The 144,179-nt window shown below is 41.4% G+C and overlaps 2 protein-coding genes across 2 annotated transcripts in view; one reads left to right on the top strand and one right to left on the bottom strand.

Annotated features, from left to right (window-relative positions):
* Window positions 1-11,379: 11,379 nt before the first annotated feature.
* lmcd1 (LIM and cysteine-rich domains 1) lies at window positions 11,380-77,265 on the bottom strand. Its single transcript, XM_043708407.2, has 6 exons — window positions 76,965-77,265; window positions 63,208-63,293; window positions 54,083-54,338; window positions 30,958-31,332; window positions 17,441-17,656; window positions 11,380-15,436 (listed from the first exon to the last, which is right to left on the bottom strand). Exons 1-6 carry the CDS (start codon window positions 76,989-76,991, stop codon window positions 15,275-15,277), a joined length of 1,122 nt encoding a protein of 373 aa, XP_043564342.1. The 5' UTR covers window positions 76,992-77,265; the 3' UTR covers window positions 11,380-15,274.
* A 13,870-nt stretch (window positions 77,266-91,135) lies between these two features.
* LOC122559107 (metabotropic glutamate receptor 7-like) overlaps window positions 91,136-144,179 on the top strand; it is an 864,629-nt gene continuing 811,585 nt past the window's right edge. The window contains exon 1 of the mRNA XM_087994497.1: window positions 91,136-91,156. The gene's annotated coding sequence lies outside the window, so the exon portion shown is untranslated. The remainder of the gene's footprint in view (window positions 91,157-144,179) is intronic.

Here is a 144,179-nt window from a genome sequence, read left to right on the forward strand (position 1 = left end):
GGTGGTGTAAAAGAGCTAAATGAATACTTTTGGATATTAGGATTAAAGATTGTGAAGTGAAACGCAGACTGTAAACTCCTTAGAAAGTTATGGTGTTGATGCTGCTATCGGTGAGAACAGAAAAAATGTGGAGACTAACTCGTTAGAGGCACACAGAATCAACATAGGAATGGATAGAGAGTGCAGTTTTGTTTGATTATCATTAGAGATCAGGAGCTATTTATTTGGGAATTAAGATCAGGATTTTCAAGAGCGTGTCAACTTTTATGGTGGATATGTTGTACATGTTTTACTGAAGAAGCATTTAGACATTCTTTTCTCCCCGATTTCACACATTGATAAACTAGATGGCTTGTCTAGAAAACTATTAACTACTGCCTGAATTCCATATAATGGAATTAAAATCAGAATTAAATATTATTGTACCAGATAACTCCCAGTATATAGAGTGTAATGAAATTGTAGATCTATTTACACAGAATGGGTTATCCTGAATTACATATTGTATACAGAAGGAATCTCCCTTCAAAGACCCTTGTAATTGTATAACTAACTCAAGTACTGGAGAAAGGGCATTTTAAGCAGACGTTATAATAAAATAAACATTCTGAGTACAACTACAGTTGCCCATTGGCTTATAAAGAAGAATTCAAATGTGAGAGAAGTCTACACTGTACCGTTTTTAATGATATCACAAGCTCCAAGTCAGAAAGAAAGGATTACACAGTAAAATTTGCAACTTTCTTGTACTTAGCACATACCTCAAATCCACTTAATCATTTTTCCATTTAAAGAAACAATTCCTTCAAAAATAGATTGATCTGTGTTTGGATAGGGACTTACACCAGAATGATTAAATGAATGATATGTTTGTTCATGTATCAAATATTCTGAACAGGAATATTCTTAGTGTCAGGACATTTATCAACTTGCAATAAATGTTAATACTCCAATGTACCTTAATGTATTTTGTTTTTGCTATTGTAAGCATTTTTTTAAGTATCTCGTTATATGAAATGATCTTTTATGCAAAAGTTTTGTTTTCAATATCTGATCAGAACTATTATATAGCTAGATCCTCAGATGATTTGTATCATAGTGATTCTCTTAAAATTGTTGAAATTTGTGCTCTTCCTTTTCTGTAGACTTAATCATCCTTGACTGCTTCATTTGTGATGAATCAGAATCCCTGCAGTGTGGAAGCAGGCCATTCAGCCCATCAAGTTCACACCAACCCCATGAAGAGGATCCCACCCAGACACACCTCATCATTGTTATCCTGCATTCCCATGGCTAATCTGCCTGGCCTACACATCCCTGGAGACTATGGGCAATTTAGCATGGCCAATCCACCTATCCTGCACATCTTTGGACTGTGGGAGGAAACTGGAACACTCAGAAGAAGCCCACACAGACACGGGGATTACATGTAAACTCCACATAGACAGTCGCCCGAGGGTGGAATTGAATTTGGGGTCCCTGGCATTGTGAGGCAACAGTGCTGACCACTGAGCCACTGTGCCACTGTGCTGGGAAAGCATATGATTTCCCAAGAACTTGCTGTGAGTGGGTGTATCATGAAAACAACTACACTGATTCTCTTATGCCATGCTCATCGCCACATTGAACAGAAAAAAGTACCCCAGTCATCAAAGTGCAAATACATATGCCTAAAATTAAAATGGAATTCTTCAATTGTTTTTCCAGTGAATACCAAAGCAATACAAACTTAGCCTCAGAGAAGAACAGAAAAAAAAGGAAAGATGTGTATTTATAAAACAATTTACATGACCACCAAATGCCTCAAAGCAAAGTAGATGAAATACTTTTTGAAGTCTAATGACGGTGGTAATAGAGGAAATGCAGCAGTTAAATTGGACAAAACAGACTCTTATCAAAAGCAATGACTTAATGAACGTATAATCCTTTTTGGCAACAATTACTGAGGGACAAATATTAGCCATGACTGCTGCTTTTAACATTTATTATAATTACTTTGTGGTAAAGCTGAAGAAGGATCACTGGACTCGAAATGTTAACTTGCTTTCTCTGCACAGGGGCTTCCAGACCTGTTGGGTTTCTCACGCAATTTCTGTTTTTGTTTCAGATTCTCAGCACCCACAGTTCTTTGTTTTATTGTAACATATGTTTCTCTTTTTGACTGCAAATAATATGTTTTGCACAGAAAGAGGTGCATCTTTTCTTATCATTGGAGTATATATTCAAATTAAAATTTTAAGCAGAAAGCTTGCCTCAGTTTAAAATAAAGTTATTTATTATTACACACTGACCCCAATTAACACAGTCTCATGCACACACATACGCAGTTATTGGATGCAGATAAAGGTAGTGTACTTTTACAGATTATTCTCCACTCAGTCTCTAATTTATGATTTCCCATCTTCCACAGATGTTTCATTTCTTAAAGAGTTTTTTTAATATTTGTTCATGGGTTGCATACATCACTGGCTTGGTCAAAATTTATTACCCAAGAAAAAGTGGTGGTATGCAGCCTTCTTTGTCACTGCAATCCTTGGGTGTAGGAAGGGAATTCCGGGACTTTGACTCAGCTATAGTGAAGTGACAGCAATATATTTATAAGTCGCAATGTTGTGTGACTTGGAGAGAACTGGAAAGTGGTGGTTTTCCTATCCGTCTGCTCCTCTAAGATTTCTACGTGGTAGAGATTCTGGGTTTGGAAAATGCTGTCAAAGGTGCATGGAAGGGTTATTGCAGGATTTGATGACTTAAAGTTGCAGTGAGCATCTTGTAAAGCAAAGTCTTCGCATTTTTTTAGACGATTCCCTGCAGTGTGGAAACAGGCCCTTTGGCCCAACAAGTCCACACCAACCTCCAAAGAGTAACCCACCCAGACCCATTCCCCTACCCTATATTTACTCCTGACTAATGCACCTAACACTATGGGCAATTTAGCGCAGCCAATTCACCTAACCTGCACATCTTTGGATTGTGGAAGGAAACTGGAGCACCCAGAGGAAACCCACACAGACTTTGGGGAGAATATGCAAACTCCACACAGACAGTTGCCCGAGGTGGGATTCGAACCCTGGTCCCTGGCGCTGTGAGGCAGCAGTGCTAACCACTGAACGTTATGTTGCGAGGTTTCTTGCAGTTGAATATCTAGGGCTGGTTCTCAGCTGAACTTCAAAACTGGAACAGGTTGAGAGCTTTGACTGCTTGATGAATTGCAGTTTGTTGTAGAGTCTGGTTCACAGTCAAGCTGGTGGCTGATGGATCTGCTGAGTCCTGGGAAGGTAAAGTTGCAGTTTCTCAGGCCAGTTTCAATCACATGACACATCTGAGGCCTGCTCAGTCCAGTTTGGACAGGGGAGACCATCTACTTTATGCAGTTGATGGTGGATATTTTGATCTTTCTTTTTGACCCTGCAATTATTCATGTTCCACATAGTCTTCTCTTTCTCCCATGCCATTGAATCCCAGCTATACATCATTGTACTACTCCCCTCTCCCTCATGCATTTACAGGCATTGTGAAGTCAGTAAACTCATTCTGTGATGTTCTTTGTGATCATTTGCACGACACAATCAATTGTCCATCACACTGGGCCTATAGCCACATCTGCTGTAGCTGACTGGCAACAGTTGCCTGTGGTCATTTTAAATATTTGGTCGCTTTAAATGTGGTTAATTGGAGAAGTTATTTGAGACACTGTATAGTTTAAATACAAATCAGGTCACTCATGGGATTCAGTGCTTAAGGAGCTGAAGCACTCACTTACAGTAAGGGCAAAACACTTGGCCTTTGTGTAAGTGAAAATATGAGAAGGAAAACCTGTTCCAGAAAACACTCTTTTGGGAAAGAAAAGTAGAAAGAAGGAGTAAAACTAATAAAGCATGGAAATTCCTATAAAGCCAAAGTATATTGCTTGCTAACCAAGAAACCGTTCTTTCTTATTTTATTATTCCTCTATTAACACTAACAGGTAATAAGATCCTTGGTGGTTTGAAAATATTTTTTTCTGTATGAACACAGATGTTTGTCTGTTGAGCAATTGCCAAATACAGCATGCATTAAAACCACAACTTTCTTTTTTTAGGTAGATGGCGGTGTTAAGGTTCTGATGTTAACAGGTTTTTAACTGTTTTTCTTCAAGGGGGCAGGAAGAAAATTGGTTTAAGATGGACTAGAAAGAAGGCGCAGCCACAATTATTCTATTCATTCACCTCAGTCTGCTCTGTTGCTAAGTCTGTAGCCTTTGACCAATTGGGAAGGGGTCTTTCCTCCTTAGACATACCGTGCATAGACCTTCTGTTCTATAATCACCTTCCACTCTCATCCACCATACTACCTCCCCTTCCCACCATTGAATTTATTAGTCCAATAAATAAGGCAGTTTCTTGAACAAAATACTGTTTCCCACTCTGTACTGGCTTCTGTTTATTTCAACTGGCACAGATAAATAAACCCAAGGGCCCTCACAAGAAGGGATGATTGTCTGCCTGCAGAATGCCTGTGTTTTCTTCATGACTCAATATCATTTATTGGCGTCTATGCAAGGAAATCCCAGTCATTTACTTTTGGCGGCTGGCACTTCAATCCAGGTCTGAGGTGTCAGTAGATGTTTTCATTTGTCTCTGAATGCTTCAGTTTCAAAGCTCTGAAGCTTTAAGAATAAACCTTCACAGACTCTGGAACTCAGACCTGCAAAAACTAAATGAGGAAAGAATGAGAATTGCCTATTGTATTCACAACATGTTTTCGAAAAATAAAGATTTTCTGATGTTAGTTCTGAATGCTTTATTTGTAATTATTATATTATACTATTATACATTATTTACATAAGAACATAAGAACTAGGAGCAGGAGTAGGCCATTTGGCCCATCCAGCCTGCGCCCATTGTCGGCGGCACGGTGGCACAGTGGTTGGCACTGCTGCCTCACAGCGCCAGAGACCCGGGTTCAATTCCCGCCTCAGGCGACTGACTGTGTGGAGTTTGCACATTCTCTCCATGTCTGCGTGGGTTTCCTCCGGGTGCTCCGGTTTCCTCCCACAGTCCAAAGATGTGCAGGTCAGGTGAATTGGCCATGCTAAATTGCCCGTAGTGTTAGGTAAGGGGTACATGTAGGGGTATGGGTGGATTGCGCTTCGGCGGGGCAGTGTGGACTTGTTGGGCCGAAGGGCCTGTTTTCACACTGTAAGTAATCTAATCTAATCTAAAAAAAAGACATTCAATAAAATCATGGCTGATCTTTTCGTGGACTCAGCTCCACTTACCCATTCATCCACCATAACCCTTGATTCTTTTACATTTCAAACATCCTTGCCTTAGAAACATTCAACAAGGTAGCTTCAACTGCTGTGCTGGGCAGGGATCTCAGATCTTCATAGTCAGGTCAAATGACAAACAGAAGTTGTGTGATAATAGTTTTCCAAGTGCTGGTGGACTTGCCCAAATTTAATAAAACTCCACTTTTATTAAGTAACCATCTCTGGAATCTATTGGTTCTAAATGCACATATTGCTTCTCATACTTTAACCGTAAAATTGCAACTATTATTTTTATCTCTAATATCTCTCATCCCAACATTAAAGTTGGCTTTCTATGACAAATTGCTCTTTATAATTGATTCCAGCCATTCATTAGGCAGAAATGTTTGAGCAGATCAGAGTTCACTATACAACCATTTACAACCAATGTACAAACTAAAACTGTGTTAGCCAAATTTAGGTATTCTATTCCTCAAGATAGGTATAAAAATGTTTGCATGTGAGGTGTATTTCTGGAAAGATGTGGGGGTGTAAAATGAAGGGTGGGGCAATAAAGACGTAGAAAATTAGGGGAATGGATGTTCAGAAGAATCCTGTTTCTAGATTAAGCTTAAGTATATTATGATGCAAAGGCAGCAAAGCATGACGACATTATTAGGACGACAATGACGACAATGCCATTCAACCATCGGGGTCATCAAAGTAAACTTCTGTCCTGTTCTCATCCTACACTGACATTATCCGGTAAATTCTGTTTGATACTGACCCTGCTTTTCTCCATCGTTATCCAGGCCACAGAGTCTGATATAAAATATTCACCGCCATCTTAACTGAGCTTAGTCAACCGAGCACCAGTTGCTCTGTTATTTCTCAATTACATTTGTTTTACTGGTTGATCCACGAGGGGATTTGACTTAAATTATCTTCTGTGATTGTAGTTTAAAATGAACGCTGCTGGTAAACTGCTTTTGGCACCGAGTAATTGAATATTGTCTCTGCTGAGCACACCTTCCCATGCAGTCACACATTGTAGAAATCCTGTTGGTGACTGAGTTTAAAAAGAAGAACTTGCACATTAGAGACATCTGGAACAATGCCAACACATGAATGCAATTCCCCCAGACAGCCTATCTACTAGTGCTCGCCACTGCTGTGCAGGTTACACATGACACACACAAACAGACACACACAAAACATTCTCTCAAAAACATGCACACAAGTAGACATATTTAGTCACACAAACGCCCCAAACTGATGTTCAAACTTACATGCTCACGTAAGCACAGAGAATCAATACGCACATTCATTATACACTTTCATGTACACACTCTTGTACATCCACCCATACAGACGCAAATTCATAAATTCATTTTCATATACATAATTTTTTGCACTTTGCTATTGTAAATCTACTATTTTCAGCAATGTCACCTCTTATTGTTCATCATGAATCAGTGCTTTGTTCTTCACTGTACATATGTATTATATTGACATTTACAATCTGATTCCATAATCTTTAAAAGGTGTGCTTTGCAATTCCTGTGGTGAATGTGTGTGGATGGCTGAGTGGGTGGGAGAGTGAATGGATGGGTGAGTGGATGTATGGAGGCAAGCTGTCAAGTCACATCTGGTGTGGGTAGTGGGGACAGCGTCATGTCAAGTAGGTGGCAGTGTCGGTTATGGTGTTCAGTTGAACTACCCTGTCTAATCTGAGACAAGATATTAAACTGTGGAATATTTCCAGGCTCAGTATCGAGGTAAGTCTTGTGCATCTATCCTAAACCTCAGACTTCATAATCGGTGTCAAATTAATTTGCATAGTGTCTTGATGAATGAAGGTCAGTCAGATGAGAGGGGAAAGATTTAAAAGGGAAGTAAGGGGCAACTTTTTCATGCAAGGGGTGGTGTGTGTATGAAATGAGCTGCCAATGGAAGTGGTGGAAGCTGGTACAATTACAAAATTTAAAAGTTAAAAACCACAGAACACCAGGTTATAGTCCAACAGATTTATTTGGAAGTACTAGCTTCATCAGCTACTTCCAAATGAACTTGTTGGACGATAATCTAGTGTCGTGTATTTTTAAATTTTGTCCACCCCGGTCCAAAACATTTAAAAGGCAACTGAATGGGTATATGAATAGGAAGGGTTGAGAGGGATATGAGCCAAGTGCTAACAAATGGGACTAGATTTTTTGAGGATATCTGGTCAGCATGGATGAGTTGCACAGAAGGGTTGGTTTCTGTGCTGTCCATCTCTGTGGCTCTATTACTCTATTAGAAGTTTAAACTTCCTGAGCAATTGCAGTACATGTGCTTTCTAGCTCTTCGTTCACGGGGTGTGAGCGTCGCTGGCTCGCCAAGCTTACATTGCTCATCCCTAATGGCCCTGGAGAAAGTGGTGATCAGCTGCCTTCTTGCCCTGCTGCAAGAATTGTGTCTTGGGGTGGAAGGAGCTGACAAGAAAGGAGAAATCTGACTCAGCAACAGTGCAAGACAGGCGATACCTTTCCAGAGCAGGATGGTGTATGGTTTGGAGAAAACCTCGCAGGTTTTGGTTTTCTCCAGCATCTGCTGTCCTTTTCCTTCTATGTGGTAGTGGTTGTGGTTTTGGAAGGTGTTGTCAAGGGAGTGACTGCGCTGTGTCTTAGTAATGTACATTGGTGGTGGAAGGATTGATTGTTGAAGGTGAGCAATGATGTGCCAATCAAACAAGCTAGATTATTTTAGATAGTGGAATGCTTCTTGAGTGTTGTTGATGCTGTCCCTGCTCAGGAGAATAGAGTGTTTCATCACACTCTGGACATGTAGATGGTGGACAGGCCGGAAGACACAGGAGGTAAGTTACTCACTGCAGACTTCCTAACCCTTGACCTGGTCTGTGCATTTTTATGGCTGGTTTGGTTAGTTTTCTGGTAATAGTATCTCTGCAGGACGTTGATAGATATTTAGCTCAGATGACTCATTTCCAGCAACCACAATCATCTTTTTAATGTGTCACATATGACACTGGCCAGCAGAGAGCTTTTCCCATGATTCCCATTGACTCCAGTTTTGCGTGGGTTCATTGATACCATTGGCCATATGCTACTTTGATGTCAAGGGCAGTCACTCTCACTTCTCACTCAGGCTGTAATGAGATCAGGAGCTAGTGGTGCTGGTGGTACCCAAACTGAGCATTGAGGAGTGAGTTAGAACTATGGAAAAACATAGGAAATAAGAGCAGTAACAGGCCATCCAGCCCTTTGAGCTTGCTACACCATTCAATATAGTCATGGCTGATTATCCAAAGTAGCTCTTTGTTCCTGTTTTCTCCCCATACATGTCAATCCCATTAGATCAGTGGGGATTCTGTTGAGCCACTGCTGCTGATGGACATTGAAGGCAGTGCCCTTGCCACTTTCAATGGTGTTCAATATGGAGGACGGAGGATATTAGGTGAAAATCAGCAGGTTGATTCCTTGCCCATGATGGACCTGATGCCATTAGAGTTCATGGGTTCTTAAGTCAATGTTGAGGACTCCCAGGCCAACACATTCCTGACTATATTCCACTTTGTCACAACCTCTGCTGGGTTTGTCCAGTCAGTGGACCAAAATGTACCTCAGTGATGATGATGATGTCTGGGTCATTGTAAGGTGTCAGTATGAATATGTCAGACTCTCCCTTGAATAGCTTGAGGGATAGCTCTGCACATTTTGCCACAAGCTCCCAGATGCTAGTAGGACTACTATGCAGAATCAACCAGGCTATCTTTTCTGTTGTCATTTTCAGAGCCTAGGTCAATACCAACTGGTTGGTCACACTTCATTCCTTTCTTTAGATTTTGTAGAGGTTTTGTATAACTAAATGGATTGCTAACTACATCAGGAGACAGTTAAATGTCAACCACATTGCTGGATTTTCAGTTACATTTAAGCCAACCTGGACAAGGCTGGAAGATTTCCTTCACTAAAGAACATTAGTGGACCAGAAGGGTCTTTTACAATATTTGACAGTAATCGTCTCCATTAGGATAACATTTTGTAAAAAAATTCTTTAAATTCAAATTTCATCTGCTATGGCAAGATTTGAAACCATGTACCAAGATTGTTGGAGCTCTGGTTTACTAGTCCAGTGAGATTAATATAGCCCCACCACATCTCTCATGTGCGTGAACCACTTCATGACAGAAAAATTCAGATTTCACTGGTCTGGACACTGTAAGATTCAGGCTACTCTACATAGTTTGTTTTTGAGAATAGTTATCACTTGGACACTTGCCCCTTTCTATACCCAGTCTTGCACCTTGCAACATCCTATGTCCCTAAACACTTAAAATTGGACATTTTCCACAAGAAATGCAATGCACACTTTCTAAAGGTTCCCACAATCAGATGCATAAAGGTCAATGTACTCAAATTGTCTTATGGATTAGGATATCTCTCACCAATGTTTCTCCCTTACCTGAAATCTTAACAGATGAGGTTATGAGGTATGATTTTTACCAAGTGTGTTGGCTCAACTATTTGCATTATAACCACCTACTTGTGAATGTAGCCCCATAAATTTTCTGATAGCTTCAACTTTTATTAGGATGCTCAAACTCAATGGTCCAACGTGAACCAGTCCTTGTACATCATAACAGCCCCAAGTTTTAGATTAGATTCCCTACAGTGTGGAAACAGGCCCTTCCGCCCAAAAAGTCCACACCGACCCTCCGAAGGGTAACCCACCCAGACCCATTCCCCTACTAATGCACCTAACACTATGGGGAAATATAGCAAGGCCAACTCACCTGATCTGCACATGTTTGGACTTTGGAAGGAAACCCGAGCATCCAAAAAAACCCCACACAGACATGGGGAGAACGTGCAAACTCCACACAATCGCCCAAGGTAGGAATTGAACCGGAGCTCCTGTCGTTGTGAGGCAGCAGTGCTAACCACTGAGCTACCATGCCACTCTGAAATGAGACACTGTCATTGACCTTGTGTGTCCTGGAATAATGCAAGGGGATAATTCAGATAGGTCGCCATTTTTGTTGTTGAACCAATGTCATACATTGGATAATGCCTTTGTGTCAATGTCAGATGGTCACTGTTGTGCCTGGTGTATCATTGCCCAAGAATGAGAAGTGTGGACTAAAGAGTTAACTATAACTTCACTCTAATAAAAGCTATACGTACATAAGGAGTCATTTCATAATAACATCAAGTGTGCAGTGTTTTTGGTATGTTCTCGCTTACCATCTTGTGTATATAGTTATATTTAATAATGTTATTGATATGGGTGTGACAAATAACCTTCTTTCAACCTTTCAGGCCTGATCATATTATAAAGGACTACCCAGTTGGTGGGCACCAGTTATTCAGAACCTTCAGAATCACTTGTGGGGACAATTGTAAGTCTTCACAAAAATTTTAACTCAAGGTACAACTTCCAGTAGCTATAATGCAATATCATGATAGATTCATGCCAGCTCCAACAGTAGGGTAATATATTTATATGCTCTCCAGGGAAAAATTGGGAAAGGTGGAAGCATTATGCCATTTGACAGTCTGCCTGACACTTTAAGAGAAACAACTAGAATTTATGAGTAATATAGTGAGATTGTTTGTACCCATTGGCTTCGGCAACTGTTAAGAAGGAAAACGTTGTGTGCGATTTACATATTTTACAACATGATCCTCAGGAATTTAGTTTGAAAAGCACCTCCTCTGGCCTCCGGTTAAAAAACAAGTCCTGCTGAAATAAAATGAAACACCCAAGGAGGCAAATTGTGAGAAATAACTAATATACCATTCACTAGACATGAATATCACTATAAATGCTGGCATTTCTATCATCTAGGACAAGGGGCAGCTTTGACTGAGGGTCTAAATCTTTTTGCAAAAGCAACAAAAATTCAAGGACACTGGTGTCATTTGACATTGCTGAGTCCTGAGAGTCTCAAGGAACAGTTCATAGAACACATCAGATCTTGCTAGAAGGAATAAAACTATCTGAATACATTTCAGGCAATTTGTGCTTTTGCAATATTGCTGTGGAGTCTGTATCACATGCACTTTCCATAAATTGTACTAAATTATGAATGAAATTGGGGAAAGGCAGCTTACAGAACTAGGAAACATTTACAACTAAATACAAAATTCTTGTGCTCTGAGTTTTTATTTAAGTTTTCAAAAGGGTTAAATATCTACAAAAGTCTGCATTTAAATGAATCATTCATAGTTGCACAAACAGACACACAATCATTAACTTAAAAACTATCATTGTTGCATGTGGAAGAAAAAAAACTCAAACATATCAGATAACATTTTCCTTTCATTCTTTAATCCTCAGTGATAAGCATGCCTCTGGACAGTCAGTGTTCAGTGCACACAACAGTGTACATCTGCAGTTCTCTGTGTCAAAGTCTACAACAGGGCCATGCAGTTCGACTCAAAATATTGAAGTCAGTGTCAGGAGACTAACATGTCACATGCAACACTGGTTTTTGAACTGATCTGATTTTCCTCCTCATTGGAGGCAATGGTGTCTAATATTGGGAGGACATTAATCCAGTATTCCACTTGATCCCATGGGTTTCTGATTTATTTTCTGGAAAAATATTTTTTTTTACTCCTCCGCCTCCATCTTTGAGATTCCATCTACTTGTTGCACTCAGTAAAACTAGTAGATATTACTGTGAACATTCAATGTATTAATACTCCATCCATTAATCAAAATAGAGGCATTAATTCACATAGAATGAAGATTTCATGCTTTTGATATTGTCCATCCTAGCAGTGACAATACTATGGCTTTAAGTGATGCATTTTGTCCTTTTTTTTCAATGAATGTTGAAACAGAGGTTCCTAGCAGTCTGCTTGAAATCCAATAAACAGATTGTGAAGCCTCGGGTTTTTTTTAAAGTTGGAACAATTAGCAGCTGCCTGAATGGGTAAGGTCAAGTTTCCGCAGAATCAGATTTATTTAGTTTTAGGCTGTTTTAGGCTTCAGTAGCAGTTGCTGGAGTCTTCAGACTGAATGTGGAAATTTATTCCTCTCCGTTACAGCTAAAAACTTATTTCTCTTCCTGCTGCTCGAATTGCATGGGAGACAATCTATTTTGCTGAATTTGCTTTTGTCAAGGGTATGTTTATAGGATGTTAATATATTGGAACAGTTAATTAGCAGTAGTTAACATATATTAAGCATTTGAATAGCTAAAGTTAAGGCAATTCTTTTCTTTATATTTTGTCTGAATTTTAATTATAGTGTACGAATAAAATGTGTTTTGGTTCAAGCCTGACAGTTTGACTAATTGAGTTGCCTCTGGAACACAACATCTTATATTTACCTTTAAAAGAAAATAAAAAGTTAGGGTCTAGACTATCTTCTTAATATTTTAAAAAGGGCTTGGTCTGGTCCATAACACTCAGTCTCCAGAAATGCACACTGAGATTGCAAACATGTTGCATCTGTATTGAATGTTTTATCGTCAACAAAACATTGCAAGGAAATGTCTTAAACTGAAGAAACCCCAATATCTCAATGGGATATGGTCACTAACACAAGAACCAAACTAGTGTACAGATTCATATGAGTGACATATAGCTTAAGCTATCAAGGAGTGCCTATGGGGGAAAAACTTTTGATATACAAGTCAATAGGTTCTATAGGAATTAATGGGCTGGGGACTTTACATGTCGACTGCCCCACATGCTCCAGTTCCCATCATGTGCACCACCTCAATGATGCTCTTAGCTGGAAATGTGAATTCATAACTTTTTACTTCATAGGCCCAGACACTATATATAGTTTCAACTACAGCTAAGAATTAATGCATTTTTAATCTAGAAATCTTGAAGTTATTCTGATGTGAAGCACTGAGATACTTTTCCAAAAGTAACTATGTAAAAAGACAATAATTGCAACTTTATTCTGTCTCTGTCTGAAGTTAACTGGTATCTAAATATCATTGCATTAATAAATTGTACAGATGTAGACTTCTGGCATTTCTTTCTCCAATACATCTAAGTGTCAACTTATCTGCTGCAAGAGAAATATCACTTGAATGTGTTGTATTAGCAGCTGTGCAATAATATCTTAAACAGGAACATTCTCAGCATGAAGACACCAAGATTGGTCTCTCTGTCATAAAAGAAATCCCATCAACAATGTAATTACCCAAGAGCACATTCAAAATTCAAGCTTTACATGCCCTTATGACTTTGTACAATTTGGTCAAATTGAAGCTAACATTAGCCTGGATCCCCTCAGAAACAGTAACCTTAAACTGTAAACTGACAGATATGATTGCTGTTAAGTTTTCTCAGTGCCTCTGTAGGAGGTAATCATTTCTTTCTGTGGCACAGCCCACAGGTACAGGAGTCCATTTCTGTGTCTGACCCATGTGACCACTCTGCCATTGCACAGAGTATGCCGAGGGGTTATCTGACTATGATAGGCATTGCAGCAGAACGTTACTTTTCCCTTCATTCACAGACAGAGGTTACTGGATGATGATGTGGAAATGTGAATCCTGGTTGATTTTCCCTTCGAGAGCCGGGCACAGCAAAACCCTTCCTCCTGCACTAGTTCAGCATTGTTCAATCAAATCATAAGGTTGGCTCATTCACTGCCATTGCCAACTGAGGCAGATGGGGGTCTTCTGGGAAATTCTCACGTCATCTTTTTCACTCAAGAATGCTTGTTTAAATTAAACTGCAAAATACAATGGATGCAATTCCAAGTGCTGATATTTTGTTAGTGATCATCCGAAAGGATTTCACCTTTACAATAATATACAGCTGTATACATTGAATGCCAACGGCAGTTTAATTTTAGCTCAAACTCCCCCCACAGGAATGTCCGTTCAGTAGATTCCAGACTAAATTTTCCATGAGCCATTTCATGCCATGCCCTCAGGTTGTTTTTTTTAATTCTAAATATATAAACATTGAAAGGAATCTAGCAGAATCCCTCCACAATATTGTATAAAGGGACTGTACAAATGAGACTGCAATGTTTTTATCCTCAACCAGTATAAAATCTTGCAGCCTTAGATTGACAGGTTCTGAAGGGTGAAGGTATATTTTAGGTCTTGAAATTTGAATGATAAAAGATAGCCAGCCATATAGTGGTACTAAACACTTCACATCCATATCCTTCTTTTCCAATCTAATTGGGAGAGAAGAGATACCATTGGTTTCCCAGAGACCTATAAGTGGGAGAGGAGTTCAGTATATCAACACCCATTGCATGCTTAATCCAAACAATTTCTTTCAATATTTTCTGTCATCTATCCAGCAGTGATCTACAGCTGAATATCGTCACTTTTACAAATGTAAACCTACATCTAACAACTATTTATATAGAAGTATTTCTTTTCAAGCAGTCAGGGTTGTGTGCAGCAGTGTTTTACGGAGAAGGTGAATGCTGAGATTGAGCATTTTATTGAGTTTTGAGAAGATTTGTAGCTCAGGTTGAGGTTCTGGCTGTAGATTTGCTCGCTGAGCTGGAAGGTTCAGTTTCAGATGTTTCGTCACCATACTAGGTAACATCATCAGTGAGCCTCCAAATGAAACTTCCAGCTCAGTGAGCAAACCTACATCAATTGAGCATTTTATATTAAAAAAGGGTCATTTCTATGGATGGTAAAGTGTTTCGCTCAGAGGGGCATTGCAAAATAATCAATTAATAACACAAACCTCAACATGGTCTTAATATGAATCTTGTAGAGATTTTAAAGGATCCTTTATTTTTCTGCCTTTATATTCGATATGCTGGTTTATGTGTCTATGTTGTAAGATGGCGTCAGAGAGTGGTGACACTATACAATACTTTTCATTGTATTTTGTAACATGCATTTACAAAATACAGTGACAATAAATAAAACAAAAAAAATGCCCACTCTGTTGAACTACTTCACTCATAGAAACTGGTTACGGTATCATAGTTAGATCTGCTTCCTATGCTTTTAGCTGACTAAACTTTCTTAGCTTTAATGTGTACTGCATATGAAAACACAACATGGATCAGTGTTCCAGGGAAAGCCCATCATATTTTCTTGGTGCTTTTGTAACAGGATGTGCAGGACAGCTTGGATTGCTCCAGCTCATAGGACTTTCCCAACAGTGGCTGCTCACATTCCAGGCAGCAGAAATGTTTCTTGTGCCATGTCAGTCCTTCACTTTCTACGTAGTCTTCTGAGAAAATTAACTGTAACAAAGAAAGATTGCGTTCAATACAGGATTTTATTTCCTCAAAGCAATTCTCATTTAGATTTCCATCAGCCCTATTCCAGATACTTGTGTACCAATTGGGGCCATCACTTAAATGAACTACATTAAACCACGCAACACTCCAATAGCACTATGAAAATGTATGACTGGAGTACTTGAACTTACGATCTTCTGACTTAGCATACGCTATCAACCCAGCTAAATGCATAATTTCATGACCAAAGTATTATCAAACTCAAAGACTGGACCCATAAATTTGGTTACTACTTACATCATCCCATTCCAGACAGATGCACTCCACTGGATTGTATATGGTGTTGATACTAAATGCCAATCCAAGGCCTATGGAATGTTACTTTTATAAATATGACCATTAAGTTCACAAGATCAAGCCCAGCATGCGAGAGATCAAACCCTCATGGGGAAAGCCCAGGTTGGAGTGACTGCAGGCCCAAGACTAAAGAATGACTATAATTTGGAACTTGTAACTTTATTTTTTATTTACTACTTTATACTGTAATATTGAACTTTTAACTTATTTCTTTGTTGCCATTTTTTGCTGAAGATTTTGCGTCTACTTAAGGTGGAGCCTTGAATGGCAAAATGGAATGTTTTCACTGTACTCCTGTATCCCCGTATTTGAGTACACGTGATAATAAAACCTAATTCTACATTTGAAAGTAAATATCATAATTGTGTGTAAAATTAGCCTTTGTACAGATTTCCATTGAAGCGTGGCCAGGTTAACTCCAAAGAACAGCCAGAGTGCGGACCACTGTTCACAAATCTGTACGTTAGGAATAGATTCATATTTTGGTGTCATCTCTGGGCATGATTGTTAAACTTAGATAGAGCCACTGATCCTGATGTCTTACATGATATATTCAGAACCGTGGGTTAGTTTGAAGATCAATGCTACTGATGGTTTTTCTGACAGCAATATTGTGTGGAAAACATCGGCAGCCAATAATGAAGATCATAAAGGGCCCTTTATAAAGGAGAACTTTTATACCAGACTGCAAATAGCTGCTACAAATCACCCTGCACTCAAGAGCACAAGGAGTAATGAAGAACTGGATCCTGTGGACCCTTTGTTCTTATGTAGAAGGATGTGGACATGTATCTCTTTATTGGGGTGTTACTACATGATGCACACTCAAAGCAAAGAAACTGAAATGTTATGCTGAGATCCTCTATAACCTACAATTTTATTGAAATGAGACATGCTCTCCATTGTATGATGTAAAAGATTGAATGAAATCAGCATGACAATGTACAATCTGTGGCCATTTGAACAAGATGAAGAATGCAATAGATCTTTCAGTTTTATTCTATAGATTAAGGACAGCAACAGTTTGTGAATTATTATAATTATGTACGTACTTAATGATTATCATTGTGCAATCTCTTTATTGTATTAAACTTTATTTTTCTTTAAGTGATTGTCTATATCTATGTAAATAATTATGATTACTTGTTTTCATTTGTAAAATCATCATAACTTGGCATCTGCCATTATAGTGATTTTTCAATAAAGTGGTTATCTATCTCTCTCAATCAGGAGCTTGGCTGAGCAAGTAGAGTGGGAAAAAAATTACTTCCTTCAGGTTCTTTGCTCTGCTGGTGAACTTGTACATCTCTGACCAGCTTACAGTTCTGCCAAGTTCATCAGAAGTGCAGAAACTTTCTGAAGCTGTAGCTGTGTTATTCAGGACCGACTGTACTGTTGCAGCAGTAGCTTTACGTGTGGATGGTTGCCCTGGGCATCGCTTTATTTTGCAAAATCCAGAGTTGCAGAATGAAGATCACAGGAGGTGATATCTGTTTTATTTGGACCCATCCAACAGAGTATCACTACAGCAGTGGCAGTGGTCCACTTGTACAGTTTAATTTGCAGGCATAAGCCAACACGAAAGACTATGTTGTGTGACCAAATTTTTTCCACGCAGGATACCAATGTTTCCAATTACAAAAAACCCACCTCATCACAGGCAACACAGCGGTACTTCTCACTCTCACAGAAATGGCGACCACATAGGAGCTTCCCACTCTTCCAAAAGTAGATGAGATCCACCAGAGGTTCTCTGCACCAGCTACACAAAAAACACGCTGGGTGCCAGAGCCTGTCATACCCTGCTCGCTCCCCATACACCACGGGGTTCTCGTTGCTAACTGGCTGCTTGCAAAGCTCACAACACTGAAACAAAGGAGAGAAACCCAACTCATGAGTGACAGTGCAATAATAACTCAACTAAACACTTACATCAACAAAACAGAGTTTAATAACAAGGTATGACGTTGCCCTTAGCAAAACCACAATGAAGCTCTCGGGAGCAGAAATAGGAATCTTAATTGTGTCAGACTCATAAATAAACTTTCCCAATAGTAAGATGAAAGTTGGGAATTAAGTTCTCTGAACTTTAAAGGTTCAGTTTACCAGCAGCAAGCGTGAGAAACCATTTTGTAGGCATTTGGGTGTCATGCATGTTCAGTGAAAAGACCTGTTCACCAGAATTAAGCTACCTTTCATAATTAAGTTATCCATATGTAATCAGGCCATGCCTTCTAATCCTTGACTGCATACAAGCGGTATACCACAGATGAGGCATTGTATTTGCTGGAATTTGGAGTGAATAGCCATTTCTTTGTCCCCTGTGTGGAGCGTTCCTCAAAGAGGTATTGATTGAGATTGGATGGGGGAAATTAAAGCGGTTTAGAGCATGGAGCAGGCTAAGTGAAGCAGACTGTGTGGGGATGAGAGGCATTGTGCCTCCTGTCAAGGGAGGAAGGGTAATTTCTTCACAAATGTGGTGTTTCTGTGACTGGGCAATAGAAGGATCTTCTCGACAGGCAGTGTAGTGGATAAATGGTCCTAAAGAATGGGGTTGGTGATGTCCTTATTGGAGTCCTTAGGATTAAATTTTAGGGTAGTCAGGGGATGGAACAGTGACAATAAGAGCAGAGTGAGACTTAGTAGATTGACAATCATGTGGGCACCATCTGGACAATGTTAAGCAGCAGCCTCAGAGGGATGACATTGCAGTGAACACTACCTGATAGGTTGACAGATGCATTCCCAGGCTGCAACTCCATAAATAATGCCCAATGTTCAATCCTATACACGGCAAGATACTCACAGATACTACTGCTATTTTACTATGGCACAATAAATGGTGCATCCACAGACCTGTAGCCACCAATTGAGAGGGAATTAAATGCAAAGCCTGAAAGACACAACAACATTGTGGAAACTGGCAACATAATAAAAGGCAACATATTTGACAACTGTGATTAAACATGCATTTTCAAGTGAAATTTATATATGTTCAGGCCTGTGTCACCACTGTGCCTTAATAATGTCTTAAGCTTTCTTTTCACACCAATACCCCTGAAGCTTTCTCAACATCCACAGCTAAGGTGAAGGCAGCTGCTGACTGCTGTACCCTGATGACCAAGGTGACTTTGGCTGGTATCCTGGTGAGCTGGGGATTAGAGGAATCCAAGTCTGCTGGTGCATCCTCCTTGGCCTCACCTGTGAGAGACACTGTGGCATTGGAAGAGGGGAATTAGAAAGGCAATGTCACCTTTTGAGTATGCTGGAATAAAACATCCATTCTTTACGCTTCTTTTGCATGTGAGTGTGGTATGGCACATCCATCAAGAAAAGGGGCACCTGAAGTGATATTTAGGTGCCTTATCCCCTTCTTGTCTAGTGAAGCTGCACCCATGCCAGCACAATGGATTACAGGTCCAAATGCATATGCCGCAGCCACTGCGTGTTCTACTGGATCTGGGTCTCCAAGACATGATCTCAAAGACAACCAAGTGCTCACATGCCAGAGACATGATAATAGACAGAATCTGGATGGCTTCCTCCATCCTTTGCTTAATTCTGTTTGCAATCTCTGGAACCTCTGCTTCATTTTCTTCTGTTGACTCGACATCTCCAACAAGTCTCTTAAAGCCAAGTTTACAGGCCTAGATTTTCTGCATCATCTGCTTCAGGCTCAACAGGAGCCCGCCTCCTCAGTGGTCAGATCCTCCCAATTTCCTAATGTAAGGGGTAAATTTAAAATTAACTCCCGAATCACGGGTCAACTGAGATCCAAGGAGCTTGGAATATGAGGTAATGCTCACTAACCTGTTTAGCAGTAGTCCTCTCTGAAATTTGTCCATCAATACCAATTTGGCGTTACATAGGGCTAGTTCAGCTGCAAGTGGCACTGCTTGTCCAGGCTGAGTCTGTCGCGGAACCCACCCTGTTTACACTGCGGAGTGAAATTCCCAAATGTAGACCTATCCTCTTGGTTATGGAATGCCAATGTGGCAACATTCCCTGCATAGCCAGGACCATAAATGGCAGTTGTGCGTTTGACTGAAGCATGCCTTTGCACATTTCAGGGTAAAAACTTGACAAAAGTACATCACCTTTCAAGAATAAATTAGTTAAAGCTTTACCGGATTAATTTACAACTACAGCAATGAAACTTGGACTGATTCCCTACTCACATTCCCCAAACTGAGAATGACACATTGTTTTATCTGTCTGGATTGTGAAGAAAGGAGTCTGTGAATGATATCAATCACACCGCTAGCTCTCTGCCCCCCCCCCAAACAGACTATACTTCTTTTGTATATTTTACCATTCACTCAATTGCAGACAGCCACATAATTACTTCAGAGTTAACAAAAAGTTTTGGTTTTGCTACCACCACTTCTGTAGCAATCATCAAGTGAGAGGAGATATATTACTGTACCAGAGATTTACTTTATAAATTATTGAGGCCTACAGGTGGTTTCCAGCTGCCAATTTGTGCCTCACCACTTGGTGAGGTCTGGATTTAGCTGTCTGTAAAAATGGGCACTGACTAATGCACAGAGAGAGGAAGACAAAGGTGGGGGAGCGAGATGAGAGAGTGAGAGACCAGGCGAGAACAAAAAAATAAGTAAAACAGAGAACTGAAAAGTGGTGAAATAAATGAACAGTTTAACTACTTTGGTAGAACAATTGGGCAGTACACAGAAAATTTCCAGCTCTTTCACTAATGATGCCAAGAAACGGTCAACGCAGGACAGACAAGTTGACTGTCTCAGTGAAAGGAAGGGCAAAATAAGATGGGAGAAAAACGTAGAAACAGCCAATTCATTACATCTGCATTTTGTGATGTTTCACTGACAGTCTTTGGAATCTGCCATTCCAAACCAGAAACACAAATCTTTGGACAAAAAGATTGCGATAGGAGGAATGGAAGAAAGAAAATCTCTTCAATATGTTGTTTAATACTCTTCTTTGTGTATAGGGGAGGCAAGGTCTGATGGTATTGTCACTGGACTAATAATTCAGACACCCTGGCCACGTCCTGGGGAGCATGGGTTCAAATCTCACCAGAGCAGATGGTGGCATTTGAACTCAGTGGGGATAAAAAAATCTGAATTTCCAAGTCTAACGATGACCATGAATCAGTTGTCGGAAAAATCCTTAAGGGAAGTGTCCTGCCATCCTTACCTGATCTGGCCTACATCTGACTCCACCTGCAGCAATATGGTTGACTCTTAAACTGCCCTCTGGGCAATAAATGCTGGCCTAGCCAGCGATGCCCTCATACAATGAACGAATAAAGGGAAAATCAAATACTACTTGGCAGTGAGAAATCTGTCCCATCTATACATAAATGGTACTTTGAAATGATAAAACGTATCTAGATCCAACACTTACATCTATATTTCCTTTAATACTCCTCAGATACTATCAGAAACAAATGGCTTCAACACCTCAGAAACCAATGTATGTTTAGAACTGTATTAATGCTACAAAGTGACAATAAAACAAACAGTCAGGAAATGGAAGAATCTTTGACTCAAAGTCTTGTAAATACATTTTCCCCATAGCTGCCCCTACTCTTTCCCTTGCCTGCAAACATAATAGCTTTCAGCATTATCAAACTCCTTGATCAAATCAAGACAGATCATTTCAATTTTCCATCTGTCCTGTCTTGCACAGGTTCTACTGATTAAATAATGCATTAATGTCAGAAACCGGCAACAGTTGGCATCTACTGAACTGGATCAAAGAGACAGAAAGATCAAATGCTATTAACATATGGTGATAATTTTTAATTTTCAATGAACATGTGGTGCAACATCTGAAATCAGAAAGATTTTAACAGGACAACATTCAAATGAAAATTAAACTGTCAGCATTTCTGCGACCGGTAGGCGCACAATACTGGTCCTCTACTTTTTGTCATTTACATAAATGATTTGGATGCGAGCATAAGAGGTACAGTTAGTAAGTTTGCAGATTACACCAAAATTGGAGGTGTAGTGGACAGCGAAGAGGGTTACCTCAGATTACAACAGGATCTGGACCAGATAGGCCAATGGGCTGAGAAGTGGCAGATGGAGTTTAATTCAGATAAATGCAAAGTGCTGCATTTTGGGAAAGCAAATCTTAGCAGGAATTATACACTTAATGGTAAGGTCCGAGGGAGTGTTGCTGAACAAAGAGACCATGGAGTGCAGGTTCATAGCTCCTTGAAAGTTGCAGGTAGATAGGATAGTGAAGAAGGCATTTGGTATGCTCTCCTTTATTGGTCAGAGTATTAAGTACAGGAGTTGGGAGGTCATGTTGGGACATTGGTTAGGCCACTTGAAATATTGTGTGCAATTCTGGTCTCCTTCCTATCGGAAAGATGTTGTGAAACTTGAAAGGGTTCAGAAAAGATTTACAAGAATGTTGCTAGGGTTGGAGGATCTGAGCTATAGGGAGAGGCTGAACAGGCTGGGGCTGTTTTCCCTGGAGTGTCAGAGGCTGAGGGGTGACCTTATAGAGGTTTACAAAATTATGAGGGGCATAGATAGGATAAATAGACAAAGTCTTTTCCCTGGGATCGGAGAGTCCAGAACTAGAGGGCATAGGTTTAGGGTGAGAGGGGAAAGATATAAAAGAGACATAAGGGGCAACTTTTTCACGCAGAGGGTGGTATGTGTATGGAATGAGCTGCCAGAGGAAGTGGTGGAGGCTGGTACAATTGCAACATTTAAGAGGCACTGGGATGGGTATATGAATAGGAAGGGTTTGGAGGGATATGGGCCAGGTGCTGGCAGGTAGCACTAGATTGGGTTGGGATATCTGGTCGGCGTGGACAGGTTGGACCGAAGGGTCTGTTTCCATGCTGTACATCTCTGTGACTCTATATTCAGTAGGGCATGGTTACCATAGAGGAATCAATCTTACCTATCTTAACAGTGTTGAGTGTCTGACAACTTGTGGGTCCCAAGAACATTATTTGAGTCAGCAAAAAAGGCCAGGCATGATTATGTTAGATTTTCAGACCAGCAGCATTCTGTATCATTGGACTGTAGGACTCCTATTACTAAGCTAACTACATTGATGGGGTGAGGAGAGCTATGAAGAAATTCCTAGCCATGACACTTCCAGCATCATCAGCCATAATAATCCCTTAAATAGCAAAGGTGGACACATCATCACGGTAATGATGTGTACTTGGTGTCCTTGTATAATCATCATGCAGCACAGAAACAGACATATGGCAGGAAGGGGGAGTAAAATAATGACATTAAATGTAGAACTGCAGAGGTTTATAACACAGAAAGAGGTTATTGAACCTTTGCTTATTCTTAGCCTAAGATCTCCTAAATTAACTGTCCTGTTCTATTGTCTCCAATATGCACCATATTTTTCTCTCCTCCAATGTTTATCACAAAAGAATAAATTAGAGATTGTCACAAAGGAATACAACAAGAACTTGTGACTTAGTTTTCAGCAATCTGCTGACCAACAATGCCTTGAAACAGAATTGCTGACCAGGATAACAACTATATTCATTTTCAGATCATCTCAAGACATGTACATAAATATCTTCTGATAAATATTTCCTTGTATTCATGCATAGGTGATAGGTGATTCTGGTTTGGCAAGCATTTATTGCCCATCCCTAACTGCCCCACAAACTGTGGCTTGTAAGGGCCATTTGAAAGGGCAGTTAAGAATTGACTGCATTGTTTTAGGTCAGGGATCAGACCAGCTAACGTTGGCAGGTTTCTTCAGTAAAGGGCATTAGTGAACCAGATGGATTTTTTACAACAATCGACAATGGGTTACATGTTTGCCACTAGGCCAGATTTATTTTAAAAATTGTATTGGAATAACCGCCTTGGCAGGATTTGGACCCATGCTGCATAAGGGACTCATGAGCAGAACGACAACACCATAATGCTAATGCCTCCCCCTAGCACACTAGCATCTGGGCATGACAAGTGTTCTCATTTCACCTTCCGGGGAAACCTGAAAGTTGAGAAGGAAGGCTCAATCCTCAGATGTTTATCGTGAAAAAAAATTCAGCTGTTGGACATTAAGGAGGCATTTGGAGAATCTATGAAGGTTTGGCACTCTGGCTCAAATAAATTCTGTAATGTTTCTAGCAGAAAAAACTGAACCTTGCACATTTGGGCTGTGTCTGGAGAGAATTCCTGAAGGTGAAAAATACAAAGCAAAAGCAGCTCTGTCACATTGAGAAAAACAATTTGCAGAGTTAAAAGTATTACATAATATTCATGTGGAGGAAAGGCAAAGGTGATGACTTGCATGGTTTTGAATACCAGATAAAATAAAAAGGACTGTGCGATGATCCTTGACTTCAGTACTATAGGGATTGGGGGGGGTTTGGGGTGGGGTGTGGGGGGGGGTTGGGGGAGGGAGGGGGGGGCATGCCATTCAGATCCTAGAAGTCAAAAGAGGACTCCAACTGTCATTATGGTATTGATAAGACAGTGTTGACATAGTGACAGTTAGAACAATAGCTTATATTTTTATAACATCTTTGCTGCACCAACAAATCACAAGAGTTATTAAACAACATTTGGCACCAAGCCACACAAGTAGATATGAGGAGAAATCACTAAACATTTGGACAATGACACGGATCTTAAGAAGCGTCCATAAAGGAGGATGCAGAGATTGTGCAGCAGCAAAGTTTTGGGAGGAAACTTGTAAGCCCAGAATCTTTGCAAATGAAGTTTCATTCACTCATGATGGGGACGATTAAAATGGAGGATGCCCAAAAGGCTAGAATTGGCGAAGCCTAGCTATCTCAGAAGAAAGTATGAGGTTACAGAGTAAGGGAGGGATGAAGCTTTGGAGGGATTTGAAAACAAGTGTTAGCATTTGAATATGAGGTGTTGATTAACCAGAGGCCACTGTAGGGTTAGCAAAGACTGGGTTGATTGGGGAATGGGGTGTGGCTCAAGTAAAGACATTGGTAGCAGAGCTTTGGATTAGCTCAAGCTTATGCAAGGTAGGAAATGTTTAGGGAATAGAAAGGCATGGTCAAGGTTTTCAACAGCAGTTACACTGAGGTGTTATGGATTCAACCAATGTTTCAGAGATGGAAATGGATGGTCTCAGTGATGGTGTGACCAGAAGTACATCATAGGACCAAATATGACACTGTGGATGCATACAGTCTGGCTTAGTCACAGGCAGTTATTAGGGATGGGAATATTGCCCTAGTTGGGAATGGAGTTTGTGGTGGTAACCAAAGATGATGGATTTATTACTGTTGTCACAGTTGCACAGAGCATTACTTGGTGACTTTGAAAGATGTAGTTGAAATTATTGTGGCAACGGGAGAAATTGATTGGAAAGAATTCAAGCATGGAGTTCAGGGCAAGATGTATGTGGATTTGGGGGAAATAGCATATCCAAGGAGTTTGATCAGGAAAGGAAACTTGGAGATTGGATGGTCGTGTACTTTGCAAAAATTGAGGGATTAAAGTTGGAGGTTTTAAGGAAAAGAGAGATCATAGTAAATTTGAAGAAGGGAAGAACAGAACCTGAAGAGAGAAAACTGTCAACAATGTCAGCTAACATGGGATTCAGGAAAAGAAAGTGACTGGTCAATGCATCAGAATGTGAGTCCCACGTCAAGGATGAGTTTGGTTTGTGCTAGTGGAGGAAATAGAAGCGAACCAGAAGTCAGAGAAAAATGTTTAGTTGAAAGTCATTGGGGGAGCCTAGCCCAGTTGGCTTGAGGAAGAGACAGAAGCAGCTGAGGTAACTGCAACTGTGGTCTCAGCAAATAGAATCCCATGAGCTCCTCATCAATGTTGAATTTAGGAATTCAGAAAAAATGCACAAAATTCAAATTATTTTCACATCAAATTCACTGTTCTCAGACACAGCTTGAATGTATAGAGCATTTACAGGCTTCTTGAATATAATATAATTTGTGACTTTAAACCTTTACACATGGGCTAATGTATATACAGCAGTATTCTCTAAACTATAACATGATAAGTGGCCCGTCACTCTGTTTGATGGTGTTGGATAAAGGGAGGAACACTGCCCAGCACAGCAAGACAGCACCATACTTTTCTTATAGCAGCACAGAAGCTGTCACATCTACCAGAATCTTAAAGCATTTGTATAACAGCTCAACAAAGAATGGAGACTAGAAAATACAGTGCCCCTATTAGTGCCTTGATGGCTTCAGATTATCAAGTCAGCCTTGTACCAACTGAAATATTAGATGCGAGTTTATAAAAGGTCTGTGCATTCCTTGGGATGAGATGTCACACTGTTTGAAGAAAGTGGTAAACAGGACAATATTAAAAAAACCCTTAAACTTTTCTAAAAAGGCAAACATTAGAATTTTGGAAGTTAACAGTGAGCTCTTTGTGTTGAATGTAATCAGCTAGCCACCAGGCAAGGAATGTAATTTCAAGCATAGCCAGAGATCAATTTACACACTTTTATTCTCTCCCTCTCCTCAACAAATATCTTTACCTGTACTAACAGGCTTCCAAACATGATGACTACCTGCCATCTATCACATTCTAGTCCGGCTACGACGTGTGTCGCAAAAAGTCATCACTTGTGGCCCTCACTGTGCACCAGACAGAACTGAGATCTGCAATACATCATCCAGCTCATAATTTGAACCATAACTAGTTTCAATTAGGATTGGGGCATCCATGAACTCTCCTAATTATGGCTCACATTTTTACACATGGTTGCAATTTCCAACATAATAAGATTGCTAATCACTTTAGAATCTAAAATGAAATGGCCTGTGGAGCAGGAAAGCCTCCAAACATTAGAGAAAGGTTGAACTATTGAGGATAATACATTTCAATTCAAAATGGGAGGTTTCAAAATATTAGTCCCCAACTTCTGGAACTGATTTATTTTTCTTTGGACTTCTGATGAAAAAATCTCCCCTCTCCTGCACTGCATGATGACACAGATTGCTCACCCATTGTAGACCCCATCGGAATGGCTAAATGTGCACCAGAACAATACCCACCCTTTCTTCGCAAATATATAAATGCAAAGATAATAAGTGACTCTTTTCCATCAACAAGAAAACAACATCTTCTAATTACAGTTGGTGGAAACCATGACCAATCATACATCACATCATAAGTGAATGTAGGCAATCTGAAAACACACTGGTATTTTCTCACGGAGTTATGTATTTGAGGTTTGCCTATTGCACATTTTCAAGATCAGTTCACTTCCCTCTTATTAATTAACTCTGTACATCTGACTTCAATTCATTCAGACCCTGGTAATTCTACTGTAATTAGTGGTTCAGGAAGGGCAAGGGTCAGAGTTCAGGTTCTAAGGTTTTATCAGAAAGCGCTTGATATTAGCCAGGCTCTGTTTTGCAGCTGGACATTCTCAGGTTTGTATTCCATTCATCATTACAAATGCTTTCAAGTGGTTGTTTCAAGTTACAGCTATATTGTCTCTACAAAATTCAACTTCTCAGTGAATACGACAGACTTGGTTTTTTTATGTGGTCTTAAGAGCCATGTTTGCTGTCCCAGGAGGGAAAACTATACTATAATAAATGGACTTCGAAGCCTAGCAAAGTTATATAAAAGATTACATTGCCAGGCTTAATGGTGCATTTTGTCACTCTGACATCCCTGAATTGTAACACTATTGTCGTCAGTAATTGAGGGTAATCTCAATAATCTAAGGCCTGCTGAGATTTTTCAGCATTATACTTTTCTTTCAGAGGTATAGCATCTAATTTTCATACACTGAACGACATTTGTGACTCAAGAATCAACCTTTTCTCAGCTCTATAGCTATCTGTCAAACATCCCAATTGATCCCCATCATTCAATCCCATGGTAATGGAGTGACATTTCACCAGCAATGTGTTCTTTGTCTGAAATTTAAAAAAAAAATTAGGTGGAATCTGATAGGGGCCTGAACAACGTGAGCTCTCAGTGAGCAATCTGAGAGAATCACCTGAGAAATTGAGCAAGACCTATCTCAACATTGGGAGCAACAGGATGCATTTTCCAACAAAGTTCCAGATGTCAAGACAAGATTGTCACTAAGTAGCAATAAGATGTCAATGAAGCTTGTTATCAGCTCAATTAACCACATTTCTCACCTCACTTGCATTAGTTTCCTATTCGACATTCCACCATGAGGAATCTAGTGCCAAGAGTTCTCGGAATGGAAGTGTGAACAGGTATTTGGCAACTCCAGCTCATCTTGGACACCCAGTACCAGTGTGCAGTGACCACACACTCTCTACATCCATGTGCCTGGCTAAAGGCAGTTGACAGCTTCATCAGCATGGGCACACTTCCAATACACTTAGAGCAGGCTTTTGCAGGTCAATCATAACATCGGAGTGCAGTAGCACCAATGACTGCCGTATGGCTGCTGGACATTTTCCACAGGATGCAATGCTGGTCCTCTCTTAGTACTCACCCTCTATGAGTGCACCTGGATTCTTACCGCATCCCTCCTTGCCATGCCTTTGCATTTTGCACTTTCTCTCATCTGCCAGAACTACGAGACTCACAGTAATTCTGTTTTGCCTTGCTATTTAGCGCAGGCACAAAGCCAGGAAGCTTGTGAGCAGCCCTCTGTCAAATAAAGGGGGACAGCTTTCAGTAAGGAGGTCCCTGTATAATAAGTCAAAGGCAGCTCCTATTGCAGCTCAGGGGCATGGATACACAGTCAATCAGCCACTCCTTGAAGGGAAATGAAACGATGCCAGGCACCTCATCACCTGTCCTGGCTATTTCTTCTCTTGTTGGCTGTTTCCTCCTGGAGTGATTGAGAGAGATGGAAGTGACTGGCACAGGCATTATTGCTGGAGCAGGTAGGGAAGGATGGTGAGGTGTCTCGAGCTGGCAATTAGGCAACACAGAAGGTTACAGGTGTGGGAGATTTGGGTGGGTGAGAGTGATTGATAGCAGAGTGAAAATAAGACAGCACGAGTCTTAGTGCAAGGTAGGTGCAGGAACGGAGATACAGCGAGTGTGAGGTAGCACAAAGAAAGTTGTGGCACTTGCTCTGGCAGAATGAAGCATGTCACTGACTACCTTACATTCTTACTGATGCCCAAGACTGCACTGACTGAGTGGCAACCTCAGACTAGGCCAGTAGGGTCGTGGCCTCCTCTGCCTGGGGATGGAAAGTACTTCTCTTTTGCACCACTCCATCCACCAGGACTTCCGGTCCATAATGTGAGGCACCAATTTCCCATTATCTGTCATGCATGGGGGACAGGGTAGTTCTGGACTGACAGAACTTGCCTCCATGTGCAGCAGTCTTATAAAGATGGCACTAGTGCCAGAGTGCTGGTCCATTCTGATAGGGACGAGTTGTTCAGAATACAAGTGGTAGATTCAGGCTAGAATTGGATAAGCCTTAGGGGTTGATAGGTACTTAATGAAGCCAGTTTGGATAAATAGCAAAACTCATTAGATCTAATGGAGTGAAACTCTCAATGAAACTTGACAAAATGGATGCTAAGCCAAAAGAAAAGGTAAGATTCAGCTCATTGTTCTTTGATGCATACACTCCTCTTGGACAATCTGCGAGTAGGCTATTCCGCTACATCAGGCCATTCTAGGATGTCAAACCAAGGCACAACTGGCAGCTGGTACACCTTTAACTTGATGAGGTTTAGCAGTTGAATGAAGAAACCTTGAAAGCTGGGCGAGCCAAGAGATTTGTGGAGTAGAGCTATCAAAAGCTTCGGAACTGAGGTAAGTGAATAGAGTTGAGGTACACATCAATCAAGATCTGACTGAACATGAAACAGGCCTGGATGGTCAAATAACCTACTCCTGTTCATGTCTTCAGGATTGAGGTGCCGAAGCGATAATTAAATAGAATGCCACTTAAGATCGTAGCATTTAACCTTTTTCTTTAATAACTCAAAAGACTGAACAATATAGGTCTCTGTTTTTCACCTTTCATAAGACTTAGAATTAAGCTGCACCAAACTATGCTATTCAAATCAGGCATTTTGGACAAGCAGAAACTTGTTCAAAACTATCACAATGGCACAGTTGTAAATTTATAGTACTAGGTTTTCAGAAAGAGCTTTTTCATTTAAGTCTTCTAGAAAGGAACCTTTCTTTAATAACTAGTACAGAAAGTATATAATCAAGGATCTCTTGAAAATTTTGAAAATAAAATGCAAATACGAAAGGAGCATCAGAAGACAACAGGTGATCGAACATTTTCCTTTGGTCTTGAGCCAGGGTGAACTGTAAAAGCTTCAAAGGTCACCCCACTTGTATTAAAAGTGAAAGAGGGCAGAATGACAAATATCAAAGACTGGTGAAGTTTGCCTTGTCCTGATCTGTGTTAGCACTGCTGCCTCACAGCGCCAGAGACCCAGGTTCAATTCCCACCTCAGGCAACTGTCTGCGTGGAGTTTGCACATTCTCCCAGTGTCTTCTTGAGTTTCCTACGGGTGTTCCGGTTTCGTCCCACAGTCCAAAGATGTGCAGGTCAGGTGAATTGGCCATGCTAAATTGCCCGTAGTGTTAGGTGAAGGGTTAAATGTAGGGGAATGGGTCTGGGTGGGTTGCTCTTCGGAGCATCGGTGTGGACTTGTTGGGCCGAAGGGCCTGTTTCCACACTGTAAGTAATCTAATCTAATTTGTCCTTTTCTTCAATGACTAAATAAATGTTGATTGTAAAACACACTGCTTGTCAATCACTTGCTCAAGGTTACTGAAGGGATGAAAGACAGACGCACAAATAAAGATGCCCAGCTCTGCTTTCATTTGCTACTTGGAGTGAACTGCATGAAGTTCCAATTCTCAACATTGTGATTGTTGCAGCAAGTGATGGGAAGGACATTAAAAGAAAAACTGAAAGAAGAAGACAGCAAGAAATAGTTAGAGAATGACAGAAAAATAGAAAGGACAATAAAAACACTTTGAACCTTTTCACGAGAGTGCACAAAATCAAAGTGCCAAGTAGTTGTGCTGAAATGCGCAATCATTCTAAAAGAGCAGCGAGAATATTTCCTGATGTGTACCTTGGAATAATTGGTTTCACATGTGCCAAAAGAAGCTATTTTCTTTTGGAAAAAAAAGTTTTAAAATACACACGAAAGCTAAATGCATCCACAAGTATCTTATTTCTTTCATACTTTGATGTCTGACTTCAATTTAAGCCAAATTACACTAATTACTCACATATTCATTTTTCTCTTGGGCCTTTGTCGGCGTTCCATTGGTTGAAGCAGGACCATGCTGAGGCTCCCCCTTTGCTATCTTGCCATTGCCAAATTGCCCCGTGGCTTCGATTTTCTGCTTCTGGTTAGCTTTTTCTTTGGCACTACCCACCTGGCCTGGCAGTGCCACTTCTCCAACTCCCAGCGACTCGCTCTTGTACTTCCTGACAAATTCCTCCATGGTTTTCACCTCACTCTCTGACAAAGCATGGCATTGGAAGGGATCCTGGTCGTAGACTGGCAGCTGCCTCATTAGTTGCTTACGGCGATAGTAGGCCCCTTCTGTGCCAGCAATTGGTTGCATTTCCTTTGGAATAAGTTCCATATAATGAATAGCCTGGCAAGTGGAAAGAGAGATTTGGGTGGGGGGGAAAGGAAAAAAAAGATTTTTGAAGTGTTATATCAAACACATGGCTTTAATTCCTGCCAAGTTAAAGCCAGAATTTCATTTTAATTTATAATAACAACATAACATGTGCAGAGATAAAATATTCATTTCATTCACTTCAGACTGCAAAACATAAAGCTTCTTACGCTTTACAAACATTTTCTTTCATATTGTAAAGTTTTACTATAAATGGCAATAAATTATTGCCAATCGTTGGTGTCTGCATATTACTCATTCTGAAGCACTAATGGAATTCTACAAATATTGTGTAGTTTGGAACATTTCTCTGCTGATTGCACTGTCCACTCCTATTATATTAAAATTCAGTTCTCGTTAAAAGTATTGTTACTTATTTATCATGTCAGATTTATTCTCCAGAACGTCACACTGATTAAATTTCTTCCTCTTGAAGACAGTTCTGGAATACTTTACATGTAATTAAAATTTCAATGACAATGAAAAGATTTTAAAAGATAATTCTTATTATCATTTTAAACAGACATTGTTTTGGCACCGAGCAACACCAGACTGAATACACATGGGCTGCATAAGATTTCAAAGAGTTGGAGTAGAGTAACTGGACAGGAATTTACTGGTAAAACATCAGGAAATATCTTTCTTGGCTGCAGTCCATGCATGTCTAATGGATAAATAAATAACTAAAGTAGAACTCTCACTCCTCCACTGACAGTTCAGCTTCCTTGGGAAAGTGGGATGAGGAGAGGGGGCACAGCTTTCTATTCTTCTTGCACCTTCTATTTTGCATCCTCTATCACACATATCCTCAAGTAACAGGACACTCTTCCCAAGTTGCTGGAGTGCATCTCATGGTTACAGATGTCCCTCGTGCTTGGCTATGTTGGTATAATGACAGTCTGTAGTCTCCATTACTGAGTGTGAGTATTCTATCAATAGTAAACCACATTGCAGATTCCGCACATCAACTGCATTGCTCTGTTGCTCGGCTTGATGTTTTGCACTCTTCAGAGAAATATTTGCCCCATGTGTGGGCAAACTGCAGCTGCACAAAAATGCTTCATCATTATCCTCAGCCTAATCAACCACTGGCACACTGAAATCAACACTGCATTTTTTTTTTGTTCACTCATGGGTGTGGCTGGCCAGCATTTATTGCATCCTGGATACCCTTGAGAAAGCGGTGGTGAGCTGCCTTCTTGAACTGCTGCAGTCCATTTGCTATGGGTAGACAAACAATGCACTTAGGGATGGAATTCTAGGTTTTTGACCCAGTGACAGTGAAGGAATGACAATATATTTCCTAGTCAGGATATTGAGTGACTTGGTGGAGAACTTGGAAGTGGCAGTGTCCCAATGTATCTGATGTCCTTGTAGATAGAAGTGGTCATGGGTTTGGAAGGTACTGTCTAAGGATCTTTGGTGAATTTCTGCAGTACATCTTGTAGATAGTACGCATTGCTGTGACTGAGCATCGGTAGTGGAGGGAGTGGATGCTTGTGGAAGTGGTGCCAAACAAGTGGACTGCATTGTCCTAGATGGTGTCAAGCTTCTTAAGTGCTGTTGGAGCTGCACCATCCAGCTAAGTGGGAATTATTCCATCTCACCCGAGTTGAGCCATATAGATGGTGGACAGACTTTGGGGAGTCAGGAGGTAAGTTACACAATGAAGTAGTCCTAGCTTCTGAGTTGCTCTTGTAGCCACTGTGTTCATGTGGCAAGTCCAGTTGAGTTTCTGGCCAATGGTAACCCTCAGGATATTAGCAGTGGAGAATTCAGTGATGGTAACACCATTGAATATCAAGCAGCAGTGGTTAGATTGGAGATGGGCTCTGAAGCAGCTGCATCAGTGTCAACGGTTTTCCACGTGTAAATAAAGGGTGACTTGGTGATTAGATACTGATCTCTCTAAAGTTATTTCAGTGGCAACAAAAGCAAATATCCTGAAGAAATTTGCTCACAAAAGTCAGCTTTGAGTTGGGGTAAACATTTCTGGCATCATGCGTTAAGTGTGTTCCAGGCACCCCAAGTGACCTTCCTGGCTACGGAGTTGACAAGACCGGGTTGGGTGATCAAGTGAGGGCTTACAGAGCTTACATCTTTCGTTGGGCTGGGGAATTATGACAGCAAGTTCATACATAATCTGGCTTCCTTCAGCTCCCAAAAAGGGTCTGCCTTGGAAACGGTCACATAGCCAAGCCAAGTCATAGTTTTCAGGAAAGTTAAGAAACAGCTATCATCCTCTATCACACATAAACACACCATAATCCCAGGTGAGATCTGGCATTGAGAAGCGATGCCTCCCGGTACGACACTGGGGTAATATCTGCTTGAAGGTGACCCATTGGAGAAGAATGCCCAGTAGTGTGTGTATCAAGGACTTTGGCTAATGCAGAGTGTACATATGCCCAGATAGAGAAGAAAAGTTTAATGGTCATATTTAGACTCAGGAAATTTCACCAATACCTTTATGGACATAATCTGTAATAATAACAGACCATAAATTCCTACTAGGTCTACTTAAACAGGACAAGGCGGTGCCACCCATAGCTTCAGGCCAAATTCAGCAATGGGCTCTAATACTATGAGCATACAATTAGAAGTTAGAACACTTCCACCAGGAGGTCAAGTAGAGAATACAGATGCACTGCACCCCCTCCTGCTGGCAGGTACACCACCAATGGTACCACCACTGGAAGAATCCGAAATGGTTTTAAATTTTATGAGCACACATCCAGTTACAGCTGATAACACCAGTCTTTGGACACAAAGATCCAGTTCAGACAGAACTGAAGCAGCTGGTGGTGATGGGGGAAACCAAAGGGCCATCACAACCAGTATAGAAACCTTTCTGGTCATGGACAAACCAGATCACAGTGGAGAAAGCCATATTACTATGGGGAGCAACAGTGATTGGTTCAAGCAAAAGTCGCTGCCAGATCCTCTACCTGGGTCATCAAAAGTTTTCCAAAATGAAGATGTTGGGCGAGAAGTTACGTCTGGTGGCCAGGGCTGGATGCAGATTTAGCCACTTTGGTGGGGTAGTGCCTAGAATGCCAACAAGGACATAAATTACTGCCCGCAGCTCTCCCGCATTCGTGGGAATGGCTGGGTAAACCCTGGATTCAATTACACATTGACTTCGCAGATCCTTTCATGGGCTCAGTGCTTTAGTCCACTCAAAGTGGATGACGTGTATAGAGTTCATTCATCAAACACAAGGACAATGATAGAAAAGCTGTAAGCATCTTCTATAATACATGGACTCCAGAAGTGTTGGTCATAGATAACAGGGAATTGTTTATCCCCAGGAAATTTGATTATTTCCTCAAGTCGAGTGGCATTCGACACATAAGGACAGTTCCATACTATCCATCATCTAATGGTCTGGTAGAAACAGCAGTCTAAACTTTAAAGGCAGGCTTAAAGAAACAGCCTACAGCCACATTAGATACCAGTTGTCCCAGTTCACATTTGATTATTGGACCACCCCTCATGCAACTGCAGGGATAATTCCAGCAGAATGGCTACGGTGGAGAAGATCCTACAGAAGCGAAATGTGCCCAGCTCCTCAGAGCTGATGGAACCCCAGGTTCTCCCTCTCCATAAGGCATTGAAGAGACCTCAGAATCTGAGATGACACCAAAGGATGTTGCCGTCTCAGCACCAGTGTCATCTGCTGAACAGGATAAATTTATTCTGCGACGCTCTGGGTGTAAGAGGTGAGCTGTGTGTCAAACGCTGCCATATGCACAGTTGGAGGCATCTGACCTAGTGCTAAAACACCCCAGCAGGAGCTCAAAGAAAAAGAACCGGCCTATATCCTCAGACTCAGAAGAGGTGGGATGTGACGAAGTCAGCCAGGTGGACATCATAGAACATGAGTTCCCCGATCGGGGCTGTTCATCTGATCCAATCAGGGAGCACTGGCTGACAGATATGAAATAGAATGTCAGACATCTTAACACTCTAACAGCTGGCTCTGAGGGAGCTGGATCAGTATCAAGGTCTTTCCATGTTTAAATAAAAGGTGCCTTGGTGACAGGATACTGGCCTTTGTAGTGTCATTTCAACAATTATCTTCTTTTGTGCCAGATATAACTCCAACCACCGGAGAGGTTTCCCCAATACCCACTGGTTCCAGTTTTGCTAGGGTTCCTTGATGCTACACTTGGCTGAATGCAGCCTTGATGTCAAGAGCTGTCATTCTCACCTAACCTCTGGAACCCAGCTCGTTTGTCTATGTTTGAACCAGGAGCTGAGTGACCCTGTGAGAACTCAAACTGGACATCACTGAGCAGGTTATTTGTTGACCATACGCTGATTTAAAGCGCTGTTGGTGACACCTTCTATCACTTTACTGATGATTGAGAGTATTCTGATGTGGTGGTAATTGGCTGGTTTGGATTTGTTCTATTATGTTTATGTACAGAACATACCTGGGCAATTTTCTACTTCCATGGGTAGATGCTGGTGTTGCAACTGTACTGAAACAGCTTGGCTCGGGGTTTGGCAAGTTCTGGACCACAAGTTTTCAGTACTGTTGCGGTGCTGGAGGGAAACTGGCAGAGGCCGAGATGGATCGTCCACTTGGCATTTCTGGCAGCCATGATGGTTGCCATTCAGAAAATTCCACTTCACGAAGGCAAGATTGCTCAAAGAAGTGGACTACTCTGAAGCCAACCTGAACATACCAATCTATGAGGACTTTGAGAATCTATGTTATGCTTAGAACAGTACAGGTTTTGATGAGAAAAATGAATGGCATGGTGTGTGCTGTGACAGTAGGACCTACTCTCTTGGAAAGTAATCCAGACATAACAGGATGAGCACTCTCCGTGCCACGACATTCCATCTGCTCCAACTGAAATTCAAATAGAAGACAGTAAGCAGTAGTGATCAGATTGTTAATTACATTGTGAATATATGTAGCCATAGCATTCAAGGCCAGCTATCTAATAATGCACAGTGCAATGAGTGCCTTACACCTAAATTTGAAATGGTGCAAGAGACCATAGATGAAATGATGATGAAGTCAGAAAAAGTACAAAATCCACTCTTTTTCCCAGGACTCACTAAGGAGTAACAAAGGAAAACGATGGTAACGTTTCAGAAAGCCTGCAGATCCTGACACGAATATCAGGGAAATTAACCATCAACGGGTCTGAGCCATTTCGATAATTATCCTCAGGAACCAATATGCATGACGGCATCTGAATTACAGAAACACAAACAAAAGTTGCTGGGAAAACTCATCAGGTCTGACAGCACCTGTGGAAAGAAAGCAGAGTTAACGTTTCAAGTCCAGTTGACCCTCCTTCTGAAGGAGGGCCACTGTATCCAAAAAATTAATACTGCTTTCTCTCCACCAATGCTGCCAGACTTGCTCAGTTGTCCCAGCAATTTCTGCTTTTGTTTCTGATTTCCAGCATCCGGCATTCTTTCTTGGTTAAACCTGAATTACATCCAGTTTCAACAATACATCTTTCAGAAAGGTCTATGAGGTAGCAAATATAAGCTGGAAAACCCAGATGCATTTCGCCCACTCTACCACAATGGGAACATACTTCTGAAAACATCAGGTTAGTGGGAAAACAGACCAAGGATGAAGCTGAGATCTACAAGTATGAAATCATCTGGTCCTAGTTGATTGCATCCATAAACTACTACCCAAATAAGGGCACTTCTTTGCATCATCCATCCAAAAATGATGAAAACCAGAGACTTTGTAAACAAGTAGTGTCACTTATTACTGACCAGTTTACAGTCCAGTCAGACAACTGCTGACAGAGAACCAAAGATTGAACTCTCATTGTTGTTACCACATGCTTAATTTAGCAATCATGAATATCCCAAAGCATGTTAATTATCCAGCCTGAAGCTCTTTTTATCTTGCATTGAAACAACAGCCAAAGTATGTAAATTCGCTGCATTAAAGAGCACGGCAATTTGGGTACGAATGATTTGAACTCATTTTCACACTCAACTTCATGACTTTGAGCTTATGCATTAATTGCCTGACATTTCTGTCAACCATTTCCCACGCTGCTCATTAAATGAGCTTCAACCTTACCCACACAGGAGTGCGGTTCCACACAAATTTTCTGAATTTATGCAACTTTGAAGGGGTGTAACTTTATCCACACCCATGGAAGGACTGCCAACGACAAGGGGCAGGTTTAAAGTAATTAGTAAAATAGCAAAAACGATATGGGAAGAAAAGGTTCAGGCAACGAGTGGTCAGGATCCGAAATGCGCTGGTTCAGGGCATGGTGGGAGGAGGCTGTTTTGATAGAAGGAATCCGAAAGGGAATTAGGTGGCTACTTGAAAAAGAGCAATCGATAAAGTTATGGGTAGAAGTATGGAGAATACTACTGAAGGACATGCGCATTTGGAGAGTCGCTGAGAATAAAGTAGGCTTAATGGCCTCCACTGTGTTGTGACATTTCTTGGATTCTGATTTTTAAATTTTGAATGCAGAGAATCCAAAGTATAATATCGGATATGTTGTGCGGTTCTAATTCGGCCATTTTTTTGTAAAGGCTTTCTCATTGAGACACGAAATACGCTGCCGGTATGCTTCTGGAATCAAATTGATCAGCATTCAAAATTGAAAACAATTCCCAAAAATTTCTGCCCTTCTAGGTGGAATTTGGACTGATAAGCCTTAGGTTTAAAGTGTCTCTGAAGTGGCCCAGATGGGGTCTTAAGCGACAGGATTAGCTTGGACTCAGCTCAAGACACCATCTTGGTCAAAGAGTCAAAGCCTACATTGTGAATGAGTGCCCAGAGGAGCTAGCCTCTAAACAGCTAACTGCCACTAAAATACCTGGTAGTTCTCACTGAAAAGGCTGCAGAATGTTTTGGTAGCTAGCACTTCCAACTACTGCCCTCACCCAACAACAAGCAGCTCTTTAGGAGTGAAGACAGTGATGTAAATTCCAAGCAGTTCATTAATGGGTTCCCCATTTCATCTTCTCTTGCTGCTGAAGCTGTAAAAAGGATCGCATTGGGACACTTTCTAGGACACTTGACTAGACTTCAACATCACTTGAGTGACTTTTATTCAGGAAATTTTCTACAAACCCCACCTAAAAATAAGCAACTGCTGTGCTGTCCCATGCTACAGGATTCATTGAAAGAATGAGTCAAGGAGATTGCGACAGGGATTCCCCTGGATAGGTAATCAGAGGAGGACGTGAGACAAGACAGAGAAACATCATGTGCCATTGGAGGCCAATTGACAGTAAGGGTCGTGTAAGGATATACATCACATTGGCCATATCAAATCTCTACATATGTGGATTCCTCAATAGCTTAGCACAAGTAAGAAAAATTTCAACAGATAGATCCATCATCCACGTCAACTGGGAATGTTAATAACAGCATCAAACTTAAAGAAAAAACAAATTTATTGTACAAAGGCAGGTGATGGGTCAGAAGATTGGACAGATACATAAAAAAGGGCAAAGAATGACCAAAAAATTAATAAAGAGGGAAAATTTAGAATATGATAGAAAGCTAACCAGAAATATTAAAAAAAAGATACGAAGAGTTGCGTAAATATTTGAAGAGTTAAAAAGTGGGCATTGGTCCATTTGAAAGACTGACTGGAGAATTAACAATAGAAAGTAAGAAAATGGCAGATGAACTGATTAGGTCTTTTGCATAAGTCTTCACAATAGAGTGACTTGGTTGGCAAGGATGCGTTGGACTGAAGGGTCTGTTTCCGTACTGTATGACTTTATGACTCAGAATCTCTTAATGTAGTGATGTGGCACAATGCAGCTGGTTAAACAAACAAGAACACTGTTGATTTCTTTCCATTTGCTATGGTTGTCAACCAATGTCAAGAGTGCACTAGATAGTATCAAGTGCAAGACACACACATCGCAAAGCAATGTCAACAAGCTTTACCCTTGTTCGTGAGCCTCTGCAGCATCCTATATAGTCAAAAGCCCACATATATATCTATAGCTGCTGAGGGAATTTGTTATTTATCTGTACTGTACACAAGCTGGAGCTTAAATGAGGAAGAAACATAACTGCGTAATGCTGTAAATACACACCAGGTCAGCCAACATTTGCTGAAGGGTCCCACTTGAACTTTACACTTTCTCCTTTCTGCCAGGGATTAGAACATAATTAGCTAACATTACAGAAGACAGATCAATGCTCCACATTTGCCCATTTTTCCTGCATACACAGACACAGAGCCAGGGACATGAGGGTCATAGCAGATGGGATGTAGATCTTACTAAAATTCTTCAGAATATGGATTCTAGGGCCAGCAAGAAATGATTTATAGCTCCTAGTAGTCTGAACTAATAATGAAAACATGTGCAAGCAATTCTCTACAGGCCAAGAACAGGAATGAAAATCTCTTCACACTATCCCCATACAATATTTGGTTTAATTTGTTTGGCTGAAGAAAAGTCAAACTTCTTGTATGTTTTTTTTTTGGAATGTGCCAATGTTCTACACCCCTCCTCTTGAAGATATGAATCCAGGAATACCAGATGCTTTGTTACAGAGGCATCTTTTATGCATAAGTTTCAACAGCGAGTAGCAGCAGGTTAGTTAAATCTGCTGTTCATCACAGCATGGTTGATCCTTTCCACACTCCAGCTCTGCACTCTAGCACCATCACTTAAATAGCCATTAGGAGTAAAATCCCTGAAACCCTGATCTGAACTTAATGGGCAGTGTGAAATACAACAACACTGTTGCTACTCCTGCTGTGATTGGCATAACCAACACTACTTCTCTTTCAGGCACATTTGTAATTCTCCTCTGGCATGATGAGTTTGATCACATACCATATCCCAGCAACAAGAATGTTGAAGCACAGAATACAATGACATTCTCTTCTCAGGTGGAGCCGTTTCTGGACTGGTCACTAGAACTTTTTAAATAAAGTTAATTTAATTCTCGTCAATCTGTATTAATGTTAGAGGTTAATTCCTGTTCGCAGGAAGGTTTGCAGACTTGTAACTATCCAGTTCCCAAAGTACCCACCTCTCTTCCTATTGCTCTGATAATTCGGAGGACATAGGAGGGGGCTGACTCCACTTTTTGGCAGGAGCCAAAATGAGTATGTTCAAGGTATTCAAATGAGGCAACTCAAGGTAATACTCAATGAGCAAGACTGTGATTAATTTATCAAATTAACGGCTAATGTACACAGGAAAGGGATAGCAGAACAAAATTTGAAATGGATTTCGACATGAAAGTAGACAAGTTCTGACCATGAGACAAATTGTGTTGTTAGATTTTTTTAATAAAGGACAGAGCTAATTGGATTAGGTAACTTGATAGTCTTGTCATGTTTAAATTACATCACTTTGCTACAATTAGATAATGCAAAGAATAGAAAACATAGATTGGATTGGCAGCTTTGAAGTGTGGGCATGGGTGCTCATAAAATACATTGTCTGCCTTCCCACCAGTCTTCTAGTTTACAAGGCAACAGATGAACTGTCATTCCCAGGATTACTGGGATCCTTCTGCAATCATTAATATTTTATCTGTGGAAGACATAGCCCAGGTCAGGATGGGCTGGTGTGTCCAACACTGAATGGCTGGGGAGAATATTTTATTTAGGGGTATTCCTCTGACCAGAGGTACACACCACGCACACGCCCAACAAAACATTATATAACCTCATTTATCTGTACGCCAGCTGGTCTTGCCAGCTTGCACCCAACACAAAATTCACATCACCCTCACTGGGGCTTGTCTGCAAATCACCTTCTGCTACTGCCCCAGACTTATCATCAGATGGTCTCCATAACCTCTTTTCAGTGATTGCCTGTGGTCCCAGCTAAGGTTGAAGCCAACGCTACTTTTGATTGTTAGACTATTATCATTAACAGGAACAGATATGAACTTCTTTCCAAATAAGGTCTGAAGTCTGAAGTCTCAGTCTGAGCCAATTAATGAACCATTGAGCAAAAAGTGTCAGAGACAGTGTTCACGGTTGAGTTCATGTTATGCGGTGTTGGGGGGGCACAGAACTTGGCACCATATAAAATCCAGCCCCATGATCTGTAATTTCTGTGGGCTGTTCCCAGGAGACTGTGACATATTAGTTAGCCAGTATATTTCTTTTCATTCACTCATGGGATGTGGGCATTGCCAGCTGGGCCAGTATTTACTGCTCAACCTAGTTGCCCATCCAACTTGCATAGATTTAGAAATTAAGCAACTGGTTGCTTTTCTGAAAGAAAGGTGAATTTTGAAAATAAAAAGGTGATCAGTGTGAAACCTCGAGGTGCCTGTGTGAACTAGGTCAGAGTGGGAACTGGGAAGAAAATCAAGTCAATAAATAATCTGAAAACATTAGTGTTATGTGTCAGCTGTAAATATCAGATAACTTGCACAGTATTCTCCCCAAGAAATGAGAAAATTTTCATTGATTATTCACACAACCATCTGCAATTTCTCAAAAACAGTGGAAACAGGGTTACCAACTCTGATGAAGTGCAATTATTGGAGGCTTCATCACATGGCTTTCTCCCTCTGAGCTCCAGCTTTGGCTCTCCATCACATTTATCCTCACTTCCTGTGGCTTTTAAAAAAAGAAAACACTCTCCATTACTAAACTTGAGGATTCTTGATGGTCCATCAAGTGGCTTTTTTCACATCTTCAACACTTTTTCAATTTGTAAAGAGAAATGCTAGAAGAAAATTTAAAATTATCTTTCTCAAAAAAGCAATCCTTCAAGTTCTGGGCACATGGGGATATTACTGCTCGACTATTAATCCAAAGAGGAGAAAGTGAGGGCTGCAGATGCTGGAGATCAGAGCTGAAAATGTGTTGCTGGAAAAGCGCAGCAGATCAGGCAGCATCCAAGGAACAGGAGAATCGACGTTTCGGGCATAAGCCCTTCTTCAGGAATCAAGCTTCAGGCTTATGCCCGAAACGTCGATTCTCCTGTTCCTTGGATGCTGCCTGACCTGCTGCGCTTTTCCAGCAACACATTTTCAGTATTAATCCAAAGACTCAGCTAATGACTGGGGACTTCGATTCAAACCCAGCCATTGCAGATAGTGGAATTTGAATTCAATAAAATTAAGAGTCTAATGATAATCATGAATCCATTGTCAATTGTTGGCAAAGCTTATCTGGGTCAATAATGTCCTTTAGGGAAGGAAATTGCCATCTTTGTCTGGCCTACATATGACTCCAGTCCCACAGCTATGTGGTTGCCTCTGAACTGTCCTCTGGGCAATTAGGGATGGGCAGTAAACGTTGGCCTAGCTAGTGACACTCACATTCCAGGAATCAATAGAAGAAAACTTCAAATCCATCCTGGAGATTAGGCAACACTGGCTTGTAATGATCATTCAAGGAAATGTCAACGTATGTATGCCAGCTTCTTATCTCACCCCCAAGAAAATCTTGTTGATTTTATGAATTAAAATTTTGTCTCATGCTTCGGCATTTGTGATAGTGATTCAGCAAATGAATCATCTCGGGTGTTATAGCTCACACGTGCAATAGCTCGAGATGTTACCTTTTTTTGTATTTTTTTAAAAAAGAAAATAAAACAGCAGAACACTATAATGGAAAGACACTCTTGGTCAAGTTAAATATTAAATTTTCTATATTTAAAGATGATACAGAAAAAATTCTTGAGTGGCAGATCAGGTAAAAATAAACAACTTAACTTTCACAGGTACATGATCAGGATCCAACATCAAAGATCATTCTGAGATTCCAAGAGTCTTTTTAGCAGAATTCTTTACAATAAGAAAGCAAGGTCTGAATTTGTTAAGACCACTAGTCATGTCAAAACATTCTCTAGCTCACAATACTTTTGAAGCATAGTCAATGCTGTAATGGAGGAAACGTGACAACCAATATGGACACAACTAATTCCCACAGACTTCAAGTGATAATAGCAGAAGATCTGTGTTGAGATACTGATTGAGGCATCAATATTGATCAGAACATCAACACTAAACGGCCCTCACTCATCATTGATATTGTGCTGCCGAATCTTTTACCCGAGGGCAACAGTGTCCTACATTGATGTGCGAGGCACAATGCTTACGCTGGAACCTTAGGACCCAGAGGTGAGGGTGCTACCAACTGAGCCATATCGGACCCCATTATTTGAGATTAGGAGAAAATTTGGAGTTCCAAATATCATAGAGTTCTAACTCACTGCCGGAATGTGGAGCGAAACATTTGCGTCACACACTAGCTTTCAAAATGACTAAAAGGTTTTTTTTTAACACTTGGTTAGGAGACCTCAAAGGAAACAGCTATCAATCAAATTGTAGCCAAAACTACAGCAATGGGCAAGCGGCAATGACTGTCTGTTCCAGATAGAGAATCCTCGAAAGGGAAAATGTTAGCCTGACACCCAAGACACAGGAATTATCCATATTTGAGTTGGCAAGACTGTGTATGGTCTCATTTACAGTGGGAGGCCTGTCATGCACCAAGTCCCACACGGCCTTGGTGAGCTATTGTTTGATTCAAAGATCAGAGTATTTCTGTGGAACTGAAGGTTGTAATCTTTTGTCTGTCTTCACGACCATCAGCTGATCCACTGTGAAAGGATTTTGTTGTGGCAGGACGTACGGATTGCTGGCACTTGCTCACCTTATCATAGGCAGTTCAGGCAAAGGGCTTTTGCCCGAAACGTCGATTTTGACTGTCCTCGGATGCTGCCTGAATTGCTGTGCTCTTCCAGCACCACTGATCCAGAATCTGGTTTCCAGCATCTGCAGTCATTGTTTTTACCTTATCATAGGCAGTTGCAGGCCTAGGGGGCAGGGTTGAGTGAACATTGAAGCACTGTCCTTTACATCATCCTTCTCAAAATAATCTGCTGCTGTATTCTGTGATTGCTCGCTCTTCAGTGGAGGTCCTATTTTGTAGCTGGTGTCCCTATCCGGAGATTATTCCAGCTATTCAGTCCCTCATTCACAGGACTGGGAACCGCAACTCTCTCCTAACCTGAATAAAGGGCTCATAGGATTTCCAACCAGTTAATTTTGCACTCCAAGCAGCAGCACAAAATTGTCCGGGAGAATCTGACAATGAAGTTCATTTAAAAACCTCTGCAGCATTGCTTGGCTAAGATCTGAGTTTAAAAAATCTGTTTCCCATAATCTGAAACAAGACAGATTGTCAGGATAGTTACAGAAGGTTCCTGCTGATATTGACAGAAGACTTAATTTACTGTGCACTTTGATCATTTGAAACATTGAGGCAATGGCAACTCTTTCGAAGGTTATTAATCAGGGCAATTGTAATACAAGTACCGCTGCAGTGATCCTGCTAATTCTTGTAACAAGTAGAGTTCCCACCGCGGAGACATGTAAAAGGTCAACGGTCACCAAGAGATTCATGGCAGTTGCTCAGCTTGGCGTTGTTTTGACAGTATCAAGGAAAGCTGCAGGAAACCTTCCACCAACCAGACTTCACATGCATCTCTCCCACAGTGAAGAAAAGGGAAAGTAGGCCAACCCCACACTGACACACACCTCATGGTCCAAACCATCAGAAGGTGAGCTGTGAAGCTGCCATAATGCCTGGGAGGACAAGGTTAGTAATGTTCATAAGGATCACAAACATTCTGAGATGCTTCTGCATGGATTTCGGGCTTTAAACTTGCAGACTGCTTTTATGTAAACAATGGCCTCAACACTATCCCAGCTCAGGAAGAAGTCCTCAGACATGTTCACATAAAGTGGTAATTTATGGCTTGTGGCATTACCAAAGCATTTGTCCTCGACAAATGCATTGGATTGTCTGGCATTTAACAGCAAGATCAGAAAACCACACATCTTACTTGTGCACTGTCAGCTGATTTCATCCAGGAAAGTGGTTGAATCAGTTCAGACAGCCTCAAAAATCCCTTGAGTAAAGGGAAATAAAGCTAAGTGTTCCATTCTAATTGGTATTCTTTGAGTTCTGCTGCCAAGTGAAATTGTAGACATTAAAAAAAGGACATGGATTGAACAATAAAACTGCAGCAAGGAATCTGATCACCACCTTTGACAGCACCTTTCAAACCCTTGATCTCTATCATCTAAAAGAATAAAGCAAATAAATGGAACACCACTGCCTGGAAGCTCCTTCTAAGCTACACATCACACTGAATTGGAACTATATTGCTGTTCCTTCACTGTTGCTGGATCAAAATTCTGGTTATCCCTTCCTAACAGCACTGGAAGCAGTTCAAGATGGCAGCTCACCACAATACGTTCTCACAAACAGTTATGACGGGCAAAAGATGTTAGCCTAGCCAACGACACCCACATCACAACTGAATGTAAGGCAACCCCCCATATCCGCTGAATCGTTTTCCGTGGTTTCAGTTACCCGCAGTTTACCACGGCTAGAATATATTATCGAGAATGTTCCAGACCAGGGATCAGAAGGCTGCCGGGATGGTACGTTTCCAATTTAAATAAATGGGTTCGCTCTTATCCGCAGTTTCGGGCTTCCACGGTCGGTCCTGGAACGTATCCCCCTATGGGTATTGGGGGTGGTGGGGGGGGGGGGGGGGGGTGGGACTACAGTCTTCAAATATCAGGTCCTAGCCATTTTGTATCTCAATTGCGCATTTTAATTTCAGAATCGCTTGTCAAAGAAAAGTCTACCAATCAGAGTACAGAAACTTTCAGTTGATTTTCCTGTGTTGTAACAAAGGAACTTACGTCATCACTGTGTGACGAAGTGACATCACCCCTGAACAGTCTAACTCTCAATTTTAAGAGTGTTGACTCCTTGTTCCAGACTCTCTCGCAAAAGCTATTCTCCACCTTTTCTCGCAAATAACATAAGGCTCATTGTCTAGATTTGCAGACAGTTACATGCACATTTTGCCATAGCCTGTGCTAGTGATGCTGGCAGCCAATGCACATGCTTTATGATGCCAATTATAAACTGAAAGAAGACTTATTGGTATTCATCTTTTGAACTGTGCGTCTCAGTGAATAACCTTCAAGTTGCAGCCAATTCTAGCAGATCCATGCAATAGAGAAAAATAGCCTTCACACAGATCCTGATACAGTATAAATTGCTTCCCTAGTGTTTGTCACAATCTAAGGCATAAAATAAATTTGCAAGACTTGGCTAATTTCCCTATGTTGAAATACTGGAAGTGCTGACTATGAACTAAATTATTTTAATTCAACAGTGATTAATCCTTTACAGTCCATTATCTGGTTGGACTTAATGAATTCATGTTGGATGTCAGTCAGTCACTGCTGTCCTGTGCTCTAACCATTGTTGATACTGCTCCTTTGTTCAAGTATTGGGCCTAGTACCAGGATTATGAACCAATGAGACTTAACTGGCAACAAGTATAGCTGATTGGTTAATGGAGTTGAGTCGGTAAAAACAATGACTGCAGATGCTGGAAACCAGATTCTGGATTAGAGTGGTGCTGGAAAAGCACAGCAGTTTAGGCAGCATCCGAGGAGCAGGAAAATCTACGTTTCGGGCAAAAGCCCTTCATCAGGAATAGAGGCAGAGTGCCTGAAGGGTGGAGAGATAAATATGGAGTTGAGTCACCTACCAGCTAAAAACTACATGATTTGATTGTGAGTAGCTGAAAATCTTGTGGGTGTAAATGATATTGCCAGAAGCTTTAGTGGGCGGCACGGTGGCCCAGTGGTTAGCACTGCTGCCTCACAGCGCCTGTAGACCCGGGTTCAATTCCCGACTCAGGCGACTGACTGTGTGGAGTTTGCACATTCTCCCCGTGTCTGCGTGGGTTTCCTCCGGGTGCTCCGGTTTCCTCCCACAGTCCAAAGATGTGCGGGTCAGGTGAATTGGCCATGCTAAATTGCCCGTAGTGTTAGGTTAAAGGGGTGGATGTAGGGGTATGGGTGGGTTGCGCTTCGGCGGGTCGGTGTGGACTTGTTGGGCCGAAGGGCCTGTTTCCACACTGTAAGTAATATAATCTAATCTAAGTAATCTAATCTAATCTTTAGGTCCGCTGGAAGTGGAGGTGGTCTCTCGACAATAGAAGATACCTGAAACCTGAAGAAAACCAGTCATCATCTTCCACCAATTGTTCCTTTCAAGCAATAAGTCATAGACTTTATAATTTGTGAGCCAATCACTTGTGCCTGCTGCAAGGAAGGGAAAGAAACCAGAAAAAAGTTTGAAGGACAAGTCTTGGCAAACAAAAGGATCTCTCAGAAAACCTATGGCCAGAGGCCATTGAACTGTTTCTTGAGGTTTTCCTCTCCATTCATAACACCAATATTTTTGTCTGTATGTGCATGTAAGGGAAATGTCATAAGGAAATTAGAGTTTTAATAGTAAAGTTGTATGTCAACAATTTGTACATCTTTTCTATGTATGTAGACTTTATTTACAGTAATTCTTGTTAAGCACTGAAACCTGGTCTGTGTTTTCAGTTCACCTAGGTCCAAGCACATAGGTAACTGGGGAAGTTTTGTGTACTTTGTGAAAATCTATTAACCTTTGTGAATACCTTGTGAACAGTGGGCAAATGCACTACCCCAGAGAAGCATGATATTTCACAATGACAGGTGTTAAGCTAACTGGCCAATGGCTACCTGTGTTTTTGGCTCCCTCCCTTTTTGAATGAAGTTGTTACCTTGGCAGTTTCCAAACTTCCAGGACTTTTCCAAAATCCAAAATTATCCATTTTCTCTGTAGCTAGTTCTTTTACTATCCGTGGATGTTTTCCATCAGGTTCAGGGGTTTATCAGTTTTTATCCCCATTTGCTTTACAAGTATTTTTTTCCTCCAGTAATAGCTGCTATATTGATTTCCCCTTCCACTTTTGACCCTTTAATATTTAGTACCTTTGGACTACCACTAGATGTCTTTTATCGTCAATACTGATTCAATTTTAAAATTCAGCTTCTCTTCCATTTCCTAGTTCCTTATTATTATTATTTTACCAGCTTTAGTTTTTAAAGAGCATACATTCACATTTATATATTTAAAGAAGGTCTTGCTGCCTGTCCTGAAATCACTTGCAAGTTTACCCTCAAAGTTTATTTTTGCCCTTTTTTGATTAAATTTTGTTGGCTTTTAAATCTTTCCCAATTCTATTGTCATGCGTAATCTTTACCACATTGTAATTTTTTTCTAACTATGTTGCCCTTAACTTCACTGGTTATTTGTGGTTGCTTAATCCTCTTCCTAGAATCCTCCTTCCTCACTGGGATATACCTTTGTTGTAAGTCATGATCTATTTTTGTAAACATCTGCCATTGTTCTTCAACTGTGTTTGCTGCTAGAGTCCTGACCCAGTCAACTCTAGCTACATTTGCCCTCGTTTCTTTGTAATAACTCTTATTTAGGTTTACCACAGCTGTTTCCTACCCAAGATTTTCACTCTCACTCTGAATGCTAATTTCTACCCCATTACGACACTTTTTTTCAGGGGATCTTTTACTCTGAGATCACTTATGAAATCTCCCACATAACACATTACCAGATACAAGGGAGACCAAAAACTCTTTCGGGAATACAAAACGGGATATCTGTCTCCTCTGCTTTGCATTTTCCATTTTCTTGTCTGATCAATTAAGACAAGACAAATAAACAAGCAAAACAAAAAAATCAAAATATAGCAGTTGCTGGAAATCTGGAAAAAAAACAGAAAGCTGGAGAAACTCAGTGTCTGACAGCATCTATGGAGAAAGAGACAGAGCTAACATTTTGAGTCCACATGGCTGTTTTCCAGAATAAGATTTATATTATATTTGTGATGTTATCTCTTTACTGATCCTACACTTCTTTTCTCCTTCAAGTATTCATCCAATCTACATTTGACAGATACTGTTGAATTGTTAACAAGGACCACAAATTCGACTGGGACAACACAACGATCATAGAACAAGCTAAACAAAGGATCGCCGGAGGATTTCTAGAAGTATGGCATTCATCCATGGACTCCTTTAACAAGCACATAGACCTAAACCCAATATACCAGCCACTACAACGAACAACCGGAACTGACAACCGGAAGCAGCAGGAACGGATCAGAATAAATTCCAGAAGAGACAGTATAGCTGCACTTCACAGGAGGCTCCAAAGCACTGAAGATGTCACCTAGACAGGGGACGTGACGTCTGCAAATCAACTTCCCAGCTCAGCGAACATACCCACAACTGCGGCAACTCTATTTTTCTCTCTGTCCATGGATACTGCCAGACCTGTAGACTTTAATCAAGACTTTAAACAGTCTGATCTAAAAAGATCACAGTTTTCAAAGGCTAGTACTTAAGTATATGGCAACGAGCTAAACAAAACAAAATAATAAAACAGCCAAAAGATATGATGCACTTAAGTAATGCAATTAATTTGGATAATGCAATGATGTTGCCACTTACTGGATCAATCTCACAGCCATGTAACCATTGAACACTTGCTAAGACATTATAACTTTGGACTAAAGAATCATGATTGTTTATGGAAGCTGCACCATTGAAACAGAAAGTTCACACTTCATCCCAAAGGAAATCACTAAATTATTATCAGGCAACCTGGTCCACAACCACTCCCCAGTTAGAGACAGAATTGACTGACAAGGACCTGCTGAAGAAAAATGCTTCCCAGTAAATACAGATGTTGCTGAATGGAGTCCTGTTGTGACCTTCAAGAGTCCAAAAGTCAGAATCAATTATCATTCCTTGAACAGTGCGCAGATTTTATTCAGAGCTTAACTGTTGGTATTTAATGACTCTTGTATCTACCTGCTGTTCACAGTCACCTCAAACACTTACTGATGTTTTATTATTGAAATTTGCCTGCTGAGAGTCTGTCATAGAAGTAATATGGAACACAGGGAGGCTATTTGTCGCCCATCAACTTTGATTTGGCTCTTTTGAAGTACAAATCAGTTAGCTCATCATCCTTCTTTACTGATCCTACTCTTCTTTTCTCCTTTGACAGATGCTATTGAATTGTTATCCTGTACCTATCTGGCAATACATTCCAAATCAAAATTACTCATTGCATTAAATATTGATTTTCTTCCTGCCACTTATGGTTCTTTTACAAATCACCTTAACGTTGATTATTAATTCTTCTATCACAGAAGACAGTTTCTTTTGATTTTCTTCCTCTTCATTATTTTAAATACCTCTATCAAAGCTCCTCTTGATCATCTCTATTTGATGGAGAACAATTCTAACTAGTCCAGTCTATCCATATAATCCTCCCATCCCAAATACCTGAACCATGGTAATAATTTTTTTTTCCCTCCCTCTTCAAAGACATCATGTCATTCCTAGAGCGTTGTGCACAGAATTACGTACAATATTCCAACTGAAGTATTTAACAATGTTCGCCTCATATTTGACAATGAGCTTGTTCTAGCAGGCTCTGGTTTAGCTGTGCTAGATACAAGGGAAGACACTACCTTAGACACAATATCTCCAATTTTAAAGTAGGACAGGAATGCAATGAGCTGTTGATCTTACTTGCTTCCTGTGGATCTCCCATTTACCTGTCCAAAAGAACAGGTTAAATCTGGGACCCACTGGAAATGAACCCAAAACTGAGGGGGTAAAAAAACAGCCTAATTTTAATTGCATCCCAGTCCCATATCTTCTTTGTCAATTTAGTTTTCCAGGAAAAAGAAACACATTTTGACAGCAGACACAAGGTGGTGCAACCATTTAGATCGTAATAGTGCGCAGGAATATGGGGCGAAGGTAAAAGATTGGCACTAGATTATACAGCTGGTGCAGGCATGATGGACAAAATGGCCTCCTTCTACAGAGTAATAATTGAATACTTCTGCAATTTTATGTGCGTGTGCGCGTGTGTGCGCAAGATCAGTGTTTAGCTGCAGCCACTGACAATTGCAAGGCAATGCAAAGACTATTTCATAATTGAGCTCAGAATACAAAACAGCTGTCCAATGCTACAAACATCCGCAAAGAAAAACTAAAACTTTCTCATCACATATTAGAATAGGGGGTATCTGCCCTGCACATCAGTTTCACCATGTTGTTGTCACAGGACTGCAATTCTTTATTTGAAAGGAGATAAAAAGACAGATTGATGTACAGATTTGATGCACATCAAAAGGGTTGTTATCCTTTGACTATAGATTCCCTGGATCTGTGGGATCGATGAAAAGATAACAGGGGCTGTTGTGGCAAAAAGGTTTCCATACTGCTTAATTCGGTTTTGCACTTGACCACATTTGTTGGCAGTTTACAAATGAAATCATTTTCTTAAACTAACAGTGAAGGCACTTTAGGATATCTTCATTTACTCAGCAGAGAAGACACATTTTCCCCACCCATAGAGGGTTTTTCACAGACATTTGAGGGCTAGTTTTTGATTTTCAGGAGTTACTTTTTGGTTTTCAAGGGCTCCTTTTTCATGTCACGATCTCATTTATTAGCCAAAGCCATCATTTAGTAACAACACACTCTGTATATGTGTTGATGTGGACTTTTTGTTTGCACTCACACACAATCAGCATGAGAAGAACTCATCAATATCTTCAATAATTGACAAACCTCCATTACACTTAAAGCCACAAAAAACACACAAGAAAATAATTAATTTCTTAGACACCATAATGATATAAACTGGCCTAAAAACAACAGATAAGAGTTAACAATGGCAGTTCTTTTCAGAAGAAGTAACACACATTGACACAAAAAAAGCCATTGCCCTACACTCTTCCTTCCGCAGATTAGTTAGTTCGCAGTGAATCTGTTTCTATCACATCTACACAAAGCAAGAAAAGTTAACAAAACCGTTATTGGGCTTCTTGTTGCATCGCAGATCAAAGTCTTAGATTTAAATTCAACAACTGACACAAGGTGTTCATTACAACAGCTTCCATTGCATTCTCCCCATATAGAAGCTCTTAAATATATGCAGCCTTAAAGATTCAACATTCAATTCCATGTACTTAATCACCTTTGTGATTTCAAGTAATCTCTTACTTACCTGAGTACTTAGCTGTTGACATGTGTTCTCTTCCCTTCAGCCTCCCTCTCTCAACCTTTGCAGCTATCCCCTCCTGACTCCACCTTGCAGCTTCAAACATACAGCCATCCCTGACTTATCTATGCATTAAATGAACCTGGTCTTCATATGTAAGCGATAGAATTATTGCAGATGATCTAGCAATGGACAAGCAGCTCAATCCAATCCTGTCCTGCCCAAGGCAGAGGTTTTAGCAATGAGAATAAAGAACTGTGAGATTTATGCCTAATTTTCCCCCTTCTGGGCCAAAAGTTATAGGTCAGTTAACATACTCTGGAAGAACTACAAGTGGCTTAATCCAGGAATGGAACTTGGAGCCATTTAGTTTGGATGTGTCCATAATACATGTGCTTCAATATTCATGTATAACCAAGATTGGTTCTGGGAACATTTGCTCATACATAAGAGAATGGTTAAATCTTTGCACTTGAATACCTGTTCCCAACTCATTTTAATAATGTAGCATCATGGGTGCTAGGACGTAAATTGGGATTTGGATTCAAGTCATTCTCCAAGGTGAAGCACAAAATTCTAGGCTGACTCTACACCTCAGTAATGACTGATGGGTGCTGCATTGTTGGAAGCACCTGTCCCCTCAGTAGAATTAAATATCTCACAATGCCACTTTTAAATGAACAGTTATCCTGCTGTGCTGTCAATATTTATATATATTCTCAATATCCTTCATTCAAAATCCAAAAGAAAAGTTTATATCGACATCGTCCTTGTGCTGTTTGTGAAATGCTTGCTTTGAGTAAATTGGCTGTCTTGCTTCCCAAATGAAAACAGTTACCACTTTTCAAAACTAGTCCATTCGCTATGAAATTTCCTTAGGCCGTGGAAGTCACCATATAAATGCACAACCTCTTTTCATTCTAGATTTTCTTTTCCTTGGTATTCTCCTCCACCACCAGAATTTCCTGAGGAAGCTTGGGGCGGCACAGAGGCTCAGTGGTTGGCACTACTGCCTCACAGCGCTGGGTTCAATTCCAGCCTTGCGCAATTGTCTGAGTGGAGTTTGCACATTCTCCCCGTGTCTGCGTGAGTTTCCTCCAGGTGCTCCGGTTTCCTCCCATAATCCAAACATGTGCAGGTTAGGTGAACTGGCCATGTTAAATTGCCGATAGTCTTCAGGGATGTGTAGGTTCGGTGCATTAGTCAGGGTAAATATAGGATAATAGGGTAGGGGAATGGGTCTGGGTGGATTACTTTTCAGAGGGTCAGTGTGAACTTGTTGGGCCAAAGAGCATGTTTCCACACTGTAGGGATTCTATGATTTTATGTTTATCCAATGGTGACTTCTTGTGCATTCCCAATTTTATTAGCTCCAACACTAATAGCTATGCCTTCTGTTGTCTAGAACCAAGCTCTGGAATATCCTCCCTACGCCTCTTCACCTTAAAAGCTACCACTTTGACCAAATAATATTCCCTTCTGTGGTTCTGACATTATTCTTTGTTTTATAATACTCCTGAGAAGTACCCTGGGCTGTTTCATTCTATTCAAGGGTGCTATATAAATACAAGTTGTAGTTTCTGAACATTTTTGGTTTGCAAAACAACATTGGTTTAGGTAAAGGAAAACACGGTATTACACACTAGTTTTCTTAATGCAAGTTTAGTTAGTTGCTTCACACTTACAAAATAATTCATTTTTCTTGTATTTAGTTTATCCTACCTCCCATTAGAGAATATGTTTCCATTGCTCTGATACTTTTAGTAAGGCAAGCTCTCCTGAGTGAATCATCTTACCAGTTTCTGGGTCAGCCCTGGTGGGGCCCACTCATAGGTGACTGTGTCAAAAGTTGGATCTTTCTTTGTTACATTGGGATTGGTAATAATCATTCGGTTCCTCTTATAAATGCGGACTCCATCTCCTCCCTTCACTCGCGCAGTCAGATTAGAATAGTTAGAGTCAGCCAAAAGGCGGCCGATTTTCCGATCATCTTCAGCATCAGAGTGCAAGTTGTGATCCTCTTGGTTGCATTTGCATGACTTGCATATCTTCCTGTATCAAAAGCAAGCAAATTAACATTAGATAGGGCTCATTTGTCTGTACAGGAATGACCATCATTTGGTGGAATCAGTCAAGTTTCAGAATTCAAAGTACCATTGTTTGTTTGAGCCTTCACACATCTGATGAAAAAAAATGCACTTTGTACAGTCTGCATTTTGGAAGACAGGCTATAGCAAAAATAGTTTAGCATCTGCATAACAAGTTATTATCTAATGGGATTGGGTGGTGCACATCCAAGACCATAAGCTTAGTAGCATCTGGGAACTGAATCATAGTTCAGGCCAGACAGAAATGAGCAATGAGATATTTCCCTCCCTCTTGATATCTAGAGTCACAAGTTAAACAAGAATTGGCACATGCTTTATCCGCTGTGCTGTAGGAAAGGCCTTTAGGACAGATAAAACCCTTTTTCAAATTTGGCACAAAATGGTATCATTCATCTGTTAACACCTCCTAGGCTCAAGAATAAATAGCTTGAGCACTGCAATGTTATAAGTTCTATATAGTGCACACGTCTGAAGTTACAATTGATAGCAACAATTCTACCAATGCAGGGAGAGAGTTGCATCGTGCCCCAATGTGACTGCTGTGTATGGTGTTCAATACATCCAGTGGTATGAGAAAATGAGAAGGCTATAAAATGAAAGCAGAGATTTTTTATATCATCGCCGTCACCACCAAGGTTGAGTTGACAATTTTGTTCCTCTCTCCCCCCTTCAAGCTGGAACTCTCTTCTGGCTTGCCTCAGTGACTGCTTACTTACCAAGCGACTGTCGAGGCTTCTGATTTTCTCATCTGACTTTACAGTCATATGACCCCACTCCAAATCAATCAAAGGTTTCTCCTCTCACCATTCCTCAAACCCAGTGTCTCAATAGTCGTCCATCTGAAGCTGCAACTCCTGTTTCTCACCACTTGTCCTCCCTCCAAGTTGCTTTTAGGTCAGCCTCACACACCTCCCCATTACCTATTCCCTCTCCTTTCGCCTGACCCCTGCTATCACTTTGAGTGATTCTAGCCACTGCATACTGTTGGTGAGCATAACAAAATTTTGGAAGAAATATTTGGGCAGGTTCTGGAACTACATTAGATCGTAATAACCCTCAGATGAGACAGCAATAAGAGAACAGAGGGCTGAATCAGGGATTGCAGAGGCCAAGAAAACTGACTACAGCAATGTAGTCAGAGGGCATTCAAGCAAGGGGCAAAAAATACAATGCAGTTGCAGAAGGTGATGGTGACATTGGGGCTTAGACATTCTTCTCTGCAGTCAAGAACATGAGCCCTGAAGGTTATGTTGCATGTCAGGTGACAGGAATAAGGACACTTCTTCACAGATAGAGAGGAATGTGTAGTAAAAGGGAAATGTCCCATTTGCTGCGGACATTTATTGTATAGGTGGGACTTAACAAAGCGGGCTCACTGAGGTGGCCTGAGCAGCTCAGGACTAAACTGAAAAGCAGTTCGCATAGGGCCAATTGAGTCTGGATAATTACCTGAGTCCCAAGATGTTAGCATGGAATAATTAGGAGCAGAATGAAGAGATTCATAGACTGGTTTGGAAGACATGAGAGGCACTGACATACTACTGAGGAAAGAGGGAGACGTACCAATGGGCTGTCCTTCATCTTACCATGCTAGGAGCAGATAAATCATATAGCTTGGGCTGTAGAGTAGGTCTGCGACAAAATTAACTGCAGATTTAGAACATTTGGCCCGTCAAGCCTGTTCTATCATCAATAAAAATTTGTCTGAACTGATCTTGGCATTATTGCATTTTTCTGCCTACCTGTCGTAATCCTTGAATCCCTTGTCAATCAAAAATCAGCCTAATTCAGCTTTGAACACACACAATGATCCAGTCTTCACTGCTCACTGACAAAGAGAAATCCAAATTATAATGGACCTCCAAGAGAAGAAATTGCTCTTCGTTTCTGTCTTAAATGAGCAACTTCTTATTTTTTTAGATTGTCCTGTAATTCTAAATTCCGCCAGTAGAGGAGACATCTACTCAGCATCAGAGTTGAGAGTGTGTTGTTGGACAAGGATTCCTGAAGAAGGGCTCCAGCCTGAATTATCAATTTTCCTGCTCCTCGGATGCTGCCTGACCTGCTGTGCTGGGAGTGTGCATATAGAAAGGAAGGCACATCTGATGGGAGCCTTAAAGTTCAAGGGAAAGAGCAAGGCAACAGTAAAGAGTAAACAGATAAGGGTAATGATAAACAGAGACAAGTGTGTAAACAAAACAGAGGACCAACAAGGGATGAAAATGGGCGGCACGGTGGCACAGTGGTTAGCACTGCTGCCTCACAGCGCCTGAGACCCGGGTTCAATTCCCGCCTCAGGCGACTGACTGTGTGGAGTTTGCACGTTCTCCCCGTGTCTGCGTGGGTTTCCTCCGGGTGCTCCGGTTTCCTCCCACAGTCCAAAGATGTGCAGGTCAGGTGAATTGGCCATGTTAAAATTGCCCGTAGTGTTAGGTAAGGGGTAAATGTAGGGGTATGGGTGGGTTGCGCTTCGGCGGGTCGGTGTGGACTTGTTGGGCCGAAGGGCCTGTTTCCACGCTGTAATGTAATGTAATGTAAAAAAAAAAAATCTTGCAACATCTGCTTTGGTGAGACCACACCTGGAGTATCGTGTACAGTACTGGCCTCACTGTCTCAGAAGAGATAGAGTTGCATTGGAAGTGATTCAGACACAGTTCACTAAACTCTTGGGATGAAGGAGTTGTTTTAGGAGGAAAGGTGAAGTGGGTCAGGTCTATACTCACTGGAATTTAGAAGACGGAGTGTCAATTTTATTGAAACATCAAAGATTCCAAGGGGGAGAGACACAGTTGATGCTGAGTAGATGATAGTGAGGTCTGCAAATGCTGGAGATCAGAGTTGAGAGTATGTTGCTGGAAAAGCACAGCAGGTCAGGCAGCATCCGAGGAGCCTGAATCGATGTTTCAGGCTGGAGCCCTTCTTCAGGAATCCTTGTCCAACAACACACTCTCAACTCTGATGCTGAGTAGATGTCTCCTCTACTGGCGGAATTTAGAATTACAGGACAATCTAAAAAAATAAGAAGTTGCTCATTTAAGACAGAAACGAAGAGCAATTTCTTCTCTTGGAGGTCCATTATAATTTGGATTTCTCTTTGTCAGTGAGCAGTGAAGACTGGGTCATTGTGTGTGTTCAAAGCTGAATTAGGCTGATTTTTGATTGACAAGGGATTCAAGGATTATGACAGGTAGGCAGAAAAATGCAATAATGCCAAGATCAGTTCAGACAAATTTTTATTGATGATAGAACAGGCTTGACGGGCCAAATGTTCGAAATCAGCAGTTAATTTCTGTTGAATAAAGGGAACTGTGGAGTTATGAGGGAGGAGCTGGTCAAAGTTCAATGGTGCAATACCTGAGCAGGGATGACAGTGGAGGAACAATGGCGGATATTTCTGTGTATAATGCAGAAGATGCAGGATCAGTTCATTCCTAAAAGGAAGAAAGATCCTAGAAGGAGGCATGGGTGGCCGTGGCTGACGAGGGAAGTTAAGAAACATATAAAGTTAAAAGAGAAAAAGTATAACATAGCAAAGATAAGTGGGAAAATGGAGGACTGGGAAGCTTTTAAAGAACAACAGAGGATTACTAAGAAAGACATACGCAGAGAAAAAATGAGGTACGAAGGTAAACTGGCCAAAAATATAAAGGAGGATAGGAAAAGCTTTTTCAGGTATGTGAAAGGCAAAAAAATGGTTAAGACTAAAATTGGGCCCTTGAAGACAGAAACAGGGGAATATATTATGGGGAACAAAGAAATGGCAGAAGAATTTAATTGTCACTTCAGATCTGTGTTCACTGGGGAAGACACAAGCAATCTCCCTGAGGTAACAGTGGCTGAAGGACCTGAACTGAAGGGAATTTATATTTGCCAGGAATTGGTGTTGGAGAGACTGTTAGGTCTGAAGGTTGATAAGTCTCCAGGGCCTGATGGACCACATCCCAGGGTACTGAAGGAGGTGGCTCGAGAAATCGTGGATGTGTTGGTGATTATTTTTCAGAGTTCGATAGATTCGGGATCAGTTCCTGCGGATTGGAGGGTGGCTAATGTTGTACCACTTTTTAAGAAAGGTGGGAGAGAGAAAGCAGGAAATTATAGACCAGTTAGTCCGACTTCAGTGGTGGGAAAGATGCTGGAGTCTATTATAAAGGATGAAATTATGACACATCTGGATAGTAGTAACAGGATAGGTCAGAGTCAGCATGGATTTATGAAGGGGAAATCATGCTTGACTAATCTTCTGGAATTTTTTGAGGATGTAACTCTGAAGATGGACGAGGGAGATCCAGTAGATGTAATGTACCTGGACTTTCAGAAAGCTTTTGATAAAGTCCCACATAGGAGGTTAGTGAGCAAAATTAGGGCGCATGGTATTGGGGGCAAAGTACTAACTTGGATTGAAAGTTGGTTGGCTGATAGGAAACAAAGAGGAGTGATACACGGCTCCATTTCAGAATGGCAGGCAGTGACCAGTGGGGTACTGCAGGGATCAGTGCTGTGACCACAGCTTTTTACAATATATGTTAATGATATAGATGATGGTATTAGTAATAACATTAGCAAATTTGCTGATGAAACTAAGCTGGGTGGCAGGGTGAAATGTGAGGAGGATGTTAGGAGGTTAGGTTAGGTGAGTGGTCAGATGCATGGTAGATGCAGTTTAATGTGGATAAATGTATGGTTATCCACTTTGGTGGCAAGAACGGGAAGGCAGATTACTACCTAAATGGAATTAATTTAGGTAAAGGAGCAGTACAAAGAGATCTGGGTATTCTTGTACACAAGTCAATGAAGGTAAGCATGCAGGTACTGCAGGTAGTGAAGAAGGCTAATAGCATGCTGGCCTTCATAACAAGAGGGATTGAGTATAGAAGCAAAGAGGTTCTTCTGCAGCTGTACAGGGTCCTGGTGAGACCACACCTCGAGTACTGTGTGCAGTTCTGGTCTCCAAATTTGAGGAAAGACATTCTGGCTATTGAGGGAGTGCAGCGTAGGTTCACGAGGTCAATTCCTGGAATGGCGGGACTACCTTACGCTGAAAGACTGGAGTGACTGGGCTTGTATATCCTTGAGTTTAGAAGACTGAGAGGGGATCTGATTGAGACATATAAGATTATTAAAGGATTGGATACTCTGGAGGGAGAAAACATGTTTCCGCTGATGGGTGAATGTCGAACCAGAGGACACAGCTTAAAAATATGGGGTAGACCATTTAGGACAGAGATGAGGAGAAACTTCTTCACCCAGAGAGTGGTGGCTGTGTGGAATGCTCTGCTCCAGAGGGCAGTGGAGACTCAGTCTCTGGATTCATTTAAGAAAGAGTTGGATAGAGCTCTCAAGGATAGTGGAATCAAGGGTTATGGAGATAAGGCAGGAACAGGATACTGATTAAGGATGATCAGCCATGATCATATTGAATGGTGGTGCAGGCTCGAAGGGCAAAATGGCCTACTCCTGCACCTATTGTCTATTGTCTAATCCTAATGATCTTGTAAACCCTTACTGGAGTTCAACACAGCCCATCTGAATGGAATACATGCATTAAAGTGAAGGGAAAGAAAAGAAATCTTCACTTTAATCCCTGCTGCAAATCAAAACCATACAGCCTGATAGGTCATTCATTCTGCATTAAATAACTAACCAAATACATTTTAAATCACGTTTCTCAAGTTAAATCTGAAGTTGAAATATGGATTTGTTTTGATCTTTATTCAGCTAAAGTTGTGTTGGCGCTGGATTGTTTCGATAATGTCAGTTTAAAATCAAATTTGGCAGGAAGACAACAAGTAAGAAACTCATTTTATCTCAGCACCAAATTTGTAATTTCATATAGAGACAGATCATAGGACAGCTAAAATTAGAAATTTAAAAATTGTCACACTGGTACAGTATGGACACAAAGATAACATAGGGACAGATAGTGTTGAGGAAGTGAGGAGGCTGTATCTTTGGCTAAGAGTTGGAACTGACATACCTAAAAGTGGCCTGGGTCTCACCCTGGTAAGTCACTAATAGCTTGGCTCTCATCTACAGATCCTGCAGCCATTGAGAGTTATGAATCTTGGACCTATGTCTATGTTCTATGTTACTTTTAAAAAAATGTTCATTGTGTTGGGCATCACTGGCAAGGCCAGAATTTATTGCTCATCCATAACTGTCCTTCAGAAGGTGATGGTGAGCTGGCTGCTTGAATCTGTGTGATGTAGGTAAACCTGCAGTGCTATTTAGAAGGGAGTTTCATGATTTTTAACCCAACAACAATGTAAGAGTGATGATATATTTGAAAATTGGGATGGCGTGTGACTTGAAGAATTTGACAATCATGCTCCCAGAAGAGTTAAGCACTAAGCATTTCAGTTAACTGTTCCAGTCTCCACCTAGCATGACTCAACCACAGAGAGACAGAAACTACATTAATATAATGTCTGAATTACTAAGTATCAAAACTAAATACATTCCTGTTCTGTCTGCCTGACATTTCTTTCTCTCAATCCCCCACTGACATCTGCCATATAAACAAACAAGCTTTCATCCACACAGGTCATTCAGATCCTCAGAGAGACCAAACTTTTAAGTGTTCAAGATCATCCATTTCAGGGAAAAAATAATCAGCATTGATGTAGAAAGTTTACAGACTATTTAAATGTCCCAATGTAATTGAACCAACATTTTTGGGATGTGACTCTTTTCTCTTTGGGAATTTAACATTCAACCCACTGAAATGACTCTTTCCTTGAAAAAGGAAGATGTCACATTGTAAAATTCCTCTGTAACTACATAATTTTAGGCATTGACAAGAATATATGAAGTCCATGCATGCAAATTAGTCTATATCTACAGATCCCACATCAGCCATCCATGTCAAACTGGAATGGTACACAGTGGCTCAGTGGTTAGCACTGCTGCCTCACAGCGCCAGGGACCTGGGTGCAATTCCAGCCTCAGGTGAATGGCTGCATGGAGTCTGCACATTCTCCCACTGTCTGCGTGGACTTCCTCCCACAGTCTAAAGATGTGCAAGTTAGGTGGATTGGCCGTGCTAAATTGCCCATATAGTATTCAGGGAAGTGCAGGTTAGGTGGACAAGCCATGAGGAATGCAGGGAAAGGGTGGGTCTGGGTGGAATGCTCTTCAAAAGGTATGGACCGAATGGCCTGCTTCCACACAATAGGGATTCTATGGTTTTAAAAAAAAAAGAGCTTTCAGATGTTTCCCCCTCAGACACGGCCTCACTTCCCGGTACACCGACATGCAGACTAGCACATGAACTGCAATGCAAACTGAAACACCTAGTAGAAGACTCAAGCCACTCCATCCACTCCACCCAGGAATTCCTTAACATCAAAGACACCAAGGTAGAGGACAACAAGGTCATGGGTTCCTTCAACTTGAAAGCCCTGTTCACATCAATAAACATCACCTTGGCCAAAGAAACACTAACCTCACTGCTAGACGAACCAAGAATACAAACACCCGAACAGCACCAACTCCATTAGCCAGGACAGCATCCTCAAATTAGTAGACCTGTGCCTCACAACACACTTCATCTTCAATGACAAGGTCTACAAACAAATTAATGGGATGCCTATTGGATCACTAATATCTGCTCTTAGCAGATGCAGTTATGCAGAGGTTAGAATGTACAGCTCTTCCCACAATCCAGCCCAAGCTTTAGGTCCACTAAGTGGATGACACCTTTGTCATCACAAAACGCAACAAATTAGAAGAAACACATAAACAATATCTTTACCGGTATAAAGTTCACCAAAGAGGAAGAGAACAACAATAGACTCCCCTTCCCAGACATCACGGTAGAATGCAAAGCCAATGGGGAGCTACAGACCAATATGTACAGGAAAGCCATACACACTGACCAGATACTCAACTACAGGAGCAATCATCCTAACACCCACAAACGGAGCTACATCAGGACATTATTTAAACAAGCCACAACACACTGCAGCATCCAAGAACTAAGAGAAGCTGAGGAAAAACACCTATAACAATGTATTCAAGAACAATAGGTATTCAATAAGCGTAGTCTGCAGATCACTACGCAACAGACCAAAACAAAACACAATGCACCCAGGGATTCTATCCACACTACCATACATTAAAAACATCTCAGAGATGACAACCAGATTACTCTGGCCTCTCGGCATCATGGTAGCCATACACACAGACGAAGAGGGACATCAGTTCGAACAGGACAATACATCTATCCAGGGACAGGCTAAACAAAGTAATACACAGGACTTCCTTGAGGTCTGGCATTTAAATTGGAACTCCATTAACAAACATATCAATTTGGACCCCATTTACCAATCTCTCAGAAAAAGAACCGGAAGTGGTATCACCCACCATAACAGAACAAGATACATAACTAACAAGCTGGACAGAACACTAGCGCTTCATTGGAAGCTTACTGATAATGTTTCCTAGCATGGTGACAAAACATCTGAGAACTTACAGAACCTAAGAAAACTTACAACCTGATCCACAACCTGAGCTACAAATCTTCTCCAAAGGCGCATTCCTCATCTAAATCTATCATTGTCACCAGGCTTCCCCTTAAATGTATCTATAATGTAAATAATTTGTCAAGATATAGACCTTCACATTCACATCACTCATTGTGCAAAGATGATTCTTCTAAGAATTCCTTATTGGATTTCTTGCTGACTTGAAATTGCAATGAATTCAGGGCTGCAGGGTAAAACTGTCAATCAATGGGACAACCAGCACAGCTACCAAGAGCTGAATGGCCCCCATATATGCTATCAAAGGCTACTTTTGATCAAAGAATCACTTACCTCCAAGGATGTGGCTCAAATGCTTTGCACATTCCTCTGCATCCCAAACATGAAACCCCTTTTCCTGTTTGATAGAGAATGGACATCTGAAAGAGAAAGAAATCTCAGAATGAGGAAAAAGGTCAAATCACGCTCAATCTGCCCATAAAATGCATATTATCTGCTCTGCTGTAGACTTTGTACAACATCTTGAGGAAATCTTCGAGAAAATATCTTCATGACTGCTCCAGAATATTTATCCAGTGTTATAGATATTCCTGCAGTTTAGCTGTGCAAAAGTAAGCTTATTTTAATAATATAGTGAGGCAGAGGAAGCCAAGACTGTGCCAAGTCATTGAAAGATCAGTCCAATTAGTTCATTGCCCTTTCTCCATAATATTCAATCATTGGTGATGAAGCAGTAGAGTACAGCACGTCACCAGTGATGCTCGGATCAGATCATATGAACCTTGTTTATTACTGTCTATAAATACCAAGTATCTATCAAAATTCAACAGTGTTCCCAATGTTGTGATGTGGATTTTGTTTTCAGTCAATATAGCCTCAATTCCTGCCATTAAAGATTGGCCGGTACAAGTGGTGAGTTCAACAAGGCATTAACAAATGCCTAAACAGACCACATGCAATTTCTAAAATGCCAACAAATCACCAATATTTCAGTTGGGCCACCAATGATTTCTGAGCATTGTGCATTGTATCAATAGTGGATTGTGGCATTTTCATTTATGAGGTCTCAACCCATTGAAAATTCAACAATGACATGTTTTTCCACATGATTCCATCAAGTCAGTCCACCAACACCGCCAATTGAATGATTCAAGTATGTTTGAAAAGGATCTGCACTTACACTTTTCTGCTATTTGTCCTATACTTGGACAAGCTCAGGTTTGGAGAAGTCCAAGTTGCAAATACATTGGATAATAAGTGGAGAACTACTTATCAAACTGGGACATTTTAGACCCATTATTGCAATGTACAGCATGGAAACTGATCCTTCGGTCCAACTCGTCCAATCTGACCAGATATTCATGAATCGTCAAAGATGGCTCAAATACCTTTGACTTCAGGCAAACTGGCAAGTGTGAATTTTCCATACCTGGTCATATGTATCCTGATGTCCAGCACTGTTACAATTGGTGACATTACCACGTATGCATTCAGTAAAAGGATGCAATGAAGGGGATTGGAAAAGTCCTCAATATCAGCACAAATCACTGTTTTTCATTGCTCCCTGATTATCCAGGAAACAACTGAGCAATACAGTTCCAGGTTTGATCTTAATTTGTACCAAGCTAAATAACATTAGACATGATCATAGGAGGGGATCTCTAATCTAATTATGGAAACAAAATTGATAAGACTCCTATGGCTGGTGGATGTCAGTAACTCATGTTGGCAGGGATAAGTCTGGTGATGATACCATTGCCTGTAATTCAAATGTTTCCAGGGTTAGACAGACATAATATTCACCAAAAAAGCTAACCCAAATAAGAACTTGGATTAAATTACCAGAGGGTGAGAGGCTCCATGTGGAACTGTCCCCCAGTAATATGCCAAAACCTCATGGAAGGCATTGAGAAAAAGAATGCCCACGTGTTGTAAGCGTACCTTAAATTTGGATGAAACTTCCTCCTACTTTGCCTCACCAATTTTACTTAAACAAAATATTCTCGGAAGCCCATCCATTGCTACCAACACAGCAGTAACTTGCAGGCAGCTTTGCACTTTGTCCTCTCAATGAGATTGAAATACCCAAGGTTTTTCACTCTAGGACCATTAAAATTAACAGAGAAAGGTATTTTGTAGCCAACTAAATTGGGACGAGATTCAAAATCAGAACTCAGCAGCCAACCTCTTAATCCTGAGTCACTCAGTCAAATTTATCTTTGGAATTAACTTGCATTCATTGTTTCACCTTATAGTGAGGGGATGGAACACGACTGTTACTGGGCAAATTAAAGCTGGAACATTCAGCTACATGCCCACCAAAGTTCAGCCATAACTGCTTCAGGATTACTGGTAGAACAGCCTATAGGCCCCCATGTGGTTGTCTTTTCTGGGTCTCCTTTGATCGGCATGAACAAGATGGTCTGTATAATATCTAGGGTTCTATGTGGTCAGTGTCATGCATGCAGGCATGACAAACCATGACTCTAGATGAACATTTCCACATATGATGTCATAACGCAACCATATAAAACCCAAACCATCAACAGACATTGCCAGAACATCTGAAAGCATATCTGATACCAGCCAGTTCCAAATCACTCCCATAACCTGATAAATAGTAGTTGAGGGTGTAGTTTATCTAATTGGTGGGGTTTGGGTGGCATGATTGCTTAGTGGTTAGCAATGCAGCCTCAGTGCCAGGGACCTGGGTTTGATTCCCGCCTTGGGTGACTGTCTGTGTGGAGCCTGCACATTCTCTGTGTCTGTGTGGGTTTCCTCCCACGGTCCAAAGATGTGCAGTTGGGTGTTTTGGCCATGCTAAATTGTCCGTAGTGTCCAGGGATTTGCAGGCTTGGTGGATCAGCCATGGTAAAAGTAGGGTGATGGTTTTAAGAGTAGGGGGCTGTGTATAGGTGGGATGCTCTTCAGACAGTTGGTGTAGTCATGATGGGCCGAATGGCTTCTTTCTGCACGATAGAAATTTTTCTTCTTCTACTGCACCATTTACTTTGGCTTTAAATATATTGCACAGTATTAGAAGTCTCCAAAACCTCACAATACTGTCATCATAACATAAGGTGTAACAAGCTCTGGTAATCAATCACAGGACATATTTAAAACAGAAACTTAGTCTTGTCTCGCAATCAGGAGAGTAAAGCATGCTGCAATTTCCTTCAACATTCCCTCACTCTGAGAAGTCTCCTAAAAAGCAATATTGTTGTTCTATTCAGATGTCAGGATCAGTTTCCAAACAAAACCCAAAAGAGGGAATGGAAACCAGAATTCCAGATTATAAGTCTGCACCATGTAAATGAAATCTCCGGATCCACTGACATTTTACACCTTCATTTGGCAGAAAGGAACAATGTCTGGAAATGCTCCCAGGTCATTCAGAGCCTACGATAAGAAAGGCATTGAAAAACTGGGCTAACTTGATCAGCCACTCAGTCAGTCAACCATTCGACTTTTAATCTAAGGGTCCAGGTTTCAAGTCCCTGCCAGGGCATGGTTTTGCATTCAAGTCATTTAATCCAGTTAAAAAGTGACAATCTGATGCAAAGTCATGCTCCCATTCTCTGATTGTCTGAAGAAACGTTGAGCAGTCATTTGGAGCAAAATTAAAAAGCTGAACAACAAAAATAATAATTTCCAGATTACCACCTGACCATGAGCAAATTAACATAAAGTAAACAGCTTATAGACGTAAATACATAACTCAAGGATTGGTGTGGGAGAAACAGAATCCAATTTGTGAGGCACTGACATCAGCATTGGGGAACAAGAGAGCTATTCCACAGGATTTCATTTGAGCAATGCTGCGATCTGTGTCCTGGTGAATCATATAATTAGGATTGTTGATAGGGCTTTTGACTGATTAGTGGGGAGAAGGCTCAATTGAAGCAAAGTATTTTTTAAAATGAAAGGAAACAAGACAGCAGAGGTGAAGGAACGAACAACAGTCAAAGTGTAACAGGAAGGGAACAGTGCAGCAGAAATCCAAATCAAAGTAAGCAATAATGGTTCGAAAAAGTCAAAACTTAATGCTCTTCATCCAAACGCATGTCGCATTTGTAACAAGGTGGTGGAGTTGATGGTCCAAATAGAAGTAAATGAATACGACTTGATAACCATTATGTAGACATGATTACAAGGTGACCAAAACTGGGAAATCAATTTTCCAGGATATTTAATATTCTGGAAGAATTAGCAAAAAAGGAAAAGAAGGTGGGATAGCTTTGTTCGTACAGGTTTGTTCAAATACTCTGTGACTCATGCTAGAAGTGCAATGATGTGGAATCAGTTGAGGTGGAAATAAGGAACAGCAAGGCAAAGAAGTTACAAATGGGAGTTATCTATAGTCTCGCTAAAGACTTGCCACACTGTAGGATAAAAGATAAATTGGAAGATAATGGAAGCATGTAAGAAGAGTACTACAGTTGTCATGAATAGCTTAAATCTGCATAGTGACTCGAAAATCACATGGAGAGAGGAACACAAAAGATGAATTTATAACATATATCAAGGATTGTTTCTGAGATTAGTACATATATAATCTACTCAGGAACAAGCTATGGTAGATTTAATCATGTAATCATGAGGTAGGATTAATAAGATATCATTGTTTATAATCTTCAAGGAGGTAGGGATCACGACAGTGGAATTTCAGATTCAGTACGAGGGTGAGCAGTTCAACATAAATAAGTGCAATTGCAGAGGCACGAAGATAGATTTATCTAGAGGTGGCTGGGAAAGTAGACTGAGGTAAAATCAGTGGATTAGCATTGGCAGACAGTGATCTTGTTGAATAGGGTGGAGGGAGCGGAGGCTTGATGGGCTGAATGGGCTACTCCTGCTCCAATTTCTGATGTTCTATTTGCCCTTTCTTCAAATTGCTGAAAAGTTTCATCCCTGGAACACTACCACCTTCACAGCTAAAGAATGTTTGACACACTCCCAACATAATCTAATTCCTTCAGACTCTTGAATGAAAACTTAAGAAATATTCAGCAGTTCTGGCAGCATCCATGAAGGGGGAAAACAGAATTAATAGGTTCAAGGTTTGCATAAAGAGTTATAACTCGGGTGCCAGCTGTCATAGTTGTGGGTATGTTCACTGAGCTAGGAAGCTGATTTGCAGACATTTCGTCCCCTGTCTAGGTGACATCATCAATGCTTTGTGAAGTGCTGCTGTACTGTGCCTCCTGAAATTTTATTTGGTTTACAGTGCAGCAGTGCTTCCACAGGAGGCTCCAAAGAACTGAAGATGTTACCTAGACAGGTACAAAACATTTGCAAATTAACTTCCCAGCGCGGTGAACATACCCACAACTACGACAAAATTAATAGGTGAAATTTCCGTGGCGATGTATTTGGTATGTTGGGGGGAGGGGTGACTTTTAATTTCACAATTCTGTCTCTGCCCAAATAGTCCAAGGTAGTTCTTGTGCACTTCCTGCTTCAATGCTAACTCATACTCTAAAGCGGGCAATTAATGCCCAATTGATGGTCTCCTCTCATCATTCTAGCATTCAGCCAGCAGCAAACCGACGGCTCACCACATGGGAAGCTTGTTAATCATAAAGGTCTTGGGTTTGCTTGTGGGCATTCTCATTGGTAGAATGTCCTATTGACAGTCAGTCCCTGATTTGGAGATCTGCCATCTGGAAGGGTGGCACCTGGAAAGGTTGGGTACACTGGACGCCAACCCCCTGCATTGCTGCTGAAATCCCTCCCATGACTCTGATCCCGCTCTCACCTGTGGCCCAGGTGCCCGCTGATCTTACTTCAATGGGTGCATTGCCAAGTGCAGGCCTTTCCTACAATGAACAACTTCCAACATCTGATTGGACAGCAGTTCCCAGGTGGCTTCATTCCAGCAAATGCTTGACATTGGCTTTTAATTGGCCCCTAAAACTGCACACTTTCCCCAAAGGAGATGATGCAGGGCTCTTGCCAGCTCTTCAGCTGGTGGACTAGACCCCTGTCAGCGAGGTTAAATTCCATCCAATGTTTCAGGCTAGAAACCTTTCACCAAAACATGCATTTATGTAGCACCTTTAATGTGGTACAACACAAGGTGTTTTAGAGAGTTTTCATGCAAGGACAAATGACCAAAAGCCACAGTCATTTGAAGCCACAGTTGCTAATGATGTAGCGTATGCAATCGGGGATTTCACAAGAAGCTAAGAGTGGAGGAACAGACATCTTGGAAGGTTGTAGGGCAGACAAAGTAAAGTGAGGAATTTCAGTACAAGGACCTGGACTGTAAAAATCAGGCATTGTCAGGATGGCAATTGATTTCGATCAGGAAGCACAAGGCTAATAGTATGGCTGGAATCTGTTGCAAACTGGCATATGGGCAGAAGAATTTTGAATGAGCTCAAAATTTACAGTCACAAGATAGGAACATTGTATATCCTCCACACAGCTTTACCAGGGTGTGGAGTGGGAAGCACAAGTCCGTCAGCATCTGCAGAAAGAGACAGATGAGTTACTGTTTCAGTTTCATGCTCTTCTTCAAAATAAAAGGCTGGCGAACCCCTGAATGTAAAAATCAGAGACAGGAGGGGGCATATTAGACATGACCATAAGAGACAATGTGTCTCTTCAGTTGTTAAACGTTAGTTTCACTCTCTCTGAGTTATTATTACTTTCTGCTTCTTTATTTTTCAGTTCTGAAAGGCCCACACCTGAAGCATGAACTTGTCTGATCTCGCCACAGGAGCTGATTGACGAGTTCCAGCATTTTCCATTGGTTTCAAATTTCCAGCAATGCGTCTTTTTAAGTCTCTATTAAATCTTTTACTGTGCTTGCCAATAGATAAATGTTATAAAGTATTAAAAATATTTAAGATATTCGATACTTAAGAAGCTTATTCCCAGACACAAAACAACTTTCTTCTCATTCAGTTCTCAGTTGTTTGTGGATGGGGGATGTCAGAGGACTCTGGTGTAATAGCATCTTCAGTAAGATGCCAAAATTATGGTTTCTAACTTGGGTTGTGTGCACAGCTGTATAATGACTGCAAGAGTAACTTAACACTAATGACTGCAAGTTCCAATAGTAAGTTACTCAAGCCAAAACCAACTTCATAATTTAATTAATAGAAATATTTGGGTCTTTTCTAGTACAAATTCAAACACCTTATACTGGCAGCATTCTCTTATGGTGCTCGCTTGCTATTTGATAAATCACACAGCTGTTGTATTATTAGAACCATTAGTTTTGGTTTAGTTGAAACCACATTGAAAAGGGAAATTGGATCAACATTTCTCTTCTACATGATCTCATAAACTTTGATTAAATTAAACTAAAATCTTTCCTTACCTGAATCATAGTTCAATACCCTCATCTTTTCTACATAACTGAAATGCCTGGCACCAGGGATTGGTTTTCTGCCTCATTGCAATCTTGAGGGTAATAACATTACCCCTATGATTAAGTGATTAAACTGCACAATGTATTCCAGGTGGACTCTGACCAATCCCTAACAGGAACAATATAATCCCTTTTGATTTACCTCGACTCTGCGACAGTGTAACCAGTACTTTGATGACCCTTTGCAATATAAATCTTATCGTGGCGTGGAGTTATTATTTCATAGTTTTATCATGTATAACTCTGGATCTCTTTCCAAATAGCTTATTATAATGACTTTCCTTCCTTGATCCCTTAATTATTACTTTTCCACTGATCCACATGAACTAATTTTGCATTACAAGCTACAACTGTTTTCCTATGTTTGTTCAAGCTAGTCACTATTATTAAAAAAAATCAAAAGTCAAAGACTGACCACTAGCAAGAATGGGATGCATGGCAAATAGTGAAATAGTTTGATATAAATTGGCAAAGTCACTCAGAGACCAAGAGGGCAGCTGGTCCAGCAAGACATGTTACTTGATGACTGGATTAATTTGTACTGTCGGAGAGAGTGCTTGATCCATGTTCCAAACTGACATCTCACACCACAAACAGAAAATTAAATACTTTGATACAGTTCTAGTCATTCTGCAAGGAATGCCACGGTCAATGTTTCTCTTTCCCCTGGAATTCACCTATTTCTTCCAAGAATTTTTCTCATACCAATGATCTCTTCCAATTATCATCAAACTGTATTGACTTTTTGCTGATTATTAAATTCTGCTTTCATCAATATCTTAATAGATTGTGTTCTAAGTCCGATTCCTTTTGCAGTACAACTTTGCATATCGTTGCACCCGTTATAACAGTCGAATTAATGTCTTATTTCTTCTGTTTTTTTTGAAAAGCAGAGTTTCTTCACATTCCTGCAAGTCCAACAGCAGCTCATAATGGAAAAGGTGTGATCTGATGAAGGGTCCTGACCCAAAACATTAATATTCCTGTTCCTCCGATGCTGTCTGACCTGTTGTGACTTTCTAGCTCACATTTTATCGACTTTGACTTCCAGCATCTGCAGTCCTGACTATCTCCAATGGAAAAGTTGTGATCTCCATCTTTGTTCCCCTCTAATCATTAATCAATTCTCATCAATAGCACATACACCAATACCAATGGGAACTCCAAACTCTTTTCCATTTGTAGTAGTCTGACGAAAATACTTATTTTCGTCTTCAAAAACAAATTAATTTGCTTTAAGGTCTGATTCTATTCAATATTTGAAAAATTGCTCACATTACCTCACACAGTCAGGATACAAGCTAAAAGGCACAATCTCATAGGCAACCCATAAGACCATAAGACATTGGAACATAAGTAGACCATTCAACTCATCAAGTTGGCTCTACCATTAAATGAGATCATACCTGATCTGATAATCCCCAACTCCACTTTCCTGCCTTTTCCCCACAACCCTTGATTATCTTTCTGATTTAAAAAATCTGTTTATCCTTGTCTTGAAAATACTTAATGACCCAGTCTTAATAGGCCTATGTGGTAAAGAATTCCACAGAATGGCTACATAGAGAAGAAATTCCTCTTCATCTCTGTCTTAATTGTGCAACCCTTTGGTCTGAGATTATGCTTTCTGGTCCGAGACTCTCCCACATGGTTGACTGTCTTTTCCATTTCAATAAGGTTACCTATCATTCTTCTTTATTCCAATGAGCACACGTGTCATCTATTCAACATCCCCTCATAAGAGCCAGCCTTTAATAATTGGTATCAGCCAACTGACCATTCTCTAGACTGCCTCCAATACCAGTATAGCTTTCATTAGATAAGGAGAATAAAACTGTTCCACAGTACTCCAGCTATGGTCTGACCAGTGCCTTATATAGTTTTAGCAAAACCTCTCTACTTTTATACTCTACTCTCTTGGAAATAACAGTCAAAATTCCATCTTTTGCCCACTGAACCTGGATGCTAGCTTACTGTGATTGTTGGACAAGGACTCCCAAACCCCTCTTTTTCATACTTTCCTGCAGTCTTTTCCATTTAAATAATATTTACCTCCTCTATTCTTCTTGCCAAAGTGCATAACCTCATATTTCCCCATATTGTACACTTGATTCATCCCAAATTTCTAATCATTCCTATAATGGCCTCTTAACTTGCTCCAAATGTGATATGCCGCAATTCTCTTGCTTCATCACATTCAAATCATTACTTCTCTCACTACCTCTTCCTTAATTCGTTTGTCCCTGTACCTCAAAGCTGTGGATTTCTTTACTTTTCCCAGTCTAACCTTCCTACTCCAATCCCTTAACCTTGAGACTGACAGCAACCAAAGACATATTCTTGGTAACCCTCACTTTTCTTTCCATCTTGAAATATAGACTTTGATTTATACTTAATCAATTCAAAATAAGAATGCCAAGATCCCTCACTTTTCTGAGCATTGGTTTATCCCTGGCCCTCCAAAACTATAAATCTTTGAGAAGGAAAAGCCTGAACGATTCTGAACATGCCTGCCTGTGGCTGACCCATCAGCAAAATGGATGAACGCTGGTAAATTTCTGAACATTAGGAAAAAATACTCAAATTACACAGTAGAAAGATGATCGACTCCACGTCCAGTATACAGGCACACATCTTCAGTCCTGCTGCATGTCTAAATCATAAACTGCACCAGCAACTAAACCCTGCTGGGTGACTGCCACACAAAGTGGTGTAAAACTCCAGTTTGGCCCCATCTCTCCTCAACACCTTTTCTTTTCTCCACCTCCAGACTGAAAGTCATAGATACCAATGTAACAAATAGTAAGTTCTATGTCATTAAATGCCCCAATGAGCAGAAAAGGAGAAAAAGTCAGCACACTTATGCCAGTTAGCCAGACTCCTAAGAGATGGCATTCAGAGAGTTATTATTATCTCTGGGTACAAAGTTTACCAGTAATAATTAAACCAAGGCAGTCAAAACCATCAGATAAATGCCATAAATTCGAAGAAAAGGACTGCTGCAGAGAGACAAATCTGTTGTTTTATTCATAGGTTGTTATTAATGCAATAACAGATCAAGAGTTCCCGTTGAGTTTCTGATTTCAGTGCTTTGTAATGAGTGGACTGATATGAATTCAGCAACATTCACCTAGTGACTAGCATCACTCATTCATCACGACAAAGTGACAAAAGGAGGCTTTGATAATAATAGCTCGAGTTATGCAACCAAATGCTGGTGTAGAACACATATCTCTCCTGGGTCCTAACGCCCTAAATATCAAAGTAATCATGTCAAATCAATGGAGGATCTCCACAACAGGTGCAGAGAGAAGGTTCTAGTGTGGGTCAAACTTCAACTGTGCTTTAGGCCTCAGTTACATCGTCAGCCATGGTCAGGCACGCGAAAGGTATGCAGAATGAATGCAATGTCATTCCAACGTTCACCATCAACATGCAATCCTGGCACATCCACTTTCACTGCTGTGTACACTGACAACCAGGAGCCTGCTCACGAGCAGGAGGTCTAGAAGGGATGCTTCATGCTAAGGGCTCGTCAGCAACTGAAACATCGCTGCCATGTCTGTGTTGGCCTTTCCATTACTCCCTATCTCTCAGACTTCAGTACAGAGGGAAATGAAAACCTGTCATCATTCTTTAAATTCCATGCTCCAATCTGTTATAACTCAACTGTCATAACCAATTTTATTGATATTAGTATGGTCAGTGTTTCTCTAAACCATCCTGTCTGGACTCCAAAGCTCCAAAACCACCTCTTTATGTGATTTCCCTCTTCTCCCTCAATGTTGAAATCTAGATTTATTATGTATCCTTTTCTCTAACTTATTTTTGACCAGGATCTTGATAGCTCTCACAATCTTTAGACTTTGAACTCAAGCTGATCCTTAGTCACCCATTCACTACTCTATTTTCACTTTTCAGAGCCGTGATGCTGTCCTGTCATCTGCAAACTTACTGATCAAACTCTTACATTCTTGTGTAGTCATGTACAATTCAAACAGCAGAGGATCCAGCACCAACCTCTGCAGTGCACAAGTGGACAGAGAGTTCCAGACACAAAATCCATCATCATTCAATGCCTCCCAAACTAAGCCAAATTTGGATCCAATCTGCCAAATTGCCCATGGATCCCCTGGGCTATTACCTTCCTAACTAGACTCCTTTGCAAGACCACATTAAAAGTTTTACTGAACTCCATGTAGAATATATCCACTGCAGTATCCTCATCCACATGTCCGGTCACCTCCTTGAAAAATTCAATCAAACTTTTCAGACATCATCTTCCCTTGACAGTCTAAGTCACTGCAAGTGCATATCCAAATGCTTTGCAAATTTTAAAATTAACATTAGAGGTTTACAAAAATATCACATTTAACATATTTAGATATCTTTTCATTTTTCCATTGTCTTTTTCCTTTCCCAAACTAATCTTTCTTTCTTTCTCAGTTTCTCATCCCTTAATAATCTTGAATTCATGCAACTCATTCCTTCCTTTATAAAGTTCACAGCCTGGTTGAGAAGATACACAGTTGATTGCCCCATTCTCCCGACAGACCAGTTTCTCTCCCTGAGCTGTAATATTCCAGTAAATAGCCATACAATACTTTATAAAGTTAAAATGTTCAAAGGCAAATCTAAGTAACAGCAGATGCTGTGAAATGCATTGCCACTGCAAAATCAGCCTACAACTTACTAAAAACAAATCAATCACATGTGACTGCTGCAGGCATTGCGATAGAGTAATAACTAGAGCACTTCCACTTAGTAGGTCCCTGCTGGCTGTACATTTACTTTCCCACACACCATGTTTCAGCTTCAGATATTTGAGCATGAGTCTCTTATAGCTTGAAAATAGTAAATGGGAATTGAACCATCCTGCCAACAGGCAGGTACTTCGACCCGAACTCCAGGCACTTTAGAAGCAAGTAATCTTCAACCCTGAGGAAGTGACAATGAGGAACTTGCTCGCAGTGTTGCAGTTTCTTCAAAGCATTTACATAAGATCCAAAGTACAAATATCAGTCTGCAAATTTGCTCATGAACTCAGAAAAATTTTAATGCAAGCAAAATTCCTGTACCTGGAGTAAATCTTTGTTTATCAAGTGGGTAAAACTTATGAAAAAGTATTTCTAGAAACAGCAATTCAGTCATTAACACCTTCTGATTTAGCATAGTATCAATTTTTATGACTTTCCAATGCTACAAACTATCTTGAGCTCTTCAGAAAATGCAATGAATTATTTCAAAATGGGTCGGTGGACACAGGAGCTGACAAAATCCAGTAAGCAACAAGTTAGTTTAACAGAAAGAAAAACAGAAAGGTCACTGGACCTGAAATGCTAACTCCGGCTACTCTGCACAGATGATGCCAGACCTGCTGAGCTTTTCCAACAACTTGTTTTTTTTTTCTGATTTACAGCATCCACAGTTATTTTGTTTTTTTTAAAATTAGCTTAAAATCTGATTTAATCCATTTCTTGAGGTGTTAATGACCACATGGTATAGAAGGTGGCAGAACTGGCTGCTCATTTAGAAATAATGCCTCACAGGCTTAAATCTCCATTTGAACTGTAGGGAGAGACAAGGTCTCGATTTAAATTATCATCTGGGGCACTGAAATACTCCCTCGGCGCTGCAGGATTCCAGATTCAAACAGCCAAGACCTAGACTGAAGAGAAAACCTCTCAGGCGAAAAGAGGCGACCGTCCATTTAAACAAACCTGTACGATAATTGAAACAAAACACGCACATTTTTCAGCGTGAGAAGAATTGTTTCTTTTTAAAGAGGTGCGTATCCCCGACACAGAACTTGGGGGAATATTCCTCCTGAGAAACTGCTTGTCTCTACTGAGTTATACCAAAGGGGGAGGGGGGTCACCTTGAGGGCTCCTCCTAACTGTCTTAACCCCCCCGGGTCCACCACCCAGAGACAGAGTAAAGCAACATTGCTTTCCTGTGCCTGTTTGCCTCTACTTTAAATGATTGCGAGAAAAGCAGTTGCACCCCCTCAGCCAGTGAGGCTGGGATGGTACAAAGAGATGCAGATTTACCACAGCGGTGCAGAGCAAACCTTTTGTTCTGTCCGCTGTTTGGGAGGAATGGGGTACCTTTTGGAAAATGCCAGGGTCGTTGGGCCGTTGTCACCACACCAGCCACAGCCCACTTCGGAAACCTGCCTTCGGCACACAGCAAGACCACTTTTATGTTTTGCTTTGGCGCTAGATTTCCTTCCATTCTCTCAACTGGGCGCCACACCTCACGGCAGGGGAAGGGGCTGTTACTCGAATCCAAAGTTTCTCTTGAATGACCGGACTGGGAGTATCGCGCAACAAACAGGAGAAAGCAGCCTTAAATTCTGCCCATCGTTGGGATATTGAGAGTGTGGGAAAGGGGCTGCCCTGGGGAGGCGCCGATAAAGAATAAACTGCTCCCGGTCATTAGCATTAAAGGCAGAACCAACTCAGACGTGAACTGTAACTCTAAACATGAAGAGAGTTGTATCATGTTTTATTTTACCTCTAGCACATTCTTTGCAAAAAATCCCTAATTGATTGGCGGATGAAACTCGCTGCACAAAATCCATTCAAAGAAATCTGTTGCCCGCAAACGAGTGAATGTTACAGCAAAAAAAAACCCTCACTTGGAAAAGCACAGTTTTTTTTTCTTGCAGTGACCTGGGAAAGTCCAGTCTTTGCTCATCCAGACTTACCTTCTGCATCCCCGTTTGGAGATCCATCCCCTTTCGGACGGTGGATCGATCACTTGAGATGTCGGTTTTCTGCAAACCCCCACTTCCTTCTCTCTTGACCGGTTTCTCAAATTAAAAAAAAAATTAAGTCCTGGGACTTTCAGTTTGTGTTTGTGTGTGTGTGTGTGTGTGTTTGCCACTTGCCAGCCGCACACTGCAAGTTGTACCCGGTGATAGTTTTATTTGAGAGGGACGGCAGAGCTTGGGAATATGCAGAGGCGAATCAGGAGTAACTTGGACCTGCTGCCCTGGGATTGAGGGGAAGTGGGCTGGTGGAGGCAGCTGTATTTGTGTTGTTTCCACTCACTCTGGGAACGCCTATTTCCCGCAGATCTGACGTCAGGCGGTCCCGGAGTTCTCCCGATCGATGTTTCTGAGCGAAACTGCTCGAATGATTCCCAAAAAAAACGCCAAGGAACCGGGCAACTTCCTTTTTTTCCCCTCTTAAAAATAGCACCGATTCATCCCATTCATTATACAACAATGCAGACGAAATATAAACAAGACGTAGAATGCGTGTTCTTTCTTAGTCAGCGAGGAAGACTCAAATTGTACAATTTCTGAGTTGCATTTGAATTCCAGTAAAGTGCTGCAATTAGTCATTCACTTCTCTACAACTGCACTTTAGACATTAGTGAAGGGTAAAGCAGTACTTTTGTGGTTTAGACTTGTTACAAATTGTTAAGGCAGCTTAAATCAGTAACGACAAGATTATGTTTCATTTTTATTTTAGGAAAGAACAAGGCAGCTTGATGAGCGTGGTTGATATTGTCTACATGTGTTTCAGCAAGACGTTTAACAAGGTTCCACATGGCAGACCCTTCACTCAGTTAAATGTTCGCAGAGTCTAAGAGAAAGTGGCTGAGTGGGTTTTAATTTTGGCTCAGTGACAGGCAGCAAAAGTCAATGATTGACAGGCTTTTTTTTAATACTGGAAGATTGCTGCTTCCAGTGAAGTTCTGCAAGGTTTGGTTGTGTGTTGCTTGTGGTCTGTGACATAGTGTCATAGAGTCATACATTTTGGTCTAATCAGTCCATACCGAACATAATCCCAAACTAAACTAGTCCCACCTGCCTGCTACTGGCCCATATCCCTCCAAATCTTTTCTATTAGTGTAACTATCCAAATGCTTTTATATGTTGTCATTGTACCCACGTCCACCACTTCCTCGGGAAGTTCATTCCATTGGCAAACCACCCTGTGTAAAAAAAAACCCTTGTTTCTTTTTAAAATTTCTCTCTTCCCACCTTAAAAATGTGACCCCTCGTCTTGAAATCCCTCATTTTAGGGAAACGTCAACTATCATTAACTATCTATATGACCAACACATTTGCAAATAATACCAAAAAAAGCCATATCGGTGAGTGAGGTAGATGGCTGTGGAATGGCAGAAGTTATCAATAGGCTGGACATGTGGGAAGAAAAGTGACAAATGGAATTCAACCCAGAGAAGTATGAAGGAAGGGCAAACAGGACAAGAACATCAGTGAGGCCTCTTGTGTGGCATTCTGGTCGCTCTGTTACAGAAAGGATATTGTAAAACTGAAGTGGGTTCAGAAAAGATTTACTAGGATGTTGCCTGCAATGGAAGATTTGAGATATAAAAAATAGACTGGAAAGAGTGGAAATATTTTTCAGTGGCATGCAGGACATTGTTGGGTGACCTTATTAAGGTTTATAAAATCATGAGGGGCATAGATAAGGTAAATGACAAGAGGGGTGGCATAGTGGCACAGTGGTTAGCACTGCTGCCTCATAGCGCCAGAGACCCAGGTTCAATTCCCGCCTTAGACAACTGTCTGTGTGGAGTTTGCACATTCTCCTCGTGTCTGCTTGGGTTTCCTCTGGTTTCTTCCCACAGTCCAAAAATGTGCAGATTAGGTGATTTGGCCATGCTAAATTGCCCATAGTGTTAGGTGAAGGGAAATGGGTCTGGGTGGGTTGCTCTTCGGAGGGTTGGTGTGGACTTGTTGGGCTGAAGGGCATGTTTCCACACTGTAGCAAATCTAATCTTTCCCCTTGGATGAGGGAGTTCAAATCTAGAGGGCACATAAGATGATTGCAGAAAGATTACAAAGGACATGAGGGGCAACTTTTTTATACAGAAAGCGGTTCATGTGTGGAATGAACTGCCAGAGAAAATGGTAAATGCAGGTACAGTTACAATATTTAAAAGATATTTGGCTAAGTTCATGAAAAGCTATAGGGGGATATGGGCCAAGCACAGGCAGATGGGCTAGTTTAGTATGGGAAATTGGTGTGGACTGGTTGGACTGAAAGGCCTGTTTCCATGTTGTAATACTCTAAAAAACTGCAGGATTCTGAAATGTGTAGAGAGATAGAGATGCCTAGGAAAAGATTCCTATTGAGGTCTAAGAGTACAATAGGAGGTAGACAACGCTGACAAGAAGACAAAGAAGATACAATGAAAACAGGCAGCTTAGACCCTTCTTGGGCTCGAACCACTTAAATCACTTGTGAGATTACAGCTAGAATATTGTGTACACCTCATTACTAGAAGGATGTGATTACATCATAAAGGCATCTGAGAAATTTGTGATGACGTTGTTAGAAATTGGTCTTTTAATCTGAGAAAAGAGTGGACAATCAGGATTGTTTTCTCTGCAGTAGAGAAGGCTGGTGAGAGATTTAATTGAGGTGTTTTAAATTATGAAGGTCTGAAATAGAGTGGACAGAAAATCTCATTCTTTAGCAGAAATGTCAATAATCATATGAATATATGAAATAAGAGCAGAATTAGACCATTCAGCCCCTCAAGCCTGTTCCACTATTCAGTAAGATCATAGAGTCATTGTCACAGAGTTACATAGCGTGGGAATAGACCCTTCATCATTGGCTGATTTGATTATAACATTGAATCTATATTCCTGCCTATCTCTGACAATGTTTCACTCCTTTGCAAGAATCTATCTACTCTTATCTTGAAGAAGTTTATTCATCTCATTTCTATCATCTACTGAGGCAGAGTTCCAAAATCACAAAACCCTCTGAAAGAAAAAAATGTCTTCAGCTCAGTCCTAAAAAGGAAAGCCCTAATTTTAAAACAATGTCCCCTAGATCTGGAGTCAACCACAAGAAGCAATATACTTTTCATATCCATCTTGTCAAGAATCTTCTAGATCTTATCATTTCAATTAAGTCATTACACTCTCTTCTAAACTCCAGTGGAAACAAACAACCCACTCATTCCAGATACCAGTGCAGGAAACATCTTCTAAAACACCTCCAATTCATTTACGATCTTTCATGAAGAAGGAGATCAATATTGCACATGGTATTTGAAATGTGATCTCACCAATAACCTGCATAAGAAGGGTCACTGGACTCGAAACATTAACTTTGTCTTCTTACCACAGATGCTTCCAACCTGTGGAGTTTCTCCAGCAATTTGTGTTTTGCTGTGGTTCTGTTTGCCGAGCTGGAAGTTTTTGTCTAGGTGACATCCTCAGTGCTTGGGAGCCTCCTGTGAAGTGCTTCTGTGGTGTTTCCTCCGGCATTTATAGTGGCCTGTCCCTGCCGCTTCCGGTTGTCAGTTTCAGCTGTCCGCTGTAGTGGCCGGTATATTGGATCCAGGTCTATGTGTTTGTTGATGGAGTTTGTGGATGAGTGCCATGCTTCTAGGAATTCCCTGGCTGTTCTTTGTTTCGCTTGCCCTATAATGGTAGTGTTGTCCCAGTCAAATTCATGTTGCTTGTTGTCTGCGTGTGTGGCTACTAGGGATAGCTGGTCATGTCGTTTCGTGGCTAGTTGATGTTCGTGGATGCAGATCGTTAGCTGTCTTCCTGTTTGTCCTATATAGTGTTTTGTGCAGTCCTTGCATGGTATTTTGTACACTACATTAGTTTTGCTCATGCTGGGTATCGGGTCCTTCGTTTTGGTGAGTTGTTGTCTGAGAGTGGCTGTTGGTTTGTGTGCTGTTATAAGTCCTAGTGGTCGCAGTAGTCTGGCTGTCATTTCAGAGATGTTCTTGATGTATGGTAGTGTGGCTAGTCCTTTGGGTTGCGGCATGTCCTCGTTCTGTTGTCTTTCCCTTAGGCATCTGTTGATGAAATTGCGAGGATATCCGTTTTTTGCGAATACCTTGTATAGGTGTTCCTCTTCCTCTTTTTGCAGTTCTGGTGTGCTGCAGTGTGTTGTGGCCCTTTTGAACAGTGTCTTGATGCAACTTCGTTTATGTGTATTGGGGTGGTTGCTTTCATAGTTCAGGATTTGGTCTGTGTGTGTGGCTTTCCTGTGTACCTTAGTGGTGAATTCTCCGTTTGGTGTTCTCTGTACCCTCACGTCTAGGAATGGGAGTTGGTTGTCCTTTTCTTCCTCTCTCGGCAGGGACAGGCCACTATAAATGCTGGAGGAAACACCACAGGAGGCTCCCAAGCACTGAGGATGTCAGCTAGACAGGGGACAAAACGTTTGCAACAAAAACTTCCAGCTCGGCGAACAGAACCACAGCAACGAGCACCCGAGCTACAAATCTTCTCACAAAATTTGTGTTTTTGTTTCATATTTCCATCATTTGCAGGTAGTTATTTTATGAAAGTAAAGATGTTTTACTTCAATTATACAGGGCATTGGTGAGACCACAACTTGAATATTGTGTGCAGTTTTGCTTTCCTTATTTATAAAAGGATGTAAATGAGTCAAAAGGTGTTTCAAAGTACATTTCCCAGATTAGTACCTGCAATGAGTGGGTTGCTTTGTGAGAAAAGGTTGGACAGGGTGGCCCTGTTTCCACTGGACTTTAGAACAGTGTGTGATAATCTGATGAAGGGTCACTGGGCTTGAAATGTTAACTCTGTTTTTATTCTACAGATGGCACCAGATCTGCTGAGTTTCTCCAGCAATTTCTGTTTTCATTTCACCTTTAATTTTATGTTCAATTTCTCCTACAATAAAGATTAGCATCCCATTAGCTTTCTTGATTATATGTTATACCTGCTTATTAACATTTTGCGACTGATGCATTAGAACATTGAGATCCGTTTGCACTTTAGAGTTCTGCAGTCCTTCTCGGTTTGCTATTCCATTCTTCCTGTCAAAGTGAACAACTTCACATTTTCCCACGGCATGCAACATCTGCCAGATTTTTCATCTTATTCACTCAACCTATCCGCAAATTCCCCTTGGCATCTTCACAGCATAATTTTCTACTATCATTGTGTCAACTGCAAGTCAGGAACAATAGACTCAGAATAATTTGCGGAAGGATTAGACGAGAGTGGAGGACGAATGTTACAACCAGAGAATGGTAGAACATCCAGAACTTTTTGTTTGAAAGCGTTGTCGAAGCAGACACTCTCATCACATTCAATTATTGGACAGGTACTTGAGGTGTTGCAACTTACAAAATTTTGGACCTAGTCTTTGAAGATGAAATTAGATTGGATAGACTTTCTTGGGCCAGAATGAATACAATGGACCAAATGACCTTGCTATAAATCTTTCTATGTTTCTATACCTTACTTATGATTAGATTACTTACAGTGCGGAAACAGGCCCTTCGACTCAACAAGTCCACACTGACCCTCCGAAGAGCAACTCACCCAGACCCTTCCCCTACATTTACCCCATTCACCTAACACTACGGGCAATTTAGCATAGCCAATTCACCTAACTTGCACATCTTTAGACTGTGGGAGGAAACCCATGCAGACACTGGGAGAATGTGCAAACTCCATACAGACAGTTGCCCGAGGTGGGATTTGAACCCGGGTCTCTGGCGCTGTGAGGCAGTAGTGCTAACCACTGTGCCACCGTGCCGCCCCATTTAATATACTGCATCTACACTGGGAATTCTAGATGTAATTTACACAAAGTAAAATGGTTGTAATAGTTGGAAGCAATGTTCCCTCTAAGATGCATGGATGCACATGTGAGCAGACATTTCAGTGTTCCACACTTAGCAATCAATATCGACACGCTGACCACGGGATTGATTTGTGGCTTCAGAAATTGCGCTATGTACGAGCCTCCTGCTGGAAAGAAAAAGAAAATGCTGTTTGGGGTTCAGATATCTTAGCTCCAGGACATCTGTACAGGTGTTCTTCTGGGGACTTTTCTTGGCCCAACGATCCTTAGCTGCTTCATCAATGACCTTCACTCCATCACAAGATCAGAAGTTTATGACTACATCATGTTCAGCACCACTCGTGACCCCTCAGAGACTGAAGCAGTCCATGTTCAAATACAGCACTGGACAATATCCATTTTTGGGCTGACAAGTAGCAAACAATATTCATTCCACACAAGTGCTGGGCAAAGTCCAACTCCAACAAGAGAGAATCCACCTCTCAGCCAATGGTATTCATTGGCATTATCATTACTGAATCTCCTCCTATTGATATCTTCAGTTTACTGTTGACCATAAACTGAAATGGACTAGACTATTGTGTTTATAAGAGCAGGTCAGAAGTAGCAAGGAACTCACCTCCTGACTCCCGAAGCCTGATTACAGTCTATAAGGCACAAGTGAGGAGTGTGATGGAATAATCCCCACTTGACTAGATGAGTGCAACTCCAACAACATTTGAGAAGCTTGGCACCATCCAGGCCATTTGTTTGACACCACATCCATAAACATTCAGTCCTTCCATCTTCAATGATCGGTAACAGCCATGCAAAAATTCAACAAACCTCCTTGGACAGCATCTTCCATACCCACTGCCATTGCCGTCTAGAAGGACAAAGGCCGCAGATACAATGGAACACCACCTATAAATATATTGCCATCAGTGTAATTGAGTCAAAATATAGAATACCCTTACGAACAGAATTACGGTGTGTATCTATACCAAATGACAGTAGTGGTTAAGAAGAAGCTTACAAGCAATGATGTCCACATCTCATGAGTGAATAGTAAACTAAAGTGTGGTAGGAAAAGACTGTATGTTTTTCTAAATAGTCCCCTAACCAGTGACTCCATTCCTCTCCCAATCTATCGATTTCACCCTCGGGCGACTACCTCTGTGCAGTTTGCACATTCTCCTGACATCTGTGTGGGTTTCATCAGGGTGCTCCGGTTTCCTCCCACAGTCCAAAGATGTGCAGGTTAGGTGGATTGGCAATGCTAAATTGTCCATAGTGTCCAGGGATATGCAGGTGAGGTGGGTTTGCCACAGAAAATGCACGATTACATGCATAGGGTGTCGGGGGGTGATAGTCTTCGGTGGGTCAGTGTGGGCTTGATGGGCTGAAAGCTGAAAATGTGTTGCTGGAAAAGCACAGCAGGTCAGGCAGCATCTAAGGAACAGGAGAATCGATGTTTCGGGCATAAGCCCTTCTTCAGGGCTTCTCTCGTTGATGGGCTGAAAGGCCTACTTCCATGCTGTAGAGATTCTATGATTCTCTGATGCTATTGCGTGAGACTGACCCAGAGCATTCTCAACCCCTGTAGTGTTTTATTTGACCAAGAGCTGAGCTATTCTGTCCATCTCTCTCATCTCCAGTGCCTGCCTATTCCTGTGGCCATCTGCTGTGGAAACAGTTGAAAATATGAAGTTTAATATTACAAATTGCATAAGGGAATATTTGTCATTGATCAGTTCAACTAAGCTTAAACTTTGGTGTCTTTGGAAATTTATGTGAAAACTGCATTTCCAGAACCAGAATACCAGGCCCAAGGACACCTTATCAATTGTCTCCACCTCGTTTCACAATCCTAGCTCCTATTTTGCCATTTATTTCACTTCAGCCAGTTAATATTTCACACCATGTCATATTTACGATACAAACTAACGATAATTTGGAGAAATCTTATGCAACACTTTGTCAATGGCATTTTGCAAGTTAGGAAATACCATGTTAAATCACAAACACTGATCTGAATCATCACACAATATGTCAATGAACCATGTGACTCTCAGCAAGGATGTTTCAGACTCCATTCTTGATTTCCTGTGGGCTTGTTTTATTCCTTTGGGCATCTCTAGTTACTTCTGTATTTATTGTCATTCTTAATTGCACAGAGGGCAACTAAGAGTCAACCATATTGCTATGGTATTGGAATCAGAAGCCTGGCTTACCAGGTAACTACATTGGATTCCCTTTCCCAAAGGATATTAATGAATCAGTTGAGTTTAACAGCAGTTAATTGTCACCTTTATGCCCATTGTAGATTCCCCTTTCTGAAAATAAAACAAATTTCACCAACTGCCCCCAGATATTAGGCTGGTTTTCTGGATTACTAGTCCATTTACATTACCACTACAGATTAGCCCAGGAACGGATTTTATGGCATTTCCAAGTAAGAGTCTTATTGGACTGAAACAATGCTACCATACCTACTGAGATTCTCCAGTAGTTTCTGTTTTTATTATTTCAGATTCCCCTTTATTCAGTGTTGTAATTATTTGTCCATCATAGCTGGAGCAACATTCCAATTTTACGCATGAGTACACATTGCTCCACCTACTGGTGGCATTGGCCACAAATGCAGACCTTGAAGAATCCTTCAGCTTAAACACGTCCCATCATTCTCTGTGCCATTCTCCACCCCTACGGTCTCACAAATCTCTCTCACTCTTCGCTCTCGCCAAACCTTTCCATCCATCACTCTCACAATCTTTCATCACCTCACAACTCCTCCCCAGTTCTACCCTACTCTCAAACTTCCGGTCTCACAATTTTCACAAGGATCACAATGGGGAAAAAGGTTTGGGTAGCACTGATCTAGGTTGAACATTTGACACAAGAGGATGGTGAATTTTTAAAATGTACTGTTACAACAATGAAGGCTGACTGCATTAGTCAGAATTCAAGAATAAGTTTGTAAATACCTGGAGAAAACAAATGGCTAGATATATGATGTGTAATGTGGATATAATGTCTTAGACATAAAGTGACTAGGTGAATTACAATAGCTTATTCTTGCATAATTCAGTATTACACATGGTGAACATTAATTCCAGTTTATGTGATTAATGAAAATCTTGATATTAGGCATTCTGATAGTGTAGGATGTTTATGCACCATGGAATTTTACTATGATGTTAAGATAACAAAACTTGCTAATGAAAGCTCCATCTACAAATTTTGACATCAAGATACAGTTGAGTTGGAACATTTTCCAAGAAATATTTGGTCAAATTGATGCCATTTAGTTTGGGTCTAACAAGACAATACCATTTGACAACACAAGTACCTCTCCAAAATCACTCTCCCTCAGTATGATTAAACTTAACTGGGTAGCCTTGATATCCTATTTGGACCTAAGTTGACCTTCATATTCTACGTTCTATCCACATCCAATACTGTCACACTCCACCTCTACAACACTGGCCACTTTCAACATTGCCCTCATTCCCCTTACCATCAATATCATTAATATGATTGTCACCTCCAGTTTGGCATTCTGCTGTCCAATATCAGAAGCTACAACCTATGTTAACTCCAATTCATCCTAAATGCCATACTTAAATCCTAATGGTGCGGAGGCGACGGTGTAGGCAGCGTACAGACTCCTGTGACCGGCTTATCTTCCATCGTCTGCATTTTTCTTTTATTCTTTTTCCTTCTACCCCTTTCTTTTTCCTCAAACTTACCTGATAAAGAGAGCACTTTGGCAGGAGCAGCGTCGATGGCCTCTGGAGTGGCAGTGGCATTTTCAGGGGCAGGGTGGCTACAGAGACAGTCAGTCACATGTGAAGCCTGGAGCGGGACTGTTGCTTCCGCGTGGAGTAGGCCCCTGACAGTAGTATGGTAGGGGCTGGAAAACCCAGAGCGGGACTCTCTCTGCAGCATGGCTTATGTTGGGAAGCCTGGAGGGGGACTCTGATGGCTGTATGCTGTAGCAGCAGAGAAGGAAAACTTGGGCTGCCTTTATGTTCTTTTATTTTATTCTGTGAATGGCACTTATGTAGAAGCGAGGTACACACTTTTCACTGTACTTTATATTGAATGCACATGACAATAAAGGATATTCAAAAAATAACGTATGCTGTTGATATCAACATCCATTAGCTCCTCAGATTGTATTCATTCAATTATAAATGGTCATTTTCGGAACGTATTCTTTTCTATCTCTGTAACCTCTGCCAAGTCTATTCACCAGTACGCACCTTCCACCAATCTAGCTACTGGCCAGGAGTTTATCTTCCCCTCCTCTGTCTCCAGCTTTGCAGGACTCATCGAATCTATCTCTGACAATTACATTCCCTAACACTGCTGGCATTTTTCAAAACTTGCTTTAAACATCCTTGAATGTTCACTTCATTGCTGCCAATCGCACGTGCAAGGAAGTGCTGAGTAAAAGATTGATTCTCTGCAAATATGAGGAATGTGGTGCTTGAACAACTTGTTCCAATATGGTTGATCAAAGCCCACAGTATCCAACTTCCTCTCATGTGCTAGGTAAACTCCAACACCAAATTGTGAGGTTCCTGCTTTTTGCCCAACTTTCACAGGCTTTCATCAAAGTATGATTGGACTTGCTTTGGTGATACTTTTAACTTGCATTAAATTTTTAGTGCTTTGCCAAATGAGGGCAGAAATAAGCAAAAAAAGTGCAATAGAGAAGAACTCCTGCCAATTTGCATTTATAAGACCATAGATCATAAGATATAGGAGCAGAAATTAAGCCATTCAGCCCATCGAGTCTGCTCTGCTATTCCCAATCATGGCCGATAATTTTCTCAACTCCATTCTCCCACTTTCTTCCCATAACACTTGATCCCCTGGATGCTCAAGAACCTATCTGACTCTGTCTTGAACATATTCAATGATCTGGCCTACGCAGCCTTCTGTGGGGCAATGAATTCCATAAATTCCCCACTCTCTGGCTGAAGAGGTTTCTCCTTGTCTCCATTCTAAAGTGCCTTCTCATTACTCTAAGGCTGTGCCCTCGCGTACTACCAATGGAAACATCTTTCCAACATCTACTCATTCCAGGCCATTCAGTATTCTGTATGTTTTACTTAGATTCCCCCTCATCCTTCTAAACTCCATCGAGTGTAAACCCAAAGTCCTCAAACATTCCTTATGTGATAAGCTTTTCATTCCTGGGGCCATTCTTGTGAATGTCCTCTGAAAACACTCCAGGGCAGGTATGTCCTTCCAAAGATATAGGGCGCAAAACTGTGCATAATACTCCAAATTTATATAATGCCTTTCAAATCTTATAATGTTTCAAAGTGAAATATGTCTGATGCAATCACTGTTGTAATGTAAGACACACATGGAACGAATGTCTCATAATGTGTTGTACATTAGTTTTCAGTATATTATGTGGCATCATCCATAAATACTTATCTATTAGGTTCATAGGATGAAACATGAGACTATGCTGCCAAATTGTTCATGTGATAGTAAAATCCACCAGAATGAAGAAGTTAACAAGAAAATTGTCTCCTTCTGATCTGATCAACTCAGATTACGATCTTTTGACAAGGCTGTTTCACACTGAATGACACTTACCATGTGACGCCATATCCTCGAATTTCCTTTCAGTTTTCTAGCTTGTTTTGGAAGTAGGAAGCTCATGGAGAAAGGAAGGCTGGACTTTATTTCCCTCCAAGATCTTCTGGCATTTTCCAAATCTTCTGTTGACATGGGTTTCAGAAATATTTATGATGTAGCTTTGGAGGGCGAGGGGTATTGGAGGGGGAGCCATGTAGGAGAATAAAGGCAGAGGGAGGCGACTGTTAATCAATATACGCTCCCACCAACTTGCATACATCTCCATTTGCTGATGTTAGTTCTGCATATCGCTGACAAAAAAAACATATCTTGTTGAAGATTTTCATCCTACACTCATCAGGACAATGAGTGCAAGATGAAAAGCTGAAACAAAACATTTGCTTTATTAGCAATACTCAAAATCTTAGTTTCTTTAGTTTAATATTCATATGCCAGAGACTAAAATGGTTCCCTTCAAACTAGTTAGTTGATAATCATCACAAAACACAGACCAGAAATATAAATACAAATTGAACTGAATTGTTTGGCTTCAGGAGCTGAGTTGCAGGGTTTGGAGGTTGCATTTTGAACATTCCTGGGATGAAACCATTCCTTGGTGGGCTGACACAGAAACTGTATGAAATCTTTCCTCATCAGCAATTGTTAGCAACACAGTTCTCTATAGGAAACAGGACAGATACTGCAAATAAGAGGTGATGGGGGAAGAAAACGCAGAGCAAAAATATTTCTTTACATTCAAGTGCTGGTATGTCAGACCATTTTCCCTTTATCATGGTGTGGAACTCTGCTTATTATGATGTATTTTTGTTGCCAGTTTACAACAAAAACCCCTAGGATCCAACTGATGGAATGATTGCCTTTCCTGTTTCACAGGATGTTAACGTTCTGCATCAGGATGTGTAGCCATTCTCAGTCTGTCCCTGTTGGACTCACATGTGTGAAAACATGTGACTGATAGAGTCATTCAGACACCACAGGATGGTTACTCGGAGGAAGGCTAAGGGGGGCAGTACATTAGTGCAATAAATAGCGCTGGTGTGAAAAATCAGCACAATTCCTGAAATATATTAACAAAAATAGCTTGCATTTATAACGTGCCAATACTGTAGAAAATGAATTCCACTTCATTGTTAAAGTGTCCTATGTTACTTGAAGTTGATATCAACTGTCCCTATTATTCCCCTTGAAGGATGCCAACTAATCATATATTTATAGGTCCATGCCTATTAGTGGACTACAGGATGCCTATATGTCAAAGTGTTGTCATTGTCACAGTCACAACAATATGGCCAATGTATATGTTGTGAGTTAAGCAGGTAGAGACGTCAAGCACCTCAGTGTTTTTATTTTATCCTCTTAATGATTTAGACAGATCTGTGCTGGATTCCTCTTCTGGGAGGATTTCTTCCACAGAACTGTCAGAACTGGATTTCCCTAACAAAATGAATTATTAAAGGCTGGGTGTACACATTGGATCCAATGCATGGATTTGGATCCAATTGCTTCTTAGCAAAATTTTAAAAAAAATGATTTTTTTGTTGTTGTTATTAACTGCTTTGGCTTGGAAATGTGAAGGAATCCTTTCCTTAAACACAATCAGACGTTCTTCCATTTTGGATGAATTTGGATTCAGAAATTCCATTTGGAAACCATCCATCATTTTTCCATTAATGATCCAAGTATCTGTTTTCTATGATTAGCTTTTCAAAAAAAGCTACTAAAAGGTACAGATTGCCTTTAATTCACCAGATCCACTCGCTTGCATCTTTGTGATAGTGGGTCAGGATTGCAGCTGTCTGATCAGTAGCATATCCTGACCTTGTTTCCCTGATGTTGCTAATCAATGTTTTTAACATTGTGCCTGATACAATTCACCCATCTTTGGGAGCAAGGGGCATCAAGGGTGTCAGATGTGATTTAAGTTTGCATGAATTCCGTTTGGTATAAAGTTTAGAAAAGCTTCTTTTAATGTAAATGAAGAAAAATGCTGTTATAATTTTTCAGTTGCTGGTGTGCCATTGAGATCAATGTTGAATTAAAACATTCAAGAGGACATTGGATGATTATTTGAATAGAAATAACATGTTAACATATGAGATTGGCACTAGTGAATAGAACTAGTGAAGGTACAATGGCCTTCTTCTGTCCCAAAACAATTCTGTGATTCTGTGAAGTCCCATGCTTTTAGCAGGGATCCCTGAATACTCCCGGTACCCCAAAGCTCCTTTGTGAATGTGCCATTTTTGTCTAACGTAAATCATTCAGATTGGAACTGCCCTATCCATGCCTTGAAATGAAGTTGAAGCATTCACCTCATAACCCTTCGTGGCTTCTCTGCTGAGAGTCAAACGTCACCTGAGGCTGCAGAGGTGATAACCCACCTGTACATAATGATTATTACTCTATCAAAGAGCAAATAGAAAGATCATTTCCTGGATAATAAAGATTGTGTTATGGTGTCGGGTTTCAAGTTTGTCCAGTTTCTTGACTAAGAGTTCTGGCTGCTTCAGAAGAATTTCAATCATTTCACATTATTGGTGTTTGAAGGCACTGAGTACACAAATTCGAAATCACTAAAGATGAATCTGAGTATCTCAGTCCTTCATGTCAGGTAACATAGTGTCCCAACAGTTTACTTTCTTCATTTTCTTTGATTCATTGCAGACAATTCTAGGCTGCTGGAATCCAAGGACAAACTCTAGACATCTCGAGACATTTGCAGGTAACACAAAAGTAGGTGGGAAGGCAGGTCGTGAGGATTGGACAAAGAATCTACTGACGGACATTGACGGGTTAACAAAGTGGGAAAAAACCTTTGGAGAGGGAATATAATGTGAGGAGGAAATGTACGGGGAGGAAGAAGAGGAAAGCTGAATATTAGCTTAATGGATAAAAGTCTGAAAAAAGGGATTTGGAGATTGCGTATGCATAGATAAACATGTTTAGAACACGGCAGGAAACATGCAGAATCTGTTTTATTATCCAGGTGAGAAAATAGACCTAAAGATATTTTTAAATTCTTATCTTCAGAACAGATCAGCCAGATAATATTTAAAAAATGCTGCTGTTGATTATGTTGGAAGTGATCTGCAATAGACACTCTTAAAGTCAGGATCATGTTGCTGCAGAAAGGAATAAGCCAAGGCAAAGTGTTGAGGAAAAATCCTACAACTGTCCAAAGGTTGGAGTGTTGGGACAGGCTTTCATTGCCTGGGCAATGTTCCATTGGGGTTGTTCATCTGCCATGCATGGATGGGAGAAAAAATGAAAATTAGTTTTTGCTGGATTACCACCTTGTTGGTGAGGACTAAATCTTGGCCCATTACAATTCTTTCCAGGTGTCTAGGGAGATGAGACAGCAGAGAAAAGTGAGTGAAAGAGAGGGAGAGTGAGACACACACACATATACACACCCATGTTGCAAGGAGTAGTATATGAGTGTATAAGAGGGGTGTAGAGGGAGACCAAACAGAAAGGGAATGAGATACGCGCATAGGGAAGAAAGATAGTGTGAGTGGAAAAGGGAGATGGGAAGGTAGTTGGTGAAAGACAAGTCATTTACTGGGAGAGAATAAGCAAACAGAAACCATAAGAGAAAACACCTAACACAAACACAAGCTGAAAAACTCTATTGGAGATTTCAAGCTACAGACATCTCATAATTTTGACATTGTTTCGTGGTAGTGATATAATACAAATGATTGATACAATTTGCACAGTAACTACCATCTAGAAAGGAAAACGGTGTTAGAAAATAGTGATATTGTGAACTGTTGTCATATGTGTACATTCAGATAATGATGCTAAGGTATTCATTCTATTGCTTTGTATTAAAAGGCACAACTTTTACATCAACCTTTTTCAGCAACGAGGTTTTTAGTGCGCAAGTAGTTTTGTATAAGGCACAGATACGGTATATGCAAAAGTGTTCACAGCAGTGAAGCTCCTGGCCTCCAATATTCTGATAACACTGAACCACTGTTATGATCACCTTCTGAAACTTTGAAGTTTTGGCTGTTTTCTCTCCACTGATGTAACAAGACCTGCTGAGTTTCTCCAGCAAGTTATCTTTGTTTGTGGTTTTGTTTTGTGTGTGTGTGTGGGGGGGAAGTAACAAGGATTTTACATCAATTTCTCATTATTGAGTGCTTGTTTCGGACTTTCAGTCTTTGGGCAGTTCTTGAAGTTGGCGAAATGGAGCAGAACATCCCGTGAGACTGCCCCCTGGTGATGTAAATATTAAGGAAGGAGCAAATTACTTCAGATGCTAGAACCTTTACTGAAAACAACAAATGCTGGAGATCACAGTGGGTCAGACAGCATTCAGATGAAGTGTCATCTAGACTCAAAATATTAAGGAAAAATTGTTAGCACTATTTCCAGGGATTGCTTGAAATAGTATAAGTTGTAATGGAAATTATGTAACAACACCTTAAAAACTACTAATAAGTATTACATAAATCAATGTAAAACCCACATTTGCTTTCTCATCCCATCTCCCCAACATTTTTAAAGGAAAAGTTTTTCTGAGAAGTGTTTTTGGCAACAAACTTTCTGTGTTCTTTTTGGGAGTTAAATTATGGCATTTTCATATGACTTCATTAAAGGTGAAAAATGAAGCAAAGATGTTGCATTTCTTCTCTCCACTTGGAAAATGTAGGGGGTGATGGATTCTCAGGGGAATGTCGCACAAACAGCCAAGTTTCTGGTATTGAGATTGGCTCTAAAGCAATAAGGGGTTTGTCAGGTTCCAAGAGGTCAATTGTGTTAGGGGACTCTCTAGTCCGAGGTACAGACAGACGTTTCTGTGATCAGCAGCGAAAAAGCAGAATGGTGTGCTGCTTCCCTGGTGCCAGGATCAAGGATGTCTCAGAGAGGGTGCAGAATGTCCTCAAGGAGGAGAGGGGCCAGCAAGTGGTCATTGTCCACATTGGAACCAATGACTTTGGAAGGGAAAAGATTGAGATTCTGAAGGGAGATTACAGAGAGTTAGGCAGGAATTTAAAAAGGAGGTCCTCGACAGTAGTAATATCTGGATTACTCCCAGTACTATTAGCTAGTGAGGGCAGGAATAGGAGGATAGAGCAGATGAATGCATGGCTGAGGAGCTGGTGTATGGGAGAAGGATTCACATTTTTGGATCATTGGAATCTCTTTTGGGGTAGAAGTGACCTGTACAAGAAGGACGGATTGCACCTAAATTGGAAGGGGACTAATATACTGTCAGGGAGATTTGCTAGAGCTGCTCGGGAGGATTTAAACTAGTAAGGTGGGGGCTGGGACCCAGGGAGATAGTGGGGAAAGAGATCAATCTGAGACTGGTACAATTGCGAACAGAAGTGAGTCAAACAGTCAGGGCAGGCAGGGACAAGGTAGGACTAATAAATTAAACTGCATTTATTTCAATGCAAGGGGCCTAACAGGGAAGGCAGTTGAACACAGGGCATGGTTAGGAACATGGGACTGGGATATCATAGCAATTACAGAAACATGACTCAGGGATGGGCAGGACTGGCAGCTTAATGTTCCAGGATACAAATGCTACAGGAAGGATAGAAAGGGAGGCAAAAGAGGAGGGGGAGTGGCGTTTTTGATAAGGAATAGCATGACAGCTGTACTGATGGAGGACATTCCCAGAAATACATCCAGGAAAGTTATTTGGGTGGTACTGAGAAATAAGAAAGGGATGATCACCTTATTGGGATTGTATTATAGACCCCCTAATAATGAGAGGGAAATTGAGAAACAAACTTGTAAGGAGATCTCAGCTATCTGTAAGAATAATAGGATGGTTATGGTGGGGAATTTTAACTTTCCAAACATCGACTGAGACTGCCATACTGTTAAGGGTTTAGATGGAGAAGAACTTGTTAACTCTGTCCAAGAAAATTTTCTGATTCAGTATGTGGATGTACCTACTGGAGAAGGTACAAATCTTGACCTACTCATGGGAAATAAGGCAGGGCAGGTGACTGAGGTGTCAGTGGGTGAGCACTTGGGGGCCAGTGACCGTAATTCTATTAGATTTAAAATAGTGATGGAAAAGAACAGACCAGATCTAAAAGTTGAAGTTCTAAATTGGAGAAAGCAACTTTTGACGGTATTAGGCAATTACTTTCAAAAGCTGATTGGGGGCAAATGTTTGCAGGTAAAAGAATGGCTGGAAAATGGGATAACGAGAATCCAGAGAAAGTATTTTCCTGTTAGGGTGAAAGGAAAGGCTGGTAGGTATAGGGAATGCTGGTTGACTAAAGAAATTGAGGGTTTGGTTAAGAAAAAGAAGGAAGCATATGTCAGGTATAGAGAGGATAGATCGAGTGAATCCTGAGAAGAGTATAAAGGCAGTAGGAGTATACTTAAGAGGAAAATCAGGTGTGCAAAAAAGGAACATGACATAGCTTTGACAAATAAAATTAAGGAGAATCCAAAGGGTTTTTACAAATACTTTCAGGACAAAAGGGTAACTAGGGAGATAATAGGGCCCCTCAAAGATCAGCAAGGCGGCTTTTGTGTCGAGCCGCAGAAAATGGGGTAGATACTAAACAAGTGTTTTGCATCAGTATTTACTGTGGAAAAGGATATGGAAGATACAGAATGTAAGGAAATAGATGGTGACTCCTTGAAAAATGTCCATATTACAGAGATGTCCTGAAACGCATAAAGGTGGATAAATTGCCAGGACCTGATCAGGTGTACCTTAGAACTCTGTGGGAAGCTAAAGAAGGGATTGCTGGGCCTCTTGCTGAGAAATTTGTATCATCGATAGTCACAGGTGAGGTGCCAGAATACTGGAGGTTGACTGATGTGGTGCCACTATTTAGGAAGGGTGGTAGTGACAAGCCAGGGAACTATAGACCAGTGAGCCTGACCTCGGTGGTGGGCAAGTTGTTGGAGGGAATCCTGAGGGACAGGATGTACATGTATTTGGAAAGGCAAAGACTGATTAGGGATAGGCAACATAGCTGTGTGCATGGGAAATCATGTCTCACAAACTTGATTGAGTTTTTTGAGGAAGTAACAAAGAGGATTGATGAGGGCAGAATGGTAGATGTGATCTAGAGAGACTTCAGTAAGGCGTTCAACAAGATTCCCCATGGGAATCAAGCAAGGTGAGATCTCACAGAACACAGGGAGAACTAGCCATTTGGATACAGAACTGGCTCAAAGGTAGAAGACAGAGGGTGGTGGTGGAGGATTGTTTTCAGACTGGAGTACCACAAGGATCGTTATTGGGTCTTCTACTTTTTGTCATTTATATGAATGATTTGGATGCGAGCATAAGAGGTACAATTAGTAAGTTCACAGATGACACCAAAATTGGAGGTGTGGTGGACAGCAAAGAAGGTTCCCTCAGATTACGATAGGGTCTTGATCAACTGGGCCAATGGGCTAAGAAGTGGCAGATGGAGTTTAATCCAGATAAATGCAAGTTGCTGCATTTTGGGAAAGCAAATCTTAGCAGGAATTATACACTTAATGGAAGGTTTCTAGAGAATGTTACTGAACAAAGAGACCTTGAAGTGCAGGTTCATAACTCCTTGAAAGTGGAGTTGCAGGTAGATAGGATAGTGAAGAAGGCGTTTGGTATGCTTTCCTTTATTGGTCAGAGTATTGAGTACAGGAGTTGGGAGGTCATGTTGTGGCTGTACAGGTCATTGGTTAGGCCACTGTTGGAATATTGCATGCAATTCTGGTCTCCTTCCTATCGGAAAGATGTTGTGAAACTTGAAAGGGTTCAGAAAAGATTTACAAGGATGTTACCAGGGTTGGAGGATTTCTGCTATAAGGAGAGGCTGAACAGGCTGGGGCTGTTTTCCCTGGAGAGTCGGAGGCTGAGGGGTGACATTATAGAGGTTTACAAAATTTTGAGGGGCATGGATAGGATAAATCAACACAGTCTTTTCCCTGGGGTCAGGGAATCAAGAACTAGAGGGCATAGGTTTAGGGTGAGAGGGGAAAGATATAAAAGAGACCTAACGGGCAACTTTTTCACACAGAGGGTGATACGTGTATGGAATGAGCTGCCAGAGGAAGTGGTGGAGGCTGGTACAATTGCAACATTTAAGAGGCATTTGGATGGGTATATGATTAGGAAGGGTTTGGAGGGATATGGGCCGGGTGCTGGCAGGTCAGACAAGATTGGGTTGGGATATCTGGTCGGCATGGACAGGTTAGACCGAAGGGTCTGTTTCCATGCTGTACATCTCTATGACTCTATGACTCTAATGAGGACCGTAGCTTAGAAGTATGGGTATGAAGAAAATCATAATTAACAGCTCAAATGGATTCACTGCTTGGGTGATAAAGTTGCTTGCTTCCAGTTTCTATCAGCCCTGTGAAGCTGACTGATTGTTAATCATGAATAAGGTGTCACAATAATGGAATCATACAATACCTTTAGGGTGAAAAGAGGTCATTTGGCCCATCAAGTCTGCATCAAACCTCCCCGCTCCAAAGAGCATCCCACTCAGATCCAGGCCCCCACCTCCTCCTCACATTTCCCATGGCCAATCCATCTAACCTACACATCTTTGCACTGTCGGAGGAAACTCACACAGAGACAGGGAGAATGCGAAAACTCCACAGACAGCAAACCTGGGTCCCTGGCGCTGTGAGGCAACAATGAGCCACCATGCCTCTCTTATTGGTATTGGCATTAGTCCTCCCAGATAACATCATCATTATTGTCTGACCATCTGATTGACCAAGCAGCAAATGTCTGTATTTAAGGAAATTGAAGCAAATCCATTCAATTGAACAATTCAGAATAGATTAGATTAGATTACAGTGTGGAAACAGTCCCTTCGGCCCAACAAGTCCACACCGACCCGCCGAAGCGAAACCCACCCATACCCCTACATTTACCCCTTACCTAACACTATGGGCAATTTAGCATGGCCAATTCACCTGACCCTGCACATCTTTGGATGGTGGGAGGAAACCGGAGCACCCAGAGGAAACCCATGCAGACACGGGGAGAACGTACAAACTCCACACAGTCAGTCGCCTGAGGCGGGAATTGAACCCGGGTCTCTGGCGCTGTGAGGCAGCAGTGCTAACCACTGTGCCACCGTGCCGCCCTAAATCAGAATAGTTTTATTAAAATTTAAACTTGGAACAAATACAGCTTTAGATATGGATCTGCTGAACTTTTGTATTGAAAATAACCAGCTTTTGAGTGAGGGTGATACAAGAGAGCTTGGATAACAAATGTCAACTTTCTAGATGCTGTCCATCAGCAATATCATTTGAGTGGCAGACAATCCAGCTCACTTGTTACAAGGCTAATACCCTCATTAGTCAATAAGAAACTAGTATACATTTTTGAAGGGATACACAATTCATGTAAATTGTATAAACACTTAAAATTGTATAAACTGAAGCTCATGGGAATCTGAAGTCCTATCAAATTTGACACCATACATCAATTTTTCCTGGCATTTGGAATCCTGGAGCTGAGGGAACAGATTGCTATGTTGACAGGGCACAACTTCATTCTGATTAGTAGAAAATAGATAAATATTGATGGAAAATTTAAAACTGCTTTTTTTTCAAAATGCAATTCACACAAAAGTTATATTTCTGGATATTGCAATGGTGCCGACTGTTGTCATTAAGATGATCTCCTTCAGATATAAGGCAACATCATGCTTAGATTCATAATTTTAATGTAGTAATGGGCTCTAGTTTAATCAGAATTATTCCCTCTTCCAATTTAAAATATTAGTTGCTACAGTTATAATAAAAACACATTGTAGAAAACCCATAGGTTGAGGAGCCTGGTGCTAATATGGAGCAATACTGCAAAGTAAGTTAACGTTGTGTTTTAAATAAGATGTAGCTTAAATATGACGATTTAGGGTGGACCTGTGCATGAATGAGTAAAACCTCAAATGATCTTAGAATGATATCTGTGCTCTTCGCCCCTAGTCACACTAGAAAAAGAATTGATTAATGAGGGTATTGGGCCCAGCAGACTAATCTTGATATTTTCAATAAGTAATCACTGACACTAAAATTTGACTGAGCCAGCTTAAGGTCCATTTAACATGGATATATTAATAAATGAAGAATGACCTAAAATGGAACAATATGTTAGGTTAGATTGCATGGCAAGGGCAAATCCTTGACTTTGTAAAATGTGAAATGTTGGATAGCTTTGTGAATAGTTGGCTGTATTTGAATAGCCTGGTGCCTGCGTGTGGTGGTGAAATCAATGGAAGTAACCAGAACCGAAGTCTGCTTTGTTCTATGAATCATCACTGAAGTATGTTCCTCTGTTGCACAAAACCTGGGACCTGGTACAGAGTGTTTCATTAAATCCTTTGCAGTTATATTCAGCACCCCGGTGGGATATTACAAATGTATTGTCTAATAAGGTCATCAGACAGCTTTATTTTTGTCGTGCCCACATAACAGCTACAATAGGTCACCAATTCAGGCACCAGACCTGCTGCACAATAGCTTACAAAGGAAGAATAAATACTACACAGCTCATCTACACTGTCAGTTCCTGCAAGAAGTCATTATCAAGGTGTACTAAGAATTTCTGGCTCGGATGCCAGAAATTCTTGAATGACAAAAACAGTAGGTTTGTTCAAGCTAAAAAAGGGCAGGCAGTAAAACAGCAGCATACCAAAGTTTTGCAGTAAATATTTTAAAGAAAGACTTGATGCTCTATAGATTTCAATTTCTGCACCTAATCTAAAGAGCTACAAAGGAAAAAAATGGCATTTGTGAAGGACGGAACAAAAACTTTAGCTAAGTAGTCAGCAACATTTTAGAACATCAAAATATTATTTAGGATTTTAATTGCAAAGAGAAAAATCCTGTAGCATTCACAGAAATGAAACTACTAACAACCCTGGAAAGATAGCACATCAACAGATCAAGGATAACCACAAAACAAGGACATATTATCATGAAATGATTAGATTTCTGTTTTGATTGGCATCCAGTGCAGCCAACACATTCACCATCACCTTCGCAAGGGCAGTTAGGGAGGGACATCAAATGCTGGATTTGCCAACAACACACATTTCATGAAAGAAATTTTTAAAATCCTGTTCAAAGCCTGGTGGCGGGCAATCCAAATTATTGCGTGTGCTCCTGCAAGAAGAGGTTGAGAGCATCTCAGGATAGAGAAAATTGCCCGAATATATTGAGACCCGAACTAAAAAATTTTTAAGTTGCTGACAACCACCAAAGATTGTGGAAGCGAGGTCATTGGGGATATTTAAGAGATTGCTGGACATGCATATGGTCACAGAAATTTGAGGGTGCATACATGAGGATCAATGGTCGGCACAACATCGTGGGCTGAAGGGCCTTTTCTGTGCTGTACTGTTCTATGTACTATGTTCTATTGTGCAGAAAGAGAATACATTTATCGATTGTCTTCTGTGGCTTGAGGATGTCCAAAAGGGCTTTATAACTAATGAAGCACTTTATGAAGTGATCACAGTTGTATTATCAAGAAAGCTTCCTTTAATTTCAATACTTTTCCAGTAAAAGTCATTGGTGAGAAAACATATTATATTGAACATGAATCTTGCCAGTTCTACTTTTGAACTGTATCAATATTCTTATTCTATTTTCCTCAGGTTCATTTTTCTGTAGTTGTTGACTAGTAGTATAGAACTCGGAAAAAAAAGACACATTTTGCCAAAGTTTTTCATCTTGCACTCATTGGGATGTTTGCAAGAATACCAGTGTAAAGGGAGAACAACATTTTATAACACATGTAAAGTTAATATTGATTGGTTGGCAAATGGCATTCCTGGTAAAGGACTTATGCCCAAAATGTCAACTCTCCTGCTCCACAGATGCTGCTTGACCTGCTGTGTTTTTCCAGTGCCACACTTTTCAACTCTGATCTCCAGCTTTTGCAGTCCTCACTTTCTCCTGGTTGGCAAGTGGATTCTGATTTGTTGAGACAATGGCATTGACAATGCTCTTAGACAATGACAGAGAGTTAAATGCCAAGTTTGGTTTAAAGTTAAACCGAGAAGTTAACTCTGAATAGTCCAGGCAATGGCATGTGCAACAAACTGCAGCCAACTGTTGCCTATTTTGTTTGGTTGAAACAGGTATACAATTTATTTCTGTCTGAAATGAATAGGGTCCTATGTCTTAATATATGTAGCTTACATATGTAGCTTGCAAGTGTACTATACTGCAACCCTGACAGATAATATTAAATTGTCTGTCAGTGTAATTTTACCAAATTCGGGACTATTTAACAACTGTAATGGTACTTACTCAGATGTCAGGATGTGGCTGTCTTTTTCTATGAAGACATAAAGGGGGTGAATGAGCAAGGCTCCAATGCCTGTTTTGGCTGGTGCATGTGGGCAAAGGTGTTGAGTTGTTCTGAGAGGGTGGAGAGGCAGTGCGGACGACATGAAGAGTTGGTCACGTGGGAAAATGGGAGTAATAGGGCAAGTGAGGGCAAGTATTGTATGCAACAGAGGGGGTGTCAGAGGTTAAACATTAGCAGGGGGCAGGTGGGGTGATACAGGTAAGTTTAAGGTAGCAGTGAGCAGAGCATTGCACTCACCATAACAGAGCGGAGGTCATTTACTTTCTTCCTGTGTCGCATCCTCCTTTTCACTGCGGAGATGGCATTGACGCAGGTGGCGATCTCCCGACCAGGCTGGTGTGGGGTAAAATGGAACATAAATCAGACGTGCTTCTCAATGCGAGGCCAATCAATTTGACGAGTTTAGTGAGAAAACTTGCTTGGCCTCATGGCAAAAATCACTTCACCAGACTTGTTGCGAATCACACTTCATCAAAAAAAAGATTCAGTCCAACTGTCCACTCGAGGGACTGAATGCAAAAACGTTGAGGCTGACACTGCAATGCAATACTGTGGCAGTGCTGCACTTCCGGCTGTGCCATCTTTCAGTTTCAACATTAATTGAGGCCCAATCTGTCTGCTCAGTTTGGGTGATTGTAAAAATTCACATGGAAATATTTTGAAGGCGAGGCAAGGGATGTTTCCCTGGTGCCCTGGCCAATACTTAGCTCTAAATCAACACTGCAAAAAATAAATTATCTCATTGTTAACACATTGCTATTTGTGGGAGTTTGCCATGTTCATATTGACTGCCATGTTTCCTATATTACAACAGTGAGTATACTTCAAAACTATGGAGGTAAAGGGCTTTGAGATGTCCAATAGTTGTGAAAAGCAAGTCTTTCTCTTTTTACAGTCCTTGCAGGAATTGAACATCTGACCTTCATAAGATGTCACTCAAAGATTTGACAGATCAGTTCTCATAGGTCACTGCAGATGTAAGTAATAAACATGAATGAATCACTGAAAGTGAACAAATCTATTTCTTAAAGCCGGAGGGAGTTCAGCTGGAGGACCTTTTTAAAAAATAAAAACATATCCAATGCAGATCTGTCAACACCCATAAGGAGAAAAGCTGGGTTAATATTTCAGGTGGTGAATACTTTGTTAGAACTGTGAACTGGAATGTAAGTGAATCCCTTAAAGGAATTAAAAAAAGATGGAAAGGAGAACACAACTTGTGCAACGTGCAAACAGATTTTTGGAAAGCTGCAAATAGATTTAAAAATGGCAGCGATTATTTAGTGAGGCAAGTAATAAAACATGAGTTGTTGAAAATGACTAAATAAGGCAGTGATTTCGGCCAATAGAAAATACTAGAGATATCTAGTAGACTCACTAGCACCAGAAAAGAGAGAAAGAGATTTTGATGCCAGGTACTGAACCATTGCTAGAACTGTTTTGACTTTTAATACCTACAATGCAACCATGCTTTCTTTGTCTTGTTCCTTCATCACTTTTCCACATAAACAGTTCACAATATAAATGAAGTGAAAGGTTGAGAATTTAGTGGGTATGGGAATTTGGTGCAGATAGAGAAGTTGTCTCATTTTGCTTTCAGTGTTGAGGTGTATAAGCTTGAGGTAGTAACAAGTTTAAAACTAATAACCTATAACCAATAGTTAAGTACCAGCCAATCTCTAAAAAAAAAAATTGTGATTAACTACAAATAGTTGTTTAGTAGAACAGAGCTTGAATATTGCTGAAATGGGTGACATGTTTCTGACCATTTTATCTTGCACACCTGTTGGAATCCCCTGTAAACCAGTGTTCACTGAGCATTCTATATTGGTACTTCCCTTGTGTCAAGGAAAAATACAGCCGGTCAGGGCAGCATCCAAGGAGCAGGAGAGTCGATGTTCCAGCACCACACTTGTTGACTCTGGTCTCCAGCACCTGCAGTCCTCACTTTTCCTTGTAGCAAGGAAAGCCAATCTCCACAGAGAAATCTGTTACTTTTCGCTTTTCCTGAAGAGAGAGAGAGAGAGAGAGAGAGACCGTGTGTGTGTGTGTGCATGTGTGTGTGTGTGTGTGTGTGTGTGTGTGAATGTGTGTGTGTCTTTACTTCTAAATTACTGACTATGTTAACCAGCTACTGCATTAAAAAACATGCAGCTCAGATCTTATTTAAGTTATAAAGCTTGATATAAAGTATTGAATGGGTCACCTTGGTAACTGACAAAAATATTTTCATTTTATGTTGTGACCAGTAGAATAACAGGACTAGTGCACTCTGAGCTCAATCATAACAGATAGTTTCAATTTGATTAATGGTTAGAGACAGTAAGATGTGACTAATTGAGCCAGATAAGGGGACCACCACTGCAATACTAGGGAAGAGTGATCCTTTGCCATTATCCAAAAAGCATATGAGGTACCACCACCATTGTAGACATAAACAAAAACTTTAGGGAGGGCCATGGCACAATAGTACAGAGCAAAAAGCATGGAGTCATGGCAAGGGATAGTTTATTCAGCGGGACACAGATTCTGAGCAGAAATCTATACAGTTGTGTTAGCTGGCTGATGGCTTGGTAGGGGGAACAACTTGGAATAGTGGAAGGAGCCAGTTGTTGAGGTCCATTCAGAAATTAATGACAGAGGTGAATCTAAGCATGAGTTTCCACTGAGGGCTGGGACCTAGGAGTACAACTTTAAAAGCAGATTTTCAAAATGTAACAATGCGGGATCACCACTTCATAAATAATCCATATTAAAAGAACAATAATTAAAGCAGCAAGTGAAGTGCTGTAAAAATACTCAGCAGGGTCTGACAGCAGCTATGGAGAGAAAATACAAAAGCTAATCTTTTCCATCGATTATGACTCTTCTTCAAAATCAAAAAGATCCATATTCAACTCAGATCATTAATTCTGTTTCTCTCTCTCTCTTTCCAATGATTCCAGAGGTGTTCATCCACCTTTTTCTGTATTTATATCCCATTCCTAGTTTTCTCTGTAGTCTTTCTTTATTGCCCTGAAAGAATGGTATTGGAAGCTAGCTCTCAATAAAAGGGAACACTAAATTTACTTTACTCAGAGGATTGTCAATCTTTGAATGATCCACTTCAGAGGACTGTGGATACTCAATAGATAAATATGTTCAAGACTGAGATTGATAGATTGATAGAGGGATACTTTGACATATTCCAGCTCATGTCTCTTATTCCTAAACTCTGCAACAGCTCTAATCTTGAATTGACATGAGAGCAAGTTATTGCCAAGTTCAGAAACTGCTAGCTGTAGTAATTTGAGATGTTCTCTCTTCGAGCGCTCTTTGAATTAATTTATCTCACTTTCCCATCACATGCACTATCTAACTGAAATCCTTAAATTAGAAGCTCAAGGCACCACTTACATATGACATATCAGGATCATTAAAATTAAACTTGCAAATCCTGAAGCATTTAGCTAATGTGTTTTATGTATCTATGCGTGCAGGACATTAAAGACTGGACCATATTACCATATAATATATTTTACTAAACAGTTACACCCACACTATCCCTCCAGACTATTTAAGTCTCTAAACTATAATGCTGGGATGGACTTGTTAGCAAATACAATGGCCTTGAAATTAATGCAATTATTGAACACTTGAATTATGCAATGTTGGTATATGAATACCAACTGCTTTGAGATTACTGTTCCTGATATTTAAATGAAGATACTTATGTATTTAATACAAAAGAATAATGGTTTTGCAAAAGTTAATCTCATGCAAGAGGCTCGAAATAATACTATGCAATATAATTTCTTTATAAAATTGCAACAGTACAATTGGCTGTAGCAAAGAAAGGACCTTGAGTAAACAAAGCATTCAACTTTCTAGAATGAAAGAGCCACAATCAAATGAGGATTTACATTATTAAAAATAGTGTTTAGAAAGAGTCTTTGTTCATTGAAACATTGGCTGGACAATTGTATTTTTTTGTGAACATGCAACCAAATTACATGCATGGTGTTGAAATCTTCCTCGGCTAAAATGCATACTTTCTACTAGTTCTATTAAAAGAAAATTCAACCTTTCTTGTCTTTTGTCACATGACAAGTCACAGAAAATTAACTGGAACTGCATGTGGATGAGTAGTGTGCCCCTGCCATTCTGCTGTCACCGAGTGCAATCTTTTCTCACTATTTCTGATGATATTTCAGGAATCAGGAACCTGTCCTTCTTATTAACTTCCCAAATCAGTTCAACACCAGTATGGCTGTCAATAAAATGGGGTAACACTCCACCATTCCAGGAGTGAATTCTCAGCAGGCAGCCCACATTGGGCTTGACTAGCTCAATCCAATTATTACAGTACTCAAAGTTCTTGGACGGTCTCCAGTTGAGATATTGGGCTGGATCTTTTGCCATATTTTGGCAAAGGGTCAATTTTGTCAAATTTTACAGAGGGTTTCTCTGTGTGAGACCTGGAGAGTTTTCTTGGGCCTATAGTCACAAACTCAGCTCCTCAACTACCAACGCTGCCAGTGTATCCCAGCATATACTGGCAAACCTAGTTCTGGTGCTATATTTAAAAGCCTGTTGTGTACTCTGTTAAGCACTGGGATTCTGGAGCTGCCCTGCACAGTTCCACATATTCTACCAGGGCATGGCAGGTGAAGGCAAATTGATGTCCTGCTTTGGTGACAGGGACCATGAAGCCCTAGTCGGTTAGGGCTACAGAGGAGGGCTGTCCAATTAACAGAGGAGGCAATGACACCAGACACGGCCAACCTGGTCTGAGGTCATCACCTGGATCAGTGTGGTGTCCACAGCCCAGAGACATGCCCAGCAACACGGGAAGAAGGTGGATGACCTTTTACACTCTGCCAGGATAGGTGCCACTTGATTTCAGCAAACTCACACTCATTCTATCTTTGCTATTGGAACTACCTCTGACCAGGGCTCATATTTTATCTCTCTCACTGTTGCATGCAGCATCTTCTATCACTTGCTTTCACTCGCCTCAACTCCTCCACACTAATTCAGCCTCCATACCTTCTGCCCTGTCAACTCATTCACTCAGGACACCTCACCAGTACCTGCACTAACAGCTGCACTTTCTGCTCTCTTTTCGGGAGAACAGAAGTCCATAACAAAGGTTGAAAGGACCGGGGTGGGGTCAGCGGCATTGGGTGATGCAGGTGCCTCGCATTCAGTTCCCGAAGAGGAAAGGATCTTGGCGTTGGCTGGCATAAACCATGACTGTTCCTGTGAGGATGTGGAAAACTCAAGTCCTGGCAACCAGGTAAGAAGCCTGAGTCATGGTGACGCTACTCTTCCATTACTTCCACTGCATGTCATCATGCCACAGATTATACTCCTTAGTCACCACATTCTCTGTTTTGTCTCCTGTCGGTACCAGCAGGATTTATGTGGCAGCCAGAGACCAGGATTCTGCTCAGCTCCAGGCAGGACGGGACCCAATGGTGTTGGCAGTTAACAACAGCAGACAAATGCACAGGCAGACTCAGGAGCAGCAGGCAATTTTGTTGAGACACTGGGCCAGCTAACACGAAGGCTGCAGGACTACAGCAACCCTTTGGGGCCCTGCTGCTTCAGGTATGTGAGAGGCCACCTGCCACAGTGAACAGTTAGGCAGCTGCTATGGAGAGGCAGATCCAGCAGCCTTAGGGTCTGCTGGAGAGCCGCTCACACCTTCACCCCACAGCTCTAGCCATTGGTACTAGCACCAACGGTATGGTGACAGGGTGGTGAGCGACCCTGATCTCACTCAGGTGCCCCTTTCTCACAAGGAGATACCGACCCAGTGGAGGAAACGTGCACACATGCGCACACCCAAATACACACACAAACAAAAACAGACACACACACACACACACAAACGCACAGATGCACAAACACATGCACACTCACACACACACACAAACACAAACCCACACACACACACTCGCACAAACACACACACATACACAAATGGAAAAACACAAAAATACACACACACACACACACACACACACACACACACACACACACACACACACACACACACACACACACACACACACACACACACACACACACACACACACCTCAGGACAGTACAGAGGTGGCTGGGCCGTCAACCATCACCCTGCCTGCCTCCCTCTTGGTATTGGCTGATGAAGAGAGGACTCCTGTCCATAGTCAGGCTACACTCAGAATTTCCAGATCCTCCAGACACAAGCCCCTGACCTTCCCGCCATCGACACGGTCATTTGACCAAACCTCCAAGGTGGATCGGCATCACAGTAAGGCAAACTCCCTCCACACCAATGATGGAACTTAGGACTGCACTGAGACATAATGGGATAGAAGGTATGAATGCCTTATGAGTGCACGTAGGTGAGATGGGTGACACATTACTGTAAATAGTTGTCATGTTTGTAAATATATGTTCACTTTTTACCATTTGCCACTTTTTACTGTTTGCAAATGTCTGCCTACCCTCAACTGCCACAGAGAAGGTTCAAAGCCCCTTCATCCTTAGCATTACACAGTGTTCTATAGTTCAAGGTATGAAGTGAGCAGCCCCTGTACCATGTGCAGGTACGAGTAAATCATGTGTGTGCTACTTTGGAAAGTAGGCTCCATCTTTGCAGGAAGCAAAACTGTGCTAATGCATGACAGACAATATTGGGATTGATTTGTGATGTTGCATGATGTGCTCAAAGATTGAAATGCACACAATAGTTTTCACAGCATATAGTCTGCACAGATATGTTTCAGCTTCATTGTGTGGTGCCTGCGTAATGCCTTTGAATGGTTCCACATTGCTGAATATTAAAGCCCACTTCAGTCCAGGTGTGATCAAGGCCATTTTCATCAATAATGCACATCGGTACCTGCACAACAGTGAAAGACAACAGAGCTCACTCCACAATTCGAAATTCAGATTCCACTTCTCTATTTTGATGAACCCCATACAGAAATCCCCATCTGATGACCGTCCCTGTCCATCCAAACCATCTATCTAAATCTGCATCTATCCACGTTAGCCTGCCCCTGGCCCCAGCTTCATCAAGTAAACAAGTCATGCCTGGCCATGCAGTGCCCACATTGAAGTCAATATGCTGTTTACCAGAGACCATCCTCCCTCTTGCATGATTCCTTTCCCTCCCCTGCTCCATCGTTTCCCCTCTTAAATATTAAGTTGCTCGCCTTCATTCCCCCTCAGGTTCCCAGCCTCCTAGACATTGCACTGGCCCCCAAATAAAGCTCCCTTAATGTTTAGAGGACAGCCCGCCCTTGGACTGATCAAGTTGGACTTGGCCAACTTAGCCAGACTGACCTGAACAATGAGTGATCAGACCCCAGACTAATCTCTTTACAGTTCTGCCACTATATTTCCATTACTCACCAAACAAGTAACACTGGACCTATATGGTCCACTATGACCCAGTACCTAGCCTGACAAATTACGGACCCCCTGAACTGTGATCACTCCCACTAGTTTTTCTGACTGTGCCCAAGCCCTGGGATTCACATGGGAGTTTAGCCAAGACCCTCTGACTGAAGTGTTTCTCTTTTAACTTGACTGAGGACTAATCCCCTTTGATTTTGAGAGATGGCTGTTTGCTTGCAACACACACAGAGGATTGTGTCACGTAAACTGATGGCACAGGAGCAGGAGTAAGATTGTCATTTCACACTGCCGTACAGCGAGATGCACGTCCCCATGATTGATGACTGCTGACAGCCATGATATGCTGCTTGGCTTTGTGTCTGCACTAAATTACAAGGCAATGCAGCAGTACTTTGTTTTTAAATTCACTCGTGGGACATGGATGTCACTGCATTTGTTGCCTTTAAGAAGGCAGTGGTGAGCTGCCTTCTTGAACTGCTTCAGTCTATGTGCCTTATGTTGACCCACAATGCCCTGAGGGAGGCAATTCCAGGATGTTGACTCAGCCGACAGTGAAGGAACAGTGATACATTTCTAAGTCAGGATGGTGAGTGGCTCAGATGGGGGTGGGGGGTGGGGGGGCGGGGGGAGAAACTTGCAGGTTGTTGCATTTCTGTGTATCTGCTGCTCTTGTCCTTCTAGATGGAAGTGGTCGTGGGTTTGGAAGGTGCTGTCCGAGGATCTTTGGTGAATTTCTGCAGTGCATCTTGTAGATAGTACACACTGCTGAGTGTCAGTGGTGGGGGGAGTAAATGTTTGTGAATGTGGTGCCAATCAGGTGGGCTACTTTGTCTTGGATAGTGTCAAACTTCTTGAGTGTTTGTTGGGGCTGCACCCTTCTATGCAAGAGAGTGGATTAGATTAGAGAAGATTTTACTGTCGCTTGTGCGCAGGAATACAGAAAAAAAGTGTACAAAGTTGTCAATCTCCAGCGCCATCTTAGAATACAGCAACTAGAGCAAAACACAAAAGCAGAAATTTAAAAAAACACAGAAAGGATAACGTATGTCCCTAACCCCCTCACAGATACAGGTCCAGTGCTGGTTGGAGGAGGCAGAGGTTCAACTCCGGTGCTGTATTGAATCGGCTGATTGGGCCGAGTTCAAACAGGAGAAAGAGAGGTCTGCAGATGCTGGAGATCAGAGCTGAAAATGTGTTGCTGGAAAAGCGCAGCAGGTCAGGCAGCATCCAGGGAACAGGAGAATCGACGTTTCGGGCATAAGCCTGAAGAAGGGCTTATGCCCGAAACGTCGATTCTCCTGTTCCCTGGATGCTGCCTGACCTGCTGCGCTTTTCCAGCAACACATTTTCAGCTCCGAGTTCAAACAGTCCACAGGTACCTTGGACAAGTACGCCACCACCGTTACAGACTTTACCAGCAAGTGTGTGGAGGGCTGCATACCGAGGAAGTCAATCCAGGTGTTCCCCAACAGGAAACCTTGGATGAATCTGGACATATAGAACCGGCTAAAAACTAGGTGTGACGCCTTCAGATTAGGAGACCCACTCAAAATATAAGGAATCCAAGAATGACCTTCGCAGAACCACTAAGTCAGCCAAGGACAAATACCGATCCAAACTAGAGACAAAGACACCTGGCGACTATGGCAAGGACTGAATGACATCACAGGTTCTAAAAAGATACTGTGCAAGATAGCACATGATGACACATGCCTCCCAGATTGTCTCAACATCTTCTATGCTTGCTTTGAACAGAATTTCGGCGGAGAGGTAACACCTATTCTGACAGGTCCTGACGAACCTATCCCAACAGTCACTGCGTCAGAGGTCAGATCAGTTTTCCTTCGGGGGAGTCGAAGGACAACAATGGACCAGACGGAGTACCAGGCCATGCACTCAGAGCACGCGCAGATCAACTGTCAGAGGTCTTCTTGGACATCTTCAACCTCTCCCTGTAGCAGGCCGCTGTCCCTGCCTGTTTCAAGAGGCCAACCTCATCCCTGTGCCTAAGAAGGCTCATGCAGCGTGTCTCAATGACTAACAATGTCCCAGTGGCCTAACTTCGGTGGTCATGAAGTGTTTTGAAAGGCTGGTCATGGCATTAATCAACTCCAGCCTCCCCACTACTCTTGACCCACTCCAATTTGCCTATCGGACCAACTGATCCACGTCAGATGCCATATCACTTGCCCTTCACTCCTCCCTAGAACATCTTGACACCAAGAACAGCTATGTAAGAATCCTACTCATTGACAACAGTTCAGTCTTCAACACTATTATCCCCTTGAGACTGATTAGTAAACTTAGTGATCTCGGACTAAGGCCCACTCTCTGCAACTGGATCCTCAGTTTCCTGACCCACAGGCCACAATCAGTGAAGATTGCGGACAATATTTCATCCTCACTAACACTCAACACTGGAGCCCCCCAGGGGTGTGTACTCAGCCCCCTACTGTCCTCACTGTATACCCATGATTGCGTTGCCAAATACCAGATTAATGCCATTTACAAGTTCACTGATGACACCGCCATAGTCGGTCGAATCTCAGATAGTGATGAAACAGACTATAGATGAGAGGTGGGAGACCTGGAAAAATGGTGCACTGAGAACAACCTAGCTCTCAATAGTAAAACCAAGGAACTCATTATTGACTTTCAGAGGGATGTTACTCATGCCCTCTTACACATTAGCTGCACAGAAGTGAACGAGTGGGGAGTGTCAAGCTTCTGGGAGTGGTCATCGACAGCAAGCTTTCTTGGACTCTTCATGAGGACGCACTGGTTACAAAGGCCCAACAACATCTATTCTTCCTCAAGCAACTGAAGAAATTTGGCATGTTGGCGATTACCCTTGCCAAATTTTATAGGTGCGCCATCGAGAACATTCTGTCTGGATTTATCACCACCTGGTATGGCAACTGTACCATTCAAGATCAGAGACAGTTACAAAGAGTGGTGAACTCGGCCCGGACAATCACAAATGCCAACCTCCCATCTGTAGAATTCATCTACCAGGCCTGCTGTCAAAGAAAGACCACCAGCATTCTCAAAGATCCATCCCAATCTGCCAATGTTTTTCTCAACCTCTATCACCAGGGAGAAGGTACAGAAGCCTGAACACATGCACCAGCTGGTTTCGAAACAGTTTCTACCCTACTGTTGTTAGAATACTGAATGGACTCACAAACACTTAACATTTGCCTGTACCTGTGTGTTTGTTTTTTCTGCTGTTTACCTATTATTTACTTATCTATGCTACTTAACTCTGTGATCTGACTGCATTGCTTGCAAGACAAAGCTTTTCAATGTGTCTCAGTACACATGATAATATATTCGATTCAATTCAATTCCGATGAGCTGCCTGCTCAAGAGCCCAAATGCTGCTACTTTGCCGACACCATATTGAATTTGTGGAGTATTCCATTGCCTTGCACATGGCGGACAGGCATTTGCGGAGTCAAGAGGTGAGTTATTCCTGGCCTCTGACCTGCCTTTGTAGCCACTGTATTCATATGATGAGTCCAGTTGAGTTTTTGATCAATGGTAATTCCCAGAGTGTTATTAGTAGGGGATTCAGTGATGGTAATGCTATTGAATGCACCTCCGCCCTCAGACCCCACCCCTCCAACCGTAACAAGGACAGAATGCCCCTTGTGCTCACCTTCCACCCTACAAACCTCCGCATAAATCATCCGCCAACATTTCCGCCACTTCCAAAAAGACCCCACCACCAGGGATATATTTCCCTCCCACCCCTTTCCGCCTTCCGCAAAGACCGTTCCCTCCGTGACTACCTGGTCAGGTCCACGCCCCCCTACGACCCACCCTCACATCCTGGCACTTTCCCCTGCCACCACAGGAACTGTAAAACCTGTGCCCACACCTCCTCCCTCACCTCTATCCAAGGCCCTAAAGGAGCCTTCCATCTCCATCAAAATTTTACCTGCACATCCACTAATATCATTTATTGTATCCGTTGCTCCTGATGCGGTCTCCTCTACATTGGGGAGACTGGGCACCTCCTAGCAGAGCGCTTTAGGGAACATCTCCGAGACACCCGCACCAATCAACCAAACCGCCCCGTGGCCCAACATTTCAACTCCCCCTCCCACTCTGCCGAGGACATGGAGGTCCTGGGCCTCCTTCACCGCCGCTCCCTCACCACCAGACGCCTGGAGGAAGAACGCCTCATCTTCCGCCTCGGAACACTTCAACCCCAGGGCATCAATGTGGACTTCAACAGCTTCCTCATTTCCCCTTCCCCCACCTCATCCTAGTTTCAAACTTCCAGTCCCCTTGACTTGTCCGGACTTGTCCGACCTGCCTAGCTCCTTTTCCACCTATCCACTCCACCCTCTCCTCCCTGACCTATCACCTTCATCTCCTCCCCCACTCACCCATTGTACTCTATGCTACTCTCTCCCCACCCCCACCCTCCCCTAGCTTATCTCTCCACGCTTCAGGCTCTCTGCCCTTATTCCTGATGAAGGGCTTTTGCCCGAAACGTCGATTTTGCTGAAGCTCCTCGATGCTGCCTGAATTGCTGTGCTCTTCCAGCACCATTGATCCAGAATCTGGTTTCCAGCATCTGCAGTCATTGTTTTTACCATGCTATTGAATGTCAAGGGGTGGTGGTTAGATTATCTCTTACTGGAAATTGTCATTGCCTGGTGTTTTTGCGATGCGAATGTTACTTATAGTGTTACTTGCCCAAGCCTGCATTTTGTTCAGATCTTCATGCACTTGAACATGGACTCCTCTGGTACGTGAAGTGTTGTGAATAGTGCTGAACATTATGCAATCATCTGTGAAAATCCTCACTTCTGACCTTATGATGGTGGCAAGGTATTTATCTGTATATCTGACTTTTAAGCTGTGGCAGAAGGAACAGGACAGAAAAGGCAAAGCAGGCTGCCATGAACTCTAATTTAAAAATCACACAACTTATAGTCCAACATATTTATATGGAAGCACTAGCTTTCGGAGCGCTGCTCCTTCATCACAACTACCTGATGGAGGAGCAGTGCCTTGAAAGCTAGTGCTTCCAAATATAACTTTTGGACTATAATCTGGTGTTGTGTGATTTTTAACAATGAGGATAAAGTGAGGGCTGCAGATGCTGGAGATCAGAGCTGAAAATGTGTTGCTGGAAAGTCGCAGCAGGTCAGGCAGCATCCAAGGAACAGGAGAATCGACGTTTCGGGCATAATCCCTTCTTCAGGAGCCCTTCTTCAGGGTGGCAGCATCCAAGGAACAGGAGAATCGACGTTTCGGGCATAAGCCCTTCTTCAGGAATCCTTCTTCATGAGCCCTGAAGAAGGGCTCCTGAAGAAGGGCTTTTGCCCGAAACGTCAATTCACCTGTTCCTTGGATGCTGCCTGACCTGATTTTTAACAATGTCTACCCCAGTCCAACACCGGCTCCTCCACATCATGGACACTAATATAAGTGAGTGAATGAACAGCTCTGAGGCATTCCGTGGTCCAATCTCTGAGCTGAGTGCCCATCTCTACATGCCAAACATTCTTGCAGCTGTGTTGCATTGAAAGGCACCTGCGTGTGGCAAATGAAATGCAGGGGTGGACTGTAAGTGCATCTGAGCAGTGCCGTATGGAGTGGCTGGCATTCGTCTGGTGTCAGCATTTGTGGATATAGGAAGCCCATTTCCCATGCAGCGTGCCCTGAGATATTATCCTCAGTGTCCATGATGGAGATCTGGAGGAGTATGGGGCAACACGGTGGCTCAGTGATTAGCACCGCTGCCTCACAGCACCAGTGACCCAGGTTGAATTCCAGTCTTGGGCAACTGTGTGGAGTTTGCACGTTCTCCCCTGTGTCTGCGTGGGTTTCCTCCAATTGCTCTAGTTTCCTCCCACAGTCCAAAGATGTGCAGGTTAAGTGGGTCACCATGCTGAAATTGTCTGGTGTTCAGGGATGAGTTGGCTGGGTGGATTAGCCAAGTGGGGTTAGGGGATATGGTGGGGGTTTGGGGATGGTCTTCAGAGGGTCAGTGCAGACTTGATGGGCTGAATGGCCTCCTTCCACACTGTAGGGATTCTAAAAGGAGACAGGAGTCATCAGGTACCTGCTCTGACTTTCCTGCTGGGAATTCTCAATGTCCAGTTTTTGATCAGTCCGAACCTGCATGTATTTATAGCTTGACCTTCTGAGTGATATTGCTATTGTTTGATGCACCAAAGTCTCAGTTCTGTTAGCTTCATGAAATTGGCTATGCTCAGAGGTGAAGAAGAAAATCTCAGGAGTGTCAAGTATATTTAAAAATGAACAGAACTTCTTCACTGAGATGTTGATGAATGTTCAGAATAAACAGTCAGGGAAGTTGGAATAGTGAAGCAATTACAATGTGGTTGCAATAGGCTGAGAAAATGAAGAGTACCAATAAGGACAAGTTTCAATCAGGTATTGGCATTAATATTAGCAGTTGAAACTTTATTGCTGGAACAGCACAGCAGGTCAGGCAGCATCCAGGGAACAGGAGATTCGACGTTTCGGGCACAGGCCCTTCTTCAGGAATCCTGAAGAAGGGCCTGTGCCCGAAACGTCGAATCTCCTGTTCCCTGGATGCTGCCTGACCTGCTGTGCTGTTCCAGCAATAAAGTTTCAACTTTGATCTCCAGCATCTGCAGACCTCACTTTCTCCCATTAATATTAGCAACCAGCCTATCTTTTTCTTCATTTAACTGTGAGATGTAGTGACTTCTAGTGGCAGAGTGTATGCTGTGCACCATAATTTTCTTTTCACTATTCTAAAACACAGCTCAAAGTATATAAAGACTGAAAGGAACTTATTCTAATCAGCAACTAAGAATTTCAATTTTCAATGGATAGCATTATTTTTTAAGATAAAGTGTTGAGTTGCAGTAGATGCTGTGCCAATGATGATGTTACAAATTAATCTTTTATGACTTTATACATTTGTACTATTTATTGAAATCTTATCATAGAGATGCCCTTGATATTCCAACAATTGATGTCGTTGGCAGGATTATTGCACATAAACATTAATGTGGTATGACTATAATTAAAATGAGAGGCAATTTTCTTGCTACTTGCAAATCACAAAGGTGTCCTCAAGATACAACCGTCAGTCTGTGGATGATGAAACCATTATTTTAGTCATTTATATTTTACTCATAGACCTCATTCTGCTTTATTTGTATGCAATTTAATGTCTATCAGTAGACAATTCAAGGTGAGTCAGAGGAGAGAGTATTTTTGGCAACAAGACATTGTGCTAAGATACAAACTGTATCATACTGAATTGCCCACAGCATCTTTCATGGACAAAATCAATGTACCTCTACATGTAACTGTTTGTCTCTTCATTCAATTATTCTGTATTCTATCACTTATGTCTTACTTTCTGAGTCTCTCTTTTTGTGTCTATCATCTAATTTTCTAATTGTTATCCTCGTATTGGCTGCTTCTTTTCTTCACTATATTTATCACTCGCTCCTTCCACTTTCTCTCTTTTGAGTCCTACATTACAACAATAGAAAATTAAATTAGCTGGGAAGCTCTTTGGGAAATCCTGAACTGATGTAAGTAAAGAAATAAACAAAGGAGAAAGGTTTATAAATGTAATCATCACATATTTCTTTACAATACACCCATGGGAAAATTATGAGTGGTGTGTGTTATGTATTATTATTTGCTGATAGACAGAGTCCTTCTGATCACTATGCCTTTCACTTAATTTTTTTCAAAAATGCAATAAAACCTCAGTGCTATGGAGACAATACATGCTTGGTAGGTGATAAGCACCAGAATGGACGAATGGAACAATGGATGAATGAGAGAGCAGTGCATCATATGTTTGGAATTTATATAGCATCTTTAACACAATGGTCAGGATCTTTTAAGAGTAGCAATCACTGTTGGATTGTCCCTTCTCCAGCTACTACTTTCCAATATAGCCATCCAAAACTCTGGTCAGCATGTTTCAAAATGGCCTCTTCAGAAATGTGATGTACACTTGACATCAGACTCCTTCTTTGTGGTGCAGGATCATTAAGGGACACCTGTTTTGCACTATTTGGGAAGTTTTCATTCACCAACACATTGAAAAGCTTTAAGATATTTAAATAGCTTTTCAATGTTGATGATTGGTCTGAAGGAAATAGGCACATGGGTGGGCAGGATAGCAAAGGGTGGCAAAGCGAGTAAAAGGACAGCTAGGTACAGTGGCAGGGCAGGTAAAGTGACAGCTGGGGTGGCCAATGACAAGATAATGAGGTAGGGTCAGCTTGTGTTTTTGTGTGGGCCGGGGTCTTGGTAAGTGTATCAGAAATTCAGGGGGTTCAGAGGATTGTGGGATTGTGATGGAAATGGATAAGAGGGATGTCAGGAAATCAGATTGAGGGTGATTGGGAAAAGGGTTAGTTGCATAATTATGCAAGAGGTTGATATGGTTTTAATCTGCCTTGTAACATTACCTGTGTAATGCTCCAACTCTAATTCAGAGTTGGAGACATTCACTCAGAGATTCCAGGAGTTGGAGAATTGGCCATCAGAAGTTTAAACTTCCTGGACAATTCCTGCAGGGTTGGTATATCAGGACTTTTGAGGGATCCCAAAGTGTAGCTTTAGGGGTACGTCTAATCCATGACAATCTGGAGACTGAAGGATCTGGGCCAGTGAAACATCCAAAGGTACTTGAGCAGGCAGAATTTCACACCACATCAGCTAAGGAGATACAAGTGAAGGCGGGTTTAATTCAAAGAAGTATCTCCAGGGAGGAGACAGAGCTGACAAGTTTTAGGGAAGGATTTCCAGGGCCTAGGCAACTAAAGGCACAGTTAGCAATATTGTTGTATGAGGTGTGAGAGGAATTCAAGAGTACGGCTGGATAAATGGATGATCACTGATGGAAACTATGTGGGGAAAGGAAGCTTGTACATGGAATTGCTTATGAAGATGGGAACATGATAGTTAAAACTCAGACAATGTGGCCTCTGCAAGGTGTCTGACAAGTGGTCATGCTACTGCATAATAGTGGCAAGATAGAGACAATGTGGGAAGGTTGAAATAATAGGGTCTGAAGCACTGAGGTGGAGGTCTCTCACCAAGAAGTTAGAGATGGTTAATCTGAGTTATCACCAAATGCAGAGACCTTTGTCTGTGACTATCCCGGGAAGAAAGAGGTGCTGGAATTGTTAATGGGATTTGGGAACACTGATAATGAGGGGATAGAAGTTCTGTGGAGCCAGGTGAAGACTGGCATCACTATTCGGGCAGATAAGAGCTGATAAACTTTCACCATGAAGTAGTCCGTAATAAAGGATGAAATCTTGATTAAGTTGAGAAGCTAAAGCAACCAAGCATAGAACTGGAATAAAAACTGAGGAACCACAGAGAAATCACAGCTTTGAAGATGGTTTAAATGGAGGATATAGCGGGACAATAAGCATCACTACAGTCTGGTCTTCACATCATTTTGGAGGAGAGGTGATTGTGTTGACTTATATGGTACCTCAAAAATTATTGGAAGGGAAGCTTTCACTCTTCAAAGCAGTTACAAATGAAGATCAAAATTTAAACACCAAAACTTTGGGAGAGAGTGGACCTCTGCGTGGTATAACACATTAGATAATTTTTCCCAAACCATCTGGAAATCTAGCAGAGTTTCTTTAAAGATTGCTTGAAAAAATAACATCTAGGCAAACAGGACAGAGCAGTTAAAAGGGACCACTCCATCGCTAGGGCTCCAGTTGTGTGGTTTAAAAGTAAAAGAAATGCCTTGTCTATCAGTTCCAGTTGATGAGTGGGAAAGGTCCCATGAAACCTATCATACAAAATCAGAAGTTATTCTCACGCCCTGGTCAACATTCTCACACACACACACACACACTTTATCTTGTTGCTGTGTCTTGGAAATTCCTGTATATGATAGGTGCGAAGCAAATTTAACTGCGCTTCCAAGCATCTTTCAAACATTTCTGCAACATGTGGCATGATGTTAAATTAAAAGATAATTTAATTTTCTTCAGTAACTATTGTTATCTATTCATTCTAACTTGGGGATGTGTTGGAGTAGAAATGTCACTGGACCAATAATGCAGAAGTGCATGGGTTCAATTCACATCATAGATTCATATAGAGCTTTTACAACATGGTAGAAGGCTCTTCAGATCATTGTGTCCATGCCAGCCATCAAACATCTATCTATTCTAATCTCACTGTCTATGGGAATGTTTCAAGTGTTCATATGATTATTGCTTAAATGTTTTGATAGTTTGTACCTCTACCACCATTTCAGATTATGAGTTCCAAATACGCAAGACTCTCTGGGTGAAAAACCTTTCCCTCAAATCCCCCCTAAATTTCCTGCTCCCTACTTTAAAAATTTGCCCTTTGATTATTGACCCCTCCACTAAGCTGAAGGAAGTCAAACTCAATTAATAAAATCTAAAATTTGAAGCTGGCCTTAGTCGTGATGCTCATGATTTTTACAAAGCCTATTTGGTTCACTGGTACTTTCCAAGAGAGGAAATCTGCCATCCCGACTACATAATATTGCCAACACACAGAAATGTGGTTGTCTCTTAACTTCCCTAACTGTACAGAGTGAAACCTGTTGCTATATAACCCTGCTAGCACTAGATTCCTCCTAGTGTGGTCCCAAATACTTTCCACACTGTGAGGACTACTACAACTTAATGTTCATAAACCACACTGGACTGTTGGGTGAATCAGTCCTGACAGTCCTCAGATCACCCAGGAAAATTCACACAAGTCAACTAAAAGTCACCCCACAAATAGAATAGTAGAAAGAAATCACGAGGAGCTGGTGAATTCACTAGCGAATCAATCAGCAACAAATGAGGGAGAATCGGGGTGTATTTTGTTTTGCCAAGGTGAGTATCTGTCTGATTGGCTCATGAGTAGAGGGATTGGGTGGAAGAAGAAGGTTTCAAGGAGGCTGCTGGGAAACTATAGGCTACAACGTGGTGGGTGAGGTGGGAGCCGCAAGGGGATGTGGAGAGATAAGTAAAGACTCAAGGTAGCCACAAGCAGATGGGGAGACAGGGCGATATGAGTGAAAAGGCTCTAAGTTTGAAAGGGATGTGGGAGACAGAAGAAAGCTGCTAGAGAGTGGCAAAGAAAGAGGAAGACTGTGAGGACAGAAAGAGACAGGGAAGCTACAGTGGAGGAGGAAGAATGCTGAGAAGAGAGAACAGTTTCAAATCAGTCAACAAAGGATCTTTTAACTAACAAAAAGCTGAGAAAACTTTGAAATCAATTTCTGAGTTACTTGCAAATTAATATGTAATCTCTTGTCCACGGCTGCATATTCTCAGGAGCTCTGACATGGAAAGAATGCTCTTGTAAATAGCATGTGTCAATTATTAAATTTAAGTTTGAAATTGAAATCTGAGATTGACTAAAAAGGGCAGTGACTGTGTGGTTAAAATCTTCCAGTTTTGTGGATATGTGATGGAATTGTAATTGCTATAAACTCACCAATCTAGTTGTGTTTAAGAGTTATAGTCATAAAGCCAGTCAGCATGGAAACATACCCTTCAGACCAGCCAATCCATCAGACTAGTCCCACCTGCCTGTGCTTTGACCAAGTAAAGGTGATGACTTTTTGTTGAAAAGAAACAACTATTTTGTAAAATAGAATTGCTAAGTTTTGCCTGTTTTGTACCAATTTAAATTCAGCGGTATCTGGGAAATCAATGCTTCCCTGTGTTGTGTTAAATTTAATATACAATTGGTAATTATTGAGGATAGTGTGAATTCTCATTTAATTCTGTGTGAGTCCAAATACAAGAGGACTGTGTCACCGAATGAAAAGGTAGCTCTTGAAAACTAAAAGTTCACCCGCAAAAAGCAAAACAGGCCTCCCAAAATCAAAAGGTTAATCTCAAGAAGAACTCTAGAAAAATAAAATGTTTTGTACTCTGCTGCAAATAGCATCTCCAATCACATGACTTCTTCCTTTCCGGCTGTCTTGTGAGATTTTGTTTCTTCCTACAACTTCAAGCCAGAAAAAATCTCAATCATAAAAACTGAAAATGTAACATAGATTCAAAATTATATTTTTGACTCAGTAAGTACTTTTTAATTGGATAATGTATGTAACAAATCTGTACATACCAGGGGCATTTTGTTCCAATCAACTATAATCCTCTTTTGGAAATGTGTGATGTTACTGACTGTCAGATTCTAAAAATCCTGTTTAAGTTACAAAACTCTTAAACAAAATCTTCCTTGTTCAAATCAGTGATGAGGCTCCAAATAACATCAGCAGAAGACTCTCTATAAATGCTAAAGAGGGTGGCATAGTGGCTCAGTGGTTAGCACTGCTGCCTCACAGCACCAGGGACCTGGGTTCAATTCCTGCCTTGGGCAACTGTCTGTGTGGAGTTTGCACATCCTCCCCGTGCCTGCATGGGTTTCCTCTGGGTGCTCCGTTTTCCGCCACGGTCCAAAGATGTGCAGGTCAGGTTATTGGCCATGCTAAATTGCCCATAGTGTTAGGTGGATTAGTCAGAGGGAAATGTAGGGGAATGGGTCTGGGTGGGTTCCTGTTCGGAGGGTTGGTGTGGGCTTGTTGGGCCGAAGGCAATCTAAAAGAAAGCACAAGAGGTTGCATCCATCTTCGTCCTTCATAAAGTTCTGCAGCTTCCATGAAGAATTCATTGGTTTGCTGTGATTTATTCCTTAAGCTTCAATAAGACCACAACACTTTAACAGGAAACCACTATCTTCTCAAGTGAAATGGCCAGTTACTGATTGTAGGTACTGATAAAATAGCGAAGGATAAACCAAGTAAACTCTATACTTGAAAAATAACAGTGAAGATGATGGCAGACTTTAAAAACAATGCAGAGAACTCATACAATCCACATGTGGAGTACAGGACCTTGGCGATAAGCTGTAAGAAGTTGTTTGATAAACCTGAAGAACAGTTTTAGTGTCATTCTCTGAACCTTTGTCAATATATCAATGTCCCTTCGAGAGTTACATATTCAAGATGCGAAAATAATAGCTCGAAGATTGTGAACATTACAAATTAGCTTCAATACTTTGTGTGACCCACTGACTTAGCAATAGGGAATGCAGAAGGGAGAGACTTAGTGAAAAGGTTACCCAATATAGTGAAAGGTTTTTCTTCAATTCCTTCAGAACCCAGATACATATACAATATTTACAGTATAGGCCAGCAAAACTTTTACTGCAAGTTAGGAATGAAATGCTTTGCAAAACAGAAGAAGCCACTCATCCCAAATGCTATATCCTCCACACCAGCCTAATCTCACCCCACATTATCTAAGTCTATTGATATTTACTTCAGCTTTTCTCTTTCTCTCATGTATTTAGCATCTCCATGCCTGCATTTACATTGCTCACCTCAGCTGCTCTATCCAGAACCACACTTTCAACATCCCCTCAGTAAAGATTTTTGCTGCATTTCTTATTAAAATATATTAATAAGTTGCTTGAATGCATTCAACTGGTGGACATAACTGGAGATTTACTTGTGTTCATATCTGTAGAAGCAAGTTGAAACTGTGGTGCTTGGATGTAAAGTGAGTGATATTTAATTTGTGGCTTTGTTAAAAAAAAGTTCTACATTGGAGGGATATGGGCCACGTGCTGGCAGGTGGGACTAGATTGGGTTGGGATATCTGGTCGGCATAGATGGGTTGGACCGAAGGGTCTGTTTCCATGCTGTACATTTCTATGACTCTATACATTTATAGGCTCCACTTCCATCATTCACTGAGTTGTAACAGTCAACTTCATACCTTATCTTCAGAAGGCTGAAGTGGGCATGTTGCTTCAGATCTGGTGAAGCTCTTAAAGTTATAATCAAATTGCCTGGTAACAAGCCACGTATTATGCTCCATCCAAGCTCCATGAGGGTACCCTACTGGATAAAAAGCTCTGTTGTCAGGCAACAAATGTTCCCATTTTCAAACAAATCTACTGTATTTTCTATTGGCATGTTGAAAGAAAAGTAAAAATAATATATTGATGAACAGTCACAGAATCATTCTCGGAAAGGGGGCATATCTAAAATGTGACAAAATCTTACATTTATTTCCATGTACAAAGAGGTCAAATAAACTTAAGAGGACAGAAATCATTACTTGATTGAAATAGATATGTCCTGAGCATTGGTGCAAATTTAGGAGATTGTGAAATTCTGCTTAGCAACATTAATATAAAAGAAATAAATAAAACAAGTAAATGAGGTTTTGCATCATACCCATTTGATTCGAATAATATTTAATCAACTTGAGAAAATAATTTGCTCTTGCTCTTCCTGCATTTTAATACCTAAAATGCCGTAAAACCTCTCCATTGAAAATTGACATTGCTGACCCAATATCACAAACAATAGATTCTCTATTGAAGTGACGATTCAAGTCATGTACCATCATGACTTGGAAATAGATAATCAATTCTTCACTGTCACTGGGTCAAAATCCTGGAACTTTGTTCCAAACAGCACATTAGTGGTTCAAGGAGGCAACTCATTGCCACCTTCACAAACGCATCTAGGGATAAGCAATGAATACTGGTCCAGCCAGAAATGGCCATGTCCCTTCAAAGAATTAAACAAAACTTTCTAAGATTATTGGATTTGATAATGGGTTCAGCCTTTCCAGTCAGACATGCCATCCTCTTATAGATTCAGAAGACTTCTTCCAGTGTTCCAAACTCCTTGATAAAGGGTTAATGCTACTTGTCGATCCTCAAGGGTGATCATTCAAAGCCACTTCATTATAATTCTCCAGGTTTGTTCGTGCTGTGCTGCAAATTTCCCAGATCCAATATGCCACATTTTTGACAGGCCAGTATCAAAATGAGTTTGAAGATGATTGGAAAAGCATTTATTTTGTATTTTACAGAGCCCGCAGGCTGGGAGGCTTCACATAGAATTGATATCAGTCACATTTCATAAAACATGGATGTCCCTATCAGGGAGTATAGAAACAAATTAAGGAGGAAACCTTCTGTTTGATAGTTACAAAAGTGCAAGTGGGTAAAAATTAAAGCATGATGTTTACCTTGATGAAACTATTGCTAATAGATGAACAATTAGCATTTAGAATAGAAGAACAGGAGGGGCAGCCACTAAAACATACACTTTGTCATACTTCAGCAGGTTTCCATAGAAATAAACAGGAGAACATACTGACTTGTGAAAATACATTTACTATTAACAGCTGTATGCTTCGTATCACTGGTACAATGGAGGTGGTATTTTATCATGTTTTTCCTCATTTACTTAATTTGACTTCAGGAAAACAGTCCCTCAGAGAGCAATCTAGGGCTTTTAGAAGAATATTGATTCAAAGCCTGTTTGTTAAAGGCACCTGCTTCTTCACTGACATTTCAAGAGCTCACTACCTAAAATGAACCCTATGTACATATTTTAATATGGTAGTTATTTCAAAATCATAGAACATTATAACACATGGGATGCTCTTTGACCATCCTGTCTGATTTGGTTCTTTGTAAGAGAATTCCAGCTAGACTCAAGTGCTTTGCTTCCTTCTCATAATCCTGCGTTGTTCTATCATTTAAGTATTCATCCAATTCCCTGTTATGCATTGCTAAGTCCATTTTCTCAGGTCGTGCATTCTACATGTAGTAATTCACTCCATTAGTTATTTTACTCATTTCTGCTTTGAATCTTTTGCTAATTATGTTAAAGCTGTGTTTTCTGATTATTGACTCTTCTCTAAATGGGAGAACGTGAGGGCTGCAGATGCTGGAGATCAGAGCTGAAAATGTGTTGCTGGAAGAGCGCAGCAGGTTAGGCAGCATCCAAGGAGCAGGAGAATCGACGTTTCGGGCATAAGCCCTTCCTGAAGAAGTGCTTATGCCCGAAACATCGATTCTCCTGTTCCTTGGATGCTGCCTGACCTGCTGCGCTTTTCCAGCAACACATTTTCAGCTCTTCTCTAAATGGAAAGAGTTTCTTCTTATTTACTCTTTGCAAAACTTTTGAATACTTTTATGAAATCTCCTGTTAACATTCTGTCCTGTGAGAAAAACAATCCCAGTTTATGTAACAGGGCACAGGTTAGAGGTACTGCACACCTGCTATTGACTTCTTTTGCCTTTTATAACAACACTTGCTTGGCCAGAAATGTTGTCCTATTCCTCCTAACCTGAGAAAGCTCACCTCACTGCAGTCCCTAAGATCCATCAGAAAAATCTCCAAGAAAGAATAAGAGACACAGAAAGTGGTTGTCCAACTATATACCTGCAGTCTCAAAAATCCAAGGGCTGGTCAGGCATTGTAACACTTTAAGGTGGCCCTTTAAATTGCTTCCTTTGTCAGAATTACAGATCAACTAGGCAAAAGTGAGGACTGCAGATGCTGGAAACCAGAGTCTAGATAAGAATGGTACTGGAAAAGCACAGCAGGTCAGGCAGCATCCGAGGAGCAGGAAAATCGACGTTTTCCTGATGAAGGGCTTTTGCCCAAAATGTTGGTTTTCCTGCTCCTCGGATGCTGCCTGACCTGCTGTGCTTTTCCAGCACCACTCTAATCTAGAATTACAGATCATCCTACCCAAGCTTCTTGTTTGGTTGATGAACCTAGGGGTGGGATGCTGACACCGCAGCTCAATTGAAGAGCCACTGCAACACACATTGAATCCCTGAATTGGGTCCTGACCCACAATGGTCCTATTGTTTGGCCAAAGACGAAGTTAGGAAAATTCCTATGTCTCTAATTATATAGTTAAAAGCCTTACTATAGTGAATGAAACAAAATAGTACCATCAGGTTACAATAATTTTCTTTTCAAATTGGTTTTGTAACATATTTGTCTTGAAGGAGACTTTTACTTTCTTCTTTTAATCAAATCTTTTAATAAATTTGATCATGTTCTTTGTTCATCCTGCTATGCATTCAGTCCTACTGATCCTCAGTGATTTGTGTTTAAGCTTACACTGAGCTACATGCATAACAACAATGGCCAACATGCAGCTGTTGCAGGTGATATTGTTCAAACATCAGAATTCCTAAGGTTCTCATGGCCAATATTGTTCCATTGCCGTAAATAATTATCGCTTCATCAACTGATCTGGAATTCTTTCAGTATGCTGCCGTGTCCAAATTTGCTGTCATGTTTATCTAATCCATAGTCATTTCGTTTTTAAAATGATCCATTTTTTATTAAGCACTTTGAAAAAAAAAGGCCTATGTTTTCAGAATCTCCCCGAAGTAATTCATGATTTAAGCATTTCTGAGTGAGGTGATGTGTCAGTAGAAAAGTGGTTGTCCCAGGATACCTGGATTCAAGGTTCACCTGCTCCAGTAGTATGTAATAACATCTCTGAATACGTTGATTAGGAAAATAGGTCAATTTAAATAAAGGGAACTGGTCTTTCTGTGGAGCCCAGACATGGAGACCTTGAATGCTCAATGCTTAAAGATTTGACCTCACTGAACTTCCCAACAGCAATTTGTAACTGTGGTTGTCTTCCCCGTATGAGAAAGATTTTGGCATGATTTCCACTGATTCAGAAAATCACAGCCAAGACCCAGTTAAGTTTATGAAATAGCTACGAGCTAGTGAGAGCAAGAATAGGAGGATAGAACATAGAGCATAGAACAGTACGGCACAGAACAGGCCCTTCAGCCCATGATGTTGTGCTGACCACTGATCCTCTTGTATGCACCCTAAAATTTCTGTGACTATATGCATGTCCAGCAGTCTCTTAAATGTCCCCAATGACCTTGCTTCCACAACTGCTGCTGGCAACGCATTCCATGCTCTCTCAACTCTCTGTGTAAAGAACCCACCTCTGACGTCCCCTCTATACTTTCCTCCAACCAGCTTAAAACTATAACCCCTCATGTTAGCCATTTCTGCCCTGGGAAATAGTCTCTGGCTATTGACTCTATCTATGCCTCTCATTATCTTGCATACCTCAATTGGGTCCCCTCTCCTCCTCCTTTTCTCCAATGAAAAAAGTCCGAGCTCAGTCAACCTCTCTTCATAAGATAAGCCCTCCAGTCCAGGCAGCCTCCTGCTAAATCTCCTCTGAACCCTTCCAAAGCATCCACATCTTTCCTACAATAGGGCGACGAGAACTGGACGCAGTATTTCAAGTGCGGTCTAACCAAAATTTTATAGAGTTGCAACAAGATCTCACGACTCTTAAACTCAATACCCCTGTTAATGAAAGCCAAAACACCATATGCTTTCTTAATGACCCTGTCCACTTCGGTAGCCATTTTAAGGGATCTATGTACCTGCACACCAAGATCCCTCTGTTCCTCCACACTGCCAAGAATTCTATCCTTAATCCTGTACTCAGCTTTCAAATTCGACCTTCCAAAATGCATCACCTTGCATTTATCCAGGTTGAACTCCACCTGCCACCTCTCAGCCCATCTCTGCATCCTGTCAATGTCCCGCTGCAGCCCACAACAGCCCTCTATACTGTCAGCGACACCTCCAACCTTTGTGTCGTCTGCAAACTTGCTGACCCATTCTTCAATCCCCTCATCCAAGTCATTAATAAAAATTACAAACAGTAAATGCCCAAGGACAGAGCCCTGTGGAACACCACTCACCACTGACTTCCAGGCAGAATATTTTCCTTCTACTACCACTCGCTGTCTTCTGTTGGCCAGCCAATTCTGTATCCAGACAGCTAAATTCCCCTGTATCCCATTCCTCCTGGCCTTCTGAATGAGCCTACCATGGGGAACCTGATCAAATGCCTTGTTGAAGTCCATATACATTACATCCACAGGTCGACACTCATCAACTTTTCTAGTCACATCCTCAAAGAACTCGATAAGGTTTGTGAGGCATGACCTGCCCCTCATAAAGCCGTGTTGACTGCATTTAATCAAGCCATGCTCTTCCAGATGGTCATAAATCCTATCCCTCAGAATTCTTTCTAACACCTTGCAGACGACAGACGTGAAACTTACTGGTCTGTAATTGCCGGGGATTTCCCTATTTCCTTTCTTGAAGAGAGGAATTACATTTGCCTCTCTCCAGTCCTCAGGTACGACTCCAGTGGAGAGCGAGGATGCAAAGATCTTCGCAAGTGGCGAAGCAATTGCATTTCTCATTTCCCAAAGCAGCCGAGGACAAATCTGGTCCGGGCCTGGTGACTTGTCAATCTTAATGTTTGACAAAATTTTCAGCACGTCAGCTTCCTCTATTTCTATCCATTCCAGCATGCACACCTGCTCTTCAAAGGTTTCATTCACTACAAAGTTTGTTTCTTTTGTAAAGACAGAAGCAAAAAACTCATTTAGGGCTTCCCCTACCTCCTCAGATTCCACACACAAGTTCCCTATGCTATCCCTGATCGGCCCTACTCTTTCTTTGACCATTCTCTTATTCCTCACATAAGTGTATAATGCCTTTGTGTTCTCCCTAATCCATTCTGCCAAGCCTTTCTCGTGCCCCCTCCTGGCTCTCCTGAGATCATTTTTGAGCTGCTTCCTCGCCTGCCTGTAATCCTCTAGAGCTGAGCTTGACCCTAGCTTCCTCCACCTTATGTAAGCTACCTTCTTCCTTTTGACGAGAAGCTCCACCTCTCTCGTCATCCAAGGTTCCTTTATCTTACCCATTCTTGCCTGTCTCAGAGGGACATATTTATTCATCACTCGCAACAACTGTTCCTTAAACAGTCTCCACATGTCTATAGTGCCTTTACCATGGAACAATTGCTCCCAGTCCATGCTTCCTAACATGTCTAATCGCATCATAGTTTCCTCTTCCCCAATTAAATATCCTCCCATTTTGCCTAATCCTCTCCTTCTCCATAGCTATGTAGAATGTGAGGCAGTTGTGGTCACTATCACCAAAATGCTCTCCCAACTGCCCCGGCTCGTTTCCGTGCACCAAGTCTAGAATGGCCTCTCCCCTCGTCGGCCTGTCAACGTACTGAGTTAGGAAACCCTCCTGAACACGCCTTATAAAAACAGCTCCATTCAAAATTTCTGCTCGAAGGAGGTTCCAATCAATATTGGGAAAGTTAAAGTCACCCATTACAACAACCCTACTACGTCCACACTTTTCCAAATCTGCCGACCTATGCCTTCTTCAATCTCCCTGCTGCTATTGGGGTGCCTGTAGTAAACCCCTAACGAGGTGACTGCTCCCTTGCTGTTCCTATTTGCCACCCATACTGACTCGATGGGCAGATCTTCCTCGACAATGGAAGCTTCTGTAACTGTGATACCCTCTCTGATTAGTAGTGCTACACCCCCTCCTCTTTTCCCCCCTCCCTATTCTTTTTAAATGCTCTAAACCCTGGAATATCAAGCAACCATTCCTGCCCCTGAGAAACCCATGTCTCTGTTATGGCCACAACATCATAGCACCAGGTACTGATCCATGCTCTAAGCTCACAACTTTTATTCCTGATACTCCTTGCGTTAAAGCAAACACACTTTAACTGAACCCTTGGTTCCTTCCCAGGAAAACCCTTCCCACTAGCTGGTCTACCTCTTGCTATTGCCTCATCTGCATCAACTCTCACCTCCGGTATACAGCTCAGGTTCCCACCCCCCTGCCATACTAGTTTAAACCCTCTCGAACTACTCGAGCAAACCTTCCACTCAGGACATTGGTCCCCTTCCAGTTCAGATGCAACCCATCCCTTTTGTACAGGTCCCACCTTCCCCAATTATCTACATATCTGAAGCCCTCCCTCCTACACCAACTGCGCAGCCATGTGTTAAGCTGCACCCGCTCCCTGTTCCTCGCCTCGCTATCTCGTGGCACCGGTAGTAAAATAGAGAACACTACTCTGTTCGTCCTGCTTTGCAGCTTCCATCCTAACTCCATGAAATCACTTTTTATATATTCAATCCTTTTTCTGGCTATATCATTAGTGCCAATATGTAACACGATTTTTGGCTGTTCGCCCTCCCCTTTTAGAACCTTATACACCCAATCGGAGACGTCCCGGACCCTGGCACCAGGGAGGCAACATACCTTCCGGGAATCCCAATCCTGACCACAAAATCTCCTGTCAATTCCCCTAACTATCAAGTCCCCTACCATGAGTACTTTTCTATTCTGCCCCCTTCCCTTCTTTGCCACAGTGTCAGGCTCAGTGCCAGAGAACTGACTACTATGGCTTTCCTCTGGTTGGTCATCCCCCCCCAAAGTATCCAAAGCGGTATAATTATTGCTGAGGGGAATGTCCACAGGGGATCTCTGCACTGTCTGTCTGGGCCCTTTCCTCCTCCTAACTGTAACCCAACTATCCTTGTCCTGAGCTTTGGAGTGACCAACTCCCGGTAACTCCTCGCAATTACCCCCTCAGCCTCCCGAATGATCCGTAGTTCATCCAGCTCCAGCTCCAATTCCCTAACACGGAATTGGGTTGGAGCTGGAGTTGGGTGCACTTCCCGCAGATGTAGCCAGCGGAGATGTGAGCCATGTCTCTCACCTGCCACATTCTGCAGGAGGAGCAAGCAACTGCCCTGGCATCCATACCTGACTTATCTGAACACCCACTCAGTACTAAAGTAGAAAGCTTAGTTCAAGTTGCTATAAAATTAATAACAAACTTATATTCAATAGAGGAAGTTTAGAATGAACCTTACCTTATTGACTAGGTTAGAGGAGGAGGGCAGGTGGGAGACACTACAGTTATAGAGTCTCGGGTTTAGCCGCCTTGCTGATATATATAGTCACTACTTCCCTTCCCGGCTGCCCCTCTGGTCCTCGTGACTTCCTCCGCTGCTCCCGCTCCTTCTGTGAAAAAGAAAACACGCTGCCCGCTACCGGTAAGTAATTTTTAAAAACTGCCCTACCTTAGCTGCAGTCTTCCGGGTTCGTCTTACCTCCGCCTGCTGCTCGCACTCAAAATAGATAGAGCAGCTGAATGCATGGCTGAGGAGCTGGTGTATGGGAGAAGGATTCACATTTTTGGATCATTGGAATTTCTTTTGGGGTAGAAGTGACTTGTACAAGAAGGATGGATTGTTCCTAAATTGGAAGGGGGCTAATAGACTGGCAGGGAGATTTGCTAGAGCAGCTCGGGAGGATTTAAACTAGTAAGGTGGGGGGGTGAGACCGAGGGAGATCGTGGGGAAAGAGATCAATCTGAGACTGGTACAGTTGCGAACAGAAGAGAAGCAAACAGTCAGGGCAGGCAGGGACAAGGTAGGACTAATAAATTAAAATGCATTTATTTCAATGCAAGGTGTTTAATGGGGAAGGCAGATGAACTCAGGACATGGTTAGGAACATGAGACTGGGATATCATAGCAATTACAGAAACATGGCTCAGGGATGGGCAGGACAGGCAGGTTAATGTTCCAGGATACAAATGCTACAGGAAGGATAGAAAGGGAGGCAAGATAGGAGGGGGAGTGGTGTTTTTGATAAGGGATAGTATTACAGCTGTGCTGATGGAGGATATTCCTGGAAATACATCCAGGGAAGTTATTTGGGTGGAACTGAGAAATAAGAAAGGGATGATCACCTTTTTGAGATTGTATTATAGACCCTCTAATAGTCAGAGAGAAATTGAGAAACATCCAGGGAAGTTATTTGGGTTGAACTGAGAAATAAGAAAGGGATGATCACCTTATTGAGATTGTATTATCGACCCCCTAATAGTCAGAGGGAAATCAAGAAACAAACTTGTAAGGAAAGCTCAGCTATCGATAAGAATAATAGAGTGGTTATGGTAGGAGATTTTAACTTTTCAGACATAGACTGAGACTGGCATAGTGTTAAGGATTTAGATGGAGAGGAATTTGTTAAGTGTGTACAAGAAAATTTTCTGATTCAGTATGTGGATGTACCCACTAGACAAAGTCCAAAACTTGACCTACTCTTGGGAAATAAGGCAGAGCAGATGGCTGAGGTGTCAATGGGGGAGCACTTTGGGGCCAGCGACCATAATTCTATTAGATTTAAAATAGTGATGGAAAAGGTTAGACCAGATCTAAAAGTTGAAGTTCTACGTTGGAGAAAGGCCAATTTTGATGGTATTTGGCAAGAACTTTCAAAAGCTGATTGGGGGCAGATGTTCGCAGGTAAAGGGACGGCTGGAAAATGGGAAGCCTTCAGAAATGAGATAACGAGAATCCAGAGAGCGTTTATTCCTGTTAGGGTGAAAGGAAAGGCTGGTAGGTATAAGGAATGCTGAATGACTAAAGAAATTGAAGGTTTGGTTAAGAAAAAGAAGGAAGTATATGTAGGGTATAGACAGGATAGATCGAGTGAATCCTTAAAAGAGTTTAAAGGCAGTAGGAGTATACTTAAGAGGGAAATCAGGAGGGCAAAAAGGGGTCATGAGATAGTTTTGGCAAAAAGAGTGAAGGAGAATCCAAAGGGTTTTTACAAATACATTAAGGAGAAAAGCGTAACTAGGGAGAGAATAGGGCCTTTGTGTGGAGCCGCAGAAAATGGGGGAGATACTAAACGAGTATTTTGCATCAGTATTTACTGTGGAAAAGGATGCAGAAGATATAGAATGCAGGGAAATAGATGGTGTCATCTTGAAAAATGTCCATATTACAGAGGAGGAAGTGCTGGATGTCTTGAAACGTATAAAGGTGGATAAATCCCCAGGACCTGATCAGGTCTACCCTCGAACTCTGTGGAAAGCTAGAGAAGTGATTGTTGGGCCACTTGCTGAGATATTTGTATCATTGATAGTTGTTGTTGTTCTGTTCGCCGAGCTGGAAGTTTTTGTTGCAAACGTTTCGTCCCCTGGCTAGGCGACATCATCAGTGCTTGGGAGCCTCCTGCCAAGCGCTTCTTTGATGTTTCCTCCGGTGTTTATAGTGGTCTGTTCCTGCCGCTTCCAGTTGTCAGTTTCAGCTGTCCGCTGTAGTGGTTGGTATATTGGGTCCAGGTCGATGTGTTTGTTGATGGAGTTTGTGGATGAATGCCATGCCTCTAGGAATTCCCTGGCTGTTCTCTGTCTGGTTGCCCTATGATAGTAGTGTTGTCCCAGTCGAATTCATGTTGCTTGTTGTCTGCGTGTGTGGCTACTAAGGATAGCTGGTCGTGTCGTTTCATGGCTAGTTGATGTTCATGTATGCGGATTGTTAGCTGTCTTCCTGTTTGTCCTATATAGTGTTTTGTGCAGTCCTTGCATGGTATTTTGTACACTACATTCGTTTTGCTCATGTTGGGTATCGGGTCCTTCGTTCTGGTGAGTTGTTGTCTGAGCGTGGCTGTTGGTTTGTGTGCCGTTATGAGTCCTAGGGGTCGCAGTAGTCTGGCTGTCAGTTCCGAGATGCTCCTGATGTATGGTAGTGTGGCTAGTCCTTTTGGTTCTGGTTAGGCCACTGTTAGCATATTGTGGGCAGTTCAGAGTCTTCTTCCTGTTGGAAGAAAAGATAGCTAACTCCCATTCCTAGACGTGATGGTACAGAGAACACCAAACGGAGAATTCACTACAAGGGTATACAGGAAAGCCACATACACAGACGAAGTCCTAAACTATGAATGTAACCACCCCAACACACACAAACGAAGCTGCATCAGGACACTATTCAAAAGGGCCACAACACACTGCAGTACACCAGAACTGCAAAAAGAAGAAGAGGAACACTTATACAAGATATTCGCCAAAAACGGATACCCGTGCAACTTCATCAACAGATGCCTAAGAGAAAGACCACGGAACGAGGACATACCACAACCAAAAGGACTAGCCACACTACCATACATCAGGAGCATCTCGGAACTGACAGCCAGACTACTGCGACCCCTAGGACTCATAACGGCACACAAACCAACAGCCACGCTCAGACAACAACTCACCAGAACGAAGGACCCGATACCCAACATGAGCAAAACGAATGTAGTGTACAAAATACAATGCAAGGACTGCATAAAACACTATATAGGACAAAACAGGAAGACAGCTAACAATCCGCATACATGAACATCAACTCGCCACGAAACGACACGACCAGCTATCCTTAGTAGCCACACACGCAGACAACAAGCAACATGAATTCGACTGGGACAACACTACTATCATAGGGCAAGCCAGACAGAGAACAGCCAGGGAATTCCTAGAGGCATGGCATTCATCCACAAACTTCATCAACAAACACATCGACCTGGACCCAATATACCAACCACTACAGCGGACAGCTGAAACTGACAACCGGAAGTGGCAGGGACAGACCACTATAAACACCGGAGGAAACATCAAAGAAGTGCTTGGCAGGAGGCTCCCAAGCACTGATGATGTCGCCTAGCCAGGGGACGAAACGTTTGCAACAAAAACTTCCAGCTCGGTGAACAGAACCACAACAACGAGCACCCGAGCTACAAATCTTCGCACAAACTTTGATCATTGATAGTCACAGGAGAGGTACTGGAAGACTGGAGGTTGGCTAACGTGGTGCCACTGTTTAAGAAGGGTGGTGAGGACCAGTGAAGTTACAAAGAGGATTGATGAGGGCAGAGCAGTAGATGTGATCTATATGGACTTCAGTAAGGCATTTGACAAGGTACCCCGTGGGAGACAGGTTAGCAAGGTTAGATCTCACGGAATACAGGGAGAACTCACCATTGGGATACAGAACTGGCTTAAAGGTCGAAGACAGAGTGTGGTGGTGGAGGGTTGTTTTCAGACTGGATGCCTGTGACCAGTGGAGTGCCACAAGGATCGGTGCTGGGTCCTCTACTTTTTGTCATTTACATAAATGATTTGGATGCGAGCATAAGAGATACAGTTAGTAAGTTTGCAGATGACACCAAAATTGCAGGTGTACTGGACAGCGAAGAAGGTTACCTCAGATTACAACAGGATCTTGACCAGATGGGCCAATGGGCTGAGATGTGGCAGATGGAGTTTAATTTGGATAAATGCGAAGTGCTGCATTTTGGGAAAGCAAATCTGAGCAGGACTTATACACTTAATGGTAAGATCCTCAGGAGTGTTACTGAACAAAGAGACCTTGGAGTGCAGGTTCATATCTCCTTGAAAGTGGAGTCGCAGGTAGATAGGATAGTGAAGAAGGCGTTTGGTATGCTTTCTTTTATTGGTCAGAGTATTGAGTACAGGAGCTGGGAAGTCATGTTGCAGCTGTACAGGACATTGGTTAGGCCACTGTTAGCATATTGTGGGCAGTTCTGAGTCTTCTTCCTGTTGGAAGGATGTTATGAAACTTGAAAGGGTTCAGAAAAGATTTATAAGGATGTTGCCAGAGTTGGAGGAAATGAACTACAGGGAGAGGCCTAACAGGCTGGGCCTGTTTTCCCTGGAGCGTCGCAGGCTGAGGAGTGATCTTATAGAGGTTTCCAAAATCATGAGGGGCATGGATAGGGTAAATGGGCAAAGTCTTTTCCTGGAGTGGGGGAGTCCAGAACTAGAGGGCGTAGGCTTAGGGTGAGAGGGGAAAGATATAAAAGGGACCTAAGGGGCAACCTTTTCACAAAGAGGGTGGTACGTGAATGGAATGAGCTGCCAGAGGAAGTGGTGGAGGCTAGTACAATTGCAACATTTAAAAGGCATTTGGTTGGATATATGAATAGAAAGGGTTTGGAGGGATATGGGCCGGGTGCTGGCCGGGGGGACTAGTTTGGGTTGGGATATCTGGTCGGCATGGACAGGTTGGACCGAAGGGTCTGTTTCCATGCTGTACATCTCTATGATTCTATAACTCCAGAAAAGTCAGCATCACGTCACTAAGTCAACCTCCATTTACACATGCACAGTCCTTGACACTGATCCAGCTTCCTCAGAGCCAACTCTCAGAGTGAACAGAACCTCCGACACTCCTATTTAAATCTGTCAGCCAGGGCTTCCTGATTTGACTGGACTAATAGCCCCAATCAGGGAACTCCTATCGCATGATGTCCATCTGGCTGACCTTGTTACAATCATTCCATCCCTTCCCCACTGAGTCTGAGTACATATGATGAATGAACTCTATGCACATTCAGCCACTTTGAGTGGGCTGTCCACATTGGATAAGAACATTGAGCCACTGAAAGGACCTGCATAGTCAATGTGTAACCATGTCCAAGGTTTATCCAGCCATTCTCGTGAATGTTCGGGAGCTGCTGGTTGTAATTATTTGCCATGTTGGCACTCTGGACACTGCCCCACCATTGCGGCTATGTCTGCATCCAATCCTGGAGAGCAGACATAACTCCTCACCAACATCTTTGTTTAGGAAACCCCAGGATGACTCTGGTGGTGTTCAGCCATTATGTAACAACGACTTTTGCTTGGGACAGTCATTCTTCCTCCTCATAAATAAGGTGCCATCCTCTATCAAAATTTTGTCTTTCTGTGTCCAAAAATGGCTTCAATTGTGATAGATGTTGGTATCCTCCATCACCACCAGCTGTTTCAGTTTCACCAGGACCAGATTCTTCTGTGTCCAAGGTCTGACAGAGTCAGCTGGAAGTGTGTCCAGATTTTTACAGATCATTCGAGTGGCAATACTGCCAGTGGTGTATCTGTCAGTGGGGAGTATCTCAATGCATGCGCATTTGCAACTTGGCCACCCAGATGGTTTTCAACTTGTAATTATATGCACTTTGTATTAGAGCTCACCACTGAATTTGGCCTGAGGCTGTGGGTGGCACTACCTTGTCCTCTTCAAATAGACTGGGCAGGGGTTTGTTGACCACCATTATTAGAAATTTATGCCTGTAAAAATATTGGTGGAACTTCCTGACTCCAAATATGACCGTTAGACCTTCCTTCTCTATCTGGGCATACCCACGTGCTGCACTCGCCAAAGTCACATGTCTCAGCCAGTTGTCTTAACATAGTCAAAATTCCAGAATCCCTGGTTCTCGAATTGCTGAATAAACCGATTGAATCTCAGAATTAAAGGAGGCTTGGGGTCATAAATTACCTTAACTAAATCCATCAACTCTTGAAATGTTTTGTGTCTGGTGCCTCTGGACACATTAGGCTCCAAATAAACAAAAAAGATGTGGGTTCACAAGCTGTCAGGAGAATTACTTATTGCTTTTCATCTGCCAATGTCATTTGCCCAGAAGAAAATAATGCATTCTTTTCACATTCTTTGACAACAGGATCAAACTGAGTCAAGCTTTCCATTTAGGGGCATGATGCCAGAAATGCTTATCCCAGCTCAAAGATGACTGTTGCAATTGAATTTTTTCAGGAACATGCTTTTCTCTAGTTGCCAGTGAAAGTTTCACCTACTCCAAAAGTATGTAATAATATCTCTGAACAGGTTGATTAGGAAAATAGGTTAATTTAAAGAAAAGAGAACTGGTCTTTCTGTGGAGCCCAGATGTGGAGACCTTGTATCCATCACCAAATCACCCTTTATTTCCAAGTGGGGTGTTCTTGACACTCCTCAGAGTCAACTCTCAGAGTGAACAGAACTTTCTGGCACTCCTGTTTATGTGTCAGCTCGGGCTGTGTGATTGGATCAGATTAACAGCCCCAGTCAGGGAACTGATGTTGTATGAGGTCCACCTGGTTGACCTCGTTTACAATCGCTACAAAGTTTAGTACAACTTTGAAGAATCTAATGAGATTAAACCATAGTCAACCTTACAGCCCAGCGGGAACATTGCAGGCATTTTGTACAAGAATAATGATTTTCCTTTGGTCTGCCACTGAATTCTTCTGCTCGCAAGCTTTGGCAATGTGCACAATATTACTGGGTGAGACAACCCCACGTGAATATCTATAATTTTGTCCTTCTTTCACGTTCAGAAGAGACTAAATATAAGAAAAACCTTTTTCACTGTGTTTTAGTGGGCAGCAGTTTTAATCATTGTTGGCTCATTTGTGGCCAAATGTATGCACCATGCATGGAACATTTTCACATCTACTACGATGGGTGAAGTATTCAACCTTATTGAATCACAGCAAATGATTTCGGTTATTGTTTTCAGTTTAGAACATTGTTTAAATCTTGTTTTAACTTGTATTTACATGACAGATCATTACATTTTAGTTTGAGAAGGAAATCAATCAACAGAATAGACCTATATTGAGGACTATTTGAGTTCCATGTACCACTGACCTTTTGCAACCTCTTTATTTCTGGATTCAAGACAGCAACTTTCAAACTTCATGCTCGATGCCATTTATTATTGTTCTTATTTATGAGTGCAGAGATGGAGTAACTCATTGTTGCAGTGTATTTATTTTCCAAATATTTTTTCATCATTTTCTTCCACAAGGATAGAGATTTGTGCCAGGATAGAGCATCACAGATACCAGCAACCCTCTCAGGTCACACTACCTTTATAGAATCATAGAATCATGCAGCACAGAAACAGACCCTTCGGTCCAACTCATCCACATCAATTATGTAGGTGGGCCAAGTGATTTGATCAGTTGGTTGATGCATCACAGTGCCTTGTTGGGGTTTTATGTGATGGGATAGCTATGGCCAAACTGGAGCATGTGCACTGAATCTAGATCCTTGTACAATGTTTAGATCCAAACTAATCATTATATTGACATCCATTTAATTAACTGAGGGCTGTATCTTTCAGACAGTCTTGAAAAATGAGTTTACAAAGGATTAATGAGGGAGAATATCAGTACTTTTCAGTGTTGTGGATTGAAAGACAAGGTCCGTATTGACAACTGCAATAAGCTCAAATGACAGTCTAAAATGAGAAATTGCACATTGACACTCCAAAGTCTGAATATTAGACAAATATTAACTAGCACGAGGAAAGTATGATAAAAGTTCACTTCGATTTTGATTATTCATAAGGTTGTGAAGCGCTTGTGCATCCATCTCATTGCATGGTAAAATTTTAAATGCTTTCTTAGGTTGAAGTCAGCATAATTCTCAAGTGCCCACTATTTTTCAATAAATTAGTACCTAACATTCACTTGTCTCAAAAAAAAATTAATTTTGACAAGATTGGTCCACTAGCCATGCAAACACCATTGTTGCATTTTGTGCTGAAAAACCATAGAACCGAAACTAGATGCCAGACATCTATCTCTGGAGATAGTGGGGACTGCAGATGCTGGAAAGTGAGAGTCAATAAAATGTGGAGCTGCAGGTCAAGCAGCATCAGAGGAGCAGGAGAGTCGATGCTTCAGGCAGGACCCTTCATCTGTATCGCTTGATTGTATGAATTTTGGAGCGAGCTTCTGGAATTTGCTTCTCTGAAAGGTTGGAAATATTAAGATGATTGGAGCTTTCAAGCGCTAACGTGAGAGATTTTGCGTAAGGTAAAAATATCAAGACATTGCGAGTAGTATCGATGAGGTACGGATCATTCAGGAAATAATTGAATGGTGACAAGGGCCCAAGGAGCTGAATGATCTACTCCAGTAACAAAGAAACTAGTAAAGTAACCATAGTCTCAGATCCAGAGGACTGCAGTCATAATAGAGAGACATCATGGCAGTGAGTTTAATCTAAGGGTCAACATGCCTCAGGAGTGAAGTTTGTTCACATAAATCACCAGTCTTTGATTTTGGACTTGAAGTGTAAATACAACCTGTACAGTTAGGATTAAAATTTCTTTCTCCTCTTTGCTTAAAAATGGTCAAAAATAAACTTGAATTTGGATTAATTTCAACAAAGTGAGTGTAGGTCCATTAACTACTGTTCTTCCCCAAAAAAACCTCAAAAAATCCAATGATATTTCATTTTATACTTTAAGAAGTGAAAATTGGATGTGCATGTATTAAGCATGTTTGGATGAATTCCAAAGAATTTGGATAACTTTAAATTCAGCTCCTGCACCCAGTGAACAAAAATATTGCGATTGGTTACATGATCAGAATGTGACTGATTTTGAGCATATAGTTCCTTATGTAAAGACTCCAGAGGAAAATGTATTCTGTTAAATAGAGCCCTGAGAATTTGGCAAAGGTAAAACCAGACCTGCTCGCATGTGCACCTGAGACTCTGGTTTCAGCACTCATTCAATTTCTGAGACAGAATTTGAAATAGTAAGCATTGAAATTTCCATTAAAACAATGGACAAACACTATAAATTTTGTCTTCTCTGAAAATATCGACTTGAAGACTGTAATTTGATTTTTCAATAGCCCTGAAGTAAAGTTAGCTCCAACTCCTGTCATTGTTATTTTCTTTAAACTACTTAGAGTGAATTTCTTATTTGTAGCAATCACTGTCCCTATGGTAATTAAAATTAGTTTGAATATGTTGGAACAGGATTTGGCGACAATTTAAAACCCAAGTTGCTAAAGACAAATAAAAGAAATGTATATTTAAAGGGACTAATCTGTTCTGCATTTTAACTTCAAGCTACAGTTGGTTCATTCAAAATTTATCTATAATAACAATATCAGGAACAAAGAAATTTATCTTTTTTTCCCAGTTTCAAGGAGCCAAAAAGGATCTCACAACTAATGGTTCAGAGAATTGAAATGTTGTTCCCTAAAGCTTCAAACTTTGGAATGAGGAAAATTTTTAATTTCTCTGACAGTGCTGTATGGCATTTGATCTAGATTACAAACAATAGCTCAGAGCACTCCCTTTCTGAACTGAGAAATGTGGATATTTTCTTATTGCCCCACTCTTGCTGATTTATAACTATTGTTCTCAATTGTTAATGGTATTTGTTTTCTTGTAGGAATTAAATACTCAAAGTTTTCCAGCTTACATAGAACACAGAACTTTGGGATTTTTTTACATGTTCTTAAATGAAGACCACTATAAGATATATAAATAAGAAAAACCTTTCAACACATATTAACTCTTATTATAGAAAATAAGACTAATTAATCTCATTCTCCTGCCAATTCCCCATAAAACTCATAATTGTTTCCTCGACAAATATTCATCAAAATCTATTTCAGAAGCTCTCAATATATCTGCTTCCATCGCCTTTTCAGACAGTGCACATCCATACTAAGTCACAACTGCATCATATAAGAGCTTCACCTCACTTAGCTCTCAAATCATCTTAAATCTCTATCAGTTTCTCTGTAATTACTCTATCAAACCTATTGTGAGTCTGAACACCTCTATTAAATATCCCCTTTATAAAAGAAATTCCAACTTCTCAACTCTCCAAAATACTGAACTCTCTCATGCCAATGGCCGTTCTAATAGATCTCTGCAGAATTCCACTAAGTCAAGGTTTTTGTTGTTGTCTTATGTACCTTTTCAAATATTTATCCAATTCTCTATTTGGAAATTGAATGTATCTGCTTCTACCAGCCTTTAGGCAGTGAATTCCACAGCATAACAATCCACTGCACAAAAATGTTTCTCATCTTGTCTCCAGTCTTTTTGTGAATGATCTTAAATCTGTGTTATCAAAACTAACCCTTCTGTCACTGCAAACAAATTCTCCTCTATCCTTTGGGTTCTACACTATCACAACTATTCATGATTTTGAACATGTCAATCAAATCTCTTTACTTTCTCTGCTCTGAGGGGACCACCATGCCTCCTTTAGTTTCTCCACAAAACAGAAGTACTGAATCCATGGTAATGCAGTCTCATACATTACCTACCCTGCATCGTCTCAGAAGGATTGACTTCTTCCATCTAGAAAGATATTATTGTCCTCTTATGATTTGTTGCAAGTGCTTTCATTCCTGGTGAGGTGAATTCAACAGATTTGCATTATCTTTATCACTGAATTATGATTCATGCACAACACACCAGAAATAAACTTTATTTCTTCTTTAGTTGTCACTTGTGTTTAAAATAGGGTTTTCTGGTTGCAACAGGACATAGTTGTATAAAATGCCCTGTTCACACTCATATTAGCAATTAAGGGATAAAACAATATGGGAGAAGAATTTAAATTAGCATTGGGCACGCTTGTAAAGGCTGGTTAATTGGTCACATTGGTCCTGGAATTCTAGCAAGTCAAACAAATGGTAGCTAGTTGACTTTGGACTATTGCCAGTAAGAATTCAAATGCTGAATTATCAGAAAATATTGGGGTCAGGAGCTGAGAAACTGTTATTAGATCCAAAATGCCAAGTTGGTTATAATGGTACTTGTGGTGCAGTGGTAGTGTCTCTATCTTTGAGCCAGAAGGCCTAGATTTAAGGCCCTCCTGCACCAGAGGTGTGTTATAACATGTCTGAGCAGGAAGCATAAAAATATCTAAACTCACTACGCTTCAGAACCAACAGCCCAAATGTTTTAGTTCTTAGGTAACAGCTGGAGTGGCTCAGGATTTGAGGTTTACTTTTAAGTATAACAAAAGTTCATTTTCTTTTTGTGAATCTGCAAGAGCAAAGTTTGCTCAACTTGTCAATAATCCTGCAAAATATTTTTTTAAGAAACAAAGTATCTGAAAAAGGCTTGTAGACGCATGAACACTTTCATCTGCTAGGCTGAATGGCTTGCTTCTAGGCTTTAGAAATCAATTTATTTCTATAATTAATGTGCGTTTTAATGCTTCATTGTCAGAGTTGGGGTGGAACTGTTAAAATGTGGGCTTACAGCTCTAAAAGGACAAGTATTCTTACTCCATAATTACAGAATCTTGAAATTTTGATCTGTAGTTATCCACCATCAGAAGTTGATTCGAATTCCCGAACTCTTTTTACTTAAAACATTTATATCCAGAATCCTACTGGATTCAAAGCCTGGTGTCAAAGGTGAACAAACAATCCTGACTGTAGATTAGTTCAGTCACAAAGCTATCAATACTTAGTAAGTAGTTCATTAAGTTACATGGAAATCAATTACATTTTTCTCAGCCTGAAGGTTTGCTTCAACTAAAACCCATCGTCGATATATGTTTAACAGACATTTCTGATATAACCATAGAGCTCTATTTATATTTTCCATTATATCTCCATTTGAATAGATTTACGTAGAACTTGACTTCACAAAATCACAGCCTTTTATCATGCTTAAGACAGGCTACCCCCTATTTTTTTTGTTGGCTTTGCCAAACAGTCCATCTTCAATACCTACATAGGCACTGTGCCCCGAACTCTTCCGCTGTTACATCGATGACTGCATTGCTGCTGCTTCCTGAAGAAGGGCTTATGCCTGAAACATCGATTCTCCTGCTCCTTGGATGCTGCCTGACCTGCTGCGCTTTTCCAACAACACATTTTTCAGCTGCTGCATCCTGCATCCAGGCTGAACTGGAGGAATTTATCAACTTTGCCCACAACTTTCATCCCACCCTGAAATTCACTTGGTCCATCGCGGACACCTCCCTCCCCTTGCTTGACCTCTTCGTTTCCATCTCCGGCAACAATCTACAGACGGATGTTTACTATAAACCCACAGACTCCCATAACTACCTGGACGACAACTCCTCTGACCCAGTATCCTGCAAGAACTGCATCCCGTTCTCCCAATTCTTCTGCCTCCATCACATCTGCTCAGAGCAGGAGACATTCCACTCCTGAATATTCCAGATGTCCATCTATTTTGAACAACATGCTTTTCCCCACTTTGTCAAACAGACAGTTCTACACCACACCTCCTCCATTCACCACTCCACAGTTATAACCCCCCCCCCCCCCGCAAATGCAATAAAGACAGGATCCCCCTTGTCCTCACCTTCCACCCCACCAGTTTCTGCGTCCAATATATCACACTAAAACACTTCTGCCAACTCCATCTAGAGCCCACCACCAAGAACATCTTCCCCTCCCCACCCGTTCCCTTCACCAATCCTTGGTTCGCACCACTCTCCCCACCACTCACCCCACCAACCGTCCCGAACCTTCCCCTGTAACCGTAAAAGATACAAAACCTGCTGGTATACAAAACCCTTCACCTCCATCCAGGGCCCCAAACAGTTCTTCCAGGTGAGACAGAAGTTCACCTGCCTTTCCTCCAACCTAGTTTACTGTATCCAGTGTTCCTGTCGTGGTCTGCTCTACATCAGAGAGACCAAACGTAAACTCAGGGCATGTTTCACCGTGCATCTCAACCGGACCCACAGGGGCCGACCTGACCTCCCAGTCACTGCCCGTTTTAATTGCCCTTCCCACTCCCTGTCCGACATGACCATCCTCAGCCTCCTCCATTGCCACAATGAACCACACCGCAAATTGGAGGAACAGCATCTCACCTTCCGCCTGGGCCCCCTTCAGCCCAGAGGACTCAACATTGAGTTCTCCAATTTCAAATAACCTCCCTCCCCATCGCTCAACTCCCTTCGCAGTGCCACACTCTCCCTTCCACTCCTCTGACCAAACATAGATGGGGACTGCCATAGTGTTAAGAGTTTAGATGGAGAGGAATTTGTTAAGTGGGTACAAGAAAATTTTCTGATTTAGTATATGGATGTACCTACTACAGAAGGTGCAAATCTTGACCTACTCTTGGGAAATAAGGCAGGGCAGATGACTGAGGTGTCAATGAGGGAGCACATTGGGGCCAGCGACCATAATTCTATTAGTTTTAAAATAGTGATGGAAAACGATAGGCCAGATCGAAAACTTGAAGTTTTAAATTGGAGGAAGGACAATTTTGACGGTATTAAGCAAGAACTTTCAAAAGCTGATTGGGGGCAGATGTTTGCAGGTAATGGGATGGCTGGAAAATGGGCAGACTTCAGAAACGAGATAACAAGAGTCCAGAGAAAGTATATTCCTGTTAGGGAATGCTGGATGACTAAAGAAATTGAAGGTTTGGTTGAGGAAAAGAAGGAAGCATATGTCAGATATAGACATGATAGATCGAGTGAATCCTTAGAAGAGTATAAAGACAGTAGGAGCATACTTAAGAGAGAAACCAGGAGGGCAAAAAGGGGACATGAGATAACTTTGGCAAATAGAGTTAAGGAGAATCCAAAGGGTTTTTACAAATACATTAACGACAAAAGGGTAACTAGGGAGAGAATAGGGCCCCCTCAAAGATCAGCTAGGCAGCCTTTGTGTGGAGCTGCAGGAGATGGAGGAGATACTAAATGAGTATTTTAAAATCAGTATTTACTGTAGAAAAGAATATGGAAAATACAGAATGTAGGGAAATAGATGGTGACATCTTGAAAAATGTCCACATTACAGAGGAAGAAATGCTGGATGTCTTGAAATGTATAAAAGTGGATAAATCCCCAGGACCTGATCAGGTATACCCTAGAACTCTGTGGGAAGCTAGGGTAGTGATTGCTGGGCCTCTTACTGA

The sequence above is a fragment of the Chiloscyllium plagiosum genome, unplaced genomic scaffold, assembly GCF_037043375.1.
Source record: "Chiloscyllium plagiosum isolate Xiang-an unplaced genomic scaffold, Cpla_swu_hap1 HiC_scaffold_14, whole genome shotgun sequence".
Taxonomy (NCBI): domain Eukaryota; kingdom Metazoa; phylum Chordata; class Chondrichthyes; order Orectolobiformes; family Hemiscylliidae; genus Chiloscyllium; species Chiloscyllium plagiosum.

Bases quoted from the DNA above. Each gene is read 5' to 3' on its own strand.
- lmcd1 (XM_043708407.2), bottom strand. From the start codon at position 76,991: ATGGATCTCCAAACGGGGATGCAGAAG. The intron at 54,339-63,207 runs GTAAGTGATTCT...CTTTTGATACAG, and splicing joins TTTGAGCCACATCCTTGGAG to GAAGATATGCAAGTCATGCA. The intron at 15,437-17,440 runs GTGGGTTTTTTG...TCTTTGTTACAG, and splicing joins GCTGTGTTGCCTGTGATGAG to TTAATTTTCTCAGAAGACTA.